This window comes from Epinephelus fuscoguttatus, linkage group LG15 (assembly GCF_011397635.1).
Source record: "Epinephelus fuscoguttatus linkage group LG15, E.fuscoguttatus.final_Chr_v1".
Lineage (NCBI taxonomy): Eukaryota > Metazoa > Chordata > Actinopteri > Perciformes > Serranidae > Epinephelus > Epinephelus fuscoguttatus.
This window is the reverse complement of record NC_064766.1, coordinates 30,056,690-30,178,010: the sequence shown is the minus strand read 5'-3', so window position 1 is coordinate 30,178,010 and position 121,321 is coordinate 30,056,690. Positions and strand designations below refer to the sequence as shown.

Below are 121,321 nucleotides of genomic sequence, written 5' to 3'. Positions count from 1 at the left end.
AAGTGAAACTCTTCCAAGTTTGGGCCAAAGTCTTTAAGAATGTTTCAAGGGCAGCACAACCCCCGTGTGGACACGTCGTGCCCAATAAGGTGAGCAAACACCGCTCGCGGACATCTTCGTTCCAAATTCAATCACCGGAGGGATCCGAGCCTGGTGAAGCTCTCTGTCCCCTTTTTGTCCTTACATAATGGGGACTGTGCTCAGAGGACACACTGACCGTCCAGCACCCAGTGGGAGCTGCTCTATGCCCTCGTACACCGAGGAGTATGGTGGAGCGTGAAACAACATTAACTGTGAAGTCTGTCCCTACTCACAGACCTGAATGACTTACAGGGACTTTAATTAGTGTGGGATTTAATTGCTTTATTTTGGTTTGTGGTTGTTGTAAAGGAAGAACTAATGTGTCTTTATACAGCTAACACTGACAGATGATGTGCCCGAGCTGGAGACTTTGCCTTGAGTCAGACTTGTGGCCTCAGTATGTTTTAAACAAAATGCTTGTCTGATTGTATCACAGTGACAAAATCCTTCTTCCTTTACACCTGCCCAACGTCATTTTCAGAGGCTGATGTCCAACAATTTTTCTATCTTTCCTAAACTTACACTCTGACGAGACTGTCCTCTTCTAAAATATGACCCCACAGGGCGTTATTAAAGCAGAAACGATGACCCATATTTACGTTTTTTTGTCAGGGGGCGGCCTGTGGTGGCTATAGTAATTCTTCAAACAAGCACCAGACTTACACCCACTGGCAACTTTTTAGGTACACCTTGCTTGTACCAGGTTGGACCCCTTTTGCCTTCAGAACTGTCTTAATTCTTTGTGGCATAGATTCAACAAGGTGCTGGAAACATTCCTCAGAGATGTTGGCCCATATTGACATGATAGCATCACACAGTTGCTGCAGATTTGTTGGCTGCACATCCATGATAAGAATCTCCCGTTCCACCACATCCCAAAGGTGCTCTATTGGACTGAGATCTGGTGACTGTGGAGGCCATTGGAGTACAGTGAACTCATCGTCATGTTCAAGAAACCAGTTTGAGGTGATCTGAGCTTTGTGACATGGTGCGTTATCCTGCTGGAAGTAGCCATCAGAAGATGGGTACACTGTGGTCATAAAGGGATGGACACGGTCAGCAACAATACTCAGGTAGGCTGTGGTGTTTAAACCATGCTCAGCTGGTACTAAGAAAATCTCCCCCACACCATTACACCACCATCACCAGCCTGAGCCGTTGATACAAGGCAGGATGGATCCATGCTTTCATGTTGTTTACACCAAATTCTGCCCCTACCATCTGAATGTGGCAGCAGAAATCCAGACTCATCAGACCAGGCAACGTTTTTCCAATCTTCTATTGTCCAGTTTTGGTGAGCCTGTGTGAACTGTAGCCTCAGTTTCCTGTTGTTAGCTGACAGGAGTGGCACCTGGTGTGGTCTTCTGCTGCTGTAGCCCATCTGCTTCAAGGTTGGACGTGTTGTTGGTTCAGAGATGGTCTTCTGCAGGCCTTGGTTGTAACCAGTGGTTATTTGACTTCCTGTTGCCTTTCTATCATCTTGAACCAGTCTGGCCATTCTCCTCTGACCTCTGGCATCAACAAGGCATTTTCACCCAGAGAACTGCTGCTCACTGGATATTTTCTCTGCTTGGGACCATCCTCTGTAAACACTAGAGATGGTTGTGTGTGAAAATCCCAGTAAATACTCAGACCTGCCCGTCTGGCACCAACAACCATGCCACATTCAAAGACGCTTGAATCACCTTTCTTCCCCATTCTGATACTCAGTCTGAACTTCAGCAGGTCCTTCTGACCATGTCTACATGCCTAAATGTGTTGAGATGCTGCCACGTGATTGGCTGATTATAGCGCTAACAAGAAGTTGTTTCTGCTCCTTGTGAAACCAAAAGTCAGTGTAGAGTTATTTTAACAGCAAAACGTAGTTTGTCAACAGATGTCACGTGACATTTTTTATGAAAGTGATTTCACATACTGTATGTCACATGAGATGTATTACCTTATTAACAAGTGTATTTAATTTAAGCCTTACCATAATATTTTTTTCTAAACCTAACCAAGAAGTTTTGTTGCAGCTGAAACCGGTCATACATGAGCTATCCACTGGTAAATACAGAAACACTACTGTGGGTCATTTTCAGAGATATGAAAATACAACCTCAGTGGAGCACTTTTTGAATTTGACAGTCTTGCCTGCTTCATGCAACAGTTGGTCTCGTGTACTGATGCCAGAAACGATCTATGATTAGAACTTCTCTCTCAAGGTCACTTTGAATTTTTGCCTCTATACATGTTCACACTTTGTACGAACTTGCTCTTTTGAAGCATACTGAGACCTTTGAGCCACAAAAGTGTGTCCTTTACAGATTTAATTTGCTTGAATTTTCATCACTCCTCAAAAACCTTGACTTGAGATTATTAAAGAAACATATTCATGTGTCATATTTCGATGCGTAATCGTAAAAAAAAAAAGAAAAATTACACAGTCAAACAGGCCTTTTGTTGCGTTTTTATACTTGAATTGTGCCATTGTACAAGTGCCCTTGTATTGGGCCTATTGCCTTGACAGGGCTTTCAAAAAGGAGTACTGACAATAAAACATAAGAACTTTATGAGTTTATTTTTCGTCTTGCAAGGTTAGATCACAGTCCAAGGTCTACATAGACGCCTTGTCCGGGGCTCGCAGCCATATCACAAGGTCCTCATCGGCAAATTGACTTTTTCTCTTTTGTCATCAAGATGACTCTGTTGACAGGCTTAGTTGCCGTTTTGACTTTATTCATATTTATTTGACACTTCTCATTCATGTTGGCTTTATATTCAAACATCCTTAATCTTGGAAACAGCAGTTTATTAAAACATTTTCTGCAACTTTCAAAGCTCCAGGAAGAGTGACTGGGCCTTGATTTGAGGTTGTTGTGTAAAAGTATGAACACAGCTTTGAAAGAAAAATGCTAAAAACCTGTGTCATTTTAATGATCAACATTCAGAGAGTTCAGAGCATCTTGACGTGCAATTACAAATGACTTCTGATTTGACTCGGACTTGTCCTAAATATTCAAGATATGACACTTGTTCTGACGGACAAAGACTTGACCTAGATTTGTGCCATGAATCTTAAAAACAGCTCTGGGTGTTTGACACTTTATCGAGATGGACAATGTGCAAGAATTGAAGCATGATTATGAACAGTGGAATGTAAAGGGACAGTTCGCCCCAAAATCAAAAATACATATTTGTCGTCTTACCTGTAGTGCTACTTATCAATCCAAATTGTTTTGGTATGGGTTTAGTGTGAGAGATATCCGCTGTTGAAATATCTGCCTTCTCTCCAGTATAATGAAACTAGATGGCACAGCTTGTGGTGCTGAAAGTGCCAAAAAATACATTTGAAAAACTCAACAGCAATGTCTCTTTCCAGTAATAATGACCTCGTTACTCAAGATAATCCACAGATCTTGTTGTGAGCAGTTTCATGTAGGAACTATTTTCTCTTCACTGATCTACACCGCCCCATAATATCACCGTACAGATCAAAGTGTGCATCTACTGCTAGCTCACCTAGCACCACTGAGCTAGCTAACATTACAACTCAGCTAAGAAAGACGCCATTAATGTTCACATCTGGTGCTGTCACAAGCAGGAGATGCACGCTTACTTCTGCGCAGTGATTTGTGTTACCTCTCCTAGTGACAGCTTACCGGCTCCGAACAGCTTCTAGCAGTCTGGACCACTCTGCAGAAGGAAGGAAGGCAAGGCTAACAATGGCTTTTATTGCAGTCTTCACCACAAGACAACAAACATGGCCTTCTCATGAGGTTAAAGAGTAGCCCTGAGCTTTTCTTGACACTTTATTCTGCTGACTATCATCACTCTTTGCTGCCTGCATCTTCACCATGACACCCCGAGAGAGCTGCTTCCCTCCACATACACCATGAAGTATACATCACACCCCCACAGGTTAGCCACCGCCTTTAAAGGGGAAAAAGGGTAAGCCGGTAACATACGGTTGGTGGGTGTAGTTTGGTAGAAAGAAAATAGTTCCTACATGAAATTGCTCACAACAAGGTCTGTGGATTATCTTGAGTAACTGGGTCATGATTTCTGGAAAGAGACATTGCTGTTGAGTTTAAACGATGATTTGTTAGGGCTTTTTGCCTTTATTGTAGTGCAGCTGAAGACTGACAGGTAAGGAGGGAGAGAGAGGGGAGTGACACGCAGCAAAGGGCCATGGGTTGGAATCAAACTCAGGCCGCTGCAAAGGCTATATGGGGTGCACACTCTATCAGGTGTCCTCACCATTATCTCCAACATTTGGCAACTCACACAAAAACAGTCTAGACTGATAAACAGCACTACAGGAACTGTCCCTTTAAGGTTGAAAGAACTAGAACTGGGTTGGCATGGTGGATGGACACCAGTAGAGCGAAAAGTACAATTAGAAAGTAGAATAGAAAATGATTTATCCTCTCTGGAATTTCCAGAAATCTTGTTCTTTAATGATACAGCCAAACTCTGACTGGAGCACTCTGCTTCATTGAAACAACCCTCTTCGGAGCATCGTCAGCACTTCTAATTCAAATTATTCGTATATAGGACAAGCATAGACTGTAAGTACAAATGAGGAATATGGGATACAGTTTATTTACATTACAGTATACCTGCATAATATATGTTGGCAAAAAAGCGTTGAGCATAAATGATGCTGTTTACACTCTGACAAGTGCTTTTGTGCTCACAATGTTGCTGACCAAGCAGTACAGCTCCCCTTAGAGATGTTATAATTTATGTGTGAGCCCATATATATCTTTTATTTCTCCTGTAAGCCAGATTTTAAACTGTTTTCTCTCATTTTTATTTATTCTGCTACTTTCATTGCCTCATTAACTTTGTCCCTGTGTGGGATTTTATATAATATTTATATAAATTATAGGTCCCAAACAGCAGTCAGTGGGACTGAACAAGAAACCCTCATTTACCAGACAGCCTCACAGGACAACCTGCCTGCCTTCCAGCACAGATATCTGCCTGTGTGTTAAACATCCTCCGTCTCAGATGTGCTGACAGTGTAAAACCCGTGTTTGAAGAGGAATGACACTGGATCCACAAGGATTCAGTCATACGTCTCAGTGCTGCTCGCCTTTCACTTTGAATCTCAAACCAAAGCCTTCATGTTCTTGTGGAGTCACTGTGGGACTCGCGTGTTTCTCTGTATCTCTTCAGGCAGCTTGCTCAGCCTTTGATCTCTCGGAGACCACAACATGTAACTGACCGGATCAGGAGTGCAAGCCCTGTTGAGTTCACTGGGGGTGCGCTCGTACTGTAATCTGGACCGTGCCCTCAGGCAGATAAATGTCTGAAATGTCCAAACAATGTGATAAACTGTCCCTCATTCTCCCCATCGCTGGAGGGGGAAGCAGAGGTGTAACATCCAGGGAGATGTCTGAGAGAAATCAGCTGCAGTGAGAAGCTGACCCAGAGGAATGCTGGGACATTGCTGGATGGATGACTCCTGCACAGGGGAGGGGATGATCTGAGAAGATTAGATTTTCATCATGTGCAGGCTATGCACCCCCCCCCCCCCCGACCCCCCCCCATTGATCTTTTTCTCCAAATATCTTGAAGCCTTGTTTCATCATTACGGGACGAGTGCGCAGAGGATCGAGGGAAGATGAGAGGCAAAGAGAAGAGTAAGTGGTTAGAGATATTGGATTTCTTAAAAGGCAAGGGAAATCCAGTTGTTAGTGTTTGATTGTGAACATTAAGTTCAACTTAATCATCTCCCTGCTGCAGAGCCTCTTGTCTATTTGATGATACTTTAATACCAAGGTGTTATGATACTGCTGTCTTTTGTATTACCCTGCCACACATGAACTTTACTTCCCTCTGGTGTCGTCTTCTCCTTCTAAACTTTATTACAAATCACTGACTGAGTGTGTGTTAATTAAAGGAATACTTCACCCCCACATGACCATTTTGATATCAGTTACGCAGTGTTATGTTGAATTTGTGATGAAAAGTTTGCTTTTCTTACATGCCTCCAGTGAACAAAGAGTCCAATAAAGGAGAAAGCTCTTGATGAATTGAAGTAATGGGGAATCGCCTTTACCAACAGCAAAACTAGTATATCAAAGCATCTGTTTACAAACTCTCAAACAACTCGTGCTTTATAATCCAAGTCTCATTTATCCAGTTGTATGCTCAGTACTTCTAAACCAGACAGCCCTTTTCAACAGAGAACTGAATGGAAAGTGAAGGAAGATGAATGGAAAGTGCTCTCTTCAAAGCCAGACTCCTTCAACAAAAACACAAATTTTACTTTGCTGAATACAGGAGCTGTTGGTCTATATCAGTTGGTTTGTTTGTGTTATTGTGTTTCTTTGGTGTTTTAAAGGGTTGTTTCAGGGGCCGTTTATACAACAACAATTTCAACTGAAAACGGTTAACTTTCGTTGCATTTAGGCCCATCGTTTACACGACAACAGCGTTTTGGGTACCTGAAAACGGGTTCCAGAGTGCAACGTTTTGGAAACGGCAGCGTCTCTGTTGTCATGTAAACTTGCAATTTGCAGTTCCTCTGAAAACAGAGACTTTTCGCACACGCGCATTACGGTTCCGGTCACTAGGCATGCCGACCGTCACAACAACAATGCAGAGCTCTGTTTGTGCTGCTCACCCTGTTGATTTGAAGTGAAGTATAGATCTGTTACTGTAGCAACTCCACCTCGTCGTCCATCCAGACAAAGTTATCTGTGCATGCTTTCGCCATTGTGTCTTCTTTGTTTTGGTTTGTAATCACCACGTTGTAGAGGAAGGTGCTTCAGCGCAGGCGCATGGCGTCATGCCGTCATGCCGTGGTGTTGCTTTGCAAATTTACACTGCCACCCATTGACCTGGCGTACATACTACAGCGTTTCCAGTAGATTTTTCGGCTCTGTGTGAACGGAGATTGTTTCAATAATTTTTTAAAACACAAATGACAGACTTTTCCATTTTTACTGAAATCGTTGTCGTATAAACGGCCCCTTAGATTCACCAAAGTCACACAATGACACAAACGAACTAACTGATAGCAGCAGCTCCCGTGTACAGTGAGGCAAAATTACCATTTTGGTGAATGGAGTCTAGTTTAAAAGAGAACAGTAGATTTTTCCACCCGAATTTTCATTTGTATGCAGTTTTTAAAAAAAAAAAAAATACAGGAACACCTCTTAAAATAGGTGATAGACTAGACTGCTTTCTCATTGCCATTCTGTTTTTATTTTTTTCCGATGTTCCATGTTGGACATCAAAGACATGCTGGAAAACAGAATGAAGGTCAGTAGAAAATATTAAAATGGTTACTTTCTATCTTTTGTTATCCCTCATTCAGTCTCTAAAACTCGCCACAGACTAAATTATGAACGATGTTTGAGCACTGATTGGACGGAGATGGACTGTATTTTGTGGTGGCCTGTTTTGCATCACTGCAGCTAAGGGGCTAAAACTAACACGTCCACCCAGGTGTTGTATTTCCAACACTGCTGATCAAAGCCAAATGGAGATGGAGCCAATATATACCCATGACTACTGCAGAGGCATTTGTCCCAGGAGTGAATGCCAGTTGTAATCTTTCCTATTAAATACAGAAGCCAGATGTTAGTGGGTGTAAGTGGATTTTTCTGTCCAGTGGGAAAGGGGCTTAAGTCTCACTTTCAGTTCAGTTTTATGTATGTGTTGGGAAGTACTGAGCATACGACTGGATAAATGAGACTGGGATTAAACGGCACCATTTATTTCTAAATTAATATTTTGATGGGGCACCCAGTAGCTCAGTGGGTACAGAGGGCATCCTATGTACGAAGGCAATATCCTCACCACAGTGTCCTGTCCTGTTGAATACAGAAAAAGCCCAAACAATAAAAAAAATTCTGACGCAGACATCCACTTAGAAAGGGGTGATATTTGAGGTGTTTGGTTGTTGCCAGCAGTGTCAGCAACTGTGCACTCTACTGCTGCAAAAGGTGCCTCTGTGTGTCGGCATTTGACAAGTTGGAAGTCAGAACAAGCTGTCATAAACGTGTTCATTTTTTGGGACTTCAAACTTAATTTAAAATTTGAATACCACTGCATCACCTCAGTAGTTTGTGTAACTGTGTGACATTCTGGAATCTAAGACGAACCCTTTAAAACACCAAAGTCACACAATGACACATACAAACCACCTGATCAAGGCAGCAGTAGACCAGCAGCTCCTGTGTTCAGTGAGGTAAAATTACTCACAACGGAGTCTGGCTTCAAAGAGAGTAGTAATAAGTTCATGTTCAGTTCCTGTCTGTTTGGGAAGTACTGAGCATATGACTGGATAAATGAGACTTGAATTAAACTGCATGTGTTCTGTAAGAGTTTGTAAGCAGATGTTTTGATATTGTTTTCCTGCTGTTAAACGCGGACCCCTATGACTTCAATTCATCAAGAATTTTCTCCATTAATGCATCTTGGTTAAGCCTGGAGTCACGAGAGAAATTCAGCACAACACAGGGTGAATACTTCACATACAAATGGTCATTTAAAAAAATGAACCTCTTCAGCTTCTCAGTCAAACACCTGAGAGATGCGTGGCCTTAATATGTTCAGTTTTCTCCCCCCTCTCTGTCCTCCTCTCATTGTGTCTGCAGGCCGTTTTATTGATAGGGTAATTTGCCCTGAGATTGTAGTGTGGTCTCCCGGGTGCTATGTGTATTAATTACCATCTATTCATCTGAGGCTGTTCAGGCTTTCAGCGTGCTCCAGAGCAGTGGTTCCAGGCCAGTGCTTCACAGCTTCTGTCACAGCCCTAATGCTCCGGCAGAAGCGTGTGCGCCTGTGGGAGACGAGTAATGTGAAACCTCATGTGCCGAGGATGAGTGTGATGTATTGCTGCTGCTCAGCGATGACCGCATGAATCTGGACGTGTGCAGTTTTGAGCTTTGATCACATGATATCACAGATGACCCTATGAGACGCTCTTTGTGCTCACTGACTTCTCTGCCCCCCCCCCCCAGTGCCTGTTCTTGCATGTTAGCTGTGTGCACACAGGCTTGTGTAATCAATAACTCATTCCAGTCTTTTAAACTCATTGGGAATTTGTGAATCTGCTAATCATGTTTAGATAGAGCTTTAAATTGCACACAGTGAGAGCGAGACAAGAAGCTGCAGAGAGGACAGTCCACTCTACTCTAACACCACTCCTCTGTCACATATGCACACAGGAGCCAACTATCTCAAGCTTCCCTGATTACTGTTTATCATCCTCTCCTATATCCAGGAGACACATACCTTTAGTTAGACAACCAACCACAGCACAGTTAATTCTCTCCCTTGCAGAATTCCAGCTCAGTTTCATCTGACTAAAAACACTCTCCTTTGCCATCTTGCTCTCCTATGATGGCTGTTAAGAGGAATAACTGCTGCATGACAACATCCTAAACCCTCCTCTTACTCATCCATCAGCCGTCTTCTCTGCCTGATCAAGGAGTCTACATGCACTTAGCTTCTCTCAGCCTGTCTGAGCCATCAGTGGCAGCGCTCAACCTGTGCATTAGGAGCACATTATCTTCTGAGGCTTTATGGGCAAAATTTTCTAAGTGGTAAAAAGGAAAGTGTGACAAAATACCCTGCAGGTGAAAGTCCTGTTTTACTGAAGTATGACTGAAATGCGGTTTATAGTTTTAAAAAGACTGAAATGTCAAAACCAGGTTATTTGAAATCAGACTGCATAAAAATAATGTACCACAGTGATGGCATTTTGACTATCGCCATCTTGGATTTTAAATGATGAGAACTGACTATAGATGTGTAATAACACCTAGATACTGGATGCCAAGACGGCGCCTATTCTTTCCAATGGAGCTGCTCACCTGGCTTATACACCAAGAACGTTTCTAGCTTCTAGTTTTACTTCTGCAGCATACAGCCCACTGAATATGCACAGTAGTGTTTCTCTTGCTGGCCCCAGGAAAGGGAAGTTTTACAAATACAAAACCTCCATGGATCAAAAATTCATAATAGAAACAAATGTGACCTTGTTTGCAGTTTGAGGTGTCCTTTAAACAGTCTAAACCGAGCCAACAGTCGGCTGTCGGTCAGTGTTAGGTCAACAGTGAGCATCTGTTGCCCTAGATGGTGCAGTGTGTCCCACACCGTTACCCCTCGTCAGTCCCCATTGACTTTTGTTGGTCGATTCAGCTTGTTGAATTGGCGTCAGCGGAGCCTGTCAGTGATTGAAATCTCTCTGATTGGCTGATCAGTTCAGCGCACAAGAAGTTAACCGAAAGAGAGGAAAGAAGAAGCAGAAACATTTTGTGATGGTTTTTGTCATTGTTCACTGTTGCATGGTAAATATGCTTTGTTCTTTCAGCATTAGATTATGTTGTTAATGTGCTACCTGGCTAAATGGCGTCAAGATTGGCTTCCTGTTTCCCCTTTTGAATGATGAACACAGATTACCGCCATTTGCTGGTGTGAAGAGTCATTTCCTCTCACACAGGTGCAGAACGCACATGCTAGTTGGCTGTTGGCTGTAGTCTTTGCGGTGTGTTCATGTGCAACTTTTTGGCCAAGTCACAGCAACATAAGGCGACACGGCAGGGGGGCTTCACCACTGCTAGTTCTCTGAAGTCAGTAAAGTGTATCTGGGCCTTACAGTGGTGGTATATGGGGAAAAAGCTTGTAGGGCTACAGGGGATTTTTTTTTGCACTGCAATACTGCACATGGCCACTTGGCTGAGCTGCTTTCTTGGGGCCTGGCCTATACTCTGTGTACCTGGGGTTACAGAACTACAATATTTTTCCTTAAGCCTCCCTGGTGAAAAATGCATTACCTTCCCTCCACCATAAATAACCTTTTTTTTTTTTTTTTTTTTTTTTTATTTACACCAAATTTTTATGATGGTGCCTAGGATGTGGGCTCATTTTAAAAGCAGTGGGAACATATATTAAGTGGGGGGTCTGGGAGTCCTTCCCCTGGAAATTTTGAGCATCTAACACTTCATTTCCTGCATTCTGGTAAATTTTTATGCACCAAGTTATAGTGGAAATGTCTTTATTTATGTAAAGGAAAATCCAAAGATATATACCAATGAGATCCCTGCGGTAGCAACTTGTCCACTTATGGCACCCACTCATAACTCAAAGTGGCCACACCATTATTTATGCATAACTTTAAACCTTAAAACATTTAAATGGGTGAGTTATATTAAAAAAAATCACCCCCTCAGTTATATTGAAGGGTGAATTTTTATTATTTATATATATATATATATGTGTGTGTGTGTGTGTGTGTGTGTGTATCTTTTTATTAAGTCAAATAACACACACAACATATAGCGACACGCAGCACAGTGCACATATACATATCTGGGGGTCATGTAGTCATGGCTAAGCCTCCCTCTGGCCACCAATTTAGACTTGCCATTTGCATGTTATCCGATTGCCCCAAACACTTACCATAACATACACATATACAATACACACACACACCCACACACGGGCCCTGCTTTGACCCAAGCCACTTATCCCACAACCCCCTCTCTTTTTCTCTGTCTATTCCCATCCTTCCCCAAGGCTTAGTCGTTCCCATCCATTTAGGAATTTCAAGGCCTGTAGTTTTCTTTTCGAGGTTAATCCGTCTATCATCCAGTGTGCCTTTCTGTTTTATTATAAAAGCTTTGCCAAACAATATTACAATGTTACTGATTGAAGGGGGAAATTAGCTGTAGGAACCAAAACTGTTCTTTGTACCAGGCTGTAAACATGTTTATTCCTGCTATAAAGATGGTCATGTTAACATGGGCTTCTATGAGGATTGACTCGCTCCTGGAGCCAGTCTTAAGTGGTCATTAGAGGAACTCCAGTTTTTGGCTCTTCCACGTTGGCCTTATCTTTCAGCCCCAGAGGTTGCTGCTTGTTGGAGTAAAGTTACTGCTAAATTTCACATGGCCTTTCCCAGAAATCTTGACACAACACACACATTGATACGAAATCTGACTTTGCAGTTACAAAACCAAAAGCTCACAGACTGCGACAAAAACAACAGATGTACGTATATGCAACTGTGTAATATTCATTTAAATCAACAACTTCTGGTGTAGATGGTGTTTTTAGAGAGGAGCACGAGGTTTTGTCTGAGACAGAAGCCTTTAGAGAGACGAGCCAGTCCTGTTGTCATTCTCTACTCTGATCAGTATTCACATCTGCTGCAGCTTCATCTGTGATCTCAATTATAACGTGTTTTACTCGCAACCTTGCCAGGCTGGTTTTGAAACTAACATCGCCACCATTTTCTTTTCTTTCCCAGAGATATTTTACCCTCCGTGCCCCCTCCATGCCTCTTTCCCTCCGCCGTGTTTGTGTGCGAGCAGCCTTTCAGCCGGCCCCTGGTTGTCAACTGATTGTAGATAATTACAGCTATTTGACTGCAGCTTTCACAGCCAGTCCTTTCTGGAGGCACTTACAGAGGGAGAACATGCCAAGCGGAGGCCCTTAACTGCCTCTGCGGATAACTACAGACACAATGGGAGCGGGAAAATGAATCATATATCTGACTGATGCTGGTGCTACAAGGAATTCATGCATGAAACTGTCCGTCTGTCAAAACCTCAATATTGAAACAGCAGCATTAGCAAAGATGCAATATTATTTTCCTCGTAAAGATTAAGTGCTGCTGTTTGGTTCTGCAGAAAATTAGAAAATATTTCCCCTATTTTCGAGCACTTCTCAAGCAGGGATGCTAGAAAATGGCATTTTAAGTGTTTGAAATGTAACAAAAAATAATAAATGTCTCCATTTCGTATTGAGGAATAAGATAACTTACAACTTGACATAATTTGGTGGCAGTTTCAGTGGAAATTGAGTTCCTTCTCTGTGTAGTTTTGTGGAGACTGGCCCGCTCCCTCACATAATATGAGACTAATCCTGGTTTGAAGGAATGTAATTGTTCTCGAGCTGTCGTACATTAGCTACATGCCTCTCAGCTCAGTGCTATATCCAGAACAGTAGGAATGAGTCAGACTCTTTATGATGACAGCTCTCCTCTCTTTCTCTGTCTCCCTCTCTTTCTCTCACTGCCTGCCTGACACTTTTTCCTCTTCCCCTTCTTTCTCCTTTCTCCGCTCATTGTCTACTGCGTCTCTATCTCCCTCCCTCCCTCCTCCGTCGCCTCCTGCTTACATAAGCTGCGCCGTGTGCAATGACAGCGGAGACTTGAGGACCCATCACAGGACTCACTCACCAGGAACCCCCCTTCTGTCTGCCTCCTTGTTTCATGGGGAGCCGTGACAGCTGCACACTTGACCGCGGGCAAAAGTGGATAATAGCAAGAGAGATCAAAGCAGAAAAAGATAACACACGCACACATGCGCTTTCTCTCTCTCCATCTTTGTGCATCCCTCTCCCACATACACTCCTTCTCCCTGACTCTCACTTGACACGAGGAACATTACTTTCAAAGTGGACCCAAAAGTTCAAAGCAATAACTTGTTTTTTATGTTTCATGATTAGATTCAGTGAATGATTTATTAGACTCTGCCAGACAATGTCCCCATGATGAAAGGAGATGCAGGGTTGACAGAAGTTGGAAGTAAAACAGGGATGAGGACATGTCTATTGGTACTTGAGGAAGAACTCACAGGACCCCCCAACTCATCTACAAACGTAAAAGTTCAAAGAAAACTAAATGCAAAGTGGATGGTCACAATCCCATTACAATTAAAACACCAAATCCACTGCTGCATTACCAGTCATAATTACCACAAAATGTTGACATCATACTTCTCTGCAAACCACAGATATGTTACATTTGTACCTGTCATACTTATCATATCAACATTTGTGAAATGTCATTGATCAGAATTATTACATATTAGCTACGTTTTGTTATCATGGGGGTGGTGGATGGCGTGACACCATAGGCAAAATGGCTGCCAAACTGAAACCAGCAAACAAAACTGGGTGTTTTTTAACATGTCAGGACATTTCCAGCCATGTTTGTTGCAACAAAACCATGTATTTTTTATTGACATGTTGGGCCATTTCCAGCCCTGTTTGCTGCAACAAAATTGGGAGTTTTCTAATAACATGTCAGGACATTTCCAGCAATATTTGTTGCAATAAACCACGTATTTTTTAACGACACATTGGGCCATTTTCAGCCATGTTTGTTGCAACAAAACTGGGTATTTTTTAACAACATGTCAGGACATTTCCAGCTGCATTTGCTGCAACAAAACTGGGTATGTTTTAACGACAAGTTGGGCCATTTCCAGACGTATTTGTTGCAAAAAAACTGGGTATGTTTTAATGACATGTCAGGATATTTCCAGCTGCATTGAACTGTGACAAAACCGGGTATTTTTAAACAAAAAGTCAGGAAATTTCCAGTTGTTTGAGACAAAACTGGGTATTTTTAACAACACATTGGGCTAGTTCCAGCCACTTCGCTGCAACAAAACTGGAAATTTTTTAACAAAACGTAGGACATTTCAAGCCATATTTGTTGCAACAAAACTGGGTATTTTTTAATGACTAGTTTCCAGCCATTTTTGTGGTGACAAAATGGGGTATTTTAAACCAAACTAGCATGTTTTAAAACCCTAACCAAGTGGTTTTCAAATGTAACCATGTTAACTACAGCACTGTCACCAAAAAAACATCTCACAAAACAGGCTGCAATGTAACCACTTGGGGCAATATGCACCATTAATTTATGTTGACTAAAAGTGCTGACCACATTACTGAAATAACACTACAGAAATAGACCTTGTATTTAGAAGGTAAGATCATTTTGATTTAAACAGAAACCCAACAGATTCCATTTAGATAAATTATATTTTTTCATCATCTTAAGACACATTTTGTTTGAAGAGGACAGAAACAAAATAAAACTCACAAAAGTTATTTTTTTCTGGTCTTTTTTTAACTGTTCCAGTAATCACCAACTCTGGTTTGGCTGAAATAAACCCTAATTCATGCAGCTAGATGGGAAAATATGCTGGCTCAATACATTATAGAATTAACGTTTATTTAAATGGAGCCTGGGGTTTAGCAATAGCAATGTCATGGCTGTTTCTGGTTGAAGAAAATGGATCTTACTCTTTAACAAAAAGGTCTGTCTCTGCATGAACTATAATAACAATCTGAGCCTGTCAGTGGCTAAACAAGCATCTTTAGTTGACATACATTGATGGTGCACAATTGCCCTGAACGATTACATTGCAGCCTGCTGTGTTGCTTCCAGCTGCAGCCCTGTCTCTCAGCACTGGACCCGTTTCAAAACTCATTGTTCCCATTAGTCACTCAGACACAGAACATGGGAAAATAGTGTCCAGGTTGAAAAATACATAACTTACCTTTTAGGCAACATAGCTCACATTATGACAGGCCAACAAGAACAGAATAAGGTTGCCTTGGTGCATGCCCTGATGGGATGTTTTTCTTCTTGCTGCTTCATCACTGGTCTCAGTTTGTATTTATTTCCTGTGAAATGAGGCGGCCAGAGGACAAGCAGGAGATAGAAGAACTACAGGGGAAAATATGGCAGTAAGTACACGATTATTGAACTGAACTGTGCCCCTGGTCTCCTTCAGGCTTGCATTGTCCTAAAAGGTAGAGCACAGATCCAGAGAGGCACACACACACACACACACAAGCTCACACACATCATGAAAAAAGGGCAAGCCTTGCTTTTTGTTTATCTCACCACTGCAGGCACTCTGATTTCCCATGCAGGCTCACATATGTGATTGTTATGCCCACTGAGTGTTTGCTGGCACCTGATGGCAGATTTCTTATTGCCCGCTTGTTGAGTGTGTATGCAAATTGCACATGCTTGTGCTTATTTGCTCGCAGTGATGAGTATTCTTTAAAAAAAAAAAAAGGGCAATAATTTTTGTACATTTAAGCTAAAAAGATGCTTTCAGCCAAATTTTCACTCCCTGACCAGCTGAGTATATTCTTTTGCATGTGTGAATGGTTGCATAGATGAGAGGCATTTGCTGCCGCTTCCTTTGATTCATCCCCACTGGGCTATTTGCATGATTGTGACCCTGTAGTGCCATCACGGATCATGTAGAAATTTTGGTGATTATTCATGTCTTTTCTTTACTGCTCTGGGGTTGTGTTTTATCTGTGCCTATTTGGCATTTACAATAAAGCAGGGAGCCAGATATACAGCCCAGTTCAACACAGAACTGCAGCACAAAACAACAATCAATATGGGATCAATACAGGTGGGAGATGGGTGACAAACCGCTTGTACACTGTGTATGTATAATGAAACGTCTGCTTGATTGTGCATTTCTGTGTGTCTTTCTGTTACTGTGGCCCTGCAGCTGGAGATAAGAGGGTGATCAGTGTTTGCCTCGTAATAATAGTCCAAGACTGTTTCCATTTCAGCAGTGCGTAGGAGTCCCACGCCAGGTGCCAAAATAAAATAAGATTACCATTTATTCTCTCGGTGCAGTTAGAGTGCAGTGATTAATGCAAACCTGAGCCTCATTCATCAATGTTTTCTCCTCTGTATGCATGAAATGTCATGAAGCTTGACCAAGCGCTTGTTAATTTGTTAATATATCACAGGATAATTGGGGCCCACTGTGAAAGTAAACAGCGCTCTGACTTTGCACAACTTGTGCCAACCTTTCTGCAGATGTGATGCATTATAAAACAAACTGTTTTTTCCCAGCCGTTACTTTGGCGAGACTTGAGCTGAGACAATAATTCACCGTGTATGTGCTCTCTATAACAATAAGGCCTGTATCAGCTGTGGCTTGCTGTTTTTCCATGGCCCTGGTCTCAGGTGTTAGGTGGTCATGCCAGGCAGAGAGCAGCCCAGCCTGCATCAGAGCACATCATCTATCCCCCTCAGTCTCATTTTATGCCGGGAGATAGAGCTCTCATCACTCACCCCTCTCCATCAGCCCCGGTGATTGGCTTATTATCAGATGTCCTGCACAGACGAAGAGAGGGCCATGCATCACTGCACACATCCCAACCCCTGCACACACACACACACACACACTGACTACACAAACATACACATCAAGAATCTAAAAGGATAACACATTTTTTGTCTTGGCAGTCATAACAGCCTGATGGGACGCAGGCATTACACACACACGCACACTTGAAAGTGAACGCATCCTGGTCGGCACCAAGGGAGAAGAAGACATAAGCACCTCAGAAGACAATGAAACAAACCCTATTCTGATGTTGCACCAAAAAACCCACTTGACGTTACAGTTACACAGGTTACTGGGGGCAGCTGTGGCTCAGGAGGTAGAGCGGGTTGTCCACTAATCACAAGATTGGCAGTTTGATGTTGAAGTATCCCCAGGCAAGACACTGAACCCCAGATTGCTTCTGATAGCTGTGCCATAGGTGTGCAAGTGTGTGTGTGAATATCTAACTGAGTAGCAGGTGGCACCTTGTTTCATAGCCTCGGCCATCAGTGTGTGAATGTGTGTGTGAATGGGTGAGTTTGTAGTGTAAATGCGCTTTTGAGTGGTTGGAAGAATAGAAAGGCGCTGTACACGTGCAATTCCATTTACCTTGATGGTAAATGTTGTGTTAAAGGGGTATTCCGCTGATTTTAAAGTCAGTTTTCTACTCACGGTTTGCAAGAGCGGAGGGTTTTTTCAACACTGAAGGGTAACACATATGAAACAGGACGTTCAGGTGTCCGCAACCAAAAACAATTTTGAGCATCAAACACTTAATTGTCCACATTCTAGTGAATTTCGTGTACCAATTTGTACCTTTTCTGCATCAGTTTATGTTGTAAATGTTCTTATTTTGGTCAAAATAAAAGTTCTCTGCTCTTCATATGTTCTAAATATTTAAATATTGAGGGGAATATGGCCCCCTCCTGAAATCTACACCTATGACAGTTAGTACTACTGAGTGCTTTGAGTACTTTCAGTACCATCTCATAATGTCCTCTGTGGCTTCAGATGGAGCTTTTTTTTTGAGGAGGACACATGGACATTCCAGTGTGTAAATACATACATACAATAAATTAAATTAAATGCAAACAATAAAATGTCTAAATGTAATAATATCACTACCTAAATCAGAGGCTAAAAAAAAGAATTCCTTAAATTATAACACTGTAAGTTCATAAGGGTTAATTGATCTATCCACAAATTAAATTCAACCAAAAAAAGGTACAGTTTGTGAATGACCTAAAGAGTCTTATCTTATGAAAGTGAAATTTCCCAATCACAAGTATAAGATTTGTCATGTTACTCAAAAGCTTATTTTTACATTTGAATTTAGTGATAATGTCTTCAGGTGTAATTGATACAGAATGTCCAGGCTTGTTATGAACAAACTTTTCTATGTCTCCCCAAAGCACAAATGAGAGGAGGCGGTAACAAAATTAAAGTGGATTGAGCTTTGTGTCAGCCTAAAAAATAATCCTGATGATCATGGGTGGATAATGACACACTAGGCCCCTGGGCACAAACATGCAAAGGCCCCCTCATCCCTCCAACACAGGAGCAGGACACACAGATTTGATAGTTCAGCTTTTCTTGATGCTGTTTTGTGTCTCTCTGTTGTTAGGCCATATTTGCGTCTGTGGTTGTTATGTCCTTTCAAAAGTCATTTCAAGTCTCTTTGAAGTTGCTTTCCATCGATTCGAAGTCATTTTTGTTTCTTAGTAGTCATTTTAAGTCATCTTGCTTAGCTTCTCTTCTTAGCTGTACTGTGATTCATTTTTAATCTCTCTGTAGTTGCTCTGCGTGTTTTTGTCACCATTTTGTTTCTTTTTCTGATTGTTTTGCTCCTCTCTGTAGTCATTTTATGTTATGTTGTGGTCATTTTGAGTCGGCAAATGTTCATTTGAGTGATATTTTGCAAGTGATAGCCAGGAGGGCCCCTGACACTTTTGGCCCCTGGCCCTGTGCCCAGTAGGCCCGTTCAGTAATCCATGTAAGCTAATGATGTCATCACGGTTATCTTGGGCTTGGGCTTGGAGAATCTAGATTAATATTCGGATATATAACTAACAGCCTACATTACAAACTGGGAATTTGAAAGCAGGGAGGTAGGGAGGGCACGGCAAAACATGTCAAGCTGCAAGATGGAAAGTGTAGGATTCAATGTTTTGGATCTTAACATATATAAAGGATTAAAAGTCAGGATATGGCGGACTCTGCTGCTTCACAATTTATTATTCCTTTATCAGCCTATCACCCCGGAGTCCCCAGCTATGTTATATAGATGTACGATATGATACGATGTGGTACGATTTGATGTGATACGATGCCATAAGATATGATATGATATGATAGAAGAAGAAGACAAAGAAGAAGAAAATATACTTTATTAATCCCCGAGGAGAAATTAAATTTTTTTCACTCTGTTGTCATATACACACAGGCCCGAAATACACATGCATGCACAGACAGGACCTGTATGTGCATTAAATGGAGAGGTGTTAGAGCAAGGGAGCTGCCTTGGACAGGGGCCCCTAGCAGTTGGGGCAGTGCCCAGGACGCAAACTGGTACCTTTCCAGCTACCAGTCCACATTCCATACTTGGTGTGTACAGGGACTTGAACCGACAACCCTTCGATTACACTGAAATTCATTTTGCGTCCTCAGACAGCTTCTCTCAAGAAGTTCACCACAAATTAGACATGCAGCCACACAAACATCACATACCCATGAAACACACAAAACAGTCATGACCATGGAAAACATCCCATGATATTCTCAGATTCAGACCTTATTGAATGATGTATAAATGAATGTTTTAGCCTGTTGTGTTTAAATGGAGGGACTCTGAACGGCCTGTTGGAGGGCAGAAGTTGGTATTCTGCTTTAGAACGTGCGAGAGGTCAGCACATCAAATCATTGGGGTGCCTGTTTATGGTACATACTAAAGCTATATAGTATAGCTGTAGACTGTAGGGCTGCAGCTGGGTCTATAAAGTACGTAGCAGCTACGTTACGTCACATCAGAGAGTTCACAGTGCAGTCAAATGCACAGAGTGCCAGCTGTTACTACCTGTCTCTCTTTAAGGAATGGTTTACTGGCCGTAGGCTTTCTGGCTCTTCACTTGATGAAGGCCCCATCTTGGACCAGTCTTCTACTCTTAAATCTTTACATCAAATCATTTCCAAAGGGGAACAACAGTGGATAAGGTGGTGAGGGCCTGTGCGTTGTATTGCCCAAGCTCTTCAGTGGATGCATCTGCAGCAGAGCGTGGTTCTGGTGTAATAAACTTCAGTGTACTGGAATAATCTCTCCATGTTTCAGGCCTGAATTCACTTCAGCCATAGAGTGACAGAGAAATGAAGACAGAGAAAGAGAAAGTGTGGTGGCAAAGGCTCAGTGTTGGAGTGAGGAGTCCTAAGTGTGTGTGAAAGAGAAAGCGTGAGCGCATGTGCACGTGGGAGTGTTGTTTTGCCAGTAGCAGGGGATATAGTTTTCAGTCTGAGGTGAACGGAGGTAACCACCAAAAGCTTCGACAGTCTCCCACCTTCCTCCTCCCTTATCCTCTTTGCACAATCCTTTCATTTTCTGGCCTCTCCGCCATCATGTCTCCGAACGCAATCTAATTCTGCAACCAATTTCATAGTGTATTTCTGCCAAAGCCTCCATTTTCCCTTCACTTCTACCCACTCACTTGTCAATCCTCCTCTACTTCACGCTTTATATATTTTCATTTAGACCTCCCCCTTTCAGGATGGTTAATCTCTCCCTCTGCTGCTCCAATCCCCACCTTTCACTTCCCTCCTTTCCAGGATCTTTTCCTCTTTCTCTGCTCCATTCCTCTGTGCCCTTCTTCCTGACCTTTTCCAACCTGGCTCTAAGCCTTCCTCCTCTAAACCCTGCGAGAGGCCCCGAGTGCTTAAACAAACTGTATAGCTTTTCTGAGGGCTTGAAGAGCTCAAGTATGTGTGAGGTTTAGTATCTTTAATGTTTCTGTGTGTGTGTGTGTGTGTGTGTGTGTGTTTCAGAGACTGTCAGGGGACTTGTGAGTAGTACCAGTGGTAATTAATGCGCCGTCTTTTCTCCCCTCATGCAGATCGGACATCCTGGGAGGGTAAAGGCAGCACAAGGACAGGAAGTGGGGCCGCAGGAAAGAGGAAGTCAGTTAAAGAAATAAATTGTTTCCACTTATTTTAGTGGAGGAATGTGCCGATACGTCCATGCTGGATACAGCACAACCTATTAACATTCAGTATGTGGTTTTTCATTGCAGAAAAGATTCACCTTATGTTCTTAGAGTTAATGCAGGGCAGCAGTGGAGGTGTAGAGGTGAAAAAAGGTGAAAAGAATCCTTGCACTGCAAGTGTGGGTGGCAAAGTTGACTAAAGAAAACTTGCAGCAATTTCTATTACAGTGCCTTTGAGCAAAGTTCTTAAAGGTCAGAACCAGTTGTTTTGCATGTTTTTAGTCTGTCAAGTACAAACTGCAAGTATCTTTCCATCCTTCCAAACAGCTGCTGGTCTCCACTCATTTAGCAACAGCATGAAAATCAGGTGGTCAGGCAAAACACTTTGGTTAAGGCCAGGCAAATATTGTGGTTATTCACAATATAAAAACAAACAGTAATGGCAGGTCTGTCAAAGGGAACCCATTGTCATTCCCAGGGTGTTACACAGCAGCCTGTTCAGTGGCCTTTAGCTTATGTTACCAACGCACAGGGCACCTCACAGCGTCTATATGAAACACACTGCTTTTAAAGTAACTCCAGTGTAATCATGTCTGCAGCAATAACATAGTACAAAGGGCAAGAAAGTCCAAGTAGGGTGGAGGGTGGGAGGAAGGATTCATGGATGGGTCAAACACACATCAGACTTTGACCGAGGAGACCAATGTTTGTGTCCTGTGTGAAACCAAAAGCCAACTTCAGTTATTTTAAACACACGTGCCTAAAGAAGTTACTGGTGTATGTAACATGACATAGTCATCATGTGACATAAAGTTCCCATGAAACAGAGGTTAGAGTGTCTTTAGCTTCTGCACTGTGACGTAGTTCCCAGTTAAACTGAATATTTGAGTGGTGTACAGGAACAAAAGGGGCAATCCAAAGGCCGGTCTGTGGGTCCTTGTAATGTTTTATTTGATGATTATGATATGTAAACAAGTGGTTTACTTGTACGTCCTATTGTTTGAAAACTATGCTCCTCGTGGTTCAACTGATGCAGATCATTTCAAGATACAACCACCACAGCAAGTTCAATGAATGAGTCTGTCAGACATTCCTCGCCTATGAAGCATTATGATAATCCACAGATCAATAATATTCTAACAGAAATGGTCCTTGTACACTCCCAAAGGTCCAGGCAGTCTAAATCCAGCAAAAATATTTCATCCAAACACATTATTACATCCACAGACATCCATAACTGCTGTTGCTTCGTTTCAAACGTTCATATTTCTCTGTTTATAATATCTCCTGTTTGTGTGTTAATCTTGCTGATAGCTCGCTGCTCGTTCGTGTTACCTTTTGCATGCCACTGAGTCATCAAACAAGTGAAACAATTTTACAGACAAAGAAAAGACAGGGATTTTGATGTAAAAAAAAAAAAATTATAATAATTTGTTTTTACATATATTTGGCAAATAAGAGATAAATGATCAATTAACCCAGTGGCACAGAGTTAAAACTGGGGAAAACAATTTTTCCTGTCATTTAACTCGAACCATAATCATTTTTCTGAACCATCCATCCATTTTCAACCACTTATCCGGGTAAGGTCGCAAGGGCAGCAGGCCAAGCAAAGCACCCCAGACATCCCTCTCCCCGGCAACACTTTCGTGCTCCTCTAGGCCAGATGAGATATATAATCCCTCCAGTGTGTTCTGGGTCTGCCCCGGGGCCTCCTACCAGTGGGATGTGCCCAGAACACCTCTAATGGGAGGCACCCAGCAGGCATCCTGATCAGATGTCTTAACCATCTCAACTGACCCCTTTCAACGCGAAGGAGCAGTGGCTCTACTCCGAGCTCCCTCTCGATGTTCAAGCTTCTTACCCTATCTCTAAGACTGAGCCCAGCCACCCTACGGAGGAAACTCATTTCAGCTGCTTGTATCCGCAGTCTCATTCTTTCGGTCACTATCCAGAGTTCATGACCATGATCAGGTGAGGATTGGGACGTAGATGGACCATTAAATCGAAAGCTTCGCCTTCTCGCTCAGCTCTCTCTTCACCACGACAGTACGTTGGTTTGTGAACCTAACCAAGTAGTTTTGTCTCCTTAACCTGAAGTAGTTTTGGTGGTGAAATACATGTTCTCTGTGAGGACAGAACTTAACTTTAAGGACACTGTAGCATTTAGTGAGAAGAAATTAACACGGAAACTGACACGTCCAAAAGTGATGTTAGCGGGGTATCTAGAGCGTCATAGTTTGAAGTGTAGGGCCACTGACCAAGCCACTGTGCTTAACAGGATGGGAGCGAGAACATGTTTGTCATAGGACGAGAACTCCAAATCGTAAGGTGCAGAACTCAAAAATGTGGACACAATTTCTAGAGACAATTGGAAAGATAGCTTTTCTCCAAAGCAAATTTTGCCATACTTCAGGACACTTAGCAGGACAGGACAGGAGGAGCTCAGGAGCGACCCAATAAAACTACAACTGAACCATCAACCATCCATTAACAGACAACTCACTCTACCTGAACCACACCTGACAGCTATAAAGAAACTTAATTTACCTCATTCTCGCATACAAGAGAAAACTTCTATGAACAGATATGTACTGAAATAAAGCAGAGTCTGTGTTTATTGTGTCACATACTTTCGATAATGGACACCAATGTAGAGAAGCAGTGTAGCCTGCAGTTTAAAACATTTTCAATTTGTAGTTAACTTAATCGGCTAAACACGTCTGGTCTTTCAATCCCCAACTGCTCCAGCCACCAAAGCTGAGCTGTAGTAAATGGAGAATTTTGGCACATTGGGTAACACTCAGGCGTGAACGTATTTACTTGTGAAGGTTTAAGCTGAAGCACTGATGGAAAAGAGTATCTGAATTTCTGGATGAAGGCTTTAAAAGAGAGAACTTGGGCGGATGAATGTGGTTATGAGGTGTGATAAGGGCGTTGAAGAAATAATTGCAATTCTCCCGTCATGGAGGCTTGGGCTTGACTCCAGGTTACATCCTGCCTGCTAGGACTCTAGAGCAGGTGGATATACATGGAAATTAATTAAAATTCTCCCTCTCCTCCCCTGTCTATTTTTATGCATATACATAACTACTCAATGCTCATGACCACAGGGTTGAGAGCTGCAAAACTAGGAGGAGGGCAGAGAATGAAAGGTTAGAGTGGGGAGAGAGAGATGTACCGAGGCTGAGAGAGGTAGCAGAGTGATGAAGGTGAAAGATTAATAACCACCTTGTCCTTCACTAACAGGGTACTAGATGTAGTTATATCCACAGCCATCCGTGTGCGTGTGCGTGTGTGTGTGTGTGTGTGTGTGTGTGTGTGTGTGTGTGTGTGTTGGCATTTGTTAAACCTTTATTCATCCAGGGAAGGCTTACAGGGCTTGGATACGACATCTGCTTCATCTTTACACCTGGAAACTGCCCAATACATCTACATTCAGCCTCCAGGCTTTGTTTTGGGAACACTGACTACAGTTTTTTTAAAAGGAGGCAAAATGTTTTGGTAACATTTTATTTTACAGGTGCATCATTAACTAATAATAAAAGTTCCCTTAAAAAAAGTAATTAAATTCTAATTTTAAAGCCCCCGAAAACATGTTTTAGCATTCAGCTTTTTATAAATAATGAGGTTCAACACTTTTTTGCCAAAGTCGACTGTAATTAACACGGGAGATATTTGTGTGCTGTTTTGTCTGGCAAAGGTGACTACAGGGGTTGAGAGCTGTATCAGAGAAAAAGGTGATGTCACATATTTTTATGCACCGAACAGAATTCAACAATATCTGAGACTTATGATAGTTGAGGCCCAGCCAGACGCATCGAAGACAAGTGTTGGTGGTACAAGTATGGCAGTTCAATTTGCTGTGTGAACTTATTGTCCCATTACGGACCATGTTTTTGCTAGTAGTCCTTTGTCACAGGAGACATTTTGATATATTTGATTGTCATAGTAGGAAAAGCACAGGTGAAATTGATAACACTAACGATGAGTCAGTTCCATAAGTGTCCCAGTAAGCTATTCCAATGAGCCAGAATGGGCAATGTCAAGGCCTCCAGTAATGGCAGCTCACATTACTGTTGTTAAATACACCTGTGCTTCTCTACTATGACATGTCAAAATGTCTGCTGTGAAAAAGGTGTATTCAACTGCTAGCTAGCTTGTTAGCATGTTAGCAGTTAGCTCTCCAGCTGGAGTAGATCGTCTAATGCTTCTGCAAGTAGTCACCATGTCACCATGCTTCTAAAGACTTTTTCTCTGGCCTTTTTTTGGAAAAGAGCCATCTCTCTATCTCTATGTTATACACTGTGTTCCAGGTCTGCCATGTCGCTCTCTGAGTCCCTGGATCAGTCACCCACACCTGATCTGCATCCAGTCATCAGTGGAGCAGTATTGCTGCCTTCAAATGGAGACGTGTTTACTGTGCTCACAAGATGTGACCATATGAACGCCTCTCTGAAGTGCTATTCACCACCTCGTAATTGAACATTTTCTAAGAGCTTCAAGTTGACGACTTTGTGTATATGACTCTCCATGTCGTAAACACGACCTCATGAGTTCCATATGGATGCAGCATATACAGCATCAATCCCAGGACCGGCACTGAGCTATGCTGGGCTGGTGCTGCCGCTGTCTGTGACTGTTGAAACTCAGTGTTTTTGAAAGGTTAGAGATACAGCTCTGTTTAACCCAGGAGTGGCAAAACTATGGCCTGTAGGCCAACTATGGACCGCTGCCTGTTTTTAAATGGCCTACAGCAATTTTCAGCGAGAATATGACTTGAGCATATTTCTAATAAACTGTACTGTACAGTCTAGTTTAAACATGATGTTGCTGTCATCTCAAACAACTACCAGACCTATAAGTAAGCTCTGCCATTGCAATTCTGAATTTGGAAACTAGATCTCGCTACTTCACCTATAATAATTGATTACCAGTCGATAAAGACATTTACCTCAGTAAACATGCCAGCAAACCTTAAAAGATGGAGAATCATAGCAAAATATTTTTTGTAATATGTGGGCACACTAATAAATACTATAACGCCGGACAGTAAACTGTTCAGTGGTGTCGTATAGTAATTTTCAGGTCAAGGTCTTGTCAGTGCGCTTTCTGTCCCTTGGGAGCATGCCATGGAGGAGGCATTTGAATGTAAGAGATTGCGCCACACTGACCTTGTAACTGAAGCAGCGACTAGAGGTGGGCTGCAAAGGCATGTTGCTAGATCCAACACTAGGCTCCTCAAAGAAGTCTGGATGAATGGGCAGGCCCAGAGGAGAGTGTTCAAGTTTCTGGCCAATACACCTGAGAGGTGCAGTCACTGGCTATGGCTGAGGAGAAAGGATCCTGTCCGGGCCGCGTGGTGACCACAGAGGAGCCAAATTTCTGACACACACCCAGGCCTGATCAGCCTGTGGCCGAAACACCTGATGATGCTGAGGTGCACAACTGGTGATGTGTTGGAGGGTGGCTGAAACACCTATGCTCTGCCATGAAGTGTGCTTAAACTCCAGGGACTGTAACACCAAGTCCTAACTGATAGAACATTTATTTTCTAAGGCAAGTGGGCATTTTGGTTTAGAAACACAGATTTTCTTGCTGTGTAATTGGTTTAAAACTGCATTTACTGTTGTTTGACCCACATCTCCTTATATTTTTCTGGGCATGGCCCACAATCAAAAAAGTTTGGCCACCTCTAGTTTAATCTGTCTGACCAAGCCTTTGTCTCTTTATTTTAGGAACCCTATTAGGGATTTTCTGCCTTTTATTTTTGCTCCACTTTATCTCCTGTGTTGTGGCTGGTCAGGGTGCTTAGTATTGTCTTGGTTTAGTTCTGTGAATGAAGTGAATTATTATTTGGTCGTTAGTGTGGGTGGTTGTTTATCACTTTGTCCTTGAATACCCTGACATGTTATTTGCTTAATTTTTTTCTAAAATCTTAGTTGGTTTATCTATTAATTATTATTCTGTGAATAAATAACCTTCAGAGTTACATTTAAAAATGTTTCAGTCGCCTTTTCTTGTTATTTTGGTACAATTTTTGCAAAGGTTTGTTAATACCCATGTTCTCCTGGACAGTTAAGAAAAAGTCGTAACAAACCACACACAGTATTTCACACGGATTTTCTTGTGCCTAATTGACCTGTTAGAGATTTTCACAGCCACTCCAGGATTCAGGCCGCAGCCACATCATGTGCTAATGTGTGTCTGTGTTACCCTTCACAGTGGAAGATTATACCGTACTCTTGATTTTTCACAGTACATATCCCCAGACATGTTTCCTGCTACATTAAAGTCATTATTTTCACCCAGCAGAACTCATCATTGATTAAGATCTCTTTGTGGTACATCTTTTTTCCGTGATCCTCCAAAGTAATGTGCTTTGGTCGAATTGTGTGAAAAGGTTTGGAGAGAGTTGTTTTCAAAGCAGGCATGGACTGTGTGTGTGTGTGTGTGTGTGTGTGAGAGAGAGAGAGTTCTTTCATTGGGTTTTTAATCAGGGCGTCACGCTCTCGGTTACGATTAGGTACAGCAGGCAGGGCTCTCCAGCCGGCTGCCTCTGAACAACAACACCCTCTAAAAAGCAGATAATGCTTTGACACTCAGACTCAAAGAAAATCAACAACTCTACCTCTCTCTCCCTCTCCCTCTTTCTCCGCGGCCCAGATCAGATCGATGCTGTGAGAAAATGAAACTCCACAATAACAGGAAGGTGAGAGCAGCCTCAGGTATGAGATGTGTCTTGTGTCACGTGACAAAAGGAAAACAAGAGAATCTAATATGAGGAGCAACCAATATGATTCAGTGTGGTGTCCTCTGGCCTTCCACATGTCACAAACCATTTTCAAAGATCATCAGATGCGAGGCACAAACACACACACACACACACACACACACACACACACTGCAGAGCGTGTAACACACTGCGGGGATGCACGGCCACAATGATTGCATATTTGTGTTTGCCGTCTGCAGTGACAATATGTGATCCTCACACTTCATTCCACATGTCAGAAGACATTACTTGTGTTGCTCCCCATTAATTGACTCATCATTCTTTCATTTCATCTCTAGCCAGCGTGTACAAGGACTCATCTCCAGGCTCCGCTCCCGTCTACTCGGGACATAATGATGAACAGAAAAAGGGAAGCAATGAAGATGAATATATGCATAAACGATTGTGCCTTATGTTTGTCTTTCTATAAATAGAAAAATTAAGTTTAAAGTGTGGGGGGAAAAAGCTGTTTAGCTCTGTGTGCCAGCAGCTTTTTCATCGAGTAAAAACGGTATCATGCAATATGAGAGTAGCTCTTATGACTGAGGAGAGAGGGCGACTGTTCAACAATTGCTCCATTGTCTTTCCAGTTATGATGATATTCATAAATTCAATTCAGCACCAGACACAAAAGGTGCAGTGCACACCTGAGTGCCCACACAGCAATCAAACCTGTTATGAAAAGAGTAGGAAACACAAGTGTGTGACAGATTGAGACGACACAGGATGAGTTAAAATACACTTTCTTTGTATCAGGTTCCAAAAAAAAGAAGCAAAAATTACACGAATACTTTAAGTTCCATTACTTTTCTTGTTAATCTCCCTCTGTGAATCCATTATAAACTCAGAATTTTAAATTAAAGTTCTTAATAACAAGAGTCTACAGCCATGGCAGCAGCTCTGTGAGACTATACTCTGTAAGAATCCTGAGCAGAAACCGTGAAATGTCATAAAACACCCTTTATGCTTAAGGTAGGTGGAAAAGTTGGTGTATCGATACAAGGCAAATGCAACTACATGCAGTGTAAACAGATTAACCGATGATTTGCAGTCATGACCTAATGTATGTAATCACTGTATAGGGCACTGCAAGTTCTCTTTGTCATCTCATGATGGATTTTAACACACTTATGTACACACGCAGAGCTGTAACCAGAGCTCTTCCAAGAGCACAGAGCTGTGATATTAGTTTTTCAACACTCTCTGTGTCCATTGCCCAGTGTGCTTTTTGTTATTTTACATTCGTAGCTTTCCTTGATTGTGCCCTATTCTTCTGCAGTGGTATAATGAGATGTGACTGGAGGAAAAGGGCCACCTGCTGCTTACCTCCGTGAACCAACTCCTGCTATTCGTTAAACTATAGTAGAAGGAAAAGAGCATGAATTCACATTTTCTTTTACCAGTTTTGTGAACATTCAGTTTAAAGTTGCTCTAAATTTGGATGGAAACTGACTAATGACAATGCAAACATGCTGATGATAAGCATGTTTAACCAATGTTTAACCCCGTTACTTTGTTAAGCATGTGAGCATGCTAATATTTGCTAATTATTATTAAACACAAAGTACAGCTAATGGGAATATTGTTAGTTTTACAATTATTTGGTCCTAAACCGCTGGACAAATGAACATTTTGACCTGATGATAATGCTAGATTAAAAATCAGAGGATCACTTAAGGTTAAACAATTTGTCCTGAGGGGGGACATGAATATCTGTACCAAATTTCATGGCAATATATCAAATATTTATTGAGATATTTTCAACACATCCAATAACTCCACCTTCTGGAGCCTATCTGACATTGGGCGAGAGGCAGGATACACCTTGGACAGGTCTCCAGACTATCACAGGGCTGACAGAGACAGACGGTGGGACTGTGGGAGGAAGTCGGAGTACCCAGAAAAAACCCACGCTGACACAGGGAGAACATGTAAACTTCACATGAAAGGGCCCCCCACCCCGGGTTTGAACTAGCTCCCTCTTGCTGTGAGGCAACAATGCTAACCACTGCACCCTGTGCTGCCACCTAACAATAAACATACATATAGGTTGTAAAAAGCTGCTTGCACAGACAACCTATATGGCTGTGGACCAACCGACAGACATATAGCCATGCTGCTAGATTGGCTACATCTCACGGTGTTTGCTTGTAGCTGTGGGTTTAAGATTGAATGTCCATCTGTCTTTATGTGTTGTGACAGAAAGCAACCTGTCCAGGGTGTACCTCTCCTCTCGCCCAATGTGAGCTGGGCTTGGCTCCAGCCCCCTGTGACCCTGCACAGAGTAAACAAGTATTGGATAATATGTCTGTGAATTCACTCTAGTCTGTACAGAGTGCTGTAGCACATCCTCATCATCACTTCTGCTGCAATAAAAGCACAGAAAGACAACATACTGTAATGAAATGCTTGGTTAAATACCTACAATTTGCCTATAACCCATATGGAGCAACTATGTGATGGAATACGGCATGAGCAACTGTGACAGATGCCCTGTTATTGGCTCTGAATGGGAACTGTTGCTTCACAGGGAGGATGCCTTCTGCCTTCTGTTTATGCCCACCACATTTTTGACAATATTAAACCAGCAGGTGATGTTAAGAGGTAAGCAATCAGCCACAACTCCACCATCGACTCGCTGACACACACTGCACGCACCCCAACGTTTTCGGAGTCGATGGGGTATTTTGTACCTCAAGCTGAAAAAATGGGACATGAAAACTGAGACAAACACTAGATTAATTCTCCTTTGGCTCCACATGTGTCCTACTGATGAAATCTAAACACACATCAGACAGCACTCTGCTGCTCCTCTCTCTGCAGTGGCCTCTAGTGATTTTCAGATTTGATAGTAAAGTTTTAATTATCGCATAAAGGGCCTCACCAGACCTTGTGGCTGACTCCATTTTCAAGCTGATATTTCCTTATTTTCATTGAGACGGCCCACAGGTCCCCGCAGGACTCCTGACCATTAGAGTCGATATGAAAATCAAGATGCAGCCAAGCCTTTCCTTTTAGTCTGAAACTAAAAGAGCCTCTAAATCTCTCACTGAGTTGGAGGCAAACGACCTCATGGACCCAGACAGTAATCTAACACAGTATGTTCATTCATTCATCTCTCCCCTAATAACTGTTAGGAAGACACGGCAGGGAAACAGCAGGAAACTCTAGCATCACAATGTTTTTGAGGATATAACTCCATATTGGTATAATGTGTTAATATATTGTGGTTAGTGATATCAGACAGTATTTTAACAAGCAGATGTTGATTTTACTTTAGCTAAGGAACATTTTATCATTTCACAGTAACGCAGCCTTAAAGGCCCCGCACACCCACATAGGTGTTGTAAACTACGATTGATTAGGCTGTGATGTCACCAACAAGAATGATAAAGGTGTGAGTGGTTCAATCCTAACGAGTTCAACAAAACTAACAGGAGAATGAGACAGATGTCAGTCTGTAGTCAGCCACACAGTCCTGAAGAATATCAAATCAGTGAGAACACCTGTGTGTGTACTGTGGGTGTGAGGGGCTTCAAACACCAGGAAAATGCAAATGTAAGTTTTTTCGTTTTGTTAACAAACGTCTCATATTATTATCTCAGAGGACATTTTGACATGTCACAGTAGAAAAAGCACAGGTGAATATTATAAAATTAATAATGGCTGAATTCCAATTAGCTGCTTCAGGCTCCTGGCATCGTGCATGCTGGCTCACTGTCATGGCCTATTGGGACACTTTAGTAGAACAGAGCCATCATTAATGTTGTTAGTAACACCTGAGTGTGGTGTCTGGTTTGAAAAAAGCTCTACATATTTGCTCTAAACTTCAGCCACTGGTGTGGTGGTAGTTGATGAGGTGGGTGTACAACTAGGTAGAAGTGGGTATACTCTCCTATGTATTCCAATTTTTCAGCTTTAGGTATACTGTAAATGGTCAGAAAAATAGATGGGTATATCCTGTATACATAACCTCCACTACACCACTTACTTCCCCCTGCAGTTTGAGTTTAGTGGTTAGCATGTTAACACACAAAACTATGATAGTAAACATCAGAAAATACAGAAATACAGTAATTCTATGGGAGCATATTGCTAAATCACAGTCATCAAATGTACATGAACTGTGAAGTTACAGTTAAATTCAGTAATTTACTGTTATATCAGTAATGTAATGGGAGGTTATAGTTAATGTACTAATGTGTGTACATTAAGCAAAAAATTGAAAATGGCTATGCTGTCCGTTCAACATGTTTCTCTTTGTCTGTACAAGAGCAAGGGCACGTACAGAGTTTGGCAAGCTAGCATTTATGTATGCAGCTCCTGATTTGCGCAATCTTCTGCAGAAAGACTTAAAGTTGCGCTCTTCAGTTCCTCTCAGCTGTTTCAAAAGCAGTGTTGCAGGGTTTTTGTACATAATCTTCTACATGTCAGTGTCATGGTGAGTCTTAGTTGATCTTTGTAATCATGCATTTCTGGTATATATATTATCATACTTTGTCTTTTCTTTGTATTCTTATATTGTGTTTTATATTGCATGTTTTAGAGCTGTACACTGGACACTCTTGAAAAAGAGATTTTTATTGTCAAGAGGTTTTTCTGGTTAAATAAAGGTTAAATAAATAAAATACATAGTAATTTTACAGAAGTAACCTGCTAAATCACAGTAATATGCAAATCACAGTATACAGCTGTCATTTCACAACACTTTACTGTAAAAATAAACAGTAACTTACTGTAAAAGTAACGCAAGTAGTCACCAGTAATTTACTGTAAATGTAGAAAATATTTTGCAGTGCATGATGAGCAAGCATTCTACATTGCAGCTAGCAAAACTGTGGATGTAACTGTGCACAGGACAGTCACGTAATCTGAACACAAGTGATCCGCTGGAGACGCATGATAGACACAGGTGTGAACGGTGATGTGTCTCCACTGCTGACTTGTGATCAGATCACCCAAACTCATGCTAATACCAGGTCTACACTCTTAAGTGATTGCAAACACACAAGTGTTGTCTTTAGAAATATGCTGAATCAGAAGGGATGCTAACAAAACAACACTTTTTCAACAGAGACACTCAACTGCTGGAAACTACAGACATGGACTGAACTTGAAAGGAAAGGTAAATAACACCACACAAAGATTTCAAGGTGCTGCATCTACAGAAATGTGTAGAATCACAGTTTCAGTGTGCAGCTCTATCCGTAGCATCAGACATGCTGCTGTGAATCTTCCTCACTGCAGGCTCTGCTCAGGTCAGACAAAGACAATCAGTGATCACGCTCAGTGGTCTGCGGGTCGAAGAGTAAAGACAGGTGGGCTAACTGGTATTTAGGCCATCTGAGGCCCAGTTTAGCCTGTGTGAGGGTGAAACAGATGTAAATGAGCTTTTAAGCTGCAGCTAGTTGAAGCGGCATTCTCTGGAGCTACCTCATTTATCCCCCTCATCCTCTCCTAAGCTGGGCATCCAGACAGCCGTTGGAGGCTCGTGCCTGAGTTTTTTGGAAGCGAGGGAGTCATTTGGGCCGGTGACCCATATGCCCTGATCTTCTGTCCATCATGCCTCCGTTTCAGGCCTGAAATACGCTCATCTCCCAGAAGCTATGCTCGTCACTGTCTGGGCTCCTGTCGGGAATTTTTCTGACTAAGAGCCCTGTGGTCTGCAGTGGTACGATAACAAAAACATCTCTTCCCTGTTAGGCTGCGAGCTCTTCTCTCCTTATGGTTGGAAAAAAAAAAACATGAGGCATGGATAATAAAGACAGATTTTTTTTTGATACTTGGAAGATATTTAGCATCTGTAATTGCACTGTCACACCTAATATTGTGTGTTCCCTCTACGTGTGTGTGAAGATAGTGGCTGTTGGATTACAGTTGCCATGGTTTCTTCTGTTTTGATCATTCTTATATAATGTTATTGGTGGCTGGTTGCTGTGAAAAATGAACACACACACACATACACACACGCACACACGCTCACAGTTTGTGTCAGTAAATGTTGCTAACCACCCCCACATCCTTGTCCTTCCTCGAAGAGAGCAGCCTGAGGACAAACAACAGCTCCTCTCACATCATCTTGCGCTCTCTTATATTCATCACACCCTCTCTCCCCGTCTTTCTTTTTCTCCTTGTCACCCCCTTGTTCCCTCTTTCGTCCCTTCCCCCCTGCCTCCTTTACCCTTCGTTCAGCTGTATTGTCGCCCTCATCCCCTGCCCCACTTCTCCTTCAATCCACTTTATCTCTCTCCAGTCATAGCTGTATTGATTTTCGCAAGGCCTCTCCTGTCATATCTCCATATCTCTTAATTCCCACACTCACTCCATCTCTCTCCACCTTGCAGGGTTGTTTCCATTTTCACACACAAACACAATCTCTCCCTCCGTCTCTATCATTTTTCTATCTCCAGCTATCTCAGTGCGGCACACACTCTATCTGCCTTTACCTTCCAGATATGATTATTCTTAATCTCTTTTTCTACTCCTCTATCAATCTCCTCCAAAATATCCCCTCCCTCTTAGCTGTGTCCCACTCACTTTATAAATTCTCTTGACACTCCTTTTCATCCCCCCCTCTCCTCACCTGTCTTTTCATGTGTGAACTTTTGTTGTGATTTCTGTCGGACTTCTGAGCGAGGCCATGTGTGTTTGTGGTGGCTCAGGGCGTTGCATAGCTGCAGAGCGTTTGTCGGATGAAATGCTGATAATGCCCTTTCTCTCTGATGGTATCACTGCGAAAACACACTGTGCTTCTGTGCCATGCTGAAGATTTACATCCAGTCCAGAGAGTTTTTACTACTTGTTACTGCACAGCAGTTGTTGTGGAGGTAAAGAAGAGAGGCACCTTACAGCTGTTGCATAGCAGTGAATCCACACAGTCCTGCCTGCACTGAAGATCTGTGTGAAACCTATGTGTGAAGGCTGAAATGTGCTTCTGCAAAGATACAACAGGAAATAGGTTTTTGCTTTTCTTCAAAATCTCGACTGCAGAACTACACGACGTGTACCTTCAGCCCCATATAGGGCAAACTAATGCTGTTTGGTTGAGTAGGGAGGGACTGCAGGTAGCACAGAGGTTATGGGCCAGCATGTGACTGAAATGAAAAATCAAATAGCTCACTCTTCATTTTTGAGATTTATTGGTACCTTATTATTTTTCATGGTTGAGAGCAACTTCTTGTGCCATAATTTATTCTTTTATTTCATGTAATAAAAGTTTTTAAATCCACTTTTGCTTTTATTTTCACAGATGACAGTGAGGTTGACTGAGACACAGTCTCTAAGGCTTAAGGCAGAGAGAGCACACCTCTCTGCCCTTCCACGCGCCCACGTGGAAAGCATTAAGGCACATAGAGCAAACCTCCCTGCCCTTCCACGTGCCTACATGAAAAGCCTAAGGTAGGGAGAGCAGCAGCAAAGACCCCCCTGGGAACAGGGAGAAAGCAATAGCAACAACACACAATGAGGGACCCAAGCCGGAATCAACATGGTAAACGTCTTAGACCTCTAGGCCAGTGGTTCCCAAGTGGTGGGTGGGTCGCAGGTCCATTCTGAATGGATCGCAAGTGACTCGTGAATGTGTCAAGTTTGTAAAAAACACACTTTTTTTGAAGAACAGGGAATTTCTGGTACAGAGCTTATATTTTGAAGTGCCGTTTCCTGCTACAGAGTCAGTGACTAACGGATAGCTACTTAGAGGCAGCAAACTAGCTCAATGACATAGCCAAATGCAAGTATGATAGTAAATATATTTAACTGTGTGGACCTTGAACTAATGACCAAGGAGAAATCTGGACCCCATGGCTGGACCAGTTAGAAACCACTGCGCTAGGAAACAGCAACACACCATGATGAACTTTATTTCTATAGCATTTCTGATTTATGAAATGCAGCATCTGCGCTTTGTATGTATTTATTTGTGCTTAGCACAGAAATGCAAAATAAAAAGAAGAAATAATTAATTCAATGACAACGGAGCAAATCCTTAATATGAAAATGAAAACAATGATATGGTTAAAAGCTGCAGAACAAGTAAGCATGTAAACTCTGAGTGGAGACTGTCTTATCACATAGAATGTTTGGCAAATATCGAACTGAGTTAAAATGATAGCAGAACATGCCACTGCATTGGCAGTCATTTGTTCATTGATTTGTGATGTATTATTTGTAGTTCAGTCAGGACTATTGTAGTCAAAGAAAACTTTAATTCCATTTGTTGTATTATATTTGGCAGTATGACTCTGTTCTGGGGCCTCTCTGCCTTTCCTCAGGCCTACATGGAAAGCCTTAAGGCAGGAAGAGTAATGCTTTCTGTCCTTCCACATGCAAATAAAGAAATCCTGAGGCAGAGAGAGCAAACCTTCCTGCCCTTCCATGCGCCTACATGGAAAGCCTTAAGCAGGGAGAGCAGCATTAGTGACAAACAGAAATGACATGGATAAGTCAGATGCAGCATGAAAAGGAGGAGCTTGGATGGAGGCCCAAGCGGCTTGCATAGGAAGCAGCAACAGTAGGCAGGCCAGAGCAGTTTAAATAGGACGCCCTGAATGAGATTCGTCAATTGATTGCATAGAAAGGAATCATGTGATCTATCAGCTGACTCCCTTCCATCAATCAGCTGCTCCATCAGTTAATTGGGCTGCTTGAGATCAGCTGATGTAGCTGGAAAGTGAGCTGAGCTTGACATCATGTCCTACATGAACTAACGCTATGCTCAATTTATTGTATCTTAAAAAGAAGTATTTTCAAAGTGTAATTATAATTCAGAGGTTGTCTGCACATGGTTTTCAACATGGAGGTGGCTATAAGCAGCACTTAGAATTTGATAGTGCTAACAGCCCAAACAGTGCTAACAACAGCAGCTGTGTTGACTGGGCTAACGATGTTAACCTGTCCATGCTAGCAGTAATTGCCGTAGAGCACTGTGCAAAGTGGCAGTGATTAGCTAGCCAGTGGGACATATACACAGGTATCACATACACATGTGGCCGGACAGTCTACCACAACAATGGACAGAGAAGCTCAGATTACAACACACACAGAGGTAGTGTGACTATACTGTATGTTCTGCTCAGGATGCCATTACTCCACTATATCTTTACATAGAAAATAATTATTTGCTCCTTTAAGTCAGGCCCGGATGTGTTGCTGTAATAAGTTGTTGGGTGGAACTCAGATAATTTCCTGGACACACACCTGAATCCATTTGTCAAGGCACCAATTTGTTCTCAAAACATTATGCTGTTCTTAAAGTGATGGAGGATGCATTTTATAGGGAGCAGGTGAGAGTGTTGGGAGTCGAGAGGGCGATATGAATCACACTCACAGTTTTTCAGGCGCAGCATCTGAACAAGATAGATGTGCATGTGTTTTCAACACACACACACACACACACACACACACACCACACACACACACACACACAACTCACAAATATTTTCTGCCTAGCAGAGGCAAAAACATGTTGCACACATGTTTAGCTGTACAGGAGTGTAACATTTCCGAAGTCCTATTTATGGGAAAAGAGGTACCAGTGCTGTGGACACAAACTGCACTGGGGGAGTTAACAAGGTCTTCCTGAGAGGTGAATTTTACATCGGAGGCTACATTTCTGGTTCCATTGTGAAAGTCTGTCAAAGGACATTTGTTAAACTTGGAATTTTTGGTATTTAAAAGTAGTGATTTTGCTTCAGACTGCCTCATGCAGTTTTAAGAATCCATCATCTTTTTATACCAAAGTTCAGTTATCCTTCCATGTGAATATATGTTGATACATTATGTATATTGCAGCCTTCAGGCCAGATCTAAACCAGCATGGCAATACTCTGAGCCACAAGCAAGAGATTAATGGCATTTGCCCACCCTCGAAGCAACTGCAGAGAAGATCAGTCCATCAGAAACCTAATTTCTGGAGCCTGCCTCCCCTCACCTGTCCAGTCCTCCTTATCACCTTTTCAGCATCCTCTCCCTCACCCAACTTCTGCTGTCCTCCTCCTCTCAGTCCCTTCCTCTGCTCCCACTTTTTACTCACATCACGTCCCATTTTCTCCCCATTTTCCCTCCCACTCTCCTCCTTTTTTGTCTTTTATCTCACGTTCTTCTCGTTCACAACGCATTATCCCTTTCTGATATCCTCCATGTGTCTATCGTCCATCTCCACGTCTCTGCCTGCTTCCAGTCTCCCATTTCTTTTCTTATCCTTCAATTTCACTGTTGCTTTTCTACCTCCAGCCCTCCCCTCCACATCCTCCTCCTGCTCACCACCCTGCTCACGTCCAGGTCTGTTTCCACTGATAAGACTCCCTGTAACACCCACACGCTCACGCGCACGCAGAGGAGGAGATAACGATGTTGCATTGCCAACATAGTTAGCATCACAGCTAACTGCTAGTCCTCTCTTCCCTAATATCATCACTAATGAATGTGTCACGAGTGATCTTTCTCTGAGTCAAACAGAAGCAGCGAGGAGATGAGAAAGAAAAGACGGATAGAGGGAGAGAGAAGGTGAACAAGAGAGGACAAAAAGTTCTTTCTTTTAAATCCATTTTGTTTGGGGCTGCACACTGAAAACAAACTTATTACCTGACATGTCATGGCCAGCTCAGGTAGAGAGAGTGGAGAATAAGCAGCTCTATCTGAGACCGCAGGCTGAGCTACAGGGCAGTCAGTTCATTATTGTCAGACACAGATAAAGTGTTTCTGTCTGAGCCACATAAACAGAGACTTTTCCCAATCAAGCACCAATAAACACAAGTCTCAATTAACGCCACATTTATCTGACCTCATCAGAGGGATTCCTGAGGAGAGTGACAGGAACATAATGTGAACAAGCAGCAATTTTAAAGTGAAAGGTTAACATTTGATTCACAGCATAATAAAAACCAGGCAGTATTCAAGTCTAGATATATTCTTTACTTTGTTTCCAAATGATTCGACTTATTTATATACTTGGGTTAGACTGCATTATGATTATAACATTCTGAAAAACCGAATTAGGCTTTATTTAGGATGTTGGAGGATATATAGGTATGAGCGCAGTCACCAGAAGAAAATGTTTGCATTATATGTTTCTGCAGACCATGAATATGTTACATTTGCACATTTCATAATATGTATCATATCAGCAATTTTAAAGTGATGATATATAATGATATATAAGCTGACTTTGTTATCGGGAGGTGGAGGGGATAGTGCATGGCATGACACCTAGTCAAGATGCCTGCTATGCTGCAGACCACTGGTCGAGACCAAGAAACAATGAAACAGATGGTAATTCTGTGAATCATTGCTGTGTTTCCAGTGAGGATAGTGCCACAAAGAGCAGTTGTTTTTTATCAAAACATCGCTGCGTTTTCTGCCAGGATAGTGGCACAAAAACTTGGCATCAAAACATGATCTTTTCTAACCATAACCAAGTGTTTTTTGTGCCTAAACCTAACCATGTTAACAACAGTGTTGCATAATAACGTAAAAATGTAACATATCTTGGTTTGCAGAAACAGCACTGGGACTTTTAACTGTACATGTATTTGTCTGCTTTACAGGTGTTCTAAAACATGAATTACATCAAACATCAATTAACATTAAATGAAAACTAAATGATATTAAAAAGCATCATCCTGCTGGCAAGAACTATTTGTGTTGGCCGAGCCAAATAGATAATTAAATAAGCAAACAAATCATAATCTGTTGACACATTTTTATTGTAAACTAATGGAGGGTGCTTGTAGGACTGTTTTACAACAGCAATATCACACTCGTGGTCGTGTTTGGCCGGCAGTCAGTACAACAGCACTCCTTCTTATGTGTGATATTGTTTAAATATACAATATACAGTAATATAATGTCATCCAATCAGCAATGATTATTTCAGAATTGTGATTGCATGATTAAGATATTACTAAATATTAGCTTTACAGCTAGCATTAGCCTTTTTAAGTATGGTAATTAGTTATCAGTTTCGCCCCTTATTTATAAATGTAATTCATTCATTCAGTTATCTATCTCTCTCTTGTACTCCTCCTGACAGGTGCTGAGGGAAGTGTGTGTCAAGTCAGCAGTTCCTTGTAGCTCCTCTAAACTCTGAGCCCTAGGGGCGTTAATATAGACAGAGCAGGCAGGGCTGTTGTACTGGGGCCTGTGGGGTGAGGGGCCCTTACAAATGATTTGGATCGCTTTATCGCTTGTAGTTTGAGCAGGGCATTACACTGTAGTTTAAACAGAAGATATTACATTATTATTATAACTCTTGATAAACTTGAAAAATCTGAATCTGGTTTTTTAGGATAAAATTACTTCAATTTTTGAGCAACCCTTGAATATCACATGTATGCATCTTTAACATATAGCAGGTTTTTATTTTGGAGATTCAGGGCGTCACATCCTCGGTATAGAGTTACTTGATGGGAAATAGCTCAGGTAATATGAGAAGCATGTGGTATTTTTGTGACCATGCTCAGAGATGTAATTCCACTTGGCACATGACTGTCTGCCTTTTGAGCAGGCTGACATGCAGAGAAGTTGCCAAACGCAACAGTAATGAACGAGGCTGTGATTAGTTTCATGACACAGCTGCTGATAGGGTGCATGTAGGCCAGAACAAAAAAAAAAAAAGACACCCATAATGTATGCACGTTTAAATGAAATTTCCTGTTTCATCACCAAGAAGTTGGTCCTATTATGGAATTAATTTGCATATCTTCAAATACTTAAGCATAAGGTGACAAGGAAAGGTAAGTGAGCATGAATCACTCCCACGACTGAAATTAAAACTTCACTTTGATGATAATGAAAAATAGACTCAGTAGCTCCATTTATCACGTAAATACCTTTCTCACATTCAGCTCTCTTAAACAGTCATGATTTATACCAGTTAGCTCCTGTTATATTCCATCCAAGCCATCTGATACATTTATGTCCGACCCACGTCCCACATACACTCACAACTCAAATGTCATCCTATTCTGTCCTAAATGTCAGTGCAAATGAAAGTCCTCCCAAAAGTGGGGCTTCAAGAAAGGAGACTGTCACTTGGCTGCCGTGTAAGACCCACGCTGGTATCAAATTCTTACATACATTTGCAGCCATAATCTTCACGCTCTGCACCCACTGTGAAGACATCTTGTGTATGCAGCCGCTGCACACCCACAAGGATATCTTTGCCATCGTTCAAGGTGGATGCCACGAAACAAATACCAGAACTGTCAGTGGAGGTGGAAATTATTTTATGACCTTGAAGTAGAAGGAGTGGTTACAGAAAAATGGGACCTCTGCCTGCCTGTTTCAGCAGTTGTGGTAGAAAAACACACTCAGACACTGATAATATTCATAAAACTATCAAAACTATCTGGTTACAGTAACACTTTCCTTAATTATCTCTGTAAGGTGTAAGCCTGGAGTGGATCATGTGTTTGGTTGTGTGTGTGTGTGTGTGTGTGTGTGTGTGTGTGTGTGTGTATCTGTCTGTCCCCAGCTAATCCAGCAAACTACTGAACCAATAAGCCTAATATATTGTGCGCACATGTATGACCGTAGGCTGGCATGGTTGCAGTGATTCATAACTGTTTTAAAAGCTGTTTAACTGATAGGTTTGAAGCGTCACTGACTGCTGACTCCTCACTCCTCTTAACCAACCGGTTGGCCGTCGGTCAAAGTTTGGTCTTTGGTGAGCATCTGCCGCCCTCGTCGATGCGGTGTGTCCTGCACCTTTGCTGCACTAGTTTGCTTTTGTTGGCTATTTCAGCGTGTTGAATCAGCGACAGAGCCTGTCAGTGAATGAAATCACTCTGATTGGCAGTTCAGCTCGGTGCATAAGAAGAGAAACGGAAGTGAGGAAAGTAAACAAAAAGCTAAAATCAAGAGAGGGAGTGAGACCAAAACAAACTTGTTATATAAGGTAAGATTATTTTTCTTTAGCCAAGAGCTCTTTAGCGGAAACATTTCATTTTGGTTTGCGTTACTGTTCGCTGGCGCATGTCAGATATGCTTTGTTTTTTCAACATTTGATTGTGTTGCTTATGTGCTAACTGGCTAATTAACATCAAGATGGTGTTCCAGTTTCCCTTTTTGAATGCTGGTGTGGAGAGGTATTTGCTCTCAGGCAGGTGCAGAGCCTACGTGCTGGTTGGCTGTCGGCTTTAGTCTTTGTGGTGTATTCATGTGCAACTTTTTTGACCGAGACATGGCGGCATGAGGCGACGCAGCAAGGGGCTTTGTAGCTGCTAGGTCTCTGACGTCGGTTTGGTGTGTCTGGGCCTTAAGAGCCGCAAGTTTTCCAGAAGTCGACTCAGCTAAAATCAACAAACCTTACCGTCTGTTCCAGGCCAAATTTCACCTTCACTGTGGCTCAAAAACTGAAATTCATGGAAAAGTTTGGTCTTATTTTCAACTTGAGCATCTGTAGATTGACCCCATACTTGATACACTATGATTCACTAAAGTTAGGCACGTTACGAGATTAATTCGTCCCCAGTTTTGTTACCTTGGCTGCCATCTTGAATGTAGGCCAGGAGGGACAATTCTGCTAGGTGCAGCTTTGTCACGTTCCAGCAAACCCTATTTTTTCTGTCCACTGCACGTCAGGTCTCAGCTTGTGTACGCAAGTTGGACTGAGCATGGAATAGCAGTGCAGCAGAGTAAATATGGCTGAGTTGGAGGATTGTTGTTTGGACCGTTTTTTTGACCGACATCGAAGTATTTGCAGCCAGATATTAATCACCTTAAAATGTATGGGTCAATAAATGGGTCACTTATAAACTTTTATATTTTATATGTAGGCCATAGGTCGGTAAAAATCAGGTATGTATAAATTAAATATACCAACCTGGAGTACAATTGTGCACAGCGATGCTGTTGACCGCACCAGTGATTTCCTTACATACTGAGTTTTTACGCCACTTTACAGGCTGCCAAATAGAACCAGTTGATTATATTGGACCTGGGACGTCAGCATTTCCATTTTTAGCATAGAGGAGTTTCTCTTTTTAGCTGTATTATGTCTTTCCATGCCATAAACTTCAGGGGCAACGCCTCTACACCAAGGATATATTAGGACAGGATATGTAAATGACGTTGTTTTTACCAGCTGCCACATTTATCAACATCCAATCATTCCTATGCAGTGATTGGCGAGATAAGAATGTTTCATAAATCACACACAAACTCTATCCTCAGATGATCTGTGCGCCATTGTATCTATATTTCACATACAGTGCCTGTCAGCAGGAGAAATCGATCTGCTCTGTGCACTTGCTGTGTCTCTGTCAAAAATAGACAAGGTGTGTATTTATATTAGCTTCTCAGACAATTCTGAAATGCGCTGGCTTCTTTGCTGGAATGGCAAGAAGAGTGGCTGCGATCAGCCCAGGTGGCTGATCTGGCAGAAATCTGCACGCTACTGAGAGCCCTTTTCTAGATCATACTTGTGGTTTACTGATTAATTCATTTGTTTGTTCTCAGCACTCTGTTTACTCATTTGTACAGTGGAAAGGTTGTTCATTAAGTACACAGCAGTGGAAAAACACCACCTGCTCCTTTGATGTTTCTGTCAGATGGCGGACCATCAATAATGTAAGAAATATCTGAAACATAAACAAAACGGCTTGGATAACGAATACTGCAGCAAATTATGCTTCAGGCTCTCGCAGGACGTTTTTCTTTTATCTGTTCAAGAACAAATAAAAACATAACATCTAATTTATTAAAATAGATCTGCAGGTGAGAAAGTAAAAACTTTTACTTTGAAACTTCTCTATATGTTGAACAGAGAGGCATGCGACAACCACAAGGAAGCCTGCTCACTGTGCACCACTCATTTAAAGCACAATGGTCTTGCTGTCATCAGATAAGAGCAACTCTTAATCCGACTCGGTCATGACGCTGCAGTGGATTTGTCTGTAGATAACACACCTCTAATTGACAGGAATCCGATTTTGCCGTAACACCGCATCATTTCTCTGTTTCTGGGTATAAGGCAGTGAGGCAAAACTGATCCCAGTGGTTAAAAAGTATATACGTAACAGTGTAATTCCTGCTGCTCATGAACCAAAGTATTAAACTTTAACAGCATAACCTCAGATATTACAACTGGATGATTGATCTAGAGCAGAAATAGATACGGTCAGTGGACAGATGAGTCTTGGATACCTGAGCTTGATGCAGGAGCTGGAGGTGTGAAGAGGCAACTCACCTCGGAGGTGTACGAATGTGTCCTCTGGTTTGTCTTGTTTTTACATTTTGCATCTTAGGTAAAATGTTAACATCAGCACTGGCAGGCCTACATTCAGATGTCTAACCTTGAACTATCTGTAAGCTGGCTGCTTCTTAAATCACAATGTGGCAATTTCTATTTCTCAATGTGTGAAATACAGAATACACAACATGGCAAAACTCTGAAGTTGTTTAAAGGCAGAGCTGGGCAGGATATCACAGGATGCAAACAGTTCAGCTTAATGTAAGGAATTACATCTGCTGTAATAATGAGTAATTGACTACGGTGTTCAAGCAACACCACACACTAGAAGACTTTGAAAAGACTTATAAATGACTAAAGTCTGACACCCTCTCACATCTAACGACAGTGTTTATGACACGCTGTCTTTAGATGTGAGAGGGTGTCAGACTTTAGTCTTTTAAGTCGTCATACTTTAGTCTCTTAAAAGTCTTTTCAAAGACAGAGCTGCAGCAATTGCTGTCTGCTTTTATTCCTTCTCCACCCTGTTGTGGTACAGATGGGAAGACACTCCACCAGCTCCACCGAGCTAGTTCACACTCTTGACTGCCCAGTTTGCTGCTTCCTGTTTGGTGCTGGAGAGAGCGCACTTACTGGTTGTCAGCAGTGTTCACGTAATTGAACCTTACTTTTTGCACGAGTCAACACTAAAAACGTACAATAATATGAAGTATGTTTGATTTCATTGTGACTTCAAGACAAGACTGACTTAAAGAGACAGTTCACCTCAAAATCAAAAATCCATATTTTTCTCTCACCTGTAGCGATATTTATCGGTCTAGATTGTTTTGGTGTGAGTTGCAGAGGGCTGGAGATATCTGCTGTAGAGATGTCTGCCTTCTCTCTAATATAATGAAACTAGATGGCACTTGACTTGTGGTGCTCAAAGTGCCAAAAACTGTATGTAAAGAACTAAACGGCAATGTCTCGCTCTAGAAATCATGACCTGGTTACTGGAGATAATCCACAGACCTTGCTGTCAGCGGTTTTCTGTAGGAACTATTTTCTTTCTACTAAACTACACCCATCAACCGTATCACTGTGCAGAAGGAAGCGTGCATCTACTCATGGACGAGAGGCTTGTGACAGCGTGAGATGTAAACATTAATGGTGTCCTCCTCAGCTGAGCTGTAATGTTAGCTATGGTGCTAGGTGAGCTAGCAGTAAACCAACACTTCCTTCCGCACGGGAATGCCCTACAACTCCAGCAAAACTCTCATGATTTTATTTCGACATTGGAAACTTGCCTAACACTGGCCAGAAACAGAGTTGGGTATAACGCGTTACAAAGTAATGCATTAGAGTACTTTGATTACTTTTTGCAGTAACGAGTAACCTAACGTGTTAGTTTGCTGTTTGAGTAATCAAATACTTAAGTACGTTTTCAAGCAAGACATCAGTTATTTCCGTTACTTTTAGAATGCTGGTCCTTCAGCTCCGAAACAGCAACGGCTGTCGTTTGGTTCTAATAACGGAGATAACATTAAACCTATCAATCTGAAAGAAGCCACGGAGCTTGTGGCTCGTTACGTGGTCGGAGAAATGCTGCCATTGTCTATGGTGGAGTCTAAATAGGTGGAGTAGGACTCGCTAACAGACATATTTCAGACTCAGGACTTGCATTATGCCTGGTACATGCTACACGCTGGTACTCACCAGTTATCCCGGTCGTCTTTCACGGCGTGTGTGATGTCATTGGGTTATTGTTGTCCTACTTTTATTACTTTCACTATTATTTGAATCACTGCCAGAACTGTGTCTTTTCAGTTGCCAGCCGACATGATGTTGTTGTAGTCACCTAAAAGCGTCAGCAGATGGCAGGAGCTACATTTGAAGCGCCATAAGTAAACTGTCAAGCTACTGTATCTTCTGCAAGAAGTTCTGACAAATGTTTCAGAATAAAAGCCTATTTAGAAAATGGAGGGATTCTCTCAGCCAAGGTTGTAAGGGCCTTTTAATTTGAAACAAGTGTTGAGTTTGAAATGACGGTGCGATATGTTAACTTTACAAAGACAACGGAGCGGATAAAAAGTAAATATATAAACACACAGAGGGATTAATAAATAACGGACCGTCTATAATGTAGTTTGTTTCAAATGAAGCTGGGAGCCTCTGCAGTTGTGGTGAGTAAAAGCCCCACTGCTATTTGTTAATGTTATTACTTTATGTCCGACCGTGAGGATGTACCACTGTTTGCTAGCTTGATGCTAATGACAGTTACGTTAACTTAAAAAAAAAAAAAAAGTACTTTAAAAGTGCTTGAGTTACTTTTCTCAGGGAGTAACGTTGGAAGTTTTAAAGTAATTGAGTTACTTTACTTAGGGAGTGACACAGTAAAGTAACTGGTTACTTTTTTAGAAAGTAATGCAGTAATGTATTTTGATTACTTTTAAAGTAACCCTTAACTTACCCAACACTGAAACATACACTGATGGAATACGTTACAAATTACATTTTAAAGGGAAATTTCGGTTTATTTCAACCCGTCTCCTATCGTCCTAAATTTGTTTCAAGTCACTAGTGACATAGAAATAATAGTTAGCATGTTAGCCGTTAGCCTAGATACAGCCGTAGCGTCAGACCTGTTAAAAACTTAATTGAACGGGCATCTTTTCAAGTGCAAAGTTAGTCCACTAAACAAGCTTTTTCTCCACAAAGACCGCCTCATATCGTTAGGATAAATGTCAGAGAACATATAGAAAACGACATGTAAACGTGTTGTCTTACCTTACCGGTGTGGTGCCATGTTTGTTGTTTACCATTTAGCTAAGGCTGCAACCGGTCCCATTCCTTTCAACAGAGGTACTCCTCTTCTGTGGGCATTGGGGTACAGCATTCACAGGTAACGTTACACCACTGATCTCCAGAGCTAAATCCTTCCAGCAGCCATTCCTCCTCTGTCGTCCTCTAACGTTACCTGTTGTACCTCTCTCTCTCCTCCTCCTCCGTTCTTCAATTTCACAACGCTCTTCGTCAGTGTATTCTGGCTCAAATAAATGAGGGCGGCCATCGCCTCTCGATGTGGAAAGCCTATATACTAACATTCCACATTTAGGTGGTCTTCAGAGTTGTCTTACCTTACGGTGTGTTTACCGTTTACCTCTGCTTCCCAAAGCACTGCCGAAATATCGCGAGAACACGCAGCGATCTCATACTGTGCCTGAAATCTCGTGAGAACAAGCTGCAGCAGCTGGAAGGCAGAACCGGACAGTAGCCTGAAAGGTTCATTCATTTATTTTACAAAAGATTTATAGAATAATGGCTGACTTTTTGCCAGACTTTGACTTTGTGAAGGAGGAATTTGATTTCGCAGAGTTTGATGGCCACCCTCATTTATTTGAGCCAGAATACACTGACGAAGAGCTTCGTGAAATTGAAGAACGGAGGAGGAGAGAGAGAGAGGCACAACAGGTAGAGGACGACAGAGGAGGAATGGCTGCTGGAAGGATTTAGCTCTGGAAATTGGTGGTGTAACGTTACCTGTGAATGCTGTACCCCAGTGCCCACAGAAGAGGAATGCCTCTGTTGCAAGGAATGGGACCGGTTGCAGCCTTAGCTAAATGGTAAACAACAAACATAGCACCACACCGGTAAGGTAAGGCAACACGTTTACATGTCGTTTTCTATATGTTCTCTGACATTTATCCTAACGATATGAGGCGGTCTTTGTGGAGAAAAAGTTTGTTTAGTGGACTAACTTTGCACTTGAAAGGATGCCCATTCAATTACGTTTTAACAGGTCTGAGGCTACGGCTGTATCTAGGCTAACGGCTAACATGCTAACTATTATTTCTATGTCACTGGTGACTTGAAACAAATTTAGGATGACAGGAGACGGGTTGAAATAAACCGAAATTTCCCTTTAAGGCATGTAGGCTATTCAGTAATCTGGAGTGGAATATGCTTAAAAGTAACCCTCCCAACACTATGTTGATCATTGGCCAGCCTCATGTTGCACTTTCTATAATCAGCAGCAAATGGATAATTCACCGGAAGAGAAGTAAATTAAGAATATCATATAAAAAAAACATGGAGGTAATGCTGTAACCGAGTCTGATGTTTTGTTTGGAAGATGAAACTACTGGAATGACATTTCTGCACTTAAAAAAAAGGACATTTTTATACACCACAGGAAGAAAAGCACAGGTGCAAATAATAAAATTTATGATGGCTGAATTCCATTTAGCTGCTTCAGTTTCAGGGTCCTGGTGTAGTGCATGCAGGCTCACTGTCACAGTTTACTGGGACACTAATAGATCAGAGCTGTCTCTAATATCACCAGTAACACCCGCGATTTGTGTGTGTGAGGAATGAGATGATGAAACTGGTGCACGTAGACATATTTTGGCAGTGATATGAGTGTTTGGAGCACACTGAGCATACAGTGGAGAAGCTGCAGGAGTGGAGAAGAAGTATTTGGGTGGTATTGATCAGTGTTGCAGCAGGGGAGAGCATTTCAACGATTGATATCTCAAAACCTGAGATGTTACTGAGCAGATACATTTTTGGGACCTGACAGCCTAATGTATGGTTGCAGCGGAGATAAAACATGTGATGTAGTGCCTTTATGTGTGGGAGGGTGGGTGAGATAGGCTCAGAGGTTGGAGCGGTAGGTGTCCGTAGACTTGGCCTCCACCAGGCATCATGACGTGCCCGACCCCTGGCCTCAGGGTCGCAGGCCAGACTTCTCCTTTCCCGCGATGAGCTGTTATCTGACCTCAGGGCCAGTCAGTCAGGCTAGAAGAGTGTGTTTCTCAGCGTGTGTTTCTTTGTGTGCATGTGTGTGTGAACCTCAGCACCCTGTGATCTGATTTACCCTGACAAGGCAACAGGACAGAACAATAAAAAATGTCTATTTTCTCTCTCTCTCGTTCGCTGCCTCCCTCTGCACGCTTCAGGCTAAATAGGGGAGATGATTAAACATAACAAACCCACTGGAGGAATGACATTCCCAAAGAGTAATTTTTGGAGCCTAAATCCCTCTTTTGTGTGTTATACTTATAATAATACATCAGGAACAGTTTGGTGCCATTTGGCTCAAAGAGCTGCAGCAAAATTTGACACAAGACCAAAGCATTTCTGTACATGTGAGTGGATGTTTATGATCTCAAAGAAGTATTTCACTGCTGGCAAGATGGTCTTTTCATAAAACTGGGCTGTCTGTGCAGCAGAGAGATGCAAAGACTTTTGAAATTTGTGCAACGTGACAAGAGAAAACAGAGAAAAAGGGGCTGTGGTAGAAAACCTACAACTACCACAGTGCCTTGCGCCACACTGGAGCAATAAACACTCTTGCTAGTAGGTGACATATGCAAGGAAATACAGCAAACACTATGCAGAATCCAGATGAAGGGACTAAGCATAACATTTATATGGATACTGGCTCATGTAGGAATCAGTGGAAATTAAATAGCTGACGTGTGCAAAGGAGGCAACGAGAATTAACTATATTGACATACCAGTTCCTTCAGGTAAAACAGAAAAATGATGCAAAATATGATGTTGTCAGAAGGGAACTTATATTGAACCATAAAGAAATTAAGTTAAATTTTGATTTAAGAGATATTTTACAGGGAAGGTCAGGTGAGGAATGTAATCAAGCATTGTTACAGTATCATAGGAGAATGAATCTGATCGAGAGAACATGATTTATTTTATTTATTTGTCTAAATTGATCTATATTAGGATTTCCCCCCTTGTTATCAGAGTTAGTACATTTAGGGTAGATTGCCAATCCACACTCCATACCAGTTGGTGGCGGTAATGCACCATAACCGCCATAAGATGCCAAGCAGAAAGAAGAAGAAGAAGAAGACTAGCGAGCTTGGCTTTTCTACACAGAAAACAAAATGGCGGCTGGCTGTTAAAGAACGATTTTGAGTTACAGTTAAAGGGTAAGCAAAGTATGTTTCTATAAACATTTAGGCAGCTCAGTAACCGAATTTTGCTTCATATTTAATCAACACTGTTTAGTTTTATTGTTTCATCTCAGTATTTTCAGCCTCTGTTCTTACAATACAGGAAACCGGAAACGATATGGCGCCTGCTTGTTGTTCGTATTAGAGCCAAACAGTTCACTATAATATGTTTCTGAAGACATTTTAAGCTAGAAATATACAGTACAGTAACTGAATCTTGGTTTGTATTTGACCAGCGACGCCTAGTTTTACAGTTTGATCTCAGTTTGAGAGAGAAGGAGAGGGGCGACTGTCTCTGAAATGCTTTTGTTACTCTGTGTCTGTGATGGTGGCATATGAAAATGTTGAAGTGCAATCCGTAGTTTGAGGAGCAGCTTTAGAGCCAGCAGGATGAGCTGGAAGATGAACAGAGAGATCTGGGTAATGGTGAGGTAGAGGGACGTTTACTACAATTCATTTACATTCAGTAGTTGGATGGGCTCCCAGTTCTTGTCGTGCTAACCTCTTAAAATCCTGAGGTGACTTTTGTCTCTTTTAGCATTGATTTGTGTATTATCAGTATATTCAAGTCACGAGCTAAGCTTCGGTTTTTCTTCAAACTAAATATTTTTTTTTCTAAACCGAGGAGGGTTTAAAGTTTAACAAAGCTTACTGATGTTCTGAGGGTATTTCTAGAAAAAAATATATACTCTACTGTAAATCTGTTGTGCTGTAAATGTACAGCAGAGAAAGTATTTGTCTATGCAAATGGACAGAAGATTATTTTAGGATTCTAGAGCCATGATAGCAGCATAGCACCAGGGACGGCAATGTCAGTCTCTCAGTCCAGCACTATAGTCCAAACTGAAACACATTATATTAGGTGAATTTTCACGAAACTGACATTCATTGTCCCCAGACAGTGTACCTTAATGACTTCGATAATTAACTGACTTTTGATTTAGTCCCACCATGAGGTTATTGTTTGTGGTTTTGAGGGAAATGTCTCAAAAACACATTCATGTCTCGCCCAGGATAAATTGTGAAAACTCAGGATGATCCTCTGACTTTGGATCTTGTGCCATCATCAGGTCAATTTTTTTATTATTATTTTTTGTACACAACAACTAAAGTGAAAGTTGAAAACAACTCCAGATTCACTCTTGCTTTAGAACGACCTTTGTCGACTTGCCAGTTTGTCTCGTTATATATGTTATTCTGTGCTGGTTCCACGACTGAAGTTGTTGAAATCCGGCCCTTGGGGAGTGACTTTTGGCGTCAGACACTGCTGAAAAAAGCTGTCCTTTCAAGTCGGCATAATACGTCGCTGGTTTCTGTTATAGTTAAACAGCGCTCGTTGGCGTCACGGTCGAACAAGAACAAGAGTTAAGGCGGTGAAAGTCAACAACCACCAACTTTCATCTGGGAGGGCAGTGTTCGCTTCTGGTAAGATGGCAAAGCCAAACCCTGTTCTTATCGTCACATATTGACATTTGGTCATGGTCCACGTCCACATATGATGTGAAAGGTACCCTGGGTGCGTTGGTTGTTGACGTTCTGTTGATGTGTCAAGTTCTGCCTGTTACATGCATTGTCTTCTTTCAAGATACACTTCCCTTTTCACATGACATGTAACATTTGCATACAGTCTCTTTCAAAATACATGCACTACATCAGCACAACAATGCGAATTGGCTTTTTTTCCCTTTCAGCAACAAACACGTGGTGGGTTTAGCAAAAAAGAATTGGGTTTGACTTCAGAATCTTATGGGTCACAAACACCGCTTTCTCAGGTGAAAGTCGATGTTTGTTGGACCCATCCACAGCACTTGGATTTTCGGCGCCTTAATTTTGGTCCTTGTTCCACCGCGTTTCCCCCTGACACCGCCAGGCTTTGTTAAACTATAACGGCAACCGGCTGTGTATCATGCTGACGTTAGAGGACGCCTTTTTTTCATTGGTTTCTGATGCTGCAAATCACTGCCCAAGCGCTGGATTTTAACGACTTCGGAGTGAGACCAGGCTCTTATAAATGATATATGATGATGATGAATAGCTCAAACTGGTGATATGTCACTTTGTGCTTTTATTACATTTGTTTTAATATCGTGTTAAATTGCATGTTATCTAGCCTATATTTATTCAACCGTAACCTGAACTTGGTTTTGTCTTTTGTAAAGCACTTAATAGGTTGTTTTTAAATTATAATTTATTTTTCTCTCCTTCAGGCTCAAAATGCTGTGATCTTCCTCACTTCTGGTTTTTCCGCCTCCAAAAATCTGTGTTTTCAGTCTCTTCGTTTTTCTTCCTGCCCGGCAGTTTAAAGAGACTCCCTAAGCCGTACGCCCGGCAGCCCACTGAATTGTGAATCCAAACAGCCGGAGCAGCAGCAGATAGACAGTGACTGAGAAACGGGAGGGAGGGGGGGTAGTGAGAGATAAAGAGTGAGAGAGCAGGGAGAGAGCAGGGAGAGAGAGAGGGAGAGATGAAAAGCATGCTAAGCGAGAGAGAGGCGCTCACACTGAAGGAGGCAGAGGCAACAGCTACAGCAACAGCACGCTCCTTCCCCATCCTCCCTCTCTTCTCTCATAATCCCACATCCACGCCGGGGGAGATGGAGGGCGCCCTGACCCACTGAGGAGCTCTGTCTGAAGGAGAGGACAATCTCACATCAGCCCCCCCCCTCCTGTGAGCGCCCGGATCATATTTTTGGGACAATAACCAACAAGGAGTGAAAGGAGGTGTGTACACAAACGAGCCTGCCGGCGGGAGGGAGGGAGGGCGCAGGAGAGAAAAGAGGGGGATGAGTGGCAGGTTCGGTACAGCTGCTGATGCCAGGGTCTGAGAGTGAGACAGACTGAGGAGCGGAGGGCTGGCACGTGTGGAGCAGGGTCTGCAACTTGTGGGCCAAGAGGAGAGGAAAATAGATTCACATACGCACACAGCTGGACAGATGAGGAGGCATCAGGGACCACGCTTCAGTCCTGGGTATGTCCACATACACTACACACACTCGTACACACACGCGTTTATCCTCAATGGTGGCTGTGTTTTTACCAATAGAGCTCGGAAACACTTGAAACGCAACAGTGCGTGTTTGCAGATCTTCGGGGTTGACGACTACCCACCCTGACAAGTCTCCCTACTTGCCCTCAGATACTTGCAGCAAAGGAGAGAGGATGAGGAGGAGAGATTATGTGTGTGTCTCTCTGACTGTGCGTGGTCATGCTTTACCATCTACATCCTGTTATTACATTATTGTATAGCACTGGAGGCATTTCGTAATGGGTTTCGTAAGCTGTCAGAGTGATGCATGTAAATAAACCTCCACTGGTGGAATGTTGCCATGTCTCACGTCGCCGGAAAAATTAAACAATCACTCTCAACACTTGTTTGTGTGGCTGTAACATTGCTCATGACATTAACTTTGTGCATGAGTTATTTGCGGTCATAAATTGCGCACAACAAAAATCTGAGAGGCGTAACTTGTGTAGCTGCTGAAGCCGGGACTTGTTTGTGCACTCTGGTCTGAGACATGTATAGCTCTGCTTACCCACTGCAGGAGGCCATGTGCAGTAACATGACATGTGTGGCCATGTGTTATGTCACGTTGTGACAGAGTGCATATGGCTTATGACAGCAGGTTTGCATGAGGTGTATCACCCAGCCGCTCCTATTTCTCTCCATCTAAACCCCCCCCCCCCCCCCCTCCTCTTCCACCATCTTCCTCCTTTCTCTGTTTCCAATTATAGGCTGTCACCTCTCTTGCTTTCCTCCTGATCCTATCTCCTGTTTCATTCTCTTGCTGAGCAATTACCTTTACCTGACTCTACCCCTCCGGATAGCATGGCTGGTTAGTTTCCTGTCCGCCTTTTCAACAATCAAAGTGAAGGATGGTTGGTGATTTCGTGGCCGTTTTCTTTACCCCAACCTGAGCAAAGAGCGACCTCCGTGACGCCTAAACATGGCAGCCACTTCATATTATTGCTGCTCTCATAGATCTAGAAATGATATGTAAATAGGAAATAGCTGTGGGGGCTTTTCAGTGTGTGGAAGAATTATGCCTCTAATCATGCAATCAGCTCATTATTTCCCGCTCCTCATTAACTTGTTTGGGTTTCTAACTTTATCGCTGTTCGCAGTCTCGTCTTCCCTAAAAACAAAACAAAAAAAAAACCCTCACCCAGACAGAGCTGGCGGGCACATCGCTCCCAGCATATGGGCAAACTTGCTGTTGGTGTCTGAGAGAGGAAAGACTTGCCAGAGAGCTCAAACCCCTCCAATCACAACTTTTCTTTCCCGCTGATTCCTTTCACTCCTGTATCTAAAACCCCCTGCCTTTCAAGCCTCCTCTGTTCCTTTTTCCTCTATCTCCTTTCCTTAATCATCTCTGATGATGATCCCACTTTATAAACTCTCTACTACAACAGTACAACTCACGCAGAAACGGACATATTTACATAAACACAACCCCACACTCCCACACACCAGTATAACCCTTTTAGCGCAGCAGTGTGACAGCTACCTGAAGGATAGCATCACTGTCCTTTCTGCTGCCAAGCCTGTAAAATTGAGTGAAAGGACAGAATGGAGGTAGAAATAAGGCACTGAAGAATCACTGACAAGACGGATAAGGCGAGGGGGACATAATTAACAGAAAGAGGGAGACGGGAATAGAGACATTAAAAGGAGATCGAGGCGATAATACAATAAGGTGAAGAGTCATAGAGAAGGAAAGAGTTCAGATGGTGACTGAAAAATGGGAGAATGTGGGTGAAAATGTTTGGCCTCTGCGTCGACAGGTGCTGATTGCTGATGTCTTTTTCCCATAAATGGACACAGCGGCAAAGTGATAGTTTTTAGCCACCCTCGGGGAAAGATGGTGGAGAGAGACGGGGAGAGAGGGAGAGACGCTGATCACCAAAGGAAGCAGAGAGTGTTTGATTTATTTATAAAAGCATTTCACTCGAAGGAAAATTCTGCTTTATTACAAGTTGGGTCATTTGTTATAGTTTTGGCTATTATTCCTGTCAGTTATGATGATGTTTTATTCACATGGGGGAGTAACAGGAGAGGTCAGACAGTAACACAGTTGGCAAACCAGCCAATATGTTAGTCAGATTAACTTAATTTGGATTTAAAACTGCAGGTGAGCACACTCAAAATGTTGGTAATAACCCCTCACGGGGAAACTGTACTGCAGACAGGTCCCGCTGGTACAGTGCAGTCAGAATACTAGTCTGTGTTTTTACAATTATTTCACCTTTTTTTGTTTTGTAGCGTGGCTCTTTTCATGTGATACTAAGAGAGCTTTACACAGGCTGAATTCAAAAACAGCCCTGGCACAGCCTGAGACACACATTTGTTAAGCATAAAAATATTTAAAGCTGCTCTGATCAATATTTTTATATTAATGTATGAAGTAACTGTGTAAAATAAAAGGTGTCACTGGCAGTGATGAAACCACTGAGAATTATCCACCCCTATCCAAGTGTTTTAGCGTCTTTCTGAACACTGTTTGGTTTTACGGCCCACACACAGTTGTGATTTCTTGCACAACTTCACCTACTTTCAAGGTCAGTGTTGTGAATGAACACATTTAAGGAGAGCATTCGTTGAGCATGCTGATATTTTTGGTGAACAGTGAATTGAACACATCAGTTTGCAACTTATGAACTCGAACATGAGCATTGTTCACTCTCTCAACAGTTAACAATGCTCATTTTACATCACCTGAGGATTTAGGGCACCTGGCATGGTTAGTACTAATGGCACTTCTGACAGCACAGCTACAGGTACCACTGGAGCCAGTTCACATGGATATTTGATGGACTTTTATGCGGAAAAAAAGAACAGATTCCAGTGGAGGAATATTACATTTATGCAACTGTTCCAGCTAGTTCTGGAAAAAAAAAAAGTTTGAAATTTGAAGCGACACATTGAGCTGAAGCATCTGACCATTTTTGGGAAATTTCTGTGAGCAAATGATGATCACAAGATTTTATTTTACTTTCAAAAAAACAGAAGGCATGAACAAAAACAACCCGTCGTCATCCCAGCTTGTCAGATACCGGTGCTTGGGCAGTGACATGCAGCGTCAGAAACCAACAAAAAAAGGCGTTCTCTAATGTCGGCTTGATACGCAGCTGGTGCTAGGTAGCCTTTTGTCTGTGAACGTCCAAAAGTGACACAACTGACGCTTGTTCAGGGTTGTCAACGAATATTCTAAATTCGAATTTAAATTTGAATTTGAAAGAAAAATGGACCTTCGAATGTGAAAATTGATATTCGATTGTGGAGAGAAAAACACCCCCACCACCGCAGCAGTCCTCTTTGCGAGTGGGCGTTGGCATCAGACGCGCATTTCTCCAGCCTGGTCGGCAAGCGGTTCTGCTCCCAGCTGTCGTCTCGTCACCCGGCTTGACACATTCACTCGCGGCTCGCACAGAAAATAGACCAGACGCCGAAACGATCGCTGCAGGGCGCGAGCCGGTCATGGTCCAGTGCTTCGAGGCTATTCGCAGCACTTCCGCGGGCAGTGTGGCCATGGGTCAGAGAGGGGGGAGCGAGCGAGAGGTCCGCGGTCGTTTATAACGTAATGTTATAGATAATTGTTTTATGTGTTTTAATGTGTAGGTATGTAAATGTTTTCAAAGACGTTTATGTTGAAATAAAAATACCTACAAGGAGTTACGTTTCCTTGTATTAATACATATACAAGTATGTTTCCTTGTATTAGTTTGCCCTCTTGTGGACATAATGCGGGAAAAAAAAATATTGGAATGGTTCGAACCTATGAGTTATTTTTAGAAGGAATATTCGATTGTCATTTTTGAGCAATTTTGACAACGCTTGTTACATGCATTGTGTCTTTTCAAATTACACTTCTGTTTTGAAAGGAAATGTTAAGTTTCTGCTCATTACATGCTTACAGTCTTTTTAAAAAAAAACAGACATTTGAAAGACTTCACTTTTAGGTTTATTCCTTAAGTTTAGGCAAGAAAAGGATGTGGTCAGATTCAGAAAAAAAGTCATGGTTTGGCTTAAATAAGTTCAGGCCTTACTAACGTAATGTCATGTCATGTGACATGTGTCACTAATGTAGCATCCCACACATACTAGAACACGATACTGATACTGTTGTGGTGTTTAATGACCCGTCCACCTCCCTTCCCACCTGCCCTTTACAGACTTTCTCACTCTTTATACTTAGGCAGTTGCTAGAGGCTTCATGAGTAGACACCACCCACTGTGTATCATACCACCTCGAAGAGCGTCTCTGTGCATTGGTGTCTGACATAGACATCCACTGAACAAGTACTTGACAAGTTCGCAGCCCTCTGCATATTACACTGCCACTGTGCGTTGGTATCTGACGCAGAGTTTACTGACAAAGCGGCAGTATTTGATGAGTTGGGACTTCAAACTTAGTCCAAAATTCAAATACTGAACTATTAAGGTGAACTATTTGATTTAATTCCGTTGAGGTTGTGAAGTGTAAATGTGCACAACACTGTTCAAAGTGCATGGAGAAGAAAAAAAGTCAGAAGAGGTCAAAACTCCAGCAACACTTGTGAGACCAACGTGGTTCAGCTTGGGGCCTTCTTCAAGGTCATCTTGGTCTGTAGCTTTAATGATTTGGTTCATTTTCACGGCTCATATCAACCTCATTTTCGTCCGTTTTCAGTGGCAAACCTCTAAAAATAAAACAACTGAACACTTACTGCTCGGCACCAGATAGCAGGCGGACAGTGTTAGTGACTAGCTGGTGAGCACAGTGGAGAATTCAGCAGCTAGAGAGCCAAATTTTTTCCTCAGGAGTTTGTGTAGATCAACAGAACTCAAAGGATTGGACTTGCATATGTAAACACAGCTCCAAATATTGTTGCTTCACGTCTGCTCGATATGTAAATAAGCAACTAACACATTCGCGCAACAGCCTAATATGGGAATATTGTGTTAACAGCTTGTTGGATCATAAATCAGTTACTTCACTTTTAAGGTAGATTCAGAGTTCATGTGCACATATACAGGATCAGGCAGTTAGCAGTAAGAATGCAAAGCTCTGCGTTGTTGTGCTGTTTATGTTTAGAGGGTGCACTAACCAAACTGCTGCGTGTCAGACAGGTCATGGACATTTATGATTTTACAGTATATGGAACATATGACTCATCCAATACATTGAACCACAAAGTCCAGACAGTTCGGGCATAAATCTCAGAGTTTGCCTTCTTTTTCTCTTCCAAATGTATTTTTCTAACGTGGGAGTTTGTTTAAAACCTACAGCAGCTAAGCCCTGCATCAAGAGCACAAACATCTCCACCATGTTAATTCCATTCAAAACCTGTTTGATCATCTGAGTGCTTGGGATTCTTGCCCTGTCTGACTTCTTTGAAACAATGTTAAATTGCTGAGTTCAGTTTTATTATAACCGAAAGGAATGATGGTCAGAGCTATGAAAATAAGACAGGTTGTGTGAAACCAGAATTTCCCTTAAAGGCTTAAACGCCTCAGCAGAATGAGGAGTTCAGGAACCATGGGAGTTCCTAAAACACAGAAGGTTAAGACCTCAGGGAGAAAAATGAGAGCGTGATGTTTCTGCTAGAGGAGAGAAGAAGCTTGTGGGCTGCGTGGTGAGAGGATTTGATTGGGAAGGTGACCGGGGGTGTGTGGGCGTGTTGAAGGGGCTTTTGCTCGCAGTGTGTGCACAAGCATGTGTGTGTGTGAGTGTGTGAGGTTGATGGTTGACCTTGAGAAAATGCACCAAGGGTCTTAAAGGATGCCCAGTGTGGAGGATTGCTGCTAGTAGATTGCTGGATTGGTGACAAACACACACACACACACACACACACACACACACATAATAAAACACCAGTCTTTATTAAACTGGAGTTACAGTGCAGAGCCTCGTGGTTGCATCAGAGGTCACTCACACAACTAAATTTAATGGTCTTGCTTCCAGTGTCATTCAGCACAACATCATGACTGTGTCTGCTGAGGTCATTAGGGCTTTAAAGGAATCCTTTACTCCCCAAACGACCATTTGTATGTCAGTTACTTACCCTGTGTTAAGTTGATTTCACGAGGAGTACTTTGGTTTACTCGCATGCCTCCATGGTGAACGAATAATTTAAAAACTGAGGAACTTTACATTAATTACAAACAAACATTAATTAAGTCATAGGGGTCCAAAGTATCTGTCTACAAACTCCCACACAACTCGTGCGGTAAAATCCATTTCTCATTTATCCAATTGTATGCTCAGTACTTTCCCAACAGACAGTCCTTTCTGATAGGGAACTGAACTGAAAGTGAAATGTATTGCAACTCTCTTCATAGCCAGACTCCATTGACAAAAACAGTAATTTTACATCGCTGAACACAGGAGCTGCTGACCTACCATTGCATTGATCAGTAGTTTGTTTGTGTCACTGTGACCTTGGTGGATCTAAATTAACCCTTAAAAAAATAAAAGTCACACGATAACACAAACAAATCAATCAGCCGAGGCAGTGGTAGACCAGCAGCTCCTGTAATTCATCAAGGTAAAATTACTGTTTTTGTCAATGGAGTCTGGCTTTGAAGAGAGCAGCGATAATTTTCACTTTCAGTTCAGCTCCCCGTCGGAAAAGTTTGTCTGTTTGGAAAGTGCTGAGCATGTGATTGGACAGATGAGACTTGGATTACACTGCAGGAGCTGTGTGAGAGTTTTTAGATAGATGATTTGATATTGTTTTACTGTTTTTGAACACAGACCCCTCTGACTTCAATTCATCAAGAATGTTCTTTGTTTTTGGATCCTTATATCACCAGAGGTATGTGAGACAAATTGTGCTTTCTTCTCAAATTCAGTGTAACATAGGGTGAGTAATTGATATACAAAAGGTCATTTGGAGGGTAAAGTATTCCTTTACCCGCTTGCTGCTGCTGTTGTTGCACATGTACAGTGAGGAATAAAGGGCATGATCCCAGTCAATAATGAACAAGCGTGCTCCTGTCTCGGGGCATATAGCCAGCAGGTGGGAACTACGACTCCTCTGCCGTCTCACTGCTCTATTACGACCCCCTGACCTTCTTCCACACCGCCTCTTCCCCTCCCTTCTTTTACTCCCTCCCTCCTGTTAAACGTTTCTCTCTCACACTTTCCCTGTTTTCATCATTCTGCCCTTTCACTTTCCATTTCGCTTACTTTAATTTACTTTCCCGGCTGCATTTTCTCAGACGTGACCCCCGTGCCTTCACATTCTGTTGTTCATTCTTCCACTTGTGGTTGCCGTCTGTCTGTCTGCCTCTGTAACTCTCCGTCTCTCTCTCTCTCTGTGGGCTGCTATGGTCTGATAGAGTTTTAAGGTCATCTGGTATCTCTCGCCTAACGCTCATAATGAATTAGCATTTAGTGTTGCCTCATTATTCAGTCAGACACAACCATCCCCGGAGTCATTCTCAGTCTCTTTAAAATAAACTGTCAGATTGAATTTGGTGATGATTGAATCTTTTCAAATTATAGAAACCTTACCCACTCAGAAATACAAAGTCCTTGAAGGTTTGTCCATCCAATCTTCCTGTTAAACAGTTCAATCCCACTGTGACGGGAGGCTGCTCAGTCAGGTGCAGATTCATTTGAAGCAACAAAATGTTCTCATTTCACTGTCTTTAGGGCTTTCTCTGTCAAATGCAAATATGTTTTGTTTAAGAACTTTTATTTGATTGTGTACAGTTACTCTATGGCTTTGTCTTATTCAGAAGAAAGCGTCTCATTTTGACACCTCACTCTGAGCCTCTCTAATAAGGTTTCTTGTTCAAGCAGAAAAATAAAGTATTTGAGACAAAACAGCCTTTTTTCCACAACATCACATAACTGAAGTTAATGTTACACTCTGCCAACAGCCATTATTATCAAACTGCCTTTACAAGCAGAGTAAAAAAAAGTCAGAAAATACACTATCTTAGTGAAAAATCCAGTTTGGTTCTTACAATAGAGACAACAAAGCAGACAATTTATTGACCTTCAAGCAAGGCCTTGAGCAGACACTGCCATGTTGTTGCTAGCTGGCAAGAGTACTCTAGAATTCTCTGCTCAATGTCTAAATGGAATTTCACTGATTCTCAAACTGCAGATTTGGCATGTACCAGAAATTTGGTAGTCAGTACTACCCACATACTTAAACACACACTGCTTTATTAAAACATTTAAATTAAATAAAACAATGTTTTTTTGATCCCTGATGATCGGCCGCGAACGCAAAGTACTACTCTATGTGAATTCATGAGATTTTGTGGGTGAGGAAACGATTATTAATGTATAGCTTACGGCAGTGGTTCCCAACTGGTGGGTCGTGGTCCAGAGGTGGTCCACGGGTCCATTCTGAATGGACTGCAAGTGACTCATAAACTTGTCAAGTTTGTAAAAAAAACATTTGGTTTTGAAGTACAGTGAATTTCTGGCACAGAGCTTTTGAAGTGCTGTTTCCTGCTGTGGAGTGAGTGACTAATGGACAGTTACTTGAGAGGCCAAACACTGAATATATCAAATTGTTTGGACCTTGAGCTCATGACTAAGGCGAAATCTGGAACCCATGGCTGGACCAGTTGGGAACCACTGGCCTACAGTATATTACAACATGTTCTCATCCCAAGTTGTCACATGTCGCCACTTTGTCAGTGGACTTTCATGTCTACATATTACTGTACGTGCTAGGTGTCTGCTGTTTTCTGTGCTGTTGACGTTCTGAGATGCCGCAATCAATGTCGGAACATCACCAGCATCACATGGGTTAGGTTAAGGCAACAAAAGCACAGGGTTAGGTTTAGAAAAAACATCACGGTTTGGCCCATACAGGAAGTGAACACAGATTTTCCTTATTCAAGGGGTTATTCCAGGATTTCTTGGACCCATCCACTGCCCCTCCTACCTGCCCTGTAGGGACTCTCCAGCTCCTTATAGTATGTGGTTACCGACAGGTAAGCGCTGTCTGGCTGTGTTGTGAACTGACACCACCCTTCGCGTATCATACTGCTGTAACAGGTGCCATTTGACTAACTGGCCGACTGGCGGTGTATCATATCAACACGAAAGGTGGCTCATGGTATTGGTGTCTGATGCCAAAGTCACTGACAAAGCGGTGGTATTTGATGAGTTTGGAATGAGAACAGGCCGTATACTAACATATTTCTCCTCCATTGTTGTTGTTCAGCATGTGTACATGTAAGATGAGATGGTTGGTCTTTGAGGTGGGCTATAGGTCCAACCCATCCTCCGCTGAAATTGTACGACAGGATAGAAAGTGACAGTGGCAGCGTTTCACCCAAAGTTTTACGCCTCAGAAAAAAAAAAACAGTTTTCTTTTCTACGAATCGAGGCGGAGCAGTTGCACTTGTTGCCGTCTTTTACGTGTTGTTGTTGTTTTACCGTGCTGGTAGTCATTCGTCTTCTTTCTTTGCCACTTACCAGCAGACCAGAACACTCATAGGCGTATATATGCTGCCCCATCAGGCCCGGAAGAAGTGCATCGTCAGTACCTACGGGACCTACAGTACTGGGAAAAAAGTCATGTTTTCAGAATTTTGACATCAACTTTGTTCTAAAGAATCGGTTCTCGTGACATCCCCACTACAGATGCCGGTGCAGAACTTAATGGATCACTACTATTTACGATCTTAACATAAAAAAGTAAAGAGTCAGTCTTCTCTTATTGTTTATCTACATCCTTATCTGACCAACCTTTTGCTTCTGAATTTCCCCACCTATGCTGTGACCAGTTTTAGTCTTGTATTCACAGACAACCGCAAAACAAGATTTGCTACAACCTCTTACTAAAACATGTGACCTAAATTAGAAGCTTATTATTGTTTCTCATGCTACACACTTTCAGGTCAAGAATAGCCGCTTTCATGATTTTTTTTTTGGCCATAATGAAAGTGAGTTGGGTTGTAAGGTTGTTAACAAAGTGTTGCAGTGTTTTCTTTGTTGTTGACTGAATTCCAGGCTGCCACTTAACCCTATGGGCCCGAACAACGCATAGTGCGTCCAAATTCACACCTGTTCTTCTCTATAGTTTTTCTCCGCGACCGTGCATCATAGCGAGAAGCCACGCATATCACGTGAAACAGCGCAATTGTAGCTTTCCGACAAGACCAAGCACTTGTCGGTAGTCCAATGTTTTCATAGCGAAAAAAATGATGAAGTTACACTAAAATTATGTATAACAGAGCTTTCATACCACTCTGCACACACATTACTCTCGGATGGATTACTCGTGAATGCAGGCTCACACAGAAATGCCACGCATATCACATGAAAGCACAGAACTAGAGCTTTCCAGTGATACCACACACATCATTGTGCTGTCATCCCATCACGCTATAAATCCAGATTAATTGTCTACAAAATAAAAACCTGACGAATTTCTTTACAATCCATTATACGGATCTTGCTATCAGTCACTTCATATAGTGAGGAATATCGTATCTTACCACGTCTTAGGCTTGCGTGTGTTTGTCCCTGTCTATCCACGTTTGTTGTCCGGCTTTCAAGATACAAATATCTCCATATTGTCCAGTTGACACTCCATCAAACTTTGTATGACAAGACCAGCCACTTCACCTTAGTGCACCCAGACAACTGTAGCCTAATTATGCATGCATGACAGGGCCGTAGTCACCATATACATTGAGGGGGACACGTGCGCCCCCACCAATGCCCAAAATGTCCCCCCAACATATAACTGAAACTGAAAAACAACAACAAACTTTGTTTACTGCAAACAAAGTGGCAACTATTATCTTGGAGGAGATCATTGCACTTGGTTGACTATTTTTCTATGATCTTAGATGTAAATATTGCATGTTTCTTTCAGATATAACACATTTTTGACTTGTGAATGAGTCAGTGGAATATCTTGCAATAATGAAAAAATACTGGCAATCATGTCCACCTGGCACAAACCACATGTTTTGGACAGCTGTGAAGTTACAGAATGTCCCACCATCATGGTTCTTATATTGACAGATTCCAGAGAGTCTCCCCTCTTCGTATATGGCAGAATATGTCTTTTTTCAACTTGCTATGCTGAGATACATGTAAAAATGTAAGAATTTAGTCACACGGATTTGTTTTTTTCATTGATATAAAAATTAATATAAAATTCAGGCACATAGAAGGACATGAAATGATGGCAAATCTGGTTAGCCTAGATTGTCCTGAAAAAAACAAGATATAGCATGTGTATGTAGCCTTCATAATGACTGTGATATGAGTTTAAAAGTAAAGGCAGTAAAAATACCCCAAAAACGCCTAGGGCCCATAGGGTTAAAGACTGGAATTCTCTGTGCACTACCGCGATCAAAGAGATTTGGACATTGATTCCAGTGAGTTTATTGTCACTGCAGCATGATGTCATCAGAGGCGTAGATGGAGATGTTGCTGAGCTGTTGAGTGAGCCTGGACGAAGTCTTTTGGAGTTTGGCGTAAGGTTGGTCATGGTCTTGTCAGCCTCATTTTTCCTGTTCATGGTCCAATGGTGAATTAAAGACTCTTCAGTGCAGTTGTTGCTTGGTTGAGAAGGTCAAATTCAGTAAGAAAAAACAGTTTATATTTACAGAAGGAGAATGTGGTAGCAATCGAAGGTCGCCTTCACTGGCAGTCGGCCCAGAGTTTGAAAATCCACTAAATATTACCTGTGATTATGGGTGTTGGCTGGATGAGAAATATCAATAGGAAAGGTGAGACCATGTCAGTGACCTCTTATCACCTGTTGCACTGAGAGGAGTTGAGTCCACCAACTGTGTGTGTGTGTGTTTATGTGTGTGTGGCAGACCTCTCATTACCTGCCCTGCTTGAATTAAGGACTCATGTTTCTCAGACTTCATTAAATGTTGATGTGGGTCATGAAGTGTGTGGCTTCGCTCACCTGTGCTTCCTGTCCCTCCACAGATGTTAATGCAGGTCATGGAAATTAACCTTTATATATATGTGTGTGTGGGTGAGTGTGAGTCAAAGTGCACCCAAATCTGCTTCTGTTAATTGAATGTTAATGCAGGTTAAATACTATCACCTTACGTTAAATAATGCAGCTTGGTTAATGACTGCACGCAGGATGCAGAAGTTTTACTTTCCTCACTGTACTTTTGCTTGTCTCTCTTACTCTTTTGTTTTCTTCTTCTGCTGTGTGTGCACATGCTTTGTATGATATCCTATGAATTAGCGCCCCATGAAGGATGGTACATACTAATGTAAAGTTGCATAGGTTAGGTTTAGTTATGTTTAGGAAAAGAAACATGGTGATGACTTTCTTAGTTGGTCTCACCAGATGTAAACTGTAGCAATGAGCCTGCCATTGGGCCACTAATTTTGGCTGACATTCTCCCTTCTCAACCACTATCTGCGTGTTACAATTTCCAAATCCCCTTCGCTATAGGAACAACAACAACACCCTCCGAGCTAACAACTTACACGTTGAAAAATGCACATTTTGATGAAGGTTCGGATCAGGCAAAAAGGCATGCCTGCTTTGTTCTTTCTGTGAATTGTTGTAAAGATCTACAATGAATAAAACAAACTGTGAATGCACCTCAGAAAAGCCCGGACTCCGTCTTGCAGGACTCTCATGTCCAATGTTGATTTGTTTTCTGACGTGGTCAGTTGGAGTTGATTTGCCTTATCTTTCAGCTCTAGCAGCGGCGTGCGCCAGTGACAGTGGCTTCACTAATGTACTGATGCGTCTCACTTCATACGAGCTTCTGTGATGTTGTTGTAATAATCTTCTGCTAAAGCCACACGCAGCCAGTGGATCATCAGTAGTTGTAACGGGTTAAGTGAGCTCCTCCAGAGAAAAAGCATAGTCAGGCTTCACCAGATTATCAAATCACGTTTATCACTAAAAGATGAATCACACAGTGACATATGACTCTTAATGTTTCTCATGGTGTTTTCTTTTGTGGGGCCATTTTAATGACCGTGCTCGCCTCCTCCAAATATTCCACCAAACAAGTTCATCCCTGACACTATTTTGCGAGAGCACCATTGCTGCATCCTGGGCTTAGTGCCGCCCAAGACGATTGTGATTGGTTTAAAGAAACAAACACAAGCCTATGGCAGAAAGATAATCTGTGATTTCAGACCTTTCTCTAGCACTGACACCATGTACGTAACATCTAAAATAAGTCGGAGCTCACTGGGTTACACATGGTCTGGAACATCACTCTGCTGGTGGAAAGTCCTGCGTTTTGTGACACACCCATCTCACCAACCTTCCTCCCTCCACGGACTATTTCTTCTTTTCCTCCTGTTAGCGCATCATGTGATTACAGTCTTCCTGCTTACACAGGTTATACATTAACTGGGATATTGACAAATTGTGGTGCATTACTTTCGTAGGTATCGAGAGCAGCCTGGTAGACGTGTGTGTGATAGAAAACAGCTGGTTTGGTTTGATGTGATAACCTACTGTTGTTTGAAATTTGCACTCAAATTTGCTGTTACTTATTCAAATGACTGTCCTGATGGCCTGTAGTGTGTGTGTGTGTGTGTGTGTGTGTGTGTGTGTGTGTGTGTGTGTGTATTACCATCTAATGCCATCTGTACAACAGACCTTTAGGGCAGGGGGGACGTTATTCATTAATTTTAGCTGCATGACTTCGAGGCAAGAGCACTATTGAAGTGTGTGTGTCTGTGTGTGCTCTTTACACACATAAGGTCAATCAGTCTCACTTGTGCGCTTCACTTTTCTCCTCTCCCCTCCCTTGTGTTTCTCTCCATCGCTCTTTCGCCCATGATTCTGAGTGGATGAACAGCTTTCTGATCCGTAAGGACTCTGTTAATGAATGCTGTATTGCTATTGATTTCTCCTCTGATTCCTCAGTTTGTTCAGGCGCAACACAAACCACGTTTTCCTGCGATGCGGAGAGGAGGGCTCAGCTGATAGCCGTGATGGAGTGTTGTGACCCGGTCCTGCAAATTGGATTTTAATGATTCAAGTATCATTTCTTGAACACTGCTCTCTGCTCCCCACAGAAATTAAAATGTGCTGCCCACTATGAAAGATCGAAGGAAAGGGTCAGGAAAGAAACGTTTTGGCATTAGAGCTGAAATGATATTAAATTACCTTTAAAGTTCATTTCAAATCATGGTAATGGTGTTTGTTTATCTTGTTTTGAAGCTGAAGTAGGCAACTTATATTAGAAGTATTTATTTTTCTTATATTTGTTGAAATTGTCTTCACATTCAGATAGCAATCAATAAATACAATTCTCTGGGAAAAAACAAAATAGATCCAGTATATGTGGTTGTGGGACGCCTGTCGTAAGCCTGCCTGATCACTTCGTTCAGCTGCATTCCTGTTTGGTGTTCTACAAATGGAGATGCGCGTGCACTTCCCTTTGGTGAAAGCCTGATTCACTGGCAGACAATCCTACAGAATGTTACACAGCATTTGCAGAGCATCCCAAAGTAGAGCTAGACAGCCTTTTAAAAAAGAGTCTACAAGACAGTCTGACAGTAAACTAAATGAGACGTGTCAATATCTGAGAAGCGTTTCAGAGATGGAAAGCAAATGTTGCGAATGGTTTTGCCTTTTGGTGACTAGGGGTGTAACGATCCATCGATCTGGACTGATATACCGATTTAATGATCAACGATCCAATATCTTCGATGCAAAGGGAAAACATCTATCCATATTGTCGTCTTTTGCATAGGCTTTTATTTTAAAAGTCTGTGTCACTATCAAACAGCGGCAGGCAGATGGCAAGCAGTGTGGAAATAATTTGGATTTTGGAGAAAATACAGGTCAGCAGACAGAGCACATGGCATATGTAAACAATGCTGTTACGAGATAAAACACAACGTAACATCACCTGGCTGGATGAGCGTCTCACTCCAACATTAGCTGCTCTGTTTTAACAAAGTTCGGCTGAAAAACCATGCATGCAGGCTGGAATTCAACCTTACTGTTCTGTCAGGAGATGCAGCGACTTAAACCATTGGTGAGTAAGAAAAATAATAACGTTGCATGTGATTTGTTAAGTTATGAGTAGAGGAAAAAACCCCGACTTACGAATTCATGGCTACTGGTCACATACATAGTGAGTAAACACTCTGCTAAAGTACTGTTTATAGCAATTCTATTTTATTTGTTTTACATTAGGTCAGCTATACCCGTAGTACTGTTAAATTTCTATCCGTGGGCATGTTGCCATGCTGTCTGTATGTGCAAAATGCCACATAGAGCGTTGTTATCAACTGAAAATGCTAACAGTGGCTACGGCTAGCCCAATGGTAGAACAGTAATTTCCATGTTTTTTCCGACTTGTCCACCATTGTCAACTAGAGTGCAAAAGCTGTTGTCAGCTTGGAGTTGACGTCATTCCCACTTCTGACTTCTGACCTCTGAGTACAAAACGGACGCACCATAAGTCAGCGGCTGCAGCCACATAAATCCAGCCAGCGCAAACCCCAGCTCTGAGAGATCGGACAGCCCCATTTCCCCTGTGGATCAGCTAACAGGTTAGACCTACCAGCTCACTGTGACACCCAGAGCTGGAGGGTTTGCACTGGCCAAATTCAACCGCAACAGCCACTGATCGAAGGTCCATCTCCATCTCAACAGTCCAAAGGGACAGTGGGGTGGCTAACATTAGCTAGCCAGTTCTCTTCTCTTTAGTTTACTGTATGAAATAAATGCCTGGTCGTCTGGTGGTGGGAGGGGCTCAGGACAGAGAAGTGAGAGCTGCAGGAGGAGGCTGCATTTTCAGATTCTGCCCCCCCCCCCCTCAGATTTCTGCCTACCCCAGTTTTAAAGTTACATTACATAGATAATTAAAATGTGTCTAGATAACATTGTCTGATCTTAAATTTTAATCAACAGCTGCTGTGGGAAGCTCTCAACCCAGAGGAATGATTTCCAGAACAATTTTCAAATATACATGTTTCTATCTTTGTTATAGTTTGTATTTCAATTCGACGTTAACAGATGTTGAAATGCAATGATCGTCAGAGTATGATTTCTGTCATTTTAATCTGGTTGTGCTTTTTTTCCCCACATTAAACATTCTCCACCCTGCTGTGGGAATAATTTGTTTGGGTGAATGTAGATGGACAGATTTTCTGTAATGTCCTTCAGCACTGACCCCCTATTTTATACACACACACACACACACACACACACACACACATTTCCCTCTGAGGGAGCACAGATTCAGACATTATTTCTGCCTCACTGCTACACAAACAGGCTTGCAGAAGCCCGGGGACTGTTCACCATTGGTGTGTGTATACACACACATAGACACACACACATTCAGGGAGGCACACATGTGCGTCACCCTCCCTGCAGGACTGGAGGCATGTGGAAGTCACTTGGGGATGCCAGCACATATGTGTCGCTTTGTCCTTTATATTTGTCACATATAATAAAGAGGCCAGTAGTTGAGTCTCTGTGTAAATGTATAGTGTATCTGTGGAGGCCCGTCAGAGCTAAAGGTTAGTCGCCTCTTTAAAATGAAATCACTCTTTGCTTGGCTTCTCCTCTCGTTTATACAACAAAACTCTGTCGAATCATGTGCTCCATTGCGTGCTGACCTCTGTGTTTTTCACCAGTTAAATTGGTCCGAGACTTGTTGCCCTTTAGCGAGGCAGTCAGGGTATTTTTTAAGTAATTGAAAACAAGTTCCAGAGGAGAGAGGAGAACTGCCTGTTTCGCCCGAAAGGTAAAACAAAGACGGAAACGAGTGCTGCGTTATTGATGTGCAGGTCTACATTCAGAGACGTAAACCGAGTAAGTGTGGGCCAACTTGCGTGACTGACTCTGTAGAGTCTTGTGTCCCCTGACTCAGTGTGTTTCAGCTGCTTGTTAAAGTGACTGTTGTTTGTTTAGAGAGGACAAAAGCCTGTGGCGAATTGCTTCTCTTCTTCTTCGTCTTCTTGTCTCTCCTGCTGTTATTATCTGGTACCTTGTTTTTTCTGCAAACTAACTCTACTGGCCCAATTATAAGACGACCCCCTTTTTTCCTGGAGCTGGTTTGGAAAAAGTTTTTGGAGATAAAAAACAATTTATTATATGAATCCTGTTGGGAAAGTTTCCCCAAGATACTATTACACCAGAGGACAAGATAATCCTCATTCTTAAAACCTCCTCTTCCATAAAAGTGAAACATTCAGTTCCTCTATTAAAGATGCAATCAGTGATTCTAATCCAACACACTTTTTGTCAAATTCAGTGACTATCTCCTCACGGTCTGCTAGCTGTCTGTTCTGAGTATGTGCTGCAAAGAAATCTGATGTTCATACACAGCCCTGGCTCTGTAAACAGGAAATGGTGCTCCTGCACAGGACAGAGGAAAGCAGTGGTAGAGAAGGACGGTAAATCTGGCACATGATAGCCTACTTATTCATTTATTTATCTTTTATTTATCCATGAAGGTCCCACGGAGATACAAGATCTCTTCTTCCAGGGAGTCCTAGTCAAGATGTCAGCAAATTCAACATCATCAGTTTCATTTAAAAAAGAAAACAAAAAACACATACAATACATAAAAGCAACATGAGGAGAAACAGGAAAAGAAATGGAATACATGGAAATGAAATACAAGCCATACCAGTGACATCCATACACATACCACATAGGTCAAGGACTATATAAAGCAGCAACATGTTTCCTTTAGGGCAGTTTTTGAAAGAACTGAAAGACCTGAAAGACCGAAGTGTTCAGGAAAGGGAGTGCTTCTAAGGTACCAACATTTTGAAGCTCATTCCATACGCAGGGTGCATAAGAAGAGAAAGCAGTTTTACCAAGCTCTGAGCACACCTTGGGGCATTTAAACGAATCTGATTTGAAGAGCGAGTGCAATAGTTGCTGTATTGAAGGATAAAAGGCTTGAGATTTAAGTAGGCAGTTTACCTAATAATGCCCTGAATAGCAACATGTGCATTTTTCTCCTCCGGTATAGAGTGGACCATCCTAAAGATTCAGATAAAATGCAGTGGTGAGTGTGTGAGCCTGTGACAAAACGTAATGCTGCATGTGTATGTATGAAGCTGCATCTAAGTAAATGACATCCCCATAGTCTAATAAAAACAGAAATGAACATTGCACAATTCTCCTCCTGGCCTCTAAAGGAAAATATTGTTTTAAACGTAAAAAAAAAGAGAGATTTTCAATACGCACAATAAAAAAGTACTCAAAACACCATACGCCCGCATATTTTTAAGAAGTGACTCTTTCAATACATGGACCTTCTAGTGTTAAAGTAGTGGGATCAGCTTTCTTAGAGCTTGTGCAACTGCACTTCATGTATTTGGTCTTCTTGAATTTAGGACCAGTTTTGATATTAACAAAGATAGCTGAGTTTGAAAAGCGTTCTGCAGGAGCTATATGGCTTGTTTCAGAGAAGCGGCTACTGCATAGAAGACCATGTCATCCACATACAAATGTATCTTAGCTAGGCTTATTCGATGACCTAGGTCATTTTTAAAAAATAGAAAATAAAATAGGGACCAAAACTGATCCCTGTGGGACACCTTGCTTACTGTTAGTGAAGCTGAGGTATAGTTTGTTCTTTACCACAATATACTGTGTTCTTTTAGATGAGTAACTCTGAAACCAATTCAGAGCCATCTCACCAAGACCTATACAGCTAAGCCTCTGTAAAACCAGGTTGTGATTTACAGAGTCAAACGCTGTAGATAGATCAACAAATAAATCTGCACAGTGCTGTTTACTGTCTAATAATATGATTACATCATTAGTAAGTAGCACAGCTGCTGTTATAGCGCTATGGCCTGATCCAAAGCCTGACTGGGAATCACTGAAAAGGTTATTATCAGATAAAAACTGTTTTAATTGAGCATTAACAAGAGATTCAAATACTTTGGGAATAAGAGTCTGGAAATGGAACGATAATTAATCAAGTCATAAGGATCTCCACCCTTTAATAAAAGGAGAATTATAGCTGATTTCTTTGGGCTTTGAGTTCAGATATCAACTATCTTTCTCCAGAATCACTGATTCCACTTTTAAGGTTTACTGTTTATCTACACACTCTCCTGTCAGGCTCCTGAGGTGGTTACAATCCCTTTCTCTGTTTCTTATGTTGGTTTCTACGGCTCAATTCCAAAGCCCCAACAGTCCAAATTGATCCCATTGGACCCAAAGCCCATTCTTCCATCAGCAGAGTATCCCGAAAACAAAAGTGCATTGCTCCAAAGGGGGAGTTTCTCCAAAAATACACTGAGCATGCTCCTAAATAGAAGCACATGCCTAATAATTATGCTGAAAAATGCTAATATGGCGAAGATATGACCTGTCCTACTCTGCCTCTCATTGGCTTACGCTGATGTTTTTACTCTAACCCTAACCAATCTCAGTCTTCATGTCTGACCCAACCAACAAAGGCAATGAGTATTAGTCAATCAGAGGCAGAGCAGGACAGACGATGCCATCACTGCACGTTAGACTGGTACACACAGGTAATTTACAAAATGTCAAAGCCATGCCCCCATTAGGGTGATAGAAAGCTGAAGATCCTACTGATGACAATGCAATTTGATGTGTGTTTGGATTTTAATTTTGACATGTCTGGTTAAATAAATGGACATGTGTAATGGCTGTATTGCGAACTTGCCTGAACCTGAAATACATTTATAAATTGAGGGTGATCGCCATCGTGTCCCTTCACTCTTCCCTTCTCAAAGTCGATAAATGACCAAACACAGTGGCCAAGTATAACATCACAATGGCAGTGAATATTCACATATATTATGTGCCTTAAATCTCAGTGTGAAAGCTGTAGTTAATCCACTCCACAACAGCTTTTTGTCATTTTTCCGTTTTTCTTCTACACTGCGTTTCTTTTCCCCACAAGGGAATGATGATGCTGGTCTAGTCTATAGCTGCTATCTTCTATCTTTATTATGACATGGCATGGAAACAAACTAGAGACCAGCTTTTTTGGATTCATCGTTGGTGTAACGTTGTTCATTTAAACTGGTTTGCTTCAAGTAGAAATGAGAAGACATGTATCAATCTCTATGTTCACTGATGCCATCTACGCAGAATGTGTGGTGACGTGGTGGTGAGGTCCTACTCTGAATGATGTTTTGCTAGTCTGATGTGTAGTAGAAATCTACAATGATGCCATTCTGCAAAATAATTAAGATGGATAATAGGCTGTCAGACAAATGGGCTTTCTGTCCAATGGGATATTTATCACTGGGGACATTGAGGCTCCATAATTGCAGGCGTCAGAATAATGGGCAGTCCCCCTTGTTTTGAGCTCCTCTTCATGATATCTGTGACAGTGGGAAGTCTTGCTTGTTTGACAGATGATTTTATCTTGGTCTGTTTTTGCAGAAAAGTCGTCAGGAGATCCTTTTAACTTGTTTTTACTTGTCAAGAATTTATATCTGTTTTGGCAAAACATGAACCACAAGAAAGTCCTGCAATTTAACCTCAACTAACCAAACACTTTAAAGGCTGTTTCACCCTAAAATAAACACACTATAAATGGACTTGAAGAAACTTGCTAGCCTAGCAACATTAAGGCTACAAACAACCCACACTGCAGCACACTCTGTAGGAGCCAGTGTCACATTCAAAAAGAATATGAGATGTTTTGAATACATACATGTCTAGTCCTGGAACATGACATGAAATAAAGTCCCATATTTGTGCCAGTACAGTTGATTCAGTCTTCTCCTTTTCGGTTTTTAGCCTGTCAGCTTCACTCTCAGCTGATCCTGGGTTAACATGCTGTGTCGGCTGCACCTTCATGTGTGTGTGGATTTTCACAGAGAAGCTGCTTTAACGCATTTACCTCCAAACCCTCCACATCCTTTTCCATTTGAGAGTTTTTATTCCTCGATCTTCTGTTTCCCCTCCCTCCGCTCCTTCCTGTTTCATCCTTGTTTCACACTTTTCGGCACTCACAACCTGACCTGAGCCCTCCACTGTCTCCCCCCTCTTTTTAAACATCGAGTCATGAATTTATTATGCGAATCAAAATAGAGCAATGACTCTTTGTCCCCGTCTCTGCATGTCATTGGTCTAGAATAAATAATTCAGCCACTGTGGTTGAAGTTCGGATCAGGGAGAAAAAAAAAAGGAATTATTTTGGAGGCTATTTTCGAACTGCGAGTTGTCAGCTCCTTTCCTGCAGCACTCACTCTTTTCTTCTCCCTCTCTTCTTGCTCTCTATCATTCCTCCCACCAGTTCACTCTGCTATCACATGAAGATAGAACAGATTCTTCTCTGTCTTCTCTGTCCTTGGAAAAGGACTGCGTACTAAGCAGATAGGATAGGATTGGCATTGGATAAAGTCGGCCGCATTCTTTGTCTGCTTGTTCCTAAATTGTTGGGGTGTGTGTACATTCGTTGTGTTTTTTTCTTGGCTGTCATTACAATATGTTTGTTGATAGGTTTGTGCAATTTCCAGTGCCAATCCTGAAGGTTGTTTGTCAGTGTGTAAGTGGTGATTATGGATGCTGTTTTGCAGATTTCTGCTGAATAGCTTTGATGGCATAACATGCAAGAGACAGTTTATTTCACCAGCTTTCTCCCTCAAAGACAGCCATTGATCTCATTACAGGGCGCTTGCTGTCTCTTTGACTCGCACTCGATGCGTTGCCGTTTTAGATGTGGAGTGACAGTTATTGAATGCCCCAAAAGGAGTTCCACAAGCTCTCTGTTTGCATTTCATGATACTTTATGAAGTGGAAATCACAGCAGAGGGGCCAAAATGCTCATTGCTTCACATCAGAGGGCCTGTTTGGGGATGCAAAATGGTGCAGCCAGGGATCTGATGACTCTGTGAGAGTGCAACAGAGGCTGCCGAGCGGTCAACCACCTACACGTCTATACATGATCTTCACATGGGCATAAAGTCAGACACACACGATATGTGTGCACATAAGGTCAATCATGTGCTTGGATACACACACATGGATGCAGATGCACACTTGGATGGTTATTCCAGGCCTCCTGGGGCATCATTGAAACTTTTCAGCCGTGACCTCGCTAAGAGGGAGAGGGGGAGCGAGATGAGCATTAGAGGGAGCGAAAATGAGAGACAGAGAGAGTCCTTGAATTTTAACCGGATGCTCCCCGGGGAGGACTCCCATCATCTCTGTGTGTCTTCAATGCCAGAGATCCACAGCTTCCTTTTGGGAGCTCAAGGACCCTGACTGCTCTGATATTCTGTCGAGGAAGCTCGTCCGCCGTCGCTCACTTTCTAACTGCTTTTTGGGAGAAAAATCATTTGATGAATCAGTAGCAAAGGGTTTCTCTTATCCGGTTTTAGCGCTGGGTAATGACATTCCTCCAGCAGTAGCCAATTCTTCCAGAGCAGAGGATGTACCAGAGGATAAATGTCACTATCAGTTATCAGTAATGTGATCAGGGTTCCAACTACATCATCCCCTATGGTAGTGTGTGGGTGTGGGTGTGTGTTTTAAAGGGAATTTCTTGCAGTGTGGATCTTATTTTTGTATTTTTAGCCACATTTTCTGTCAGCTTTGATAACGCTGCAATCACTGAAGTACTTGCTGAGATCTAAGAGCATGAAGACAGGTTGCAAATAAAACAACAAATTGGCCAGATTATCTGTCCAGTAAAATCAACACCAAGGCTTGAGGCTGTACCAGCTACTTACAGGACACATGAAGCACCATTATGCAGGCCCTGTCTGAACCTCACTGAGTTTAACTCATCTGCAGTGTAATCATTTTATTTGAGCTGGGTGGTGGTAGCCTGCAGGGGCCCTAGTCCTCCAGCACCGCACACAGCTTCCCGTTTGTTTCATTTCATTTGGGTTATGACTGAAACTAAACATAAAGGGCCGAATTCACAAAAGGATTGCGTGGCTTTTGCGGCCGCTAAACCGGTAAAAATGGATCAAACGGATACCGTCTAATTCACAAAGCACGCGCAGAGGTTGAAATGCTCCACTAACTGCGCTGCCGAGCAGATTGCGTCTTGGTGCTCCGGTGTTATTTGCACGTATTTAAATAAGGTAATATGCATATATTTGGCGGAAAAATTGGCCATTTCTATGCAAATGAGCCTCATTGATAAACAACGTCTAATTCACTAACACTAGCGCTAATAGCCACACGCAGTTTGAGTGAAGTAAATAACGTCTTTAGAAAGCTGGTGCAAACTGGGCGCTCCTCTGTGGAAGCCTCTCGCCCAGACTTTCCAGTGATCATGGCAGCAGTGATCATCTGTTAAATCAGTCTGTAAATAATATTTTGACATTATTATTATAATCATTATTACTTTAATGGCATCCGAAGATATTGATGCGTTGAACAGGTGACAGTCTGCAGTCGTTCTCAAAACGCACTTCTGTCACGCACTTCAAAAGCAACTTTCAATAATTTATTTTACGAAACGGGGGAAACAAACGTGAACAAAAACGGTTCCATAATTCATATTAAATTCAAAGATAACGAAAAAAACAGCTACAAGTGAGAGGGAACAGTGATAAAGTGGTCAAACTTGGTCACATCCACAGCCTCAACCCATCCGACTGACTCACCAGCAGACATCACTTCATGAGGGTATACGGTATTCAGTACTTTGCCAAACAAAGTCTGCCATTGTTCTGCCACAGTGTTCTTGGTGCAAAGCCAGCATTTATACTTTGCCATACATGTGTGGCTTATTGCAATCAGGGGCAAATCAGGGGAAAACTGCACTCAGCTGCCAAACTTTGTGGGCGTGTTTGCGCTGGTATATCATTAGCGCAATATCCTTTGTGAATAGGACATTGAGACGGCGCAAACTGCAGGTGCAAATGAAGTGCAATTCAAGGTGCTATCAGCGGCCGCAGTTCATTCTTTGTGAATTCGGCCCAAAGTTACTTAAAGGATGGGGGCAAACATTCGCTGTCCCTCAAGACCCAGACAAATACTGTTTTCCACTATTCTGCAGGACATACGCATTGTCAATACACTGATTTATCCTGGCTTCAAATGGGAAGAGGAAATCTCCGCTCATGGCTAGGCTAATTTATACAATGTAAAATGCAATAGGCTTGTGCTAATAACATTAGCATGTTATATTTGTTTGGAAAACGTGTTCAGCATTAGACAGTTGTTTCATCAGTGAACCTTGCAAGTTATAATGGAGCCAAATTTTGTAACTTTACTTTTGTTAAATGAAAAGATCGCTAGCCACTAAGCTAATTTTATATAATATAAAATGCCATAGGATCATTCTAATTAGCATGTTGTATTTGTGATGAAAATGTGTCCAGCAGAAGACAAGTGCTTTGTCTGTGAATGCTGCGAGTTATAGTGAAGTCGATTTGTGTACTTGTGTTTGAAATTGTCTCTATTAAACCATGTTTAATGTGTGTTTAATGTGTGTTTGTGTGTTTTGAATCAACTTAACTGAACAGCACTTTGCAGAAACCCCACTGCCGACCAAGTATGAATCCCCTATAAGCCCAATCCTTTGTTGCATGTTGTTCTCCATCTAACTCCCCCCTCACTTCCTGCCATGTTTCTACTGTTGACTCACCAACAAAGGTGTAAAATGAAGACAAAAACAAATCCTGTTTGGCATTTCACGTTCTTGCTCAGTCAGACATCTTTATGGCGATGTTCCCACATTCACAGATCTAAGCTATTCAGTTAGTGAGCACAATGCCATTTATACAGATAGTAATATTGTCAGCCAAAACTATGAAAATATGATCCAGATTTTATGAGATTGGAAATTCCTTTTACTGTCAAAGTGAGTGTGTGCACTCATGTAGGTAGGCACAAACACGGACAGGCTAATAGAGGCTGTCACAGTGCTTTGACTCCAGATAGTCTGCTGTCAATCAACAAGACAACCCTGAACTCCTCCCCAATCCTGGCAACCTCTTCATCGCTCAGAGCTCTATCTACCTTTCTCTTCTTCTGGTTTGTCATATTTTCATTATTTCTTCTCACTCCTCCAACATCCCTTATTTGTTCAACCGCTTTCATGACCTTTCCAGAAACTTCCTCCCCTGTGATCCCACTTCTCCTCCTCCTCCTTGTCCTCCTCCTCCTCACAATGATCTGTTTCTTATCACTAGCTTGCTCTGCAGTGTTTACAAAGCCTTCACAACCATATGTGTGTATACATACATGTGTGTATACGGGCGTTTGTTTGTCCTCCTCTGGGATCTCTGGTGAGAAGAGGATCCAGGAAATGTGATGATCACCTAATGTCCTGTGAAGCCCCATCTTCTTACAAGCACAAAGCCGCGCAGCACAAACACACACTTGTACACGCACACACTCACACATATGCTCAGTTGGTGTTGTACAACCACAAGCTGAACGGTTTTATCAGTGCTCAGGGATTGTCGCCTTTGTTTCCTCAGTACAAAGGATTCAGCTCTCTCCTTCTTTCTTTTATTCCACATCTCCATCCTTGTCACTCTCCATTTCTCTTTCCACGTCATCCATTCCCATTTTTTTTCCAGCCTTCACCTCTATTTCTCTGTGTTTCACCCCCCCCGCCCCTTCATCCCCACATCAGAAACGGTGGCGACGGCTCCTATTGGTTGCGCTGACAGAATCAGAGAAAGGGGCAGCCAATGAGCTTTCGGGCTAACAGGGTCACTATTATCCATGAAGCACGGCAATTACTCTGCCGTCTACTTCCCTGCCATGTATGCATATGCAATGCTTTCCCCGTCCTTGTACCTATACTGCACATTTCTACTGTACATGAACATCCTTCTTAGGTATATGGTTTATTTACAGCTGCTTGACTGAGAGCTAAAGGTCATTTTATATGCTGGAGGATCATTTGATGTCTGAGGTCCTCCATTTTCCATGTTCCTCTTGTGCAGTTTTAGAAAATAGAATGAGAAACTGTGCTAGAGTCTTTTTTATTTGACATACATTTCATTTCAGTTTATGCATTCAGGTCAAAGCTATGCACATATTCATTGTAAATTCTCCCCCATGTGAATCCGGCACCATGCTGCTCTTCAAAGACTGGGGATGGAAAGCTGTCACACTCCTCCCCTCCCCCGTCTTTCTCCAACTCATTCCTTTTCTCGCTGTTTACTTGCCACACAGACAGTTATATATTTGTACCAGTCAGGCTGCATTCAGCTGTGTAAATTAGACAAGTTCTCCTCTTTTCTTCTGCGGACAGATGTGGCCTTTTCACTCAGTGAAATGCCACCTTGTGTTATAATCCGAGGATATTTAAAAACAGAATTTCTCGCCATGTATTATCAAGCAACATCAGGATTCCTGGGCCTCTCTTCTGGCATCTGACTGATCGTCAGACCCAATTTGCATCATTAGATTCTCTCAACTGTGGAATAGCTTTGACCTTCCTCCATCATTAGTGACAGAGTGAGACTGAGTGTCCCTCTTACCTCCCCCCCCCCCGCTCGCCCGCTCTCTCCCTTCTCTTTCATCCATTACATTCACTTCTTTGCTGTCCTCCATGTCCATCATCTCCTCCCCTGATACCCAAATCTATCAGTCGTTCACATTGTGGTCACATTATGCAGCTCCGCACTTATCTGTTCAATCTCCTTCCTTCAATTTCTTTTCATCACACTTCTTCTCACAGTCGTCTTATTGGCGGAATATCGAGGAGGCGTCGACTGTCTTGGTTTTATATTCCCCACTTGGCTTTCACCTATCTAACGAGCTGGAGAATTGAATTAATTTCTTTTCTTTTCGATACCGAGTGGGTATAAAAACAAACTCACATACGCTCACAAACATGCACACACACACACAGTGAGCTGTACAGGGTGAAAAAGGGGCCGTTGCCTTTCAGGTGAGATGACTCCAGGGAAATGTTTTTTTCTTTGCAGCAATCACCCGGCTATCATCGCAATCTGCGGCTGCTCCGTTGCGCTGAGAGGAAGACGTGATTTCACTTCCCAATGACCAACCCTTGGGATTACCCCACCATTTTGTTATCTGGAAACTCATTAGCCTTTAGAAAGGAAACGACACCAGAAATGAACTCCCTTCATATCCCGTCTAGAGCAAGGTAATCAGAACTGTGATGACAGAGTCTCCTGTTTGTGCGGAGGGGAGGTTTGTCTTCTTTGGCAACAGCATGAAACCTCATTTATCAGCATGAACCACACAGTGCCGCACTGACGTGTACAAATAAGACAGATGAGTATTCTGAGAGTATTTCACAAAACGTGAGGAAATACCGTCACATAAAGCTTGTGGCGGTGACCAAGCTTTTTGGAAGCATGTGTGAGATAATTAATGAGTCATTTCAATCCATGCCAGTAATAAGGCCACAGATCCCCAAAGGGCAAGACTAATTCAAGGCTGTTCAGTCACTTGTCAGACTGTGTGTCACTCAAAATGATTGGTGTCTGCATGTGTGAATTTTTTTTCTCAGACACAGGTCAAGTGTGATTAAATGATTTTATCTCCCTGCTATTCTGAACTCATTCTCTCTTACTTGCACTCCTGCTAATAGTTTAATAATCTCTGCACTTGCTGGTTAATTACACCCCAGGATAAACAATTGCCACACTAAATGCTTTTCCTGAATACACTTTAAAAAAAACAAACATGTAAACAGAGGCTTATTCGCGTGCGCGCACAGGCACAATTTCTCCAGCTTTGTGTAGCTTCAGTAGTGCACGTACCCGACTTAATGACTCGTAAGTCTTCTATCTGCCTACCAGCTGGCGGGTGTCCAAACCTCTGATCTGCAGAGCGAGCTCTTCGTTGTTCCTGAAAAAAAAAACATTATGGTGCACATATAGCACCGCATCACACGGATTGGCACACATGCCAACTCAACACATCACAGCAACTCCTCGCTCGGATCTGAACCGAGAACAAAAAGGTGATTTTGTACATCTTTCAGCAGGAGGAAATAAGCTCTGTTGTTGCTCCAACCTGCTCGCTAATGAGGCAAAGTCCTATCCTGGATAACAGGACTACACTGAGTGACACTGCCTTACTGTAACTGCTGAATGCAGATGAATGAGGTTCAAATGTGTAGGCAAGGAAATCCCTCAATTAGAGAAACATTCTGCTACTTTCTATCGTCTGATGGGCAATAAAGTTGCTCTGTTTCAAGGACTTTCCATAAAGCTTGTCTGAGGTATCCGTGTATAGATGCTTTAAGTGTGTATCTACATGTGAGTCAGCGCTGCCTGTGACATAAGGGAATTTATATTTGGAGCTTAAACAGATCTAAATTTAGTGATATTATATATGGGTGACTTTTATATGGATGTAACCAATCTGTTCCCCCTTTAGCCCTGGCATTTCAATAATGTCAGCCAACTAAGCCGAAATGGAGATTTATGATAACATTGTAACCCTGACCCTCCGGATCACATGACTTCATTAAAAGTCGGAGGGGAAAAAGTGATGTCACACGGTAGTAACAGTGTATGCGAGTCCACTATGAGCGAAAACTTGTAACACCTGAGCAGAGACCATATGGTAGCAAGCAAGGTTACCCATCTAATGAGATAGATTCCCGGGCCGCCCTCTGTTGTTTGTTTATTACACTATTATGTATCTGCCTGTGTGTGTTTGTGTCTTTTCATGTGCCTGTGCTCTCAGTGTGTGTAGCCATGTGCTCAGGTCTGAGCCAAAGAAAAACAGGTCAAAACACTGCAGGGTGTGAGAATCATCAGAATAGCTACCGCTAATTAAATGTGCCAGGCCTTCGAGTAAAACCAAAGGATCCATGTTTGCTAAATCTGAGCGCAGACTAAGATACTCTTTGTTTTCAACATATTAGATGGCCAGAGAAACTACTAATCCTCGCAGAGCTGCTGTCTACAGTAAAGGGTCATCAGATATTTATGGTGTCAGCCAATGAAAATGGTCACTTATTCCAGACTAAAGTATCTCAACAACTATCAGATGGATTGCCATAAAACTTAGTTCACCCATTCATGGTGCCTAGAGGATGAATCCTCGTGACTCTGGTGATCCTCTGACTTGTCATGTAGCGCCACCATGAGGTTCATATATGTGATTTTTAGTGAAATGTCTCAACAGCTGCATTCAACAAGTCCTCCAACCCGTACGACCACATAGGTTGCATGTTCCTACCCCCTAATACAGTGGTTTCCAACTGGTCCAGCCACAGGGTCCAGATTTCTCCTTAGTCATTAATTCAAGGTTCATGCGCTTTAATTTATTCAGCATCATACTTAAGTTTGGCCATGTCTTTGAGCTGGTATGCTGTCTCTGATAAGTAGCTGTCTGTTAGTCTCTCACTCTACAGCAGGAAACAGCACTTCAAAGTAAAAGCTGGGTGTACGTTTACTAACTTGACATGTTCCATGAGTCACCTGCGGTCCATTCAGACCCACTTTTGGACCATGACCCACCAGTTGGGAACCACTGCTCTAATATGACCCACAGGGGTGTTTCCTAAATTAGCGCACCTTCTGGTGGACAACAGATTAGCTTATATGTTAGCTCGTATGTTAACGGTCACAGTTTTAAATGTTGGGACAACATTGTAAAACTGTACCAGGTGCACCAAACCTACATGATTAAATATGTTTGTTACTAATGTAACTTAAATGTGACCTGTCTCACATGACATACATCACACATGCCCCAAGACATACTACGTAATGTTAAAATAACTCAAAGTTGAGTTGTGGTTTCGCATGGGACACCACCGCCAGTCTGAGATAAAAGTCCTGTGTTTGTCTGACATTTCCACCTTACCGTTATCCTGCCCCTAGTCGCACTTTATACTACTTCGCTTGACTACCTTCCTTGCTCCGTCATAGTTACCTTGGTCACTAGAGGTCACTGCCTGACAATTAAGGTAGATATAGGCTGTAATTGCTGCTTGTACAAACAAACGGCGTGGTCGTATTTTGGAGGAGAAGAGTTTCAAAATGATTACAGACATTCATGTCCCCCTCTGGAGGAATTGGAATAACTTTTAATTGTTATCCCCTTTCTTTTTTCTGTAACGCTATCATAAGGTCAAAATTTCACTTTGCACAAAACTATGTTTAGTGCTTATTACCAAAGTTAACATGCTAACACGCTGACCTACGGAGGAAAACGTGATCAACATTCTACCTGCTAAAATCCTCTTCTTAGCATGCCGATGTTAGCATTTAGCTCAAACACTGTGCCCTAAGAACAGCCACACAGACTCACCAGTGTGGGTGAATAGTCTTAGTCTTCTTTACTCTGCAGATATCAGTTAATATAAATGCAGAACTCCTTGAATTTGTGTAATATTAATAAACTAAATTCATCTAATGTAATCCATATTAAAAGTTAATAGATATTTTTAATCAGGAGAACATACAGTTTCTTGAAAATTGCTCATCCCAGTGGACATCACATCTTGAATAAAATACACAGTAGGCTGATGATAATATTTTGATGGCTTATGTAATTAGCATAATAATTCCAAACATAAAACATGTTTTTGTATATCACATTAATGTTAATGTTATCACAGAGGTTCATTAGCCTTGTGTAAATCAAATACTCTTAGATATGAAGCTCTATGAAAAGGACTGAGCTAATTTTATACATTTAGATGATTTTTAGCAAAGCAACAAAATATAATGATAAAGTTCACATCTGGAGGGGTTTAACTTCAGGTCATAGCATCTCATGCATTTATAAACCACTGGAAAATTAAAATATATTGGTATAAATATGTACATTCATTGTGTGTGTGTCCATGTGTGTTCGTTCCATAAGGGTCAATAACGCAGGATTGCCACAGAAAGGCAGCAGATGGGACACTACAGGGTTATAGATTCATTCATAGATGTTTGTTCTCCTTGTGAAGAGAACAAACAGCGTTTGAAGTGATTCATAGGATGCTGCAGTGTTTTGTTTTTGTTTTTCCCTTTAATCCCACCATCCCTCTGTGTATATTCATCATGACTGTCAAACACAGGCCTGTCTTCAGCTGTCAGATTTCACCCAGAAAGAACACGAGATAACAAAGACACTGGGAGAAAGAGAGGCAGTGTAGCTATAGCTTTACATGTAGGATTCCAGCTCTTCTATTTTAGGTGTATGGGGGATTTCACATAAAGGTTGAAATACCGATGCTGTGAAAGCTGAGACACTGAAAACTGTCGAGTGCTTAGTTTTATGATCGGGAATACTTTCTACCAATTTTCATTTTTGACAGTTATTACTTTAATCTGACTGACTAGACCGGATCAACCGCAGCAGATAGATGGTCTGTTGTTTCGACAGGTGGATGGTTTAGTGAAGCGTTCACACCGTTTCTCTATCTGCTCTCATTTGCAGTGAGCACAGAGAAAATAATTACAGCAGGAAAAAAAAAAAACTGATGTAAAGATACAATCACTTTAGAGGTTTGAAGCATGCCCACACACACTTACGCACACACACTCTTCATTGATGTTTGTCATGGATTTGATGCTCTGCACTGCACTGTTACTCATTATGACGGAGAGGGAAATAACAAAGCCAGTATCGAGTGGGAGCAAAATCAAGCAAGGTACAAAGTAACACAAGACATCAAAGAAGTGAAGCAAAAATATTTTATCTGTCTCAATACGCATGTTGTTGGTGACACATTTGATGCAACATCTTACCTGCTGAAGAATAATAGTGTTTTATTTTATTTTTATTTCCAATACAGAGTTCCAAAACAGTGTATGGGACTGTTGTGTTGCACAGAAAGTTGCGTCAATGTGCATCAGATATTGACCCGAAAAAAGGAGTGAAACAGTCAACAGCACAGAGACTTTTGAAAATGATGCAAGCTGTGCCTTGTAATTGACATGTACACACACACACATGACCACATTCACAGACCTTAATATATGGGAAGATAAATATTTTGAGGGTGTTTACATGAACCGAGTGGCCTCCCTCAGGGCAGGCTACTTATACAGTGTTCAAGTTCATATTCAAGTCATGCCCGTTTATGAATAAACTGAATATTCCAAATAGTTTACTGCAGTGAAAACACAAACTGCAAATAACAACCTAAACAGTACAGTGTAGAATTTTCTAGGCAGGCAGGAAGGAAAATCATATAATGCCATTTTCTTAATTAGAAAAGCTGAACTAGAAAGCATTTATACCTCCACCAAGGCTACACAGAGTGCTTTATGTGTTATGTTAGTTATCAATTATGTTTATATCAGTATCTATATAATGTCAGACAATCTTGTGAGACGTGCCACTCTGAAACAAATACCCGCATCATATACCTGCAGCATCACCAGTTTGACTCCATCTGGGAACCTTTGAAAGAAAATTGTAAAAATGTTTGCCAAAGCCGTTTCTGCTAATGTTAGGGTAAACCTTAAATATCTTCTAATTGTAAATATGTTTCAGACATCCCACTACGACGAGGGGTTGGAATCGCCAAAGGATTCACAATACGATATTATTTTCTTAGGTCATGATATGCTATTATTGCGATATTGCGATACAATATATTGTGATTCATTACCTTTTTTCCCAACTGCTAATTATTTCACCAAAGGACACAAAGTCGTTTTAGATGTTTTATTGAAACAGTGACGGCACATTTCTGATTTCTTTCTCCAGTGCCTCCATCTTTGTTGCGATAAACTTCCTGCCAACAACAAGGAAACACAACATCAGCACCATCTGGTGGAAGAAAAAGCAATCGATTTTATTATTGTAGTATCAAAAGTTGTATTAAAATGTGTATTTTTAAATAGGAATAATGTGTTTAATAACGATATCAATAAAATATCGCCACGCAAAATATTGTAATACTGTGCTGTATCAATTTTTCTCCCACTCCTACTAACTACTGTAACACACAGAATAAATATTAGCATTATATGTTTCTGCAAACCACGGTAATATAACCTTTGTACATTAAAATATATTGGATATGTTGATACTTTAAATTTCAACAAGGCTGTAGTTAATGTGTGCTTATTTCTAGGCATAAAAACCACTTTGTTATGGTTAGGAAAAGATCGTGCTTTGGCTTAAAACACCCAGTTTTGGTGCCACAATCACAGGTGATAACACAATGTCTAGGTATAAATAAGCTGGCTCGCCTACATCTCACTCCATCTACCCCTTCACCTCTCCATTAAAAAGTCAGCTTATATACATGTAATCAGAACTACGCCACTCTATAAATGTTGATATGTATGAAATGTAGAAATGTAACATATCTGTTGTTTGCAGAAATGTACAATGCCAACATTTCTTCTGCCGACTGGGCTGTGAAAAGTACTTTGAAAGCACCAAATTCAATTACCTGAAAAAAAGGCCTTATTTTTTATTTCAATGTACAAAAGTCAGGAGTATTTTATTTTCTCTTGTAATGCTTGGTAGGAAATATTTTTGTCATCCAATTCCAGGCTGCTAGGAGACACAGAGTTTCGATTGTGTTGATTTTAGCAAAAACTTAAATCAACTCAGTTAAGTTTGTCATTCTTTATCGGTTAATTCATCCATTTTATGTCACTAATCTGGGTCCAGGTCACATTAATTTAATTAACGATGAAGGATAAATATTGCAGTTCTTCTTGCCCTTATTCCTAAAAAGCCTATATTCCTACTAAGCTGTTTATATTGCTAATGAAAATTAATATTCCACTAATATTCCCATTTATATGCAGCCGTGCATACTCCGATTAACATGCCCTTACATGTCATTTATTACGGCAAAATATGGAAAAGTGGAACAGCTGGAGCCGCTTGTGCCAATTGTGCTTCTTTGCATTAAAATATGTCTGACTTGTTCGACCTTGCAGGCACAGCCTCCCTATGTAATTACCTCATCCACCTTCTTGAAAAGGTTGGCGATATGTGCACGTATCTAAAAACCTGTTGCTATTCAAGTCTTTTATGATGAAGTAGGTGTGTTTCTCCCTCGAACTGGAAACAGCTTTTCTTTTGGACATTCATCTCCACCCCGCCTTGCAAACTGTTGATTGTGGGACTGGTATTACAATAAATTCTATGTGGTATTAAAGCTGTCTTAAAAAGTCTTACAGTTAACTCTTTGAACCTCTTTCACCATTTCTTTGTTGTTCAAGTGCAGGACAGGGCAGCTAAAATGGTATACACGGTATATAGCTGAGTGAATATTCATTGATTAATTGCCTCTATGTTTTATGGATTGGCTGCAAAGTGACTAATCACATTGAGTAACTTCTGCTGCGCTGAGTGAAACTGATACGGACCAAAGCCATCATGGGATTTGCCAGTCAGACTCCCTGCTGAGCCCGGTGCCCCTCTCCGAGGTCTCAATGTCGGTGCAGTTCAAAGTGAAAACATGTGACAAGTGACACACACACGCGCGCACACAAACACAAAGAGGGATGAAGCGACCTTTTGGGCTCATCTCCCTTCTAATCCACTTAGCATTGTCTACCTTCTACCCACACACCAACCCAGACAGCTCCTGTCTGAATGCAGTGTCACTCATTGTGTGTCTATGTGTGTCTGTTTGTTGGAGTATTATTCACTCATTCCAACATTACATTTATTTTTAGCGTGATGAAAGTAAATAGTTTTGGGCGGGTGTGATGTTTGTTGAAGGAGTCATTTGAGGACTGGGAGAGATTCTTTCCCGCTTAATGAACAAGCAGCACATAGTTTTTATATTTTGGTCTTGTGGGGTTTTTATCTTAGCTTGTTTTAGCTTTTGTTTGTTGTGTTGTTGTTCCTCTGTGGCTGTCAGGCATTGTTCTTGATGCACTGTGCATCCTCCGCTAATGTTCAGTTTCAGTGACTTCTGGCTGACTTTGAAGCAGTTGGAGAACACAGGCTGGAGTTTGCCTTCCTCAGCTCGTGCCACTTTTTGCTAACTAACTCTAACCGTATTTGGTGGCGTCTCACGAAAGCGCTTCTCAGGAAAGGTGCAGACACACACAGATGTCAGCTCAGAGATATCACAGTGATCTGTGAAGTATTTTGGGGATCACCTGGTTAGAGGGGAAACAGTACAGTAGGATGCTGCGTGAGTCATAAAGCGTCTTTGGTTTCGTGAAACATCATCCCCTGTACGAGGAGACAGTCATCAACAGAGGGGTGATGATGAAGTGTGTGTGTGTCAGTGTGTGTGTGTGCTATAAGCCTCCTGCTGCAGACTTTCTCAGGAGTATATGAGAGGATTGAGACTGACAGTGTGGATCTGTTACCTTGCATCCTCAGCTCAGCATCCCATCGACTCAGTGTGCACACGTGCACTGCCTGTGAAAATGTGTGTGTGTGTGTGTGTGTGTGGGTGTGTGTGTGGGTGGGTGCGGTCTGGACCCATGTTTATTAAACCTCAAAGAATCACAATTACAAAGCTTCAAAGAGCAACTTTGTAGTATTTATTTATTTATATGAAAAAATTTAAAGAGTTACTTAACATCAGGCTGAGAAGCGATGTTTTGCTGCCCTCTCTGGTTGAAAGTTTAAAGCCTGTTGCACCTGTAACCACGCCCTTAGTGACATCACATGGTCCTGGATTACACTTATGCATCACTGCAGCAAGGTGAGAAGTTAAAGCAATAAAGATCAGCAAAATCAAGATTTTAAGGGGGTGTTAAGTTGATAGAATACGAAGCAGTACCACTGGAAATTGGGGGCGCAGTGTTGGGTAGTTCAAGCAAGATATAACAAAGATATTTTAAAAATGGTCGAACGGAAGGAATCGCCATGTCGCAGTGTATTTAATGGCCTTGGAGACTACCGACATCTACAAGGCTTCCTCCGTCAAAAGTCACATTATTACGACCTCCTCCACTTTCAACCTTGTTTGTTGTTGTCAGGAACTTTTGACTCTGCCCTTTAGAGCCATCTGGTGGATGTATCTACGCCAGTGAAAATGATGCATTGAAGTATGCGGGCAGTGACGGTTACCGCTTGAAAGAAGCCTATTTTCCTACGTAGAGGGAGTACAAATGAGCCTTGAGGATCAGAGTACAAGAGCAGAAGTAAAGTGACAAAAACTCTGAGCGGTTGGGGTGTCGGTGACTTAATGGTAGAGCAGGCGCCCCATGTTTAAGGCTGTTGCTGCAGCGGCCCGGGTTCGACTCCAGCCTGTGGCCCTTTGCTGCATGTCTCTCCCTCTTTCTCTCCCCCTTTCATACTTCACTGTCCTATCAATTAAAAGCAAAAAATACCCTAAAAAATATCTTTAAAAAAAAAAAAAAAAAATTCTGAGTGGCAGTGCGTAGTGAGTTTGAGGCGGAGCAGAGGGGAGATGGATACTGTCATCAGTGAGGTGAAAAGGAAGCTAGAAGAAAATGAATAGAAAGGGGTCATCTAGAGGTGTCGCTTCTGTCTGGGCCTCCTTCATGCAAATTGTGGACAAAGACGACAAGAGAGTCAGCGCTGTTAAGTGTATAACATGTGGAGGACCAACACATTCTTATCCCAAGTCGTCACATATCCTCACTTTGTCAGTGGCCTTTCATGTCTACCTATTACATGCAAGGTATCCCTCTGCGTCCGCTGCTGACATTCCTGGACAGCCACTACCAATGCCAGGATGTCAACAAAAGCATGTGGTTAGGTTAAGAAAAGAATATCATGGTTTGGATCTACATTCATATGGGAAGCGAACATTGGGCTCCAAGGTGAAAGTCCAGGCTTTGATGGACCCATCCACTGCCACTCCCACTCCCAAAACAGTTGCCACTCAGCCAACTGGTGGTGTATCATGACATCACGAAAGGTTACGTGTGGCCACATGACATACTGATCCTGCCCAGCCACATATCATACAGACCTGAAAGGTGGCTTTCGGCTTCAGTGTTCACATCTTCAGAATGAGAACAGGAACATTCTCATTCCCAGAATATAAGAATATACAAATACACATCTGAAATATTAAACATAATATATTGAGATGGGTAAGAACAGTGCGTTTTATCCAGCATGATAAAAGTTTCTAGGAGTAGAACGGCATTTTTAGTCACAATTTTAGTTGCCAGGTGGGTCAGGTCTCTTGCCCCTCAGACATACACTGGGTTAGGTCTGTCATATTTCAGGCAAAATTGAGTCATGTGTATATATATATATTTTAAAAATGACCAGCTTGAATCAGATCTTGGAAGGAATTTCCCAGATCCATTTAGGGTTCAGCTCCATCATTTGGAACCTGTGAGATGTTTTGAGTCAGAACCACCAACCCAAAGCATATTTGACAACCTGGGAATAATCCAATGATCTTTCTCCACAATCTCATACTGCACTTGTAAATGATTTAAATTGTTTAGATGGTAGATATACCATTCGCCTGTCAGATGAAACACTACTGCAGCAGTCAAGTCAAAGGTTTGTGTTTTTGGCTCTAATCAGCTAAAGGTCAAACCGGGCAGCATGTCAGTCTCAATCAGTTCACACTCACTGCCTCAGTGACTCAGAGTTCTCGGAGGAAGAGGATGCAGCTACAGTAGGATTGCATGGCACCGAGCGCCGTCATGAGTATCGTCTCTTTGCAAACTCAAAACAACTGCAGTGTCCTTCACTGCAGCCGCCCAACTGATGTCAGCTTTGAAAATGCACCCTTTTCTCTGCAAACACTGGGAGCTGTGGTTCATGGTCACTGGGTGTCGCTGTAATGATGTTGACCAGCTACCAGGACTTTGTGAATGTGGACCAAGTGTTCTGTTGATTCTGTCTGTGTTCTTTGTGTTCCACTTGTTCATTCATATTTTATCTTTGTGTTCCCACTGCAGGCGTTGTACGCCTCGTCACTGTGGGGATCCTGCTCTGTGAGCCACCACCCAGGGCTTCTTCCAATTTTTTTCCCTGCCTAATTATGTTGTGATGACAGTTTTCTTTTGTTATCATCGAGGGTCTAAGTTTGGGTGTTGTTTTTGTTTTTCACTCACTAGATTACAATGTGTTGTGAATCCTTTTTGAGACTCAGAAAACTTTGATTAGAGGAGACACAAATAAACTTGATTTGACTTTTCAGACTCATAAAAGAAACTTTTATGTTGACTTGGACTAGTTGGTACTTCGTGACAGTGAATATGACCAAACTGAGAATTTCCAGACTTTAATGAAATCATGAATCTCAGCTTTGAGCAAATTTAGCACAGTTGTCTTCCCTCTTGACTGTTTACATTCCCCTTCTCCCTCCCCATTCAGCACAGCTGTATTAAAGAGCGGCTAAGCTGTGCTCCACACTCGACTCGGGCTTTAAATGGAGTGACTAAGCACAGATTTAATATTAGACTTATAGCTACTTAGCAATTGAAAGCACAGACTGTCAGCGTTCCTCTGAAAAGTAAAAACTTGTCAAGTTTGCACCTCGGCTGGTTTGCAACAATAAAATGTGAAAGCTCTCTCTAATAACCTGCTGACTGCTCCACTGCGCCGACATCACTGATGCTAAATTGTGAGGGTTTTTATTGAGTGTGTGTATGTTTGTGTGTGTGGTGGTGCTGGCGAGGTCAGCGTGTGTGTGTATGTGTGTGATAGAGAAAGCAAAAAAGCCAGACAAAGCTTAGGAAGTAGGGATATCCACGCTCTGCTGGCCAAATATAAAGGCTTATAAAGGCTACCAGTCAACATGGATGACCTATTTATGGTCGGACACACTGCCACACAAACACACATATACACACCAGACAATGACCACAACCTTATTTTTCTCCACAGTTATTTGGGAAGCTTCTGTTCTTGGCATGGTGGCGTTTTTAATCAGGCTATCCTGTCTGTGTAAATCAGGTGAAGCAAGTGCTGCTTGAGACATCTGGCCGTGGTCATCGGTGTTAGGCCCGTGCAGGCTGATGTGTGTGTGATTGGACGAGAGGGCATCGTTTCCCCAACATCTGTTCATTAGGTCAGCTATCTAAAAGTTATTTTTAGCTTCTGGGCTGGTTTTCCTCCCATTCTTCCCCCTTTTCTCTCCCTGGACAGCTGGCCTGAGGCAGAATCTTGTCTTAATAGTTGTTGGATTTGCCACTGCTGTTGCCTTAACATCTGGCAGATGTTAATTTACAGTTTGTGGGGCAGATTTGGGGACTCCTAGGGTGATTGTATGTGTGTTGGCTGGCCAGCTGCAGGAATAAAACTGTGCAAGACTTACTTTGAGCTCTTCCAAAGCAGAATAGGGACACAGGCTGCTGATAAAACCACCTGCTGCAACAATAAAGCGATCCTCAGTATTTGCTATGGGAGTGAGAGTAAAGGTGTGTATTTATTCGCCAGCTCACCGGCTCCTCTGGGTCCGTATGTTTGATGAAGTGTGTGTGTGTGCGTGTGTGCGTGTGTGTGTGTGTATTTTAAAGATTCCTGCCTGTCCTTGAGTCCAGCAGTGAGGACCTTGTCTGGCTCCACGATGTCAGCTCACTGATTCATGCTGCGACTCTGCCACTGACCCGTAGGATGACTCTCGGGAGGGGTGTGGAGACAGGCTGCATCCATCACACTGCCTAAGAGCCGGGCAGATGTGCAGTGACATACAAACACACACACACACACACACACACACACACACAGTATATACACTTAGAATATAACAAGAATGCCGCTGTGTCTTAAATCAGATACTTCCATAAGTACACTTACATGAAGTACACGATGCACTTACTTGCATAGTGCACACACAGTCAGGTGTTTTCTTGAATGAAAGACAACCATTGTGCACTCAATGGAAATAATGATTGCAAGATTTAACAACTTTTCCTCTGCTTGGTTAATTGCAACCAAACGTGCCTGAACATCAAACATAACTTCCATCAGTAGATCTTGTAGCTCACATCACAGATTGCTACTTCAATGCCTGATGATAAAATGTGCCGCTAGCAAGATAACTTCAGCATTCATGAAAAAGAAACCGATGGTTCCTATCTGACGACATTATAGTGGTAATGAAAAAAAAAAAACACATATTACTTAACTTCCATTTGTACGATGCTTCAGTGTTCACCTGGTGGTCTCCTCCCAAGAAGGCTAACATTACAAAACGTTGGGATGATTGATTTGTTTCAGTGAGGTATCCGCAGTCCTGAGCTGACATCATCACTTTATTTTAGTGCCACCTGCTGTAACCCTCCAACATCACAGCTCCTCTCCCTCAGCCGCCATTTAACAAGATGGAAATGCATTTCTGGTCTCGTCCCTTCCGCTACGTAAACGACATGGTGACCTGTGAGGGTGAGAAGAATCCACTGATCCACTCTTAACTTTTTGTCCGTTATGAGTGCACCATCCAAGTACTCAGAGTGCACTGCATTTTGCCATAGTCCACAGTAAGAACACACGTGTGCACTCAAAATATCAAGTATAAGTACACAAGTATCTGATTGGAGACACAGCACAAGAGTCTGCTAATGTCTTAAGCACAGCTGTGCTTTGAGCTAAATGCTAATGCCAGCATCATAGACTGTATAAAAATGATCAACGTAGCCACCATGATATCACCCACTGGTTTGTGGAGTCCTGTTTACAAATTTTCATCGCTTAAGACAGCAGAGGTATGACCTGTGCTACTCTCCCTCTACTGGCTACTACTCATTGCCTTTGTTGTTAGGATTGATTAGGTTTAGGCAAGAAAAGTGAGATTGGCGAGGGTTAGGGTAAGAGTGTCAGGGTCAGCCAGTCAGAGGCAGATTAAGGCAGGTCGTGCCTTCACCATCCTACGAAACACAAATTTGCTTTCCACTTTGAACTCTTGAGTTTGGCATTTTTGCCATCACCATTTTGGATTTTTGGAGCCAGAAATGACCATATTTGGATAAGAGGTGGTGCTGTGGAGGAGCGAGAGGTGGATCTGACTCATAAGCCCTTTTTAGAAAAGCATTGTGCAAATTTGCAGGAAAGCCCAATCAGTCTTTTTTCAGCATTGGCAGTATAAAAACAAAATCGAGGAGGGCGGAAAATTGCCCTCTACCTACTTTTGTTCATACGGAATGCGCCTTTTTTGGGGCAATGGGGGGCGTGAGCAAGTAACAAAACGTTTAGCTCAGCGTGTGACGTAAATACGTCACACACGTGGGAGGGAAGCTGCGGCTAGTCAGGCGGCGATTCTCTACCGTTCTTTACCGTCCCCGTCATCTGACGGGTAATGGCCTCTTTGTTTGCGAGGACAAGGAGGGCGCACAATTCCTTGTCTCTCCAGTTGCTCATCTTTACAGTGTCTGTCAGGTTTGCATTTCCCTCTTGCTACTAGCTGCTCTCTAATTCCTGCTATCAGCTGTTTCCTGTTTATCCACCGCCAGTGGCTCGCACTTGCGGCATCATAAACAGCTCCTCCCACAAGTCATCAATAGCCCCTCCCGTGGTGGAAGGCCACCTCGGTCTGTTTAAAATTGAAGGGTTCCGCCAACATGACTACCCTATGAGGCGGAAAATTGGGCGCCTCGGATCAACTCGCCTCTCCGCCTCTGTGTGTATAAACGTGGCCCAACATTTGCGGAAAATCTGGCAGTGTAAAAGGGGCTATAGACTGAGACATCCCTTATTATGCATAACTTTAAGCCTCAGTAAAATGTAAACAGGTGAGTTACAATTCACCCTCACTCCTGTCGATTTGTCATGAACGGGGAAATGAGCAATAACCAAAACTGTTTTTTGTACAAGGCTGTAAACATGTTAATGTCTGCTGTAAAGTTGGGCTTTTTAAAATTTGGGTCCATGATGATTAACTCGCTCTTGGAGCCAGCCTCAAGTGGCCATTCAATTCAGTTTTTGACACTTCCACATTGGCGGCATTTTTTAGCCCCAAAGGTTTTCCAAATGGCCTGCACGCAAACATCCTCATTCTGATAATTCTAGCATGTTGATGTTTAACAGGTGTACTGTATGATTAACATCTTACTTTAATGTGTTAGCATGCTAACATTTGCAAATTAGCAATATACACCTGAAGAATATTGACCTGAAGATAGCGCTACATGTAAGGTCACAGGATCTAAGTTTTTACAGAGCATCCTCAGGGGACTATGAATATTTGTACCACATTTCATGGCAATGCATTTGAAAGTTGTTGAGATATTTCCACCTTAATATCTCAATAAAAAGATAACATTTCAATTTCATGGTGGCACTAGTGGAAGAGTGGGGTTATCAAAGTCAGTAGGGCTCATCATCTGGGCACCATGAATGTCTCTGCAATATTTTATGCCAATATATCCAGTAGATATTTCCCAAAATGACTGAAGAGTTTTACCCGGTGATGGTGCTGGAGGAAAAATCAGAGTCACTGTGATGCATTTTGAATGTTAAAGTAAAAGGTGCAAGACGAAAACATCATTATGTCAGTGGCATTAGGATCTAGCCAGTGCAGAGACGCAGACACTAATCTTGTTTGATTTCGTCTCATAAATAGCTCGTTATTTCAGAACATCTGTACACTCGTGTTTGTTTTTCAGATCTCTCTGTTACTCTCCTGGGCTCTTCTCCTCGGAGACGCTGAGGTTTGCTGCTCTGTTGTTGTGGTCATGGTGAGTTGTTGCTGGTTGACAGTGCGAGGCTGAGTAGCTACTGAGAACTGGGTCAGTTTGTGCAGCAGTCTGCACAGCAGCCTCTCTCTGCCTGCGTTTTGTCTCCCAGCGAATCGAAAAATTGTGCCAGATTTCAACCAGATCCTTCAGATACGGGACCTGTAAACAGAGTGTTTTCCCGGCCTGTCAAAAAATTGTAGGACTTATCCACCCTGAGGCTTAGTAGATGAGACACAATCTCTGGAGGTTTTACTGCAGTTTGTGTGTGTGATCATGTGTGGAAAATATGTGAGTATTGTGCATGTGTGCGGAGAATTTGTCTGCCGTCATTTAAATTTAGCTTAAATCCCGTTTCATCCTGTTTGATCCCATTGATGCCAAGGCATTGAAAGAGATATGATTAGACGTTCAAGAAGCTGTTTTCTAAATCCAACTTACTAGAAAGAGACTTGAGGCAAAGCCCGCAGCTGAGAGAGGCTGTGGCGACTTTTGGCTCTTTTGACTGTGTGACTTGTCCTCTGGGCACTGCCCATTAAGCACAAACCAACCCATATATTATTAATCTGTTTGGCTCTGCTGTCCTCACTGCCAGCATCAGACTGCATTTTTACATGATGCTCCCTGGTGGTGATGAGATATTCTCTCTTATTGCCACATCTGAAAAACAAACAACCAAGCAAATAGTAAAGAGTTTAATATCAGGGGCTAACGCCTTAAGCTAAGTCATAGTAACTTGGCAAGTCCCACCTAATAGTAACGCTGGTTGCACCATCAAGGCTTAAGCTCTCTTATCGGTAAAACCAGGCATAAATGGTACACCTAGTCAAGAGCAGGCGTAAAGTAAAAATCTTGATCGTTTCTATATATCGGCAGCCTGATATAAAAACGAAATCCACAAACCTTGAACAACAACCCACATTAGTTTTTCTGTTGAAGTCTCCTTTTATCTAGCTAACTTACAAACAACTGTATGCATCTAACGATCAGACACTGTACATTTACAGGATAGTCCAGGGGACTCAGTTCGATTGGGCGTGGAATGCTGAAAAATTTCACACCTTCATTTGGTTCGGTTCACTTTCAGAATGCACTTTTTAAAGCGGACCAAACCGCCTGGACAACGTCACACAGTTACAACAGCTGCTCGTTTGGGGGGCAGTGTTGCCCGAAACAACCACTGACCAGGAAGAAAAAAAGAATCCTCTATTTGGTTCACTTCCTCTCTTTGGTTCGCTGGATAGTCTGTTTGCATTTCCCACTGTAAGCGAACTGCACCAGGGTTCACTTGCAAGTGAACCAAGACCCCCAGTTTTCAAGTGGACCAGGGTTCGCTCGTTTGGTCCGCACTGGAGTTCGAATGAGCGTTCACACCATTCCGAATGAATCGAACGATCTGTGGAAGTGGACCAGGTTTTTTTTAAAGCGGACCAAATAGTGCCAGTGTGAATGCGTCCTAACAGGCGTAAATTGACATGCTGTCCCAGAATGTCAGCAAAAAATACAGGAGGATACCTAGCACATAATATGTAGATGTGAATGGCACTGATAAAGTAGTGATATGTTTGACAAGTTGGACTGAGAACACATTGTACTAACACAATGTGTGCATTCGCAGTGTGTTTAAGAGGCAAAGAAGAAAAAGTCTCAGAGGACACGCCTAGACACGCTTAGAGGTAGTATCACATTCTGATACATATTTCCTACCTGACAGAATGAGCCACTCTACTTTAACTATTTTTATAGAGGCAGTGGTCGACTCTGATGGATCTGTTGCTACTGGTAGGTCATTCTGAGCAGGTGGCTTTATTTGTGAGAACACCAGGTGTAATTAAGGCAAAGCTCAAGTTTGGTTGTGCAACAAACATAAAGTTTATTCTGAAGCCTGGTCTGACTGCAGTGAAGACCGACTTAGCAGTTAGGACCAGGCCAGTTGGTGCAGCCCACTCTGGGGTTTCAAATTAGCATTTCTAGCAAAAACTTTCCTGCTTCCACACACTCAAGTTTTCCCTTAAGTATAAAACTATTACCATTTACTGCAAACGAGATGGACACTGAGTTGTGTTCCAGATCGAATGCCAGGTGCTCTTTGACTGTCTCTGAGTTGAAAACAGTGTGTGGGAGAGATGACAGGTTGCCTGAAGGAATGTTAAAGCACAAGTGATTCATCTCGTCTCTGCGCGAGGAGGACCAAAACGATTTTTAATTCATACCCAGCAAAATGCCACGTCCTACGCATACACGCATCAGCACATACCTGATCAAACACATAATATGACTTGAGTACACAGTGATTCAATCACTCATTTCTCTTCACATTTCATAGCCGTGGCGTGCATGGCTCCCAGGCATAATGTGATTGTTGAGGAGCTCAGTCTGTGTATATCCGTGGTGATAATAAATTCATTGTGTTTGTCAAAATGGAGCAGACGGTCTCACGGTGCTGCAAGCAGAGCTGAGGAGGTGCAACGTGCATGAATTCATCTGAAGCAAGAAGCTCCCTCACATGGCTCCCAGTGTCCCAGTTCTCCAGCTGAAACCAAAGATGAATTAGTGAAAAGACAAATTATCTTTAATATCTTACAAAGATCCGTGTTCCTGTAATGGGGTCTCGTCAGATGTATCTTAATGCTGTGTCATGATATGTCTCAAATCTCCGCAGCTTTCGGTACAATATTACTTAAAAACTGCAGGGAACATAGATAATTTACAGCCCTGTGGATGTAATTTTTATGAGCTTGGGAGATGATCTGTGATAAGCTCCATCTTTCTTTTTCATGTCCTCATTATCTTCTGTAGTGTCATGTCTTTATCTGTGGGGGAGGAAGTACTTACTTGAGTTAAAGTAATAATACAACAGTAGAAATACCCTGTTACAAGTAAAAATCCTGCATTCAACAGTTAATTTAAGGAAAAGTATGAAAGTATCAGCATCAAAATATACTTATAGTACCAAAAGTAAAAGTACATATTATGCAGAATGGCCCCGTTCAGACTGATATGAATTATTAGACTTTGTTGTTATTATTTATGCATTAATTTGCTCATCACTTTAATGTTGCAGCTGGTGAAGGTGGAGCTCATTTTAATTACTTTATGTATGGTTCAGCCTGCTCTCATTCCTAGGCCATCAGATATTTACTTTACTTTGTCACATACCTTGACGTGGGATACTGATGCTGAGGGCACCCTTTGGAGTCTCTTTTCTACCAACGTGGAGCTGGTCCCGTTCTGGTTCCTGTACATAATTCTGAACCGTTCAGAGCATTTTCGACCAAAAAGAAATTGATTTAGAGCCAGAAAAGTTAGTTCTCAGCTGGAACCAAACAAAGCAGGTTTTCCTTGACCTGGAGTGTGAACTGTGACAACATCAGTGGGTGTGTCATGTTTTACTGGTTGGAAAGAGAAGATGGAGAAGGCAAAAAAGACGCTGCAGCGGTCACATTAATAGTTGGTCCATGCTTGTTTTTTGAGGTAAAACAAATATCTGTAATAACAGAACAAACGTTTGCAATGCAGTCTGCCATTTTTGGTACTACTGTTTACTCCTGTTGTGCAACGCCCTCCGTTGATGACACATCCTTGATTACAATGGGTCGGATTAAATTTGGTTGAACGCGGGCTGGTTCACTAGGTCCCAAGAATCCTGAACGGAACTGGTTCAAGAACCAGAGCGAATTTGGTGGAAAATAGGGATATGAGACGCTAAATGCTTTCAACTAACTCCAATATTAACCCATGACGCTCAGACCAACTGACCGAGAGAGTCCGCATAGGGCAGGAGGGAGGTTGGCGTAGGAGACAGGACAAACAAACACAGACTTTCACACAAGACACTGCTGTTTGTGTCCCCTGTGAAACAAAAAGTCAGTGCCGTTTTGACGTAACATTATGTAACTTACATCCATCCATACATATTTACGTCATGTAACATACTTATTTTAACCCAAAACATGATGTTTTTTCTAAACCGAACTAGGTAGCTTTGTTGCCTAAATCTAACCATAACTCTTTGATAACTTTAACGTCACCTTCACGTATAAGATCGACTTTCAGCCAGCAGACAGCTGTTCATCACATACAGACGTTAATGGGTACGTATCATAGAGATGCCAAAGGGTGCCTTCGGCGTCTCTGAATGCTTTCTCGCTGAAGACACGATTTCAGCGAGAATATTTGATGACCTGAGATGAAAACATGTTGGCTAGGTAGTTTAATCTATATTCATACATCATCATTCATTGGCTGATTATATTTTGTGTTATTAATCTGAATCTGGAAACTAAAGCTGTCAAACAAATGTAGTGGAGTGAAGAGTACAATATTCCCCTTATATAGTGGAGTAGAAGTATGAAGTCGTAGAAAATTACAATACAAATGTGAAGTACAAGTACCTCAACTGTGTACTTAAGCTCAGAACATGAGTGAATTTTACATTTCATCACTGGCCTCTATTTATTCTTCATTTTTTCTCTTCCTCCCTCTCTCTTTGCTTCTACCCTCTGTCTCGTCTTGCAGGTGCATGGTGCACTGACCCTGCCTGCGACAGGCGAGGAGTCAGAGGACCAGGGCCATGATTGGCTCTCCTGGCCCTGGTGGGCGTGCCTTAGTGCCATGGCCAAGGGTGTGGCAGTGGGTCCTGGCTGCTTCTCTGGTTGCCGTAATAACCTTGACGCTGCCAGGAAGTAGCCAGGCCTGCCCGCCACGGTGCGAGTGCTCGGCTCAGCTGAGGTCAGTGTCGTGCCAGCGGCGGCGGCTCACAAACATCCCAGAGGGCATCCCCACCGAGACACAGCTTCTGGACCTCAGCAAGAACCGGCTCCGCTGGGTGCAGTCAGGCGACCTGGCACCGTACCCGCGACTGGAGGAAGTGGACCTCAGTGAGAACCTCATCGCCACATTAGAGCCCAATGCCTTCGCCACCCTCCAGAGTCTTAAAGTGCTGAAGTTAAGGGGGAACCAGCTGAAGCTAGTGCCCATGGGGGCTTTTGCCAAGCTGGGCAATCTGACCAGTCTGGACCTGAGTGAGAACAAGATGGTGATTTTATTGGACTACACCTTCCAGGATCTGAGGAGTCTGAAACATTTGGAGGTGGGAGACAATGACCTGGTTTATATCTCCCACAAGGTAAGCTCTCCTGCATCTCATTATTGTGTAACTGAACTGGATGGAAAAACACTTAATTTAATTTTTTAAAATAAGAAAAAGGAAAAGGGACAGAAATTAGATCCCAGACAAATCACACTTTCATGATAGTAGTGGAATATACTTTGTGCTTCTGATTAAAGAGTAATGCCAAGCAGCTATTTGCCAGTCACACTGCCTGTAGCAATGCCTGCTTTGGCTCTGAAATATGTAGTTCAGCATTTGGAGAAATGGTCTTGTTCACATTCTTGCCAAGTGTTAGATGAGAAAATTGATACCACGCTAAAGTCTGTATGCTAAATATGAAGTTACAGCCAGCACCTGGTTAGCTTAACTTAGCTTAGCAGTTAGTCTGGGAACAGAGGGAAATAATTAACATGTTTGATCTCATTTGTTTTATTTGAGCAAAAACTGGTTTTATGAGGGGCTGTGTGTGAGTGTGTTTATTGCTTGGGTGCAGTGACTTCCTGGAGTCTGCAGGTTGCTTGGCAACCTCATGGTGACAGCAACACTCCTGGCAGCAAATTTATTTTTTGCTAGGTTGGAGAAAGTGTGACCCTCCTTACTCTGCCTTTAATTGGCTTACTCTGACATTCATAAGCCCAGTTCAGACCAAAGATTCGCAGTGAGACGAAACTGTTTTAGAAGGTTACAGAGAAAGGTTGCAGCGGTCTGAGGTGGCCAGTCTGAGCTCAACTGCAACTCGGCTGGTTAAATCACCGGTGGCTAGTTTAAGAACATAAGGCACGTCACTTGTTTCAACAGCCAATCTGTTTGTAGGGTAGTCCAGTTGTTAATCTGATGCTTGTTTTGTTTCTGTTTTTCGCCATTTCATCACGACTACAAATGCACCTGTGGCCAGTATCTCACTATCACTATCCTCATTCATATTTTAAGAAGCTACAAATTATATCCGGCCACAAAATAAGCCTGGAAAAACTGGAAATCAAAACAGAGAGTTGTTGCATTGAGATGATACACCATCTCATATATTTGCATTGTTGTGAAGTGCAGAACGGCACATTGCAAATAGTTGCAAGTTTCAACTTGTCTTGTCGCAAATCTTTGGTCTGAATCAGCCTAGCCAGTCTCACTCCTCTTGCCTCAACTCAAACAACCCAATCAAAAAAGGCAACGAGCACTGGCCAATCAGAAGGAGAGTAGGGCGGGTTATACTTTCACCATCCTAGGAAAAGACATTTATCTCCTGTGAGGCAGATTTTGTCACCTTCTGACAGTCATGCTAACTGTTTCCCCTTGTCTCCAGTCTTAATGCTAAGCTGACTAACTGGCTGCTATCTGTAGCCTCATTTTTAACCATTGAACTATTCCTTTAACGAAGGAAGGTGATGTTTATCATTAAAAAAAGAAAGCAAAACTGAAGCTTTAGCAATACATGAAATATTTTATAACTTGTGCTTGTATCATTATAATAGACCTTCCTGTTGTTGTCATCAGTTAAGTACACTCCATCTATCTTCTGTTTGTATAAAGATATACGGTGCAGGATTTTCCTTATAAAAAAAAAAAAAAAAAAAAAAGAATACAGACTCATACAAAGGTCATCCCTCTCGATCATCATTTATGACCCACTATTAGTGTGTGGCGGTGTATTTTTCTGCAGAGACTGTGCCCTCTGTCTGTATTTTCTTATTTTCTTCTTATTTTTCTGTGCTCTGGATGTTTATGGACGTGTACCCTGATAGTCCTTCGGTGAGGTCGGGTCCCAGTGAGGTCAGGACAGTTCATGAACAGCAAGCATCACAAGAAACACAGCGCTGAATAAACTCAGATATACCCAGTGATAGCAATGTGGGCTGCCAAATAAACTGGCCAGATTCTGGGGTGCCATTCATCCCAAGTTTAAGCTGAGTCAGCAGCCAGACGCAGCCCAACATATTTCTTCCAGTGTGCAGAGTGTGGGCTGATGCTGGGCCAGGTCATTTTTGTCAGCAGCTGGAATTGAGGCAGGTCATTTGGCCCAATTAATCTTGAATCTCACAGAGTCGGTATCCCTACCTGGCCTGACTTATTTCGTCTGGCGTGCTGAGCTTGGGCCGATGCTGGTCCAGGTCATTTTGGCTACCTGGGTAGTGAGACAAAACCAAACAAGAGTGAGTCTTGAGTAGGCTTTCAATTTTGCTAGCGAGCGTGTTTACAAACAGCAACCGACTATCCTCCATAGTGCACCTTTAACATAAAACAGAATACTCACTGCTGACCATGACGCATATATGTAAAATAAATCTCATTTTAAGTTTTAAAACCCTTCATCTCCCTCATTCTCAGGCGTTCTCAGGGCTGCTGGGGCTGGAAGATCTCACAATAGAGCGCTGCAACCTGACATCCATCTCCGGCCAGACGCTGTCTTACCTGCGCAGCCTGGTCACCCTTCGCCTCCGGCACCTCAGCATCATCGCCCTGGAGGACCAGAACTTTCGCAAGCTCTCCAACCTGCGGGGTCTGGACATCGATCACTGGCCGTACCTTGAGTACATTTCCCCACTAAGTTTCCAGGGCCTGGACCTCCACTGGCTCTCCATCACCAACACCAACATCACCTCCGTCCCCTCCGCTTCCTTCAAGAACCTGGTGCACCTCACCCACCTCAACCTGTCATACAATCCCATCACCACACTAGAGCCCTGGGCCTTCAAAGACCTGCTGAGGCTGAAGGAGCTCATCATGGTAAGCACAGGGTTGACGACAGTGGAGCTCCACGCCCTCGGAGGCCTTCGACAGATCCGGGTCCTCAACTTTTCCTCCAACGACCTGCAGACTCTGGAAGAGGGCTCCTTCCACTCTGTCAACAGTCTGGAGACCCTCAGAGTGGATGGGAACCCCCTGATGTGTGACTGCCGTCTGTTGTGGATCCTGCAAAGACGCAAGACCCTCAACTTTGACGGCAGAGTGCCCGTGTGTGCGGGGCCGGTGGAGGTGCAAGGGGTCAGCCTCAGCACCTTCACCGATTCTGCACTCTTCGATCACTTTACATGCCAGAAACCTAAGATACGCAACCGTAAGCTGCAGCAGGTAATGATGATGATCACATTCAGGTTTGATATTTAGCAAGAAATGAATAAATGCTCATGATTTCATTACTGAAGTTACTCTGCTTCTACAAGCACAGAAAGTTTGTTCTGTAATAGTGCCAGATTTAGTTGTGTATATATATTCCCCTGTGTTTTTCTGACTCTGCTGTTTTTATTCGTCCGTGCACTCCTTTCCTCCACCTCCCACAGGTAATAGCGCGTGAGGGCCAACCGGTGAGTTTTCTGTGTCGAGCTGAAGGAGAACCTGCACCTGCTATTGTCTGGATTTCCCCACAGCGCAGACGGATCACAGCCAAGAGTTCAGGGCGCATTACTGTTCTCCCTAGTGGCACCCTGGAGATCCGCTACGCCCAGCTTACTGACAGCGGAACATACATCTGCATTGCCAGTAACGCCGGAGGCAATGACACCTACTTCGCCACACTCACAGTGCGTGGCCAGCCGCTAGATGCCGCCTCAGCCTTCTTTCTCAACCGCTCGCTGTACAGCGGCGAGTTCTTCAACGACACAAATCTGAACAGCACACGCGTTTTCCTCAAATTCACCTTGGACCTGACCACCATCTTGGTCTCCACGGCAATGGGTTGCATCACCTTCCTGGGGGTGGTCCTCTTCTGTTTCCTGCTGTTGTTCGTGTGGAGCCGGGGACGCGGCCAACGCAAGAACAACTTCACAGTGGAGTACTCCTTCCGGAAATCTGAACCCGCCACTGGCGGCTCCTCAGGAGGGACCAGGAAGTTCAACATGAAGATGATATGAAACAACGCAGCCAGGGGTCCCTCAGGGGAGGCATGAGCACGTCCCAAAAACGTGTTTGACACACGCAAACACACACAGCCACTGACTCGCAAAGAAGTGTGAAAGCACAATATAAGTTTCTGTCTATGGCTCCATTCAAAATTGAGCGCCCACATTAAAACTGGAGCCATGGCTTGATTTGATTTGATTTGTGAATGAAAACAAAACGACCCTGATCTCTCTGCCCCTCAGTGATTTTATTCAGCTTGTGGTGAAAAACCATGTGAATGACACGGCAAAGAACTACAGCATTGACAGATTTAAGAGCTACTTGTGGTCCATGCTTAACAAGAATGATCAATTCAAGAATTATAGGAGTTAAGTTTTTGAAATTGGCATTATTACTAAGCTGTGGGATGCTGGTAGTCCTGTCTCTCTGTTACATTACTGAGATAATGAAAAAAAAGATTTCCTCTTTCATTTAAATTTCCCTTTACTGTATTCTGTGCAGTCTGGGATTTTAAAAGAAATGTGATGCGGGGAGATCTGATTACCGTCCATTTATAGCATCTGTAGCTATGCTCCTCTAAAGTCTGCCGTGTTAAGAATCATGTAGAAATGCAGCTGAGAGTTAAGTTGTTCAAACCTTCAAATAAAACAAATTGTTTTGAAAAACAGTTTGAATATGTTTTTCTATCGAGCATGTAACAGCCTCCTTAATCTAATCTGACCACGGCTGAACAGTGAGGAGGGTTCTTCATTAGCATTATCATACATCATTTGTTTTAATGAACAAAAGCTTAATGGATGTAAAATACAATCTGATAATAACACCTGATAAGAAGCAAAATGGATTTGGACCGAAGATTCGGCCTTTTTCTTCTTTGTGAGATTTTGCGACAACGTTAGCTGTGTGAGTTTGGGACGAGCACACTGGCCAAGAGCTGGCGTGGCTGCCCGTGGCCCGGAGGGTTTGGTTAGGAAGTCAAGCCCACCGGACACGGGCAGCCACAGTAACTATAGCAACCAACACAACAGAGAGCAACGGGGACGGGGCTGGTGGCCGCAGGAGGGTCGCTGGGTAGAAGAGGAGAGGGGAAAAAAGAAGTCCCTACATCACAAGCTCCGTTCATGCTCTTTCATCCACAGGAGAGGCTCAACCTGCCGGCCCACCCTCCGTCCCTGCCCCTCTGCTGTGTTGGTGGACGCCTGACCTTCCCAGCGCTGCCAGGGGGGAGCAGCCCGGAGAGTTGGGTCATACTCAGAGGCAGACAGAGGACACGCTGTCGGGGTCTTCACATAAACACACATTCTAGTGCACATAGCAACACATGTACAGCACCTTTTCTCAGGAGAAGTGAAACAATTAGCCTCCAGAGTGAGTGTAAGCACACATACATGCTCTGTTAAAGATATAACATTCCAGCAATACTGTATGTAGAGCCATAAAGCCAAAATTCATTCTCTAAGAGAGAACTGATGTAAATGTTTGAGTGAAGAAACAAAGCCATAGTATGTGTAGGTTGTTTTCTTTTTATACAGTAGAGTAATGTGTGCATGATTCAGTTATATAATAATAATTATTGCTACTGCCATCTTACAAGCTGGTGTGATGATCATAAGACCATCTGCTGTCGCTGGGCTTGCATAAAGTTGCACCCCATAACACACACACACACAAACACACACATACATAGAAGTGGCAAAGCCTCATCAAGGTTTCTTAGATTGATAGCAACAACAATCACAGTTACACATTAATAAACATACAAACTGATGAAGCTCGTGACGCCGACTGCTGTCTCTCTCTGTCTCTAAGACGGTCGGTGTGCGAATGTCTCTGCCCCCCTAGCCCAGTGCATCCCCCCCTCCTCAACCCTACCCCACCCACACACACACCCCCACTGGGTCCTCCTTTGGGAGGGGTCCCTGGCTGGAGACCGAGGATTCAAAATGTAAATGAAGTCGTGTTAACCCTACCCACGCCATGTGCATCGTATAGTGGAGAGTAGTACTGTGGTTTTAAAAAACAACAACAAAAAAAATTTACAACAAAAAACTTTCTTTGAAGTGTTCTGTTGATTCTTGTTTGTCCTCCATTTTAATTTCCTCAGTTGCTGTTGTTCTCCGTGACCTTTTGGCTGTTTACCGTTTTAAAGTTCCCCATCCTCTGTGAGGGGCTGTTCTGTTCTCAACACCCAAAAAAGTTCTCACGCAGCAGACAGTGCTCGTGGCATTTCACATCTCAGCGTGCACATCAGCCAGAACCAGGCAGAGCGATATTTCAATCAATGGTTCCTAAACTAGTGTCACATGTTCAACTGGGGATGTGCCAAGATGATAAATAAGATGAGAAAGAGAAAAAACAACTTAGCTCTGCTGCACTAAATTATTCAATTATAGAATAGTTTTAGCTTCTCTGGAGTCGATGCACCAGCTCTTTGTAACGTAACCTAGTTAAAAGTGTTAAGTAGAGATTTACCAATCACTAGATTTAATTGCTGGCACCCAACAAACAATTTCTTACTTTGAGATTGCTTGAACCTTTAATATTTACACACGTAACAGCCAGGTGTAACTGTTGTATAGCTAACTGAATCATGTGACCTGTTCACAGTGAAGAGTTTAAGAGCTAACAGAGTATGGTTGACATATTTAACCTGACACTTGATCCAAATGCTGTTTGATTATAACTTAAACTGGGAGTTTTTTACCCAATATCCCTTAAATTCAGAGGTGTGAACTCACGACATATAACAAGTAAGAATAGAGTCACAAACTTGATGATTTTAGAATCAGCAAAATCAAAAAAACTAACTCAACTTGACTCGTTACATCACTTGGACTTGAGCCTTTTGACTTGAAATAACTTGATCTCTTCTCCCTAAGCCCAAAGATTAAACAAAATGTTGTTTAGAAATGTGCTACAAATCATTTCATTTCCCTTAATTTCCGGAACCAACGATTAACAGTAACACTATTCATTCCTAGCAAGTCGCCACTTTATTCCGCAGATCCACTTTGTTTAAACCAATCCAGCAACATCCAATCAAGTTGCAGGCGAGAACCATAAAGGATTTACATTACCAAGCACCAGTTCAGTGAAGAACACCTCGTCATAGATGGAAATACATTTATGTTTGGTGCTGAGGGCTCCACTATTGAAGTGCTCTCTGGATTAGACAAGCAGCATGCTAAACCAAAACAGGGAGTGCAATGCATTACATTTGGTAAAGAGCATATTGTAACTTGTTCAGGACTTGAAACTTGGAATTTTAGGACTTGGGACTTGACTTAGGACTTATCAGTCTTGATTTGAGTGCAGAAAATTGAGACTTACTCATGACTTGCAAAACAATGAGTTTGTCCCACCTCGGCTAAAATTACCAAACATTATGCTGATGATGTCACGTTAACACAATCAAATATTTAAGATTATTTTATACGGCCAATTCCAAAACACATTTAGCGACGCCTGCGAGCTCGTTCAGGCAGTCGACTCCAGCTGCACTGATTGATACACACGTCATACGTCACTCCCAATATGTCATCTACAAAACACACCCTCACAATTTGGCAGTCTATTTAAGCTGCAAAATCTTCCCAGCTCTATCTTTGCATGGTCTATGTCGCTCAGTTAGCACCACCTCCACCCCAGCATCCACCTCCAGGCTCCTGGAGGGGGGGGGGGTATTTAATCATCACTCCCCAGTATCCCCCAAACTCAACCTACATTTACAGATGACCAACAATTTAATATAGTGTTTGCCACTTTAGTTAATAACATCTAAAGCTTAGTGACAGATTTATATACAGCTGGTGCCTTTCACTTCACTGACGTGCAATATATCATGAGGAGCACACATTGCGTCATTTTAGGGGTCATGCTGTAGAAAGTAGGGACCCACTCGTGTGAAGCACCTCGACATTGTATAAAGGCAAGTTTACGGTTTGGAAATAATTTGCCCCAGGTAAGAGAGAACCTCAAACTCTCCAAACTTTTGCAAAATAAATCCTGCAAACTCCATTTTCGTCCCCAGTGAGGGATGATGAAACCACGGCTTCTGTGTCAGGATGAATAACTCAGCAGCTGTTAAAGATTCATGAGGCCGAATGAGAATAGATGAACAAATTGGCCTGTTTTTTTTTTTTTTGTTTTTTTTTCTTCATTCCCTTTAACAGTGTCAGCGGCCATTTCTGTGTTGAGAACAGGACGTCACCCTCATGGATGTCTCCTCTCCCTGAGCTGACCCTTTTGTGTTTCCATTCCCTGGTATTTCTCAGTGGAAACTACGTTTTAGAAGACAGTGAGAATGTCTGTAGTGATTGTCGATGGTGTTATTGTGCAAACATCAATCACAAATGTAAGCGTAGATGAGGGTGTGTTTTCGTTTTATCTTCTTCTTCTCCTTCTCCCCCTCTTTGCCGTCCTCCTCCCCTCTTCCCGTTCCCTGTCTTCTTAACATTTCCACCCCTCGTTGTCCCTGTTCACAGTATTAGGCTGGATTATGGTTGTGTGGTAGTAGACACGTGTTCTGTGTGGTCGGTGTTGTCGTGTTATGATTTGTTGCTCCTCGTGATGTCATCCAACACGGAGCAGTGACTGGATCAGTGGAGACAAAAGATGAAAGGGGTGACCCAGGTTCCCTAAAAAAAGAAAAAAAAACATTGGTTCCCATTTCACGCCCTACTCATTCCCGAAAACCACTTCTGGAACTTTCCCCGCTCTGCTCAGTGCCGCTCTGGGATCTTTCTCTGGCTATGAAACCCCACGGACTGTACTGTATGTATTTTCTCTGATGATATCTTGTCACACTTTAACTTACAAATGTAGAAAGGGGGGTTGGGTTGTTTTAATACCGTGACTTTGAGCCTACACTCACTTTCTGCCTACTGTGGAGTCATTTTGTCAAGGAAGCAGCTCATTCACTGAAAACAGACATTTTTCATGTTGGTCAGGGTTGAAAATAAGCGCCTGTGTCTCTTCAAGCCCCACGAGTCCTTGAATGCCTTCCTGTCCCCTCCAGCTTCAATTTCCTGCCAGAGATCCATTATCAAAGGCTTTAGAAATACGTTAAAAATTTTAATTGATGGAGACTTTGCCAAACAATTGTTCAGCAGCTCTCTCGTTTTATTTAACGGTGCCAGTACACATGGCTTTGCAGCCAAGCCATTGCCTCAGTCTGGCTGTCAGACTCTGTGTGTTTGTAGATACCACACGAGCTTGAGCTTGATTCATCTCCTCTGCCGTGATACTTGAGAAAGTAGGCTGAGTGATCCCCGCGCTCCCTCCTCCGGTTCGCCCTTGCCTGGGGTTGGTGTACTGTAGTCTAGACGCCCCATTTACAACAGCAGCAGCAGCAACTGCAGCAACAACCATTCCTTCCGCTGGGGACCTCTTCAAAGACGCACACCAAAATAAGACAAAGCCTTTGGCAGCAATGATCATGGCGTCATTACCAGCCAAGCCAGAATTATTCCTTTTTTTATTATTATCATAATTTCCTAATGTTTCAGTTGTATTTCTCAATTGAAGGACCAGCCCTCTTTGCTGTTGTCTCACTATTTGGCCAAGACGACTGCATTTCTACGTGCATTTTCTTGGTTTCATGTCATTTCTGGCTCCATATTAGCTCTAAATGAATCCATCTCCGACTCCAGATCCTACAGCTGCTGTTGCGATTGGATTAGACTTGAGTTGAATTATCAGAGCTGAGAGGAGCAGTAATGGGATGACGGAGAAGTGAGCTCGGGTGATTGGGTGATTACTTGGCTTATTAGTCCCATTTCCATAACAGACCTCGCAGAACAGTGTCTCACGCCAAGACTGGAGGCTGAATTCATGGTGTCATTTTACCTTTTATTTGATAGAGATATTACATATGGTAGTTTCCTTGAATTGGAGATGGTGATGCAAAGCAGTCGCTGTTAACTGACATTCAGGTATAATGTGGCAGAGCATTGCTGAAGGATTGTTTAAAGCACCTTGAACAGACAAATGCTTCATCTTAACCTTGACCAGACAAATTCCACTGCCCCCCTTTCTATGTGGCAATACTGACCCCAAGTGGTCAATGTGAGTAACAGCAACAAATGGGACCATACTGCCGATGCTGATGTACCAGTGTTATTATGTGGTGGGGAAGATAAAACAACAGCTCTGGGTCTCATACAGTGAAACACTAAAGAGAGCAAATTGACTGTTAGCTTCATGAGTCAGTGCTTTACTGATTGTTTTTCTTATAGCCATAGCGTGACCTCCTCTCCGCTGTGGGTGTCTGGGGGCGATGTTTGCCCTCAGCCACCTGTGAGGGAGTAATAAGGAGAGGCCTCCATCTGATCAAAAGCAGCAGTTCTGACCTGGTTTGCTGGGACTCAGTCTGTAGATTGAATAAATACTTTCTGACGCCCCCTCCGCCAGTCTCACGACAAACAATAACAAACCATGATAAAACGTAACAGCATCATTCTTTCTCTGTATTTGACTGAGAGCTGATCGGCAAAACGGTCGGTTCCTCACAATAGAGAAAACAAAACTTTCTTTCTTGTGGTCTTAGCAGGTTTAATCTATGCATGCCTTTTGTATACAGTGATTGGTCTTGCCAAACTCTCACCTACACTTGTACGGAGAGCTATGGGTGCCATTGTTGCTGGCCATGGGACTGGTTGAAATAGACTTCTTGTAAGAGCAGGTGGGACCATTAAAGGGGACCTATTATGCTCATTTTCAGGTTCATACTTGTATTTAAGGTTACTGCTAGAACATGTTTACATATTTAAATCTTAAAAAAAAAAAAAAAAACTTCCTCACTGTCTGTGATGGATCACCTGTTTTCACACTGAAATGCTCTGTTTGTTTCTTTAAGCCCACCTCCCAAAAAAGGCCATTCTGTTCTGACTCATCAACGTTTCCTGACCGTATTTTGACATCTTTGCACTGTCACTGCAGCCGGAGAATGACTAAGGATAGTGGCACTTTTTTACCATGACTGGGGAGAATATTAAAAACACTAGCAGCCCAGATTAGGCTAAATGTTTCCCTGATGTTAGCATGTAGCTACATGTACGAGGAATGACTGTAATGGAAACTAGAGACACTGTTATTGTCAAAATCTCAGAAAAAGCTTTTAAACACAATCATGTTTTGCTGAGAATATGGTCCGAAATCAGGGAGAGTTTCACAACATAAGCGAACAAAGTTACACATTTCCTTGACAATAGCATGTAGCTACATGTACCATTGTACTTGCAGCCGAGGAATGACTGTAATGGAAAAATAGCGATGCGCTTTACCGTAAAAATCACATAAAAAAAGCTTTTAAACATTATCAGACATGTTTTGATGGGAATATGATCTCAAATCAGTGAGAAATTTCTATCATTGGCAACCAAGTTTACATGTTTCCCTGATATTAGCTTGTTGCTACATGTAGCATTGTAATTGCAGCAGGGGAATGACTATCAGAGCATAGTGGCACTATCTACCATGAAAAATCAACAAGAAAAGCTTCTAAACACAACTGGACATTCCATGGGAAATATGATCCAAAAATTGGGGAGAAATTTACAACATTAGCAACTGAGTTTACATGTTTCCCAGATGTTAGTATGTACCTACATGTTTTTAGCGGTGTATTTGCAGGAGAGCAATGACTGTGATGGATAATAGCAACAATTTTTACTTTGAAATATCACCAATAAAAGCTTCTAAGCACAACCAGACATGTTCCAGCAGGAATATGATCCAAAATCAGGGTGAAATTTATATCATTGGCAACCAAGTTTACATGTTTCCCTGATGTTAGCATGTAGCTACACACATTGATTTGCAGCTAGTAAATGACTATTACAGAGAATAGCAGCACTTTCTAACATGAAAAATCAACAATAAAAGTTCCAAACACAACCGGACGTGTTCCATGAGGAAGATGACCCAAAAATTTACAACATGGCAACCTAGTTTACATGTCTCCCTGACATTAGCATGTAGCCACATGTTTGTTTATAGTATACTTGCAGCCGAGGAAGGACTGTAACAGAAATTGTTGTCAATTTTTAACATGAACGATCACCAGTAAAAGCTTTTTAACAAAACCAGAAATGTTCCAGCAGGAATATAATCCAAAAATTGGCAAGAAAAACGTTGGCATCCAAGTTAACACGGTTCCTTGACATTAGCATGCAACCACGTGTTTGTTAGTAGTGTACTTGCAGCCTAAGAAGGAGTGTAATGGAAAATATTTTAACATGAAAGATCACCAATTAAGGCTTCTGAGCACAACCAGACATGTTCCAGCAGGAATTTGAACCAAAATCAGGGGAAAATTAGCAACCTTGGCAACTAAGTTTACATATTTCCCTGATGTTAGCATGTGGCTACATGTAGCAGTGTAGGCTACATAATGTAAACACTGGCAGTAGTGCACCCGGAGCAGATGAAAAAGAAATCTGTCACCAAAAAAAAACGTTCGTATGGTAGATGGTAGAAAACTTTAGTTTCTTTGCTAATGGGGATTACTTCTACATACATTTACCTCATCATTTGAAACTTTGGCCACATGTGATTTAAACATCCTTCATTGTAACACCATAAGGCACAAAGTACAGAGAAGCATAATAGGTCCCCTTTAAAGTGTTTTTAATGTGGTACAAATTAAAGCCAGGGGCGAGTAATCACCTGCACCTGCATTCACGAATATTCAAAGAAGCGTGCATCTTACAAAAGAAGCATTTGTTTACTTGGGATGATTGTACTTTTACACATATCTATCCACACACAGAGGATGTGTAAGCTGTAGATAAAATGATTGATATTCCAAGCAGGATGGTGGGACTGATCAATGCTGTATGGGGATAGGATTATTAATGGCATACTTTCATTGATCTGTCTTGAACCTTGCCACTCTCCCAGAATCCCTCTGGAGCAGGAGGAGGCGTACAGAGCTCTTACAGACCTGGTTGGCACTCATTCCTAGGTTTCCACATTAAGATGATTTTCCTCTTTTAAGAACGAGATGGTGCCAGATTTCGACTATTTTTTCTCTCCCAGGTCTGAGCTGATGTAACGCTGTCTTACCTCTCCTGCTCTTCAGAGGAAGCTGTCATTACGGTATAGCTCTGTATTTGTTGGAGCCCTCTAATGGAAGATATAGTTTATTTCTCAAATTTGGCTGGGGTAAATGTATTCCCTCTTCTCTCACTGTCTTTCTCTCTCCTTCCTCTCTCTGTCTTCTCTCTCTCTTACTGTCTCTATCAACTTGGCACCGACCTCGTTAAACATTTCAGAACATTTTTCATCGATCACTCTTAGTTTTTGCGCTAATGCACATTTGTTCCCTGTTGACACGGTCGTTACCGACTCCTGAAACCTAGGAATGGGTGCTGAGCGCTCCAATTAAATGCAGAGCTATCATAAAGACAAGTTGTTCGGCTTGTCAGATTGAATAATGTCCTCTAATCAATCATTAATGCGTATGACTGGCTCATAATAGAGTCTGTTATACAGTAAGCATCAAATTTGGACTCTCATCCTCACTGGCTGCAGGAACATCGGACTGTACCTAAATTATAACATTTAAATCTGTGTGGATCCTTGGATGTGAAGAACAGAACCTGTACATATTAGATCTATTAGCCATATCATGTCATCAAATCTGTAGACCTCCTTGCCATGTCTGACAGAGGAAAATGACTGTTGAACTGTAAATAGTGTAGGTATAGTAATATAGGATTTAACTGCTGCTTCTTTTCTCCAGGGATCACCCATGTTTTGCTCAGTCCCATGGCTGCTTGGTCTCAAAGGGAAGGATGAGACAATAATGTACTTGTCTATAAAACACATATGAGTTCTTTTTTTATTTCAATGTATGTTTTATATACTGTCTGTCTTGTAAATGAACTCCTTTTTCGTCATAAAAGCATGATGTGACTCTGTCAGAAGTGTCCCGTGTGTCTCTTCTCGTTACCTGCCTGTGTCGCCAGTGGCTCAAAACAATGAAACACTCACACACAAGCTACACCACACGGCCAATATGATTGTCTAACATTTTTTTCAAAAACGAGGTATTAATATATTGTTTTAACAGCCTTCAATTCTCCGTGAGGTTCTTCCACAAGATTCTAGAGCCTGGTCTTATTCAGAAGTCGTTGAAATCCGTCTCTTGGGCACTGACTTGTGGCGTCAGAAACCAACCAAAGAAGACGTCCTTCAACGTCAGCATGATAACACGGCCACTTGCCATTATAGTTTAACTACACCTGGCAGTGTCAGGGGAAAGGCAGCGGGGCAAAGACGAAGGTTAAGGCTGCAAAAGTCCAACTGGGGTGGGAGGGAGGGGTAGTGGATTGGTCCAACAAACACCGACTTTCACCCGAGAGAGTGATGTTTGCATCCCGTAAGATTCTAAAGCCAAACCCTGTTCTTTCTTACTAAACCCAACCACTTCATTACGTTGCCTAAACCTAACCACGTGTTTTTGTTGCGTAAACCCAACCATGTGTGTTTGTTGTTGCTGGCAAGAAAACATCAATTTGCGGTGTTGTAGTGCTTTTATTTTGAAAGAGACTGTATGTAAACGTTAAACTTAATGTGAAAACAGAAGTGCATTTTGAAAGAAGACAATGCATGTAAGAGGCAGAACTTGACACGGTGTCCCAGAACATCAACAGCCAACACACCCAGGGTACCTTTCATGTCGTATCTAGACGTGGAAAGTCCATGACCAAATGTCGATATGTGGCGGAGTCGGAGTGAGAATGTGTTGGATTTTAGAACCCGGCTGCTCCCATTGAGTTACAACAGTGGTCCCCAGTCTGAAGGGACCCCTTTTCTATTATTTAGCAGACTGAGGACCCTGTATAAGTGACAAATATTTCATATTATATCGATGCATAACAATACCAGTACAGAACAGCCTAAATGCTACAGTTAACCCAAATAGTGAACGCAGTAACTGCAGGAAGTTTGTGTAAAAAGAGCAAGAGAAGAGATGAGTTTTCCTGATATTTTTAGTAACATTTTGCACTATTCGCTCTCTGTATTATTTTTTTTAAATGTTATTTTAAACAATCATTTTTGATAAATTCATTTTTTCTTTTCCCTGACACTTGGCCATTGTCCTGTTAGCTATTTGGTTGTTTTAACTGCACACTTTTCTAACACAGGATGAGGTTATTTAGCAGCGAGTGAAGGCTCTGTGTTCAGGTCTTCACTGTGTCCTTATCCTGTGAGATTTTTTTAAAGTTTATATTTTAAATAATAATCTAAACTTAACTTAAAAGTAACAGTTTCATTTAGTTCTCAATTGCAGAAATGAATGAAATGCTGAGATATACTGTATATTTGAAAAGAAAATGTATCTTTCACTGCTTAAAGTCAAGAAAGCCTTTCGACCCCCCTGAAGCGTTGGTGACCCCAAGTGCAGATTGGGACGCCCAGATTGGAAACCAGTGAGCTACAAGACCATCAGTGAGGTCAGGCATTTGGTGCAAGTATGAGGCCCAATCAGTTTTAAATAAATGAGAAATTATGATGTAAATAGATATGATTAAACACACACACACAATATTTAAAGCTGATGTTTAATTTGAAGTTGATGGAGACCAAAGAAAGAGGTAAAAGAGAGTAAATGTTTGGCTTATGTTCACCAGTAAAACAAAAACACAACTCTGCACGAATAATAATGTTGCATCATAACTGCTGGATGTGTAACTGTTAGCCATTAAGTTTGCCATATCTCCTTGCTGTCTCCAAGTGGCCATAAAATTGGTTTAATATCACCATTAAAGATTGTTATTGTATTATTTTATCCTGCTTCTTTCACAGAAACAAAATCCAATAGGCCTCTTTATTTAAATCCACCACATTTTATTTCAAATAAGTCATCTTTGTGAAGACTGATTTATTTCAAAATGCCAATCATCATCACAAAGTCTTTGTCTGTTAAAAGAAACAGGCCAGAGCCAGTAATGTTGATTGGCTGTTGCTTCAGACTTAATGAATGGACAGCCAGTCACATAACCGTCTCTGCCTCGTTTGTCTTGATTGACAAAGGCTGGATCTGGGCTGATTTTGAATATGTAGCGTGTTCACTCTAGAAACATGACAAGATAAATCTAAAAGCAGACAGTACTGAATACAGTCTGTACTGTTGCTGTATTCACACAAGGAAATGGAGGAGAAGCTCACAGCTGGAGAACAATTGAATAAATTGGGTGGAGGTGAAACAGCTCCAACATATCTGGGAAAACAGAAGAGTAAGTAATAACTCTTATATACTTACACTGTGGATTAAGAATACACCGATGTTTTATAGGCAGATTCAAATATCTTCACACTCAATGTATCATTAAATTTACAAGTACAGGATTTAATATCCTCTTACAAGAATCTCTTTCCTGGCAGCATTGAGAAAACTTTGAAATGATCTTTCAGTGAAAATAGTAAAGGAATACTTCAGCCCACAGATGATGATTTTTATAGTCGTAACCTGTTGCATTGAATTCATGAAGAAAACTTCTTGCATCACTACATTGAACGATGAATCCAAAAACAAAGAAAATTCTTGATGAATTGGAGTAAGAAGCGTCCACGTTTAACAATGGCAAAACTAGATCAAAACATCTGTTTACAAACTAACTAATCCAAGTCTTATTTATCCAGTCGTACGCTCAGTACTTCCCAAACGCATGCACTTTACTTAAACCTTCTACTATTTAAAACACTCCTGCATAAACAGAGAAGGCGCACTACTCATCTGTGTGTGAGAATTATGCAAAAGTGTTGAATAGGAACCTCTTGGTGAAAAGTCATGGGTTTTCAGTTGTACAGAGCATATGCCTGGATGTTTTGTGTGAGTTTGTGAGCAGATGTTCTGATCCTTATACTCGAATACGTCTAGAATGCTTTTGGATTCTTCGTTCACTGTGGAGGTGTGCAAGAAAAACATAGCGTAATACAGCTTGTGTAACTGACATACAAATGATCATTTGGGGGTGAAATATTCCTTTTACAGGATTTAGTATTTCCTCCCTAAAACATCAAATTAAAACCCCTGAAAACTTGGTTTTAGATCCGATGTATTTTTTCTACAACATGAATACATAATCACTAAAGAAGCAGCAATAATTAAGTTAAGCTCAGGTTTTCTGAGGGTGGGGTAAGATGCATTTAGGGGACCTCAGTGTTTCTAAAATCCAAGCTAAGGCCTTGATGCTGTATCTCAGTGGTTCCCAACCAGTCCAGCCAGGGGGTCCAGATTTCTCCTTAGTCATTAGTTCAAGGTCCACACAGCGTCATACTTGCGTTTGGCCATGTTGTGGAGCTAGTTTGCTGTCTCTGTCAAGTAGCTGTCCATTAGTCACTCACTCTACAGCAAGACACCTTGAAAATAAACGCTCTGTGCTGGAAATTCAATGTACTTAGAAATTAAGTGTGTTTTTACAAACGTGACATGTCCGTGAGTCACTTGAAGTCCATTAAGAGCAAACCACTTTTGGACCACGACCCACCAGTTGGGAACCACTGCTGTAGATTTCCTGCAATCTGGATGGAGAAACAGCCCCATACCAGCAGTACAGGGTGCACATACTTCCTATTTGACACCAGCAGATGGCAACAGAGCACCAGTAAGAAACCATCACACAGAAAATGAAGTCAGTCAGCCAATTGCTTGTTTCTTTATTTGTTTTAGTCAAAACACACAATTTAACCATACTGGTTTTTACTTGGTGTATTATTTGTTCCAGTTATTATTACTTGAGTCTCCCTCCACAGGCTGAAGGCAGACCAACGTGACTGACAGACTCACTGTGTCACTGGGAGATGAAGATCAGAAGAACGGCTCTCTGGTTGACCATCGTGTGTGTGTGTGTGTGTGTGTGTGTGTGTGTGTGTGTGTGTGTGTGCAGGCGTTTGATCAACATCTTCGATTAGATGTCCACTTAACAAGTCAGACCCCCACCTCCTCCATCGTGGACGGGGGAGGGTCCTGGGTGTCTCAGCCCCAACCGTAAAGGTCACTCTGCAGAGGTTAAAGGTGACCACACACACACACACACACACAAACTCACACACTGATTTCTCTGAGAACCATCCTTCCTCCTCTCCTCCCATTTCTCCTGTCCAGTCGTTTTCTCTGCCCTCCTCCATCGCTCTCTTTCTCTCTCCCTCCTTCTTCTTTTTTTTTGTCTCTGCTCTATTTGAAATTGATTGTCTTCTACCATCACAAAGACACTTGGTTCTGATTGATTGATTGGTAAGGGAAGAGGGAGAGAACATCGACACTGGGGCTTCCAGAGCTCTGAGGAAAAAAGCAAATGACGCCATTTTGATGCACTGGAAGAAACCCGTATTTCAGCTGCCTGGCTGTCTGTTTGTTTATGCTTCTCCCAAAGCAGACAAACACCCAGGCCGATCGAATTTAGATTAAATACAGATGAGCTGAAATACAGGAACGAAACAAGAGAAACTCACACGCACACTCACACCTGTGTGATGTGATGAAACAAAGGGTAGATACAAATACAGACATGGAGGTGTGGAGACTATTCCCACACAAAGGGACGGGCTACAACAGGAGGAAAGACACACAGCGATGAAGCTGGTACACGTACAAATACACAGATTTTATACAAACAGCACATAAAAGACACAGAGCTAAAAACAATGTCCTCGGAAACCAAAACCCAGTTGTTGTTTCCCTGTTTCTCCCCCTCTCCTCCACCTGTAGAGGTACAGTTCATCCTGCAGTTTATATACACTTATATAATATCCATGCATAAAAGAATCGCTCGTCCCAACCCTAATGACAGAGGTGCTTTGGTTGGTTCTCTTTTTTTTAATATGGGAATCACTTTAACACACATAGGAAACAATCTTCAAACACAAAATTATCCAAACAGAAATTAATGCGTCCTTGATGTGTCATTTTCACCTTGGTCTTAAACAATTTTTTCAACTACGTCTTGTATCCGTTATCTTGTTTTCTTCCTCCCACACTGCTACATCATCATCATCATGTATTTTCCTATCTGTTCATTTATATCCTATATGCTTTTAATCTTTCTCTTAAAGGAGTACTTCACCCTCAAATGATCAGTTGTGTATCAGTTACTCAGCCTGTGTTACGTTGAATTCGGGAAGAAAACACTGTTTTTCTTGCATGTCTACATGGTGAACGAAGAATCCAAAAACAAGCCTGGTCTCACTCTCAACCAATCAAATACCAACGTTTTGTCAGTGTCCCTCAGCGTTAGACACAGAGGCAGCCTTTATCAGCGGTATGAGACGCACCAGGCTGTGGCGTTCTTTGACATTCCAAGCAACTGCTGTTGTATAAAAAGCGAGAAGTCCGCATGGGGCGGGAGAGAGGGAGGGTGGATGAGTCAGATAAACTCCAGACTTTCACCTCAACCTGGTGTCACTCAGAAGTCGCCGAAATCTGGCACTTGGGCAGTGACTTCTGGCGTCAAACACTGACAAAAAAGCCATCTTTTAATGTTGGCACGATACACAGCCAAGCGCCGTTATAGTTTAAGGGAAAACGCAGCGGGCCAAGAACGAAAGTTAAGGCTGCGAAAGTTCACGTAGGGTGGGATGGAGGAGTAGCGGATGGGTCAACAAACACAGACTTCCACCCGGGAGTGTGGTGTTTGTGTCCTGTAAGATTTTAAAGCGAAACGCTCTTCTTTTTTCCTAAACCTAACCACATGTTTTTGTTGTTGAGGGAATAAAGAAAACATCAATTCGCGCTGTTGTACCGACGTTGCGTTTATTTTGAAAGAGACTGTATGTAAACAGTAAATTTCCTGTCAAAACTGAAGTGTATTTTGAAAGAAGACAATGCATGTAACAGGCAGAACTTGACACGGTGTCCCAGAACGTCAACAACCAACGCTCCCAGGGTACCTTTCACATCGTATCTAGTCCATGACCAAACGTCAATATATGACGAGGTCGGAGTGAGAATAACGTGTTGTTCACTCAGGAGCCCGCTGTTTGTGTCCCGTGTGAAACCAAAAGTCATATGAGTTATTCTAATAACAACGTGGTGTGCTAGTATTTGTAGTATACTATGCTAGCGACGTGTCACATGACGTGACATTACGTTGGTAACAAACAAGCCAAATCATGATGTTTTTTCTAAACCTAACCACATTCTCCTTTTTTTGCCTAAACCTAAAGAAGTAAACGTAAAAACAAAGTGTTAATTATTTTAAAAAGAGACTGTATGTATTTACCAAGCAGAAACGGTACATTACCTGTGAAAACTGGCAATGTACAATGTATGTTGTCCCTGAACATCTGCAACTGACACAAGAGGTACCTAGCACTTCATATTTTGACATGCAGGGTCACTGACCAAGCATCAATATTTCACAAGTTGGGAGTGAGAACGTGTTGAAAAAACGGAGAAACTTTAACATGAATTAAAGTCATAGGGGTTCACGTTTAACAACAGCAAAACACTTCCGCATAAACAGCGCTGGCATTGGTGTTTTGATAGTTTTGCTGTTGTTACACTTGGACCCCAATGACTTCAATTAATCTTTTTTTTTGTCTCTGGATTCTTCGTTCACCGTGGAGGCATGTGAGAAAAATGAAGTGTTTTCCCCCAAATTAAACGCAACACCGGGTGAGTAATTGATTGACAAAGATCATTTAGGGGGGAAGTATTCCTTTAACTCCAAAAGGACAACGTGCAAACCTACAAACAATAAATAAACCGTCTCAAAAAAGTCAAACCATAAGACAGCTTATACTGCACACGCTCCTTAAAATAAATAAAAATAAATTACTTTAAAAAAAAAAAAAGGAACAATCATTTTGCTGTGACTTTAATGTCACTCTCATTGCTAAACATTGTCATTATTGTTTCACTACATTAACCTTTACAATAAAGATTTGAGGTATATCAAGATGAATTGTCTACACATGCCTGCCTCGTTGTGATGCTACCCT

At 42.1% G+C, this 121,321-nt stretch overlaps 1 protein-coding gene across 2 annotated transcripts; it reads left to right on the top strand.

The window, feature by feature from the left end:
* Positions 1-47,725: 47,725 nt before the first annotated feature.
* Positions 47,726-114,219, top strand: LOC125902380 (leucine-rich repeat and immunoglobulin-like domain-containing nogo receptor-interacting protein 3). 2 transcript variants are annotated; one of them, XM_049598688.1, is made up of 5 exons: positions 47,726-47,761; positions 52,292-53,051; positions 99,943-100,552; positions 102,860-103,603; positions 103,813-114,219. In XM_049598688.1, the coding sequence occupies exons 3-5, from the start codon at positions 99,998-100,000 to the stop codon at positions 104,380-104,382; spliced, it is 1,869 nt and encodes a 622-aa protein (XP_049454645.1). In that variant the 5' UTR covers positions 47,726-47,761; positions 52,292-53,051; positions 99,943-99,997; the 3' UTR covers positions 104,383-114,219. The 2 variants fall into 2 exon arrangements, with proteins under 2 accessions (XP_049454645.1, XP_049454644.1); XM_049598687.1 differs by lacking the exon at positions 47,726-47,761 and adding an exon at positions 49,994-50,060.
* The last annotated feature ends 7,102 nt before the right edge of the window (positions 114,220-121,321 follow it).

What these genes read in the sequence shown, in the direction of transcription:
- LOC125902380 (XM_049598688.1), top strand. Translation starts at nt 99,998, where the DNA reads ATGATTGGCTCTCCTGGCCCTGGTGGGCGTGCCTTAGTGCCATGGCCA. An exon ending in TGGTTTATATCTCCCACAAG is followed by an intron (nt 100,553 to 102,859) that starts GTAAGCTCTCCT and finishes CCTCATTCTCAG; the next exon opens with GCGTTCTCAGGGCTGCTGGG. An exon ending in GCAACCGTAAGCTGCAGCAG is followed by an intron (nt 103,604 to 103,812) that starts GTAATGATGATG and finishes CACCTCCCACAG; the next exon opens with GTAATAGCGCGTGAGGGCCA.